The sequence below is a fragment of the Lepisosteus oculatus genome, chromosome 6 (genome assembly GCF_040954835.1).
Source record: "Lepisosteus oculatus isolate fLepOcu1 chromosome 6, fLepOcu1.hap2, whole genome shotgun sequence".
Taxonomy (NCBI): Eukaryota; Metazoa; Chordata; class Actinopteri; order Semionotiformes; family Lepisosteidae; genus Lepisosteus; species Lepisosteus oculatus.
The window spans coordinates 4,361,125-4,497,666 of NC_090701.1; the positions used below are offsets into that span (position 1 = coordinate 4,361,125).

Sequence of the window (136,542 nt, forward strand, 5' to 3'; positions counted from 1 at the left end):
GGACGCATCAGTCAAATTCCATAATTTATGTCATAATAATATTAATTTCATTAGAGACACAAGCTACAGTACTAGCTCATGGATTGTCTGTTTATCGTATTCTGTATACTGTATATAAAGAATTCAAAGAATTATCTTGTTTATGACTTCTGAACTGAAAAATGACCGCAGAAAAGGCAGAATATTTTTCCAAGAGCCAAAATACTGATGACATATTTGGGTTTGACATTTTAAATACCAGATTATTCTGGTGTGATATTTTTAGAAGCCTCTAACTGTGATCATGAATTTCACAGGTAACTTATAGAACAAAAAACAACAATTTTAATATATATTTACTGTATACTGTGTATATACTGTATCGGAATATTCATGAAAAACAGATTAAGGAGGAACTTAAATGTGAAACAAAAACAAGTATCAGAAAATGTTTTGGCATTGTATAATTGTATGCTCCAAAGCATCACCGTCATGCCACCCTTCCAATCTCGTGACCATGACCTGTCAGATCGTCAGAAGTCTTGTGAGACTGACAATGTCAATTCTTGTGTTTAGCACATGATCCTAATGACATGAAATTGATCTGTATTTGGAGCCTATTTTTGGTACACAGGTCCTTGAACTCCTGCATTGCAATAGACATATAGAATAAACAATTTCGGGGAGCAAGAGCCAAGCAAAAGAGAAATAATGGGGAAAAAACAACCAAACAAGTAGTTTAGATGGTAAAAGATTGCATGTTTACCGACTCATTTCAGTCTTTCAGAATTCAGACCCAAAAACTGTAATCTGAAATTGACTGGTTTTGGCTGATTTAAGCAGAAACGTCAAAATTAAATGTTGCCTTAGGAAAACATCAGGTGTATGTTTTTTTGTAAATATTTTAATTTTTGTTTTTATTCCATTTCATGCATTTCATTATTTGGGATTGTGAAGATTTGTATGAATTTGTTTTTGGCATGCAGCACCATTACCCAGTACAGGGGGTGTCCGTCTAGGTTTTTGTTATGTCACTCACAACTGCTGGATTGCTTTTAAACCACCTCTGTTTGCTCAGCAGTAACAAGGCTGTCAAGCGTGCTTGCCTGTCTGAGTGCTATTCCTGGTAGCTCCCTTTGGGGGATGGGAAAGAGGTGGGAAGATATGGATAAAAATCCCTCTTTCTGCCACCAAATTAAAGGTCACACCTGGCAGAGTCATCTTGCTTCCCTAAGGGTGACCAGTAAGGCTTTTTTCAACCTTTTTATTGGTTATTAGGAAGTGTGTTCTCGGAATTAAGAGTTGTTTTTTTCAGGTTCCCTGCGGTAAAGAAAATTTAATTGAGCTCTGAAGGACACTCTGTTTTACTCTGATTGGGAATGAACGCGGCATTTTACGTTCTAGAAAATGTGATATTTTTCACAGTGAGAAAACTCTGAAAATGACGCATCAATGTTCAAATACAACAAAACCCTTGGCTGAATATTGGGATCAATACAAGCAGTCATCATTTGAGTACTGTATTACCAGCATTTCGATTGATTTACTTATTTTTCTCAGAGAAATCTGTCATCTGGTTTCAATGCTTTCAAATGTGTTGAAATGAGTTTGTAACGATTCCAAATGCCATAATGAACCAACAGAATAGTCCATCATTAATTCTGTGTATAACTAACTATAAAACTATTAAATAAAAATGAACAAGTGATGGAATTTTAATAAGTAGGTCAAAATCATAAAGTAACCCTCAATGATTATTTCACTTGGAATCCTAAATCTAAGATTTTAGCAAACCAAATATTCTCATTAACTAAGTATTGGTTAAGTTAAAAAGATTTGGTGATTTAAAAGGCAGGATAAAAATGAATGCATTTTTTACAATCTAATTATTTTTTAAAAAACAGAACAAAATAAATACATACAGCTGAAGTGCAATGGCACCATGCAGATTAAACCAAATGGGAGAATATTTCACTATAACAACAATTATATGGAGAAAACAAGGCACATACTTCCATTTTTACGACTTAAGTATATCATTAAAATGAGGTGTCTGGCTTAATTCTAAACAACATTAGGCCTTGGACCCCCAGAGTTTTATTTTTCACCTTTGGGAGTTTTTCTCTTCCTCTCCTCTGTCTAACAGTTGTTCTGACTGCTCTGATGAGCTTGTACTGATTAACGATTTGTGAAAGCACTGCTGTGGCTTGAGCAAAGGACACTATACAAAATAAAAAGTGCATTGAATAATGTGTCTTCCCACCCCATGTTGCATCAATATGCTTCTGCGAAATATTCATGAATCTGTAAAGTCTTTCACATTTCCAGCTTTACAAGGTCCTCTTTTCAATGTAAGAAAGATTAAACTGTGTCAAAAAACTACAAAACCTGATCATACTGCAACACAGAAATATAATCAATATGAGAGCATATTTTCTATCCACGTAAAAAATAAAACCTTGATATCAATATGTCTCAAATGCCAGTTGTCATATTTAAACCTTCTGCAAAGATTTGATCTTTGGGTCCCTAAATTCAGGAACATGCATGTTGAAGAGGCTTCGAGCTTTGGATTAAAAATCAAAATTAATCACACCACTTAACATGGCCATATTCTTTAAAATTCAGAGATTAATCTTTGCATAGCCCAGGAACTGTGGATGCTTAATATTGTTGAGCTTTGCCATCAAAGACTGATCAATACATTATTATAATAATTGACGGAACAGAAATAATTGTGTCCAAGCAGGTCATGGAGGAGGATAAGAACTGCCTTCATGTTTTTTAGATCTCTTTAAAACAACAACACCAGAAGATCTTCGAAAACCTGTTAAATGAGCCAAATCAAGTGAGTGTACAGTGTTCATCTTAAATCTAAAACGTCTCTTGACAGACATGTCAATTGACATTCAATGGAGGAACTGTACTTAACTGATGTTTAAGAGTGATAATGACAAATGAGTCAGTTTTACCGTTGTTTTAAATCATTTTAGCAATAGATGGCTCACACAAACATTTCTTTTTCAGATATCATCCCTTGCATCCCTCCTCCACCCCATCGCCTCCTCCTCCTGGTCGTTATGGTCAGGGGGACCACTGCTTGCGTTGAGAACTATGAGAAGATTATGGTTCCGTATGGAGCCAACATACAGTACAGCGTGTTCAGTGATCCACAGAAAGATCCAGCCAACATGTTTAAAATGTTGCATGGATTCAACTGAAGCCTTGAACGGGATGCAAAATGGAAGCAACAACTGCAAAATAAATGTGGATATATGGTTTTGGCTGACAGATAAATTAATAAATTGGTTCCACAGAAGGCCATTGAGCTAGATATGATAAACCACACATCACTGATAGCTGATATGTGGTGAGTGTACTGGCGCACTATGGCTGCTGTCGCATCATCCAGGTGGGGCTGCACACTGGTGGTGGTGGATGGGATCCCCATTACCTGTAAAGCGCTTTGAGTGGAGTGTCCAGAAAAGTGCTATATAAGTATTATTATTATAATAAACCCTGTACAGTGACAGGCCAGTCCAGATAGGGTAGCTCTTGTCGGGTTTAACAGAGCACTGATAGCAGTCCAAAAAAAAATCCCAGATCATTTTTTTTGCCCCAAGAGAGAAAGAGTAAACCTACAATGTTTCTTGTCACCGATTATGACCAGAGGCGCGACACACTGACCAGTCAGAAATCTCTGGACCAGAAATGCAAACATTAACCATCTAAAAAAAAATCCAAAAACAAAGTACAGCACTGATTGCATCACAGTATATGTCATACTTTCCACAACCCCCCGAAAGGTGCGGTCCAGTCATGTTGTTGAAGCTGAGGCTGTACCTTCATTCAAGAAATTTAAAGATTCAAGATAGATGTTGACACTTTGTCTACCTTGTAATACAGTATCTGCTATACGGGTTTAATCACATATCTTAATGAAAAGCTTGTTTTCAAAACACACATTTTTACATAATCATTACATCAGCTATACCATAAGTTAATATAAATGAAATATATCATTTCTACTGCACATTTTGTAGCAATTTCAAGACGTCTAATGTATACATTTTGTATACGGTAGTTGGTATAATAGAGGAGAAACGTTAGATAGCACTTTCAGATGAAACACAGCGACTTTGATGTCAAGTTCCCAAAAGGTTTCAAACAATAATCAGACGAGATTGCCCCTCGACAAAGCGAGATTGTTTTTGCCTCATAATATGTCATTTCATATCAGTGTTGAATTCAACAGACAATTCTTTGAGCAAACGTCAGTGACAAACATGTGAAGAAACAAGCAATGGCCTTGTGCTTGTTCACTTTTCCACGGGACTGCTACAGTAGTATCACTCTTCTGAGGATCACTTCACAGTGAGATGTAGTTGTGAGCAAACAACAGAAATGATCAATTCTTTTTCTAAGCATCTTTTGGTCCGCGTGAGTACAGAATTCTACCAAAGTGAAAATCCATACCAATACAGAAAGGTGTTTTGGCATTCTTCAGAGATAACACCAATTTTCTTCCATTGAATTTTTATAGGAGACTTGAAAGTCTCTGATGTTTGCCTGCAGGGGAGGGGTCAAAAGATTTGTGACCTGTTAGATTGTGTGGTGTCTGTTGAAGCCAAGCTTAATCATTTTCAAAAGGCACTTGAAAGGGGACACTTAGTGAAATCCTTTTGCTTCCTTAAATTCCTTTAAAACAAAAACATTAATATCCTTGTAAAATAATGACGGGTCCATTATGAAGGCAGAGATTAATTTTGTGGTCTGTTTTGAGGAAGTTATTTCTGAACAGCTCATTCATTGTTTGAGACCGCTAAAAGGTATGTATGGAAACACTTCTAACATAAAACGTAGTTTGAATTCGCAATGGTCAAAAAAAAATAATTAAACTACATTTTAAATGTTATTAAAAAAACTAACATTAATTAATTAAAATTAAGATTCTCATACATATATTCTTATACATAGGCACACATCATCTGTAATATTGTGATTATTTTCCTTATAAAAATTATTTCGTCAAAATAAAAGTGCTGATTTAAACACAACTGCACACTCATTTTTCAATGCTGCATATATCATGATGTATAGATTTATATCCAGTATATTATAAGTTATATACTGTATATTATAACTACATAATTACATATAATTCATAATCAAATCAAAAAATCGATCAAAAAATCGTGATACGATTTTTCTGTGTACTGTTCTGTTCTAGTTTGTTCTTTGTGTGTCCGGACTGTGAGTAACTCTTGTATTGTATTGTATGTATTGTACTATTATTATTATATTATTATATAATTCGTTACACTGTGGCTGTGTTGTGTGTGTTAAGCTGCTGTTGCACTGCAATTTCCCTCACTGGATCAATAAAGTATCTATCTATCATGTATGCTATAAACATAAGTAGGGTGGCACAGCTGTGTGGTGGTTTCCATTGCAACCTTTGTGTGGAGTTTGCATGTTCTCTCCATGCGGGTGTCCTCTGGGAGCTCTGCCTTCCTCCAAAGATATACTGGTCGGTTCGTTGGCTTCTGGAGAATGGGGCCCTGGTGTGAGTGTGTGTGCGTTCTTGTGCCTGTGTGTCCCCGGTGAGGGACTGGTGTAATTATTGAAAAATGTAGTATAACTCTAGATAGCGGTACAGTTTTCTAAGACTAGTACTGTATTTAAGCCATATGTTAACAAGAGGTTTATGTAACCTGGATCAAAAAGTTTGACCAAGTGAATAACGCTGGGAGTCTGAAAAGGGGAATTAGGCAGCTCTACTAAGCCAAAGCAATTGCCTGTTTATTTATAGTTACAATTGAGCCATATACTAAGTAGCATTAAGCAGACTTATGCAAATGCTTTGCAGGGATATTCCAGCCTGGGGTGTAAAACCACAGGCTAGAAGCCTAGAATACACTACAGATCCGCCCACTACAGACTGGTTTTGCAGAAAACGAACGCGTAACTCTTATCGTTTCGGCCGAATGGAAGCTTTATCGGCTTCTGTCGCGTAGTGTAACCGTAATATCTCTGTGGCGATCGTTTCTCTGAAAATCGCATTGTTATCCAAGTTACTGCACATTATATTTAAACTCCGGATTGTTCAGAACTGACAGAACTGGATTTCTTATTAATAATATATACAGTAGGTACATTACTATTAAACAAACTAATATTATAATTTCCGAATTATCCAGCGTTTGTCTGGTATATAGAAGTCTGGTATTGTCAGTTAAATTAAATCTATCCAGCATCACGTGATATTCAGGCGTCTTTCCTAATCAGATGGAACACTTCTGTAGGAGTTTACTTTTCCACATCCTGTGATTGTTTGCAATAAACAAGTTCGGAGAAAGTTATTAATTACTGTCAGTCTTCATCTACAAGAAACAGCTGCTGTAGCAGTAGTTTCCGGCGCTAAGCAGGACTTTTACAGTCACTCTTGCGTGGTTAATACATACCCACGCAATACCTTGTTTGAACGCATGTATCTCACACTGATCGTAGGGCATAAAATGTTCTGAATCTAATACTGCAAATCTACATAAAACCGAACCTGACATCGTTCATACACGAAAACATATCGAGTGCCATCGAGTCTCTATTGTAAAGGTCATACAAATCTTTATGCTAATAGTTAATGTGCGAAGGAAATGTAAATTCAGAATTAATCCAGATGACTATAATTTTATTTTATTTTTAGGTTCTTGCAAGTGCTAATGGTTCTTGTAGTCCTCAGTTTAAACAAGAAAGCAAACGTTTCTTATTAATAACAACGTAAACCACCAGAAAATAAAATATGAAGAGGAATGTGATGATGATGATGATAATTCCAGTTATTAAAAAAAAAGAAATAATAACCGCACTGTAAGATGTATCCTATGCGTTATATATGGTTAATACTGTTGTTTGAGACGCTCATACGGATTTGCTCAAAAATAAACACTGGAACGAATGTAAATATACTGAATCCCTATGTGTGGTTCTTTGTCAAATCTTTGTGTTGTCTTGTCAATCTGCCACAGTTGCTGAGACGTGCCTTGTTTCTCAATCTTATATTGCGCAGGCGTGATCCAATCTGAGCCCAGTGAAATGCTCGTGGATACAGAATGGGATCACCCTCTGCTCTGCTATCTTTTAACCTATTTCTAGAGCTGAGTAAACCGAGGAACTGTATGCGCCTGACTTTTTGGAGCATTCTCTAAAGGGAACAGTAGCTTCCACATCTCGTGTGTTACTCTTTCCCTCCTTACCAGAACAGATATCAACCTGTGGATGTTGAGCGCATCAAGAGATTAGATTTGAGGGTCTGGAATAACGCTGTCATTGCTCCAGCCATTAATATCCAGGACGCTTCTGGTCTCGCCGGGTGCGCTTTCAGCGGTTTGCATGAAAGGGGTAAGACGGCGGGGGAGGTAGCGAATTGATTTCGGTTTATGAATGGCACTGACATGGAGGAAATTCCGTTTCAGAAAGTCAAGACCCGGAGGAAGAAAACCCACTGTCCCCCTGGATCCCCTCTGAACGCGATCGCCTGCGAGGACGAGTTCGACTGCAAGGAGCTGGAGTCTCTGTTCCAAAATTACAACCTGAAACTGGAGCAGACCTCTACCCTGAAAGCCCTTGCGATTTTGATCATTATGACTTCCACTTTGGCTCTGGTGGAACTGCTGTCTGGACCCAGTCTGACCATCTCCAAGGGATCCCATCCAGTGCACTGCATTATTTTCGTCTCCCTGTTCATTGTAACTAATGTCAAGTACCTGCAGGTGACTCAGCTCCAGCAGATCGTGAAGCTGACTTTGCTCTTCGGCTTTACTTTTTCTTTCCTCTGTTGTCCTTTTTCTCTGGGAGCTTACGGCGTGGAGCCACCGACATCTCCAGAGCAGGGAATGTGGCAGCTCATGCTGGTGACATTTGTCGCTTATTCCCTTCTACCCGTGCGGACGCTCCTAGCCATAGTATTTGGACTTATGGTGGCCGTATCGCATATCATCGTCTCGGCGACATCAGTGACAGCCAAAAGACAGCGGCTGTGGAAAACGGTAAGTTCCCGTCTCGACTTTCAGTACTTCATGCCATTGCCTCCTTTGGATTAACCAGTCCTCCTAGTCAAGTTCGGATATTATATAAAGAAAACACCGAGATTTCCTTCCTCGGGCGTCTGTAAATATAACCCGCTTCTCAAAAGGATTTAAATAACCTGACTCAGGCACAGGTCACTTCAGCACCTAGGGAAGATGGACAGCTCAGCGCGCAAAGATTAGGTGACCCGGAGCGCGGTTTAGGGCTTGTGTTTGCGCAGAGATAAATACACATCGGTCATGTGAAAGTTAACAACAACAACAACGCGGTCTTCGTTGCGTTGTGTTATGGTGTTAATGGCAAATTCCACGATGAACCCAGTGGTACTGACCATATGTGCTATATATTTTTTTGTTTGTTGAAGACTTAAAAATGGTCATCATTATGCTTTTTAACATACTATGTAAAATTCAAGAGAAGATTGACCAGTTGTCATTAAATAAGAGTTTTTTGCAGCCCGGGTTAATAAAATTCAAACAATGCAGTTTGGGAGGTTACGGTATTAGTTCGAATAAGCGCATTATTAATACTACAACATTGTGTTTTACATACTGTGGCATTCTGTAAAGAAAACACGATTATCGAGAAAGGTTTCCCCAGACCCTTTATCACCATCCTGTCTTCATAAATTTACAGAGCCGGATCCTTTTCTAAGTGCCATATAATTAACGTTGATGTGCAAATGATCTTTTAAAGATTTAAGTGGACGCACTGCAAACGATTTTATTACGTTGAAGTGCAAGATTCTTTCTTCCGTGTATCACACTCAATAATCTGAAGTACATGGTTAATAATTAAAGATACATGCTGCTTCAAGACGGGGTTCGTGCACGGCACTGCTGTAAAGGTATTTTTCGATGTCCACTGCTAAGGTAACAACAACGCTTTTTAAGTTGAAGCGGTCGGTACTGGTGATTCGGCGCTCCTTCATGACCTTCACCTCAAGAGGTCTGGGTTTCAGACCAGTCTCACGTCAAAGTGGTCTCAGTTTAGCTGCTGTCGACGAAGGGTCCAGGATCAACGCAGTCTTGCCTGTCAGGCTTCCAGCGTGCATATGCAAGGAGTGTTAAGGTCGGGGCCGAGGTATCCTTGGACAGCTCAAAGGGGATTCCCTCGCCTTGCAGTTCTTAGCCTGATATACTCATTTTCTGCCGTAGTCACAAAAACCTACGTCTTTCTAAAGACACGACACCACATGGAATTGTACACGGCAAACCCAAAAGTAGAAAATGCACACTATTTTAATACCTACTGTATCTTAAAAATGACATAAAGTATGAAGAGATTTCAAATATTACTGGTTAGGCTTTACAATACGTACAGTACTGTATCTGCAATGCTAAAGTGAAATAATATAGCATTTCCAGTGGAGATAACATAAAATGCATTTTGAGACACGATATACTGTATGTATACACCTAATCACATTACTCTTCCTGTTGCTTAATAATTAGACATGAACAGCCGCTTATTGTACAGTGTTGACAAATTGCTTTCTTCTAGTTAATTAAAACCGAATTGAAAAGATTAAAGATGTTGATATACTTTATATATTTGAATAGTTGCTCTTAATATAGCCTTACGTTCTATTCTCCTGCACATTAAAGGGTAATAAAAAAAATTGAATTTCATTAGAGACTTGTTTTATTCTTACCAGGTATACAGTCTGAGTGCAGAAGAGAATTATGACAAAATAAAATTATGATTGTACATTAATGATAGACTCAGGATTTTATTTTTGGAGACAATGTAAAGGATTTACACCAACACACTGGTTTATGTCTTTTAAAGGGAAAAAGAATGATTGCATATCTTAAAATGAATTACAAACAGATAACGTAAGGAAGTCAAATCAAAACATATACTATACAGAATCATCTAGAGACTATTCATTATTGTGACTAATTATAAGATCTTTGTCTTTGACCTTGATTTGCTACGAGTGTCATGACTAATGATACCACTACTGATCGAACTGTATTGCACGCATTGGAAATAGGTTATACATCTTCTTAGCATAATTTGTGTCTCTCAATTAAAAAAGGCATTCTGTTGGAAAAGTATTTATCGTTATGAAACAGTTTTAAGAAATCAACTCTGGTGCCAAACATTAGTGTCATGTCTACCTTACTGTGAAGGGCAGGTACAGTATGTTTAAGTCAAGTTCTGCTGAACTACTATTTGTTTGTCACCTACTGTAGGGAGTTACAGTATTTATCCCTTTTGAGTCAAAGCCAAACTTGTCTGGCACAGGTTGGCAGGCAGGACTACACCCTTGAAAGTGCACCTGTTCATCTCATTCACTCACACCTGTAGGAGGAGAGCAATTTAGGGACACTGGTTAAAACCTGGACAGCATGTCTTTGGAATGGAGGAGGAAGTCAGAGCACCAGAGAGAAAATCCACGCAGATGAGGAGAGAACATTCAGACTCCTCACAGAGCCATATGCAACCCCAGATCCCTGAAACTGAGATGTGGATCATTTAATTAATGGGTGAACCTGTGAAAAAAAAATGTGTGAAAAAGAAACAGACACAGAATTAGAAAATTGCCTGTAAAAACAGTACTTGCAACATGTACTTTAAATTTTCAAAACTGATGAGTTTGGAATTTTGATTTTCAGAATTGTCCATTATTATAATTTTTAAAGGAAGTACCTTTTAAATAGGCCGTTCAGAATGTCTCACTGAATAACCACATTCTAACACTGTAGCAGATATGTTTTAGAATGAAAGCATGATACCACACTGTAATCTGTAATTTAAATTCCTCTTTGAAAAAATTAATTGTCATGACCATTCTTTTCACTCTCCCTGTGACAATTTGACGTCGTAGAAGAGATCATTGCTTTTATCAATTTAAGAACAGACAGTGCTCTACAGGAATTATAATCCAGAGGTTTTATGGGAATCATAATCCAGCAGTTCTACAGGAATTATAAAACAGCACTTTTGCGTAAGCAATATTCAAAACCATGGGCATCATTCTTTCTGAGCCAGTCATACTGTAAATGCAAGAATTTAGTGGATTGCAATGCCTGCTAGCTGCAGCCTTTGCAATCTGTAAATCTGAAGGTTGCACAAACAACCAGTGTTTGCTCTATTGTGCACCAATGTATTTTGTCCTAACATGCCACTACAAGTACAATATGCGAAATAAGTTTTGGTGGCATTTTGTAGTGTTTGTAATGGACAAAGTGTGATGTGGTTGATAAGAAAGCAAGTGATGCATGTAATTTGTGTTTCTGGCAAAGTCACATGAAAATTGATCACTCAGAGCACAGAATGAGTCCAACATCCTATACAGTATGTTGCTTAAAACTGTGACTGGGCCTCCTCAGTTGACCCAGGCTGTGAGCTACAGATCTAATGCCTCACGTGGCATTGTGAAATCTATTGGGTTATCTCTTCTCTAGGGAAAGTGTAAATGTGTTATCAGTACATGTAAATGTATTAACTTTCTCAAAGAGACCAGAAAGTGGAAAGGGTTCTGCTGACTTTTTGATTCCAATATGTGCCATCCTGCAGTATATCCTGTGTTGACAGGACCAGCAGCTATCTATCAACCAGATTTCAATTGACTTTTGCCCTTTCTACCCTAATTATCAAAAAGATTCTCGAAGAGTCAGCACAGGTTTGTGGAGTTGACTTCCTCTCATCTTATGCCCTTTTCCATAGATAGTTCTTGTATGTGGCGAAATTTGCTTTGACGCTGAAATTAACAGTACCTAAAGTACGGTCTAAAATATTAGCCCTAAATTTCAATTTACAGTTCGAATAAGAATAAGATTTTTTTCATCTTTCTGCAGATCCACCCTGCAGAAATAGTCCGACTTAAAGCTGCAACACAGGCCTTTAGGTAGTGTATACTGCTAACAATAATAATAAAAGATTTTGATTTAACACATTTAATAAAAAAGCCTACTAACATAAAATGGCATTTTGAAAGGAAAATCTCGGGAGGAAGATTTCAGCCACTGCCTCTTCCTTCTGTGCTCAGCAGCACCACTTTCCCAGATCCCCTGAAGTATTATCCCCTCTCAAGTATTTTGCATGACTGTATATACTCACTCTTCCTCCATAATGATTTTCAATACTATACTATACATTGTTTTTCTAAATACATAACAAATGAAGAATTTGAGAAAATTCTAGCCCCTCAGTAAGCATGTAAGTGATCCATGGATCTCATCAATGTCATTTATTTTAATGAAGCTGGCATATCCGTTTTAACCATGTTTCCAACTTATCTCCCAGAACCCGTCACTGGTTTTAAACACAGTTTCATGCGTGATTTGTTTCAAGAACCCACACCTAAATGCTCACACAATATGGAAGCTTTAAGGGAAACATGTCCTCGTTTCTGCTGGTAAAGAGATACTGTAAGAAACTTTGTTTTCTATGGTTTAGGTTCCCATGAATTACTGCACTGTGTATTTGCTGCTGATTCAATGGAACTCATGGAAACTTATTCCTGTTGCAGAACACAAACAACTTCTCTGCAAAATACAATATGTAGACCCATTCCAGTTGCAATCTCCTGGTTTCCTATTTTCCTCTGGCTGCTTTTACTGGGATAAATTCTTTTTTTTTTCCTGCATCAGCCGTCTGCTTGCCAATATTGAATTACAAACTGAAGCAGTGGGAAAGTGTTCACACTTACATGGTTAAGTTCCTGGGTTAGAATTACAAAAGACAAAATATGTGAGCTAGATTTTCAACTAAGCGAACCTCACCTGTGTGGAAAAGCTGCTCAGGAGAATCTGCAAGGTTAGATATTTAAAATGTTTTTCGATACAAAAATGCCTGAGAGTATCTTCAGAGCACTGGGGGGGAATAGAAAAAAATGGAAACACCCTGTCAGATCACACGGTCTAAAGACATATTTGAAGCATTTAAAAAAACGCTTTGGTAGTGTAAGAACACAGGGCTGCAAAAAGAGAGGCCATGTGGCACTTTCCTGTATGGTACAGTAGTTCATTAGCTAAGTTCAGTAGCCACTTCATTTATCTGTTTCTTAAAAGAGCCAGTTTTTCCACTGGGCTGGGAAGCCCCTTCCATCCTTTTTTTTGTGTAAAGGATTGTTTTCTGTTCTCTGTCCTAAATGAATTTTCTTGTAGTTTCCAATTGTAATCATATGTCTTTGTTTCAATATTGAGTGTGAAATAACCAGAAATCATCCTTATCTTCTTTCTTTTGACATTTGTTAACATTATAATAGCCTGTTTGACAATAGCTATCAACAATGAACACAATATTCTGAATGGAGTTTTAGTAGTATGTTGTATGTTGGAAAGTTTAAGTATACAGTCACTTCCCTGGATTCAAATTCTATACTCTTTGCCACTGTTTCTGCTCGTCTCTCTCCTTCTTTTATCTCTTCTGCACATTTCACTAGTTTGCTAATTGTATAAGACACTAAATGATTGATTTATATCAGGGAGGGCATCAGGCCAAAAGTATATCCCTGCATTATACAATCACATGCATCTGTTCAATTTGTGATTATGCCCCTTTAGATAAGACATTGTTTTCTGCTTGTTAACCAGTTCATGATCAATTTATATTGCCTTTGATTCATTTTATTTTTTTAAAATGGAGAACCACTATGTACACTATGAGGGATCTTATAAAAACCTTTTTGAAAAGGTAAATGTCCATACCTTTACCAGTTATAGAAGAAAGATCAATTGGTCTGTAGTTTCCTGGTTCTGTTCTGTCTCCATTTTTATGAATTTTGTTACATTTGCATCACTCTAATGAGTGGGTACTGCTCTGATTTAAAATAAATTAAAATTCTACAGTTATGAGTTTATGAATAAAGATCTTTCATTCCCTTACGCAGAGGTTGGAAAATATCCATAGACCCAATAGGCCCCAGTGATACCAGTAACAAAAGTACTGTACCAGTACAATACTGTACCATGGGTAAAGAAGAGTAAATGCAAGCTACTTTTTGCTACAGAATTTGAGAACTCTTGAGGCTTTTGTTGATGAACAACTGAGCTGCTGAGACATTTCATCTTTATTTCACGGTCCTAAATGTCAGATTTGGTAGGGGGAAAGCTTAATGATCAGGGGTCTGTGTCATGTGTCATGAGAGGTCCAAATGAGTTGTAAAGCCTATATAATATGTTGGGAAATGCTTTGAAGCCTACCATTTAATTTTTCATAATTTCACACCTCCTGACTTCCTGTCCTATTAAGGAATTATTCTGTGCCTTCCATCGTGTGATAGCAAGAGAGGGTTTTTAGGGTAACCAAGCTGCCAATCTTAATTGGCCTATAGTAAAATTCAGGTGAAAATTTTTTCATTGTCTTTTTCAAAGGTTTGACTTTTTTATGTGGCGTTTCCAGAGTCAGTGTTAGAAAGGTACTTAGTCCCTGTAGGGGTCATGGATCCTGGAGTCATGGGGCACAAGGCAGGGCATGCAACACAGACAAGTGCAAATTTTGAGGCACGTGAAAACCAAAATACATAAAAAGGTGGCCTACCAAAGGATTCCATTCGGTCCATTTAGCTCATTTCATAGACAGGGTACCGATTTCAACAACACGGCAGTGCTTCTTGCTGCATACCCCCACAAGCCTTTGTGCAAAGAGGTGCAGTTTAAAGAGAACTGTCACATGATAAGGAATGATACTGAGGTTTTAGGAGGTCCTATCTGAGACTTCAAAATTCTCCTCTAGAAGCCTGGGTGTTCAATACACTGCAGGAAAGACAACACAGACTACAAATCTTAGTCTTCCTACAGTATGTAGGAAGAAACCAAAGCGCCTTGCAAAAAAACAAGCAAACAAACAGACCAACTCCGGGAGAACATTCAACCTCCACACAGACAGCTCCACAATTCAGAACTAAATACAGCATACATGAGCTGTGAAGCACCAGCACTGACTTCCATGTAACCTCAGAAACTGGAATAAATAGAGGCTATACTATATGGTAGACAACCAAGGCTGTAGTTAAGTATACCGAAGGGTAAAAATGCTGATGCACAACCTGCTTTGTACATCTCCAAGCCCCCTGGCTTGAGGGAAAGAATTCCATTCCTGGTCATATGCCACATGGTAGATGCTGCTGTTTAACTTATTAAAAAACTTAATTTCAACATAATTTAGTCCAACTGTGGATAAATGTTGCACATAAAACAATTCTACCTACTGACAGTCATATTGATGATTCCAACATGGGGTGGATTGTCTTTTGCTCTTCAGGGACTGACAAACTTGGATCCTTGCAGGAAACATGAAAGTTGCACCCAGCGAGCAGATGAGAGCCCAGAATATACCATGAGATTCTGAAAATTTGAGTACCTTCACAACCAATCAACTTGGTTGGGTGAAGTCAACTCTTAAGCACAAAGTGCTGGAACTAATTGCTTCTGCCTTTTGTGGGTCACCTACAGTGTTGTTAGGTCTCTTAATTAGATAGTATACTTTTGAAAAGTTGCAGACCGCTTCTGTTAAAGTGGATGTCTACTGGTTTCCCAGGAGCAGTGAAGCACGCATGCTCCCTCGATTCTAAATCACAGTCTGATGGTTGTTGTTTCTGGGAGGGCAAAGAAGGATTTAGTGCATGACTCTAAAAACCTAAAGCGCTTTTCACCATGTCCTTTTATGTATTTAAGAAAAATGAGGTCATCTTTGTTTTATGGCTGATGACTTTTTATGTCTTATTTTCCAATTATTTTCTTGGAGCTAGTATCATTTTCCAACCGCCGATGAAGGAATAGAGTAAAAACAGCTGCCTCAAAGAACTAATCCTCTAATCCCTTCAGCATGCTTGCACTCCGACTTGGCTTCTGTAGGCTCTGGAGTGGAACCAGCAGAATTGTTTTTTTTTATTTTTACAGTAAAAAGCATATTTTTACTGCTTTGTGAACAGCTGATCACAGTCATCTTACATATTTCAGTAGTTTTTGTTCCTTTCCATTTAAGATGTGAGTGATAGTGTTGTGGAAATGAATCAGGCAAAACAACTCTCTGTAGCTGACATGTTCTTAGATTTTGTGTCCATTGACGTAGATTTGAAGAAGGGAAATCATAATGTGTGCTGATTCATGTATTTTAATACTTCCCAGTTGTAACGTACTAAGTGGTGAAATACAATAGCTCATTTATTTATTGTTCGGGTTCTGTTCTTTACTGTTGAATGCATGTCATTGAAATGCTAAGAGCCTGACAAAGATACGAGATGAAAGGAAAGAAATTTAAAGATACAGTACATTCACATCCTCACCCTTGTTGGTACTGTAAGTTTGTGGTTTTGTTGCTTAATATCATGTCAACATTCCGGTCAATTGAACAGAACAAGTACAGCTCAGCACCTTGTAGAGCACTAATTATCCTAAAGCTGGAAACATGGGCGACTGTGTTTAAGTGGGTAAACACAAAAAAGGCATTTGCAGAATTTTATTAACTCAGCAGTTAGCCTGTGCATCCTTCATAGTTTTGACTCATTTTTGTTCCTTACAGATATCTACCCCCGGCAATGAACATTTCCCTTCTTCCTTTTTTCTTTCACAGCTGGTGGCCAATGCAATCCTATTCACAAGCGTGAACCTGTCTGGAGTATTTGTGAGGATCCTCACGGAAAGAGCCCAGAGAAAGGCCTTTCTTCAGGCAAGGAACTGCATAGAGGAAAGACTCAGGCTGGAGGATGAGAATGAGAAACAGGTGAGTCCAATAAACAAATGACGCTGACTGCCTACTGTACTGCTGTTGTAGTTGAATGTTTAGAACTGAGGCACAAAACACATCTGACATTTTACAAGAGAGCTGTATCTTTTCGCTCCTACAAAAGATCCGAATGGCGGCACTGCGGTGTCATAGCGGATGTGAAAATAAAGAGAGAACGACTAGGGAAAAGACCGGAAGAATCAGAGGAGAAAACCGCGGCACCTCAACCTTAGTGTGAGCCCACCGCAAGGTGTGATGTCCTGCAAATCATTTTGTTAAGGGAGGCTACCTCTGTCATAAAGATATTTCCACAAGTGCCTCCTTTCAAACAGATTTCAGGCTATTTACTGTTGGTAACTTAACAGGAGAAATGCCTGTCAACAGATTTAAGTGCCAATTGAGAATTAGTGCATTAAATACCTTTATTTTCATGGTCCTAACTAACACCGGTTTGTGTATTAAAATCACACTATTCCATCCTTACACAGTTTCCAGTGCTCTTTCTTGCTCTAATTTCTTTCTGTCCTATCATATGCACTGTATATTAAACATAGACACTGATATTTTATTAGTATAATATATTATAATGTATATTATATCGGTTTCAAAATTGCCTCACACTCTGCGTATGTTTTACAGTATATACAAAAAAAAATGTCAAAGTGAAGGATTTCAAAGTCGTTCAAAGCTCCTCTTATATTATATTTTTTACAGCCATCGTGATTAAAAGAGTTCATACTGAAAGACAAACACCTGAGACAAGTGACTGTTTTGCCATTAGGGTATGAAAGTCAGTGACTCACTTGGTAAAAACATCTGTATGCAGTGTGAGATGAAGCCTTCATTTGGAGGAGCAGTCTCAAATACAGGCTTGGCAACTACCCACTTGACATGGCTGGAAGCCAAAGACGGTTGCTGTCTATGACTCTGTACAGCTGTTGCTGGGGTTCGATGGGCTGAAGTCAACTGGACTCCTGTCTGGACACAAACCGTGATTGGCCATGTCTACAAGCCAGGAAGGGTAGCTGCAAGACCTGAGTCCACAGGCACCTTAACACCATAGTCCATGTTTTCTGAGTAAAAAGAAACAAATAACTAGACTATGCACATTTCAGAGGGAGTTTTGTAGGTGTTCTTTGTCTCACCCTCTCCTGTCATTATGGCTGTGGGGGTTGTTTCATATTTTAAGTCTAAAATAAAAAAAGTCACAGTTTTTTAAAGACCTAAACATTTCTCACAGTAGTTAATATGACACATCTTCTGGCTGTCGCTCAGTTAAGATTTTGTTAGCAGTTAGTTGAGTTTATGATTTCCATATGAATACAGTAAATAGAAACAAACTTTGTTTTAAAATGACCCTTAACTGTTGATCTTAGGAGAACCTTTATCACAAATGGTATTTGACAACATTATTTCTGTTTTGCTTTCACAGCCACAAAAAAGCAATTTTAAATTTCATTATTATAGCCTTAAAATGAAATCATATACATCATCACACTTAATCATATTCTACTGTACAGTATACTGTATATGTAAGAAGAAATTTAACTTCAGTGCACAAATCAACCACTTAATGTTGTACACAATATTCTAAATTTATTGAGGAACATATGTGATTTTAATTTAAAATCCATACTGTATTATTTCTGGAAAAGATTCGTCATAATTGTCTGCATTTGAGAAATTAAAGTGCATGTGCACTGGAAAATGGAAACTGATATCAATGAAAAAGCACTTACTTGTGTTCCTTAAATATAAATATACTTGTACATTTTAAATCTATCTTGGAATTTAATATTTAATACTGCTATTTGATGTGTTTAGTACAGTTCATCTTATATTAATTAATTCAGTTGTGCTGTAAGTGGTTTTATTTAATTATTAACAAATGAAGAGTCACCTATTTGACCAAAGTTAATATTTCGATTAAATAGTCCATTTAGAATTAACATATACTGTAATTTAAATTATGTGTGATACATACTTTTAGAATAACACAAAATATTAAATACCTGTAGAAAGGAGTTTAATTCAATCCATGTATGCTGAGGGGATTTTAGTAACCTAATGTTAGCTCGTTAACTCCTTTGATGAGAAAAGCATTGCACTTTGGTTGAAATGAGTTCTGTGTATTCAGATTTTAGCTCAATTAGGCAACATTATTCACAGCTATTGTTGAAAATTGCCTAATGTGTTCTAAAAAATTGTTCTTCTTCTTAACCTTAATTCAGGTTTGGCATTATTGTGGATTGGCAATATGATGAGAAAGACCTGATTAACACCATTTAGGAATGCAAATACATTTTCTGTATTTCATTTTTGTTTTGAATCTTTTCAGAATTATTTTAGAATTACAGAGTATTTAATGTATTAGGATAATCACCATCCAATAGGCAACTTCTCTTTGAGTATATGACTGCTTTTGAATAAATGTTACATTCCAACTTCTTCCAACTGCTAGGAAAAATCATTATTTTGTATCCCAAGTGGATCATGGATTTTCTGGCAAAAATGTGATTTGGTGAATCACAGCTGTATTTGACAATATTAGCATGAGATATGAAAACAAATCAAATGACAGACGGTTAATGGCACATGAAAAATCTCAGCATCACAAGTGTAGTGTATTTATGGGTGTCATTAATATCAATATGAATTTCAAAATATTCTTCAGCCAAATCTGACCCCACATCAATTTAAATTGATGATACAAAGATACCTTTCCTAAAAAAAAAAACTTTACATTTATTATTTATAAAATTTAACTGGAAAAATATATAAAAACAGCAGGTATCTTAGCATGCAATGAAAAAAACTCTGCAGGCTGTTTTTCTTACATAAGATCTACATTATATGCGGCCGCTACTGATATCCTTGGAAAACCATACAACTGCGAAAGCTGTGTTCACAGGAACACAGGAGGTCTGAGTAGAAAAAAGTTGTTAGAATTGCAAATGATTTTGTGATGTTGTTCTCTAGGAGCGCCTTTTAATGAGCCTTCTGCCCAGAAATGTGGCAATGGAGATGAAGGAAGACTTTTTAAAACCCCCTGAAAGGATCTTTCACAAGATCTACATTCAGAGACATGACAACGTGAGGTAAGACTGTTTTATGCATTCAGATCACTCTGTTGCTGTTGTGGTCCTTTGTTTATTGGACTATAGTTTATTACTGGGAACAGTCAAGTCAGTCCCCTCTAGTTTGATATTTTCAACATTAAGTGCTACAGAACTTTCTCTGAGACACCTTGACATGTCTTCCTGTTTTTCTGTGTGTGTTTTCAACATACAGTATTGGAGCACATGCACAAAAGTACTACAAGCTAAATCTGCAACCTGAAACAAGGTTTTTATTAAAGGCAAAAACAACCGAATGAATAATACAAGGAACATGGGATGGCACACATTCCACACTTACTGTAGACCAGGCCAAAAAGCTGGATAACAAAAGAGTATTTGTAGAATTACTGAGTGGCAACTGCCTGGCCTGATGAAGAAAGAAGATAAAGCAACACTCTGATACATCTAAAGGATACTGGAGCTGCTTTGGCAGCAGTACAGGAGATGGTATTGGAATGGATGCTGGGAAATAATGGTCTCGAGGTCAGTATTTACAGTTTAACCTAGAGAGGTCGTGATTAGTTGGAATCCAGGGATGTGTTTCTCCCAAGCTTGTTTTATGAACTCTAATCTGCATTAGAGGTGTGAAGTACTTGCATTTTCATTATGAGTTGAACTCCCCCGGCTTCCCTCAAGAAACAGTGCGGATGAGATCCTGGAGATTAAGTGGTTAAGTGGGACGAATGGTCTTCTCTCCTTTGAAACCCTTCTTTGGGTCTGTATCACCTGTAGAGTCGTTACACTACAGTATATCACTTTGGTATCTGAACCAGATAGCCACTCACAGAAAAACACATCAGACAATGCAATTGACAATCATGAAAAAGAAAGCACAATGCTGTTCTCCCAAGAAAGCAATGGTAGTACAGTAACAGCTATATAAATGGTAAGAGAGAATCAAGTCTGTTTGCTCAAAGTCAATAAGCCTTAATTTATAGATTGTGGAAGTCCTAGTCACTGATAATTCAACAACTGTTAGCCAGAATGCATTCGTATCTGTTCAACAGCGTCTTTCGTGTCCTCGTTGCCTTTATCCACGTACAGTAAAGAAGGCTTGGAATGAAAGACAGATGATCAGCTCCAGTCAATGGGGTTCACATCTGGAAACCATTGAGACAATGTCAGGGCTTTGATGCCCAGACTCTTTTGTTACACTGGAGCGGTGAGCTTTTGTACATTACACAGATCTTCTGTAGAAATGCTATCTCCTTTGAACAAACGGGCAGAGGCATAAACAGGCAAAAGTAGGAGTATAAATACTGTATGGTCAAATTAATAATCATGCTGTGGTTGTAAAGGAAGAACTGAGACAGTTCTATGATATTCAAACGTGTATTTTCCAAATTTTGAATTTCATATCTTGAATATCGATTTTAACCTGTGTACATACAACAGACAGCATTGGGCTAGTAATGAGGTGAAACAATGTGTTAACTTTGAGAATGACGCAAGAACTGTTTGTTTAAATATAACAAAGGAAACATTACCACAGCCCTATTGAAGGTATTTTAAAAGTATAAAGTAAAATAAGAAGACATCATTCAGCGATTCAGAAATATTTTGTATATTATAAAGATATGTTTGAATTTTGTAAATTAATTAGTAAACCATTTGTGTATTGACCAAGCTGTTTGAAAATTAATTTTAAGATGGCAAATTTTCAGTTATATTCATCTTCATAATACTATACTGTATTAGAAATATGGTTTTTGTTTGAAATAAGTTTTAATTTATTTTGTCCTCAAAAAAATATCTTCTTCAAACTCCTTTTTACAACAGTTTCCTATTTATTGATTATATAAGAGTTTAAGCAATTGCAGAAAAATGGTGATTATATACCTTATCTTTTAATACTTTCTGAAGACAACTTGAAAGCACAATCCCAAAATACTTGTTGTTCTAATTGTTATTATCCAATTAAAACTGACAAATAATAAATACATATCAATATAATTCAAAATAAAAACAATTTAAAATACTTTTCACAAAGAAGACAAGAAATTGCCTTACTTTCTCTTATTCTTTTTCAAAATGTACTAACAAAACTCTGTGCCAAAAATGCATTTACAGTATATTGGGTACCGATATAAAGATAATCAAAGATAATAAAAGATCATATAGTTACCTATTTTTACATAAACTGTTGCTCAAACAGAAGAGTTGTGCCGTCTCATGAAATTGTACTGACTTGAGAATTATAATTAAAGTCTTAGAGATCAAGCTGAAAAGATAAAAAGGCACACCAAACTTTTAGCTCTTAAAAGGCTGGTATGTTCTGTGACAACAATTTAACCTGAGGTCACTCAGTTACTCTAAAAAGCAATTAATATATTAATGCAATTCTGGGCAACCAGAAAAGAAATCACACTCCAAAATTAAGCAAGTATTGAAGCTGACTTCATAACATATAAGGTGTGAAGTACAAGTATGATTTTTTCTTGTCGTTAAATTTTTATTTCTATTTGGAGATCTATAACAACAGTACTGTACTTCAGATTGATTAAGTTCTTTTTAAAAAGTCACCCTTTGGCAAAGTGAATAGATTAACTACTTTTAAAGTACAATATTTCTCTTGGTTGTTTTAGACATCATTCATTCTCTTCCTGAGAATAAAGCCTGCTAGGATTTTAATTCCTGTGTAGCTTTCAATCAAGCAATTGCAACTATCCCAATGTAGTGTACTGTATATACCGTACTGGTCTTCATATCAGCTCTAGACAAGAGGCTAATAATGAAAGTACATCTATAACATTTATTCTTTCATAGTAAAGTGTTACCACCTTGTAGCCTGATGTCGTTGGATCTCAGAAGCTAAGCAGAACTACACTTGTCCTATAATGGGATGCAAGACAGATTTTTCATTTTTTGAAAGAGACCATAGTTATGACAATGTAATTTCACAGCTATTCATGTAATTTTTGTATTCTGAAGTGCCTTCTAAATTACGGCCCAGAATTTTGTATGGGTTCTGTCATTTGAGCATGTTTACTTTATTGGCCCGATGTTTATCTTTTTTGTACAAATGTCCTGCATTACAGCAATCAATCTGGTGTCATTGTCTCTGTAAATGATCCACAATTTGTGGCTCAATTCGTTTTTTAAAGCATTGTTTCAATTTAGCCATTTAGCATGTTTATTTAAAGGTTTTGCACATGATGGATTTCTTACTGCTTCAAGCAGTGTTCCTGGATCAGTAAGTGGTGCTCATTCCACTGTACCACAGTCTCTATGCCAATGCCCCACTGTGTTAACTGGGGACCACATGTTGTGTAGGAGGCACTGTCATTCTGATCAGATGTTAAAGTATGGTGTGGCTACTAGGCCATTAAAGATCCTACAACACTTTTCAAAGGAGTCGGGGTGTGAACACCAGTGCCCTAACCAAATCGCACTCTGAGCTTGTACAGTCAGGCCTCCCAAAGGTTCCCTCTTAATTCAACTGATGATGCTATTTAAAATTATATAATGTTGGTGCTCTTTATAGAATATGCTTTATTTTAGTATTTTTATTGCTGGTTGAGTACTCTGAAAAGTTTTTTGCATGGTTTAGTACTCTGAAAATCACATGAGCTGATTTTCCTGAAATTCCCATTTCAGCTTAAATGTCTTAATTTATTGGCTTCTGCGCTCCATGATATACTATAAAATGGTTATTCAAGTTGAATTCTTTTGAAAACATTTCAGAACATGAGTGAATGTCCATTAATTTATGTTAACAGTGGTACACCATTTAACACTGATATTTTTACATTATAATATTATGATTTAAATACATGTTTTTCTAACATTATGTCTACAGATTTAAAACAGTATATCTAAGATAAAAATGAGAAAATTATATGCAGTTCAAAATACAGTGATTTACAATATATAGGTAAATTACACCATTTTCAGGATCTTTTTTTTTTATTTTGAAGAAGGTGGTGACCGTGTTTAACCCAAATGAAATACTGTTAATGCTGGTAAATTAAGTTCCTTGTCTTTTATGTCTCCAGCATCCTGTTTGCTGACATAGTGGGATTCACAAGTCTGGCCTCCCAATGCACAGCCCAGGAACTTGTCAAGCTGTTGAATGAATTGTTTGGAAAGTTTGATGAACTGGCTACAGTAAGTAAATAACTTTACCATTTTTTAATGAACAATACTGTAGAACTCCAAAACGTTTTCATTTTATTAATATTGACCTTGTGCATATTCTCTACATCTGTTGTTTAATATAATTAAATTTTGCAATGGACACCTTTTGGCATAAGAAATGTGTGCAAATGCATACATCTTTTGCAGCAAATTGTCATGTACACGTTTTTTGATAAAAAAAACAGGACTGGCAAAAGCTTGCGCTTCATTTGTTCCTTTGTTTGCTTCCGGATTTGTGAAAACAAAAAGTAATGAAAAGTGTTTTTCTAAACTGTTGTGCAACTTATCAATGTGACATGCTGGCATTTTTGCGGTGTGCACTTACTGTAGGTCAAGTAGAGTCATTAACGTCCGCTTGAGTTTACCTGCATGAGGTATAGACCACAATATCTGGTTATTGACCATGTGCCCCAGTAGCCTTTTTTTTTGTAAAAATAATTGCTTTAATTTACCTCATTCTGTGCATTGTGTTATTTTGGCTTTGACACACAGAACTTAATTGTCGAATGTAGACAGCTGGAATAATCAGCACAGTTTTCCAGCACAGAGGTTTTGTATGAACAGCAGGCTTGTACGAAATTGAATAAGGTTTCATTCTGCCTCAGAAAGAAAGAAACAACAGCAAACCCTGAGATGAATTGTCTGCAGTAGCATGTTTTTAACCATAGATATTGCTGTATTAATATTACTTATATCCAGCACTCTGAGAACCGATTTTTCCAACTCAGGTTTGAATAAGATGACGGACATTATTAATAGTTTGGTTAAGCTCTTCACATGCAGGTCAGCAAGGTCAGCTTGTATAAATCTAATGAATATAAAATTTGAAGAAGGCCTGTCCTATTCCAATTTTTTACAGTATAATTTACTGTAGTCACAGTTTCTGTGTGATATACTGTATAGAGAGAATGTTGAAGTATCTTTACTGTGAAGCTTTTAAATCCAGGTGCTACACTACTGCTAGCAGAATTTTGTATGTTTCATTAAGTGGTAAGTCTGCACTTATTTTTGTATAATAAAATTGTTAGAAGGCATATGTATTTATAGTCTTGTATACTTAACAAAAACCCTTCGGGCTATGGTGTAGTGAGGAGGGATCCAGATAATTAATAATATGTTATCTGTGAAGAGAGGTGAGTGGGGACTTATTTGGGTTAACAAGCAGAATACTTTTCCCTAGGCCCAAGATTAAAGCAGGATTGAAAATTCTCCATTTTATTAATCTTTGATGACTGCCTACCATTTGAGTGTCCAAAATATAATCCTTAAGGACTGCCATACTTTTTTTCCCCCCACACACAAAGTTCTTAATTTCTGGATTTGTCTAATCCCTTACTTTTCTGGCCTCAATTTGACTTTATCCAGGTCTAATAAGTAGGTCTGTAGGATCTAGATTGATTTAAAATACCTATAAAATCTGCAGAATTATACTGATGATATACTGATTGTGATATAAAGTGATATAAAGCAAAAAAAAAACACACACACATTACAAATAGGGTTAAAGGAGCACATCTTCCTCTTCTGTAAGTTAAAAAGAAATTGTCATGAAACAGTTCTTTTCGGACCCTGTGCGGACGACACAATCCGGAATAGTGAAAAAACACGGGGGAAAAGTCATGCAGGAGACGGGGATAAAGAGGGGGGGGCGTGTGCACAGAGTGCTGGCGGTCGGGAGAGGTGTGGCCGAGGCAAACAATCCTAGAAAAAGTCCAAAGGAGAATCCAAAACTGAGCAAAAGTCCATGGCCGGGTGATCCATCCAAAACAAGAGATGAAAAACAGGTGCCGGGTTGGGACCGGCGGGGGGAACAGGATCGGGAGCAGGAGCAGAGAGTTAAAAGCATAACGGAGCCAGACGAACCCAGGTCCCGGACTCACACGATGCGGGAATCAGACGCAGAGCCTCATCTAGCGACTGCGTCTGGCTTCTAAAGGGGGTCAGGAAGGAGGCTGGACCGAGGGACAGGTGTGGGGAATAAGGCAAACGAGGAAGAGCTGGAGCGCCCTTATGAGGAGGGGTCGCGATCGTGACAGAAATGTGAAATAATATGAAATAGCTTTTAGAAAAGTTCTGTCAGTGTCAAGATACCAAAGTGAAGTGTTACAGTGGATCAAACTGGAACAACATCCATTTCTGTATAAAAGAAGCCATCGTTCACTGTGTTCTCCGAGTTCTTATTCAAAGTATTTGGGTCACTAACTCTTTCAATTGAAATAACATGTTCTCTTTCCAAATAGAATAAGCACATTACATTGTGCCCCAGTTTCCAAGAGGAAAACTACCAGAAAGGAAATGGAATTAGCCAGAGTCTTATGCTCACAGATTCGAGATTTTATTTTGTAATCTGCCCCACCAGAATCAAGCCTAGCACAAGGACATCTAATTGTAGCTTTAACATCTGTGGTTTCTGAGCTAATGCATCTCTTTGTTGGAATGAACCTTCTTGACCTGGAACAGTAAAACTCACTTATCCCTTTGGTTTGTAGGCAGAGAATGCATCTGCTGCTCATGTAATCAGCTCGGTCAGAGCATAGGAAAAGGCCGGTCCTTCTCCCTGAGCTGCAGCTGGGGTGCTTATGGTGCAGTACTTGAGTTATAAGCTAGCAGAAGAGAAACAGTGCTGGGCACTGAGAGAGGGTTACTTTCCCTTGCAGTTCTCACATTTTGTTGTTTTAAAGCTTGCAGTCATGACAGCTTGCAATGATTCTTTATTAATTAGTATAAATAAGTATTTATAAACACAAATTCAAAGAAAAAACAAAAACAAAGAAGAAATTAGATAACCAACATGAAAGAAAAATGGAAATGCCATGGAGTATTCAAACACTTTGCGGCGAAAGAGCTCAATTAAACGCTGTTGTGCAAACTTACGAACTTAAGGTGCCACACGATTAGATGAGTAGGTTCTGCCTGCCATTATCTGAGCAATAATAGTGGTTCATGTGATTTCAGATTAAATATACCTACTGTATCTCTGTAAGGTCCCACAGTCAGGGAGTCGAATTCAAAGCAAAGATGTAATCATGAACACCAAGGAGCTCTCAAAACATCTTAGGGATAAAGTTGTATAAAGGCACAGATCAGGAAAATGATATAAAAACATTTCAAGTATTGAGCTTGGTGTATGTCGAGCACTCACAAGCGACACCCAGGCGGTCAGATCCCTCATGGGGTTTCCCACAAAGAACCTAACTGACCCTGCATGCAAACATGGGCCAAAAGGATTTGTGGTGAGACCAGATCGGAGCTTTCTGGTCTCAAGGCAAAGTTTTACATCAGTCGCAAACCCAGTAGAGCACATCACTCAGTCCACTCCATTCCTGCTGTCAGGTGTCATTGTGTTGGCAGCTTTGTGTTATGGTTTGTAATAATCATCATCATCATCATCATCATAAGAAGAAGTATTTTGTAAGGTATTACTCGCGGGATAATGTATGAAGAGAAGGAATTGAAAAATGGCATTGAAGAATGTCATGAATGGGTTATTTCCGGTTACACAGCTCACATGTTGCTGGTACTGTTTACAGTAGGTCCCAGAAACACACTCCATTTTCGACCTTACCGAGCTGCGTAAGGACTTTGTCACAGTTACAGAAACTCATTTCTAAGTCGCATTTGGACTTCCTAGCTCACTACCCTTTCACACAGCTCCGATGCTGCACACAAATGCTTGGGTTTGTTGTACAGACAGTGGCAGTTTCATTTTCCCCAATTGTCTTTCCTCCTTTTTCTCAATATTCTACCAACTTCTTTTTTTCCCATTTAATTCTGTTTCTGTGGCACATGGTGCTGTTTCTCCTTTTCTTTCTTCTTCCCGTTTCTTTTGTTTGAGTCTTCCCTGTCCGTTGTTCAGTGTCATTCGGAAAGAACACTCTTCATCATTTACAAGATACTGTATATAACTCCTGTTTCCTGGTTCATACTTTTTTCTTTGTATGTAGTAACTTGTATTATAGATGAATAAATATAAAATATTAAAATGTGCAATATATTATTGATAATTGAAAATACTAATTGTTTTTATATGTGGCTTTTAGAATAAGTTCAACTAATGTGAGAAAAAGCTAATTAAGTTTATATATTGTAAAAATTGTATTTGTAATTTTTTAACTGAAAGGCCATATTCAAACGTTTAGAAAGAGATCTAACCACAGTATAGTACATTTGTTGTTCATAGTAGTAACAGCAGAAACAACAATATAATAATAACAATAATAATAACAACAATAATAATAAAAATAGTAATAATAATAATAATAATAATAATTATTATTATTATTATTATTATTATTATTATTATTATTATTATTATTATTATTATCATCATCATCTTGCAAGGATACTAGACCTATAACTGGAAGGCTGTGAGTTAAAACCCAAGGTGAAGCATTGCTTTTGTCGCCTTTAGCAGGCTAATTCACCTGACTTGTTCCAGTAAATTCATAAAGACAATTGGTGTCTGCTCCTGGTTTTTGAGTAGTGTTTGTGGATCACTAAGCATACTGTCCAGCACATACAACACTCACACAGGTATAAAACAATATACAGAAATGTCCAGCACGAGGTAAAAAGAAATTATATTTTGGCTTTCTCTTTTTTTTGGTCTCAATGCTGAAACTGATAAACTGATGATGTTTGGTGACGGTTAGGTGAGCTGACAAGGAGGTTCACTACATATGCCTCTCTACTATGCTACATCCTTGCTTGTGAAAACCTCGGAAAATCACCGCTGATCAGTTCTTAGCAAGAAGGCAGCAGCAAAAAGATCAAATACCCCCATACCAAAGAAAAACACAGCCACATCAATTAACTCTTTGTATCTGCAGCTTGGTTATGCCTTTGCTAATGTATTGATGTATTTTTGTGATTGCATGCCCAAAGGGATCAGCAGTTCACCATTCCGGTGTGGCTTGGGAATTTTATCTGGAATGCCTTGTCAAAAGTGGCTGCTGTTATTACTCTCCTGATTGTTTTACCTTAAACAGCAGCTTGTGTTATCGATACGATACTGTATGTCCACATCAATTGTGAGAGTCGGCGTATTTTGTTTACGTGCTGCCTGTTCTCCGGTTTCTTACAAGGGCTGCTAATTCAGGTTCAGGACACGTTGCTACAAGCAGAACACGACCAACTGTGAAAGCCGCACAGATTCTATAACAAGAAGTGAGAGCTCGCAGGGCAGCTTTTTTTGTTCTCCCACCGTGCAGCTGGTTTCCCTGACACGGCCCATTTAATATCCCGAGGAAGTTAAGGTGAAAGATTCATGGCAGGCTATAGGCTTATGACTGTGCAGTGCACGGCTGTTGTGTCAGTGGAGACCTCCATGACAGTGAGGTTAAAACTCAAGAAGACTTCCCATTAAATCCTCTCTCTCTCTCTCTCTCTCTCTCTCTCTCTCTCTCTCTCTCTCTCTCTCTCTGAGCTCGTTGTCACCCAAGAGTGCTCTTCGGACTTAGGTAAACGTTGCTCTCCACACTCCACCCAAGATGCTCCTTCCTTCAATACTCCAGGGCAAACCCTGGGAAGGGGGGCGGTATTCTGGCATGATCCTCTACTGGATGGAGCCAAGAAGCAGGCGGACGCTGTGGCATCGAAGCTGATTTTGAATGCACAGCAGGGTTGACTATTTCACCAGCTTTACAAAAAAAAAACAACTCCTTACTGTTGTTTCTTACAAGCAATTCTTGTCTTGACTTCAGCACAGGCACCTGTTTATCATGCTGCTGTGTCCCAAATAAACCTGAAAAAATACCTGAAATGAAGGAAATCAAATACAATCTCTACATTTTTGTAACTCATTCTCCTATTTTGGTCTGTTTTGATTGGTTTGCAGTTTGCCAAATTCACTTGGTAATTAAAACTTACACCAGATGAAGAGGAGGTGGATGCATTTAGTGTTGCTTTCTTTCTGACACTTCTCAAACTTTTAAAGTTTCAGTTGAAGTAAAATGCAATAGCACCTTGTGTTTTAACAACATGTTTCTTCTTTGTGAAAAAGGCTTAAAATGAAATGTTTCATTATTGCATGATAGCCCCATCCAGTAAAACCTGCAGAGCAAAGTTTGATGGTCACTTTGTGCCAGTGTTTTTTTCAGTATTTTTTATGTTCAAGCACATATTAACTTGGGTATCCTGTTGGTTCTACAAAAAAGAAAAATATTTGTAGGCCGCCTGGTCTTGTTAAACATCAACTTATCAGAAAATACATGAAGGAATGGTTATTTTCTGTTGAGGATTTATTTTATGAAATTGCTTGTGATACTGTATTTTTCCAGGTTTTTCCCTTTTAGATTTTACTCACGGTCTGTGTATGGTTACAGATGTAAAAAAGTACCGTTTGTGAAATTACTGAATAGTGTATTCTAAACCTGAATAAGAAAACTGCGAAAGAGAAGAAAAGGAATAAGTTGATTATACAAGTATTCAGACGTGTGAAGTTCGTATTTGATGGAAGTAGCTCTGGCAGCAATTACAGACACAGGTCCTTTGGGGGCAGTCTCTACCAACTTCACATACTGGCTTGCTGCAATTGTTTCCCATTCTTCTTGGCAGATGTGCTGAAGCTGTCTCAAGTTGCTTTGGGTAACTTTCTGGACGGTGGCTCTCGGGTCTTTCCACGGTCATCAACAGGATTCAAGTCAGGACTTTGACTGGGCCACTCAAGGACGTTCGCATTTTTATTCTTAAGTCACTGTAGCTGTGGCCTCATGCTTTTTTGTCCCAGTTTAAAGTCAGCAGCAACTTTTCCTCGAAGATTTGCCAGCACTTTGCTCCATCTGTGTTTCCATCAGTCTTGACAAGCTTCCCAGTCCCTGCTGATGAGAGTCAAAAGTGTAACATAATGCCGCCACCACCATGCTTGACAGTAGGGATGGTGATGACTGAGTAGGCATGGTGTTGATTGAGTGATGCAACATGTTCCAATTTTGTCTTGTCCGACCATAAAACCTTTTGCTTCATGTTTGCAGTTTCACTAAAATACTCTGTTGCAAACTACATGTGGGATTTGAGATGGATTCTCCTCTCTGCCAATCCAGCAGGCTCTGTAAAGTGAGCATAATACTGTTGATTCTGTTGAACTCTGTTTCTTTCACTGAATTAACTGTCTTTTAAAGGCACTGTTGGCCTATCCCTAGCCAGTTTCCTCCTTGCCCAGATGCTCAGTTTGAGGAGATCTAAGCAATGTGTGGGTGCCATCAATTTAATGATCGTCATCACCAACCTCAGTAAGAGATTGTTTTAAGGATCTTTGAAAGACTGCTGACCTTCTGCTAATATGTGCCTTTACAGTATACAACTTGTAAAGTTCTTTGGTTGAATGTTTGCTCGAAATTCTCTATGTGACTGAGGGACTTGCAGAGAGAGGAGCATTTATTCTGAAATCATGTTAATCACTTTTATTGCACAAAGACAGAAGCCACTGAGCTAACTGTGTGACTCATTAAGGTAATTTTGTGCACCTACAGTACATTGATTTAGGTTTTCCACAGTAAATAGTTTTAATAACAGCTTATGCAAAAAATACCTTTTTTTAATTCTCTTTACTTTATTGCTTTTTTTTTATTTGAATGTGTAGACTGGGTTGTGTCTATAACAACTTCAAACCTCTGAAAATTCTGTAGGATATTGTTATGCAACAGTGCATCAGAGCCTTAACTCCATAGAACACAATACATACTAAAAAAAAAAATGTAACATGCCAGAATGAGTGATTATTTTATTCATTTCACTGCAATAACTGATCTGGTTTCATCAACTCACTTAGAATTTCCTAAATTATTTTAAAATAAAATAATAATTTTAGCTAAATATGACTATTCAAAATATTCATAGATCTTTATTCTTTACAATACCTACTGTATACAGTTATGTGTAGAGGCTACTTTAGGTGAGGGGAGGACTACCGCTCTCTGTGTCTAAATCCAATTGTAAACTTATGAAGGAATTTAGGCTTCTACATGCACAAATAGGGAACAAAGGGCTCAAAATATTTAAAGCTTTTATTCACTTTTAAAACTCAATGCTTTTTCAAACCTAAATAATCTTAAACAATAAAAACAGTAATCCGTTATATTGATAGAACTGTGCAGTATATAAAGAAATAAGTATGCTGGTTTCAGTTCTGGATAAAGAATGGATCCATCTCTGAAGCTTTGCAGTGGATATGCGGCCGTCTTCGAACAGTGAGAGCGGCTCAGTTCAAGTCCCCCTGACCTTGATGAATTTTGTAGGGCAGCCATGTCTGACTACGATGCCATGTGCTACAAGGTTCAAAATTGTCAAAAGCCATTGTTAGCTCAACGAATGCCTTGTGTGACTCCTGATGTTGTTCCGGAAGTTTGTCTGGCCAGATTCCACAATCCTATGATGCTTCGTTGCATCATGAACAACATTTGCATTAAGTGGCTGTACACATACTCCTAACACTATCCTGTACCTTTGGAAGCATTTTTAATGAGAGTGACCCAGTTCAGAGAGTCTTGTTTCCTTCAGCATTACTACTTTGATATAGTGTTACATCTACCCCCTCCTCTCTTTTCCTCTTTGCTTTTTTTCTCATAAGCATGATAGTAGTGTAAAGTAATGTAAATAAAATAAAAGAAATAAAATAGCGTCTGGAAATGGTGATTCGGTCATTTTAATACAGATTCTGTAATATAGAGTACTACAGAGCAATATGCATAAGTGTAACATTCTATTTTGTGTAATTCTGAGGTACTCTGATGATGAATATTGATCTGTGTTTTGAAACACCACTCCTGAGACTTCATCCAGCAGGATTCCCCAGTGCTTCATTACCCTAACTAAATGAAGCATGAGAGCCTAAATGCTTTTCGTTTTACTGCTGTATTGTCAAGATAATTAAATACGCTAACAGATTGTGTGTCACGGCACCTGCATGTGACTGGGATAATCCTGTTAGATTGTGAAAGCCATTTCTAAGATATCTGCAGAATCGTCGCCTGTTAGGGCAGGAATGGGAGTTGAAATACTGTTTTTGCAGGCTTGTTTAATTGTGGTTCATTTTTAAACTTAACATCATTAACTGCCTTTTCAAAAAACTTTTATTGTTCTCGAATTGATTTTATTACATGATCAAAATTAAAGTGGCAAGTGTTACATTTCACCCTCAGTGACACCATTACAGGGTGGAGATGAAAAAGGAAAGGACATGGAATGTGGTTCTAGACAAACACTCTTCCTGTCCTCATTTTCATTAAACGTTTCGAAAGCATGATGTAGGCATTCCACTGGGTTTCTCACTAAAGTGCTATTGGGCTAACATGATTCACATATCAAAATGTCAAATACAAGAACAAAACGTAACGACATTCTGTGTTAATTGCTAGCTACTCTTATGAATTAATACCAAGATAGGCACAGTGCAAAAAAAAAGCTTGCAAAATCAAAATTATCATGCAGATTATTGACCAAACACCACTTAGTAGCTAAAAATACAGTGTGATAACGATTTCACCATGAGCATATTTCTGTTTAGCAGCTGCTTTTACAGAAAAAGGGTGAGTCTGAAGAACACACAAAAAAAGGAGGCATTGAGGCACAGACACAAAAATGTAAAGCTTGTTTACTGGGAGTCAGCAGAGGAAACTCAGCGTGAAAGAGAGCTCTTCGGAGATGCCCCGCCAACATCTGTTTAGCTACCAAAGAAGCCATATGTTCCCCTGTAGTGGAGAGGGTCGATGCTGCCGATGACACAGGTAGTGGAAATCTGGCAGAATCGCTGCTGTTGGCAAATCAAAGCACAGCTGACAAAGCAGCACAGACATGCATCAGCTAGAGGAAGACTGCTGTCAGCAGCACCACAGGTTGGAGTGTCAAGTGGAGAGTATGGTCCATCCACAGAAGTTTGCCAAGACAGGGTATATAAGGTGTTATACTGTAGATATTGGAGCAAGGGCATAGACAGGGATATTTGCACCCCTGGAAGTCTCTTTGTGTACTGGGAAAAAATCAAAGAATTATTTCCTGTAACCCTCAGATTTATTGATAACAAGTATATGCCATCGTAAGTTAAGAATATATAGCACAGAAAATTACTGTACTGTATGTCTGCTTTTCTGAAAGGAATAACAGTTCACTGAAAATACTGTACAGTATGTGCTTTCACACAGGTCTTGATTACTGGGTTGTGCAATAGTTAGCACATTGCAAATTAAGTAGCTCACATTTCAGATGCAATGGCTCATTAGCCCAGAGTTTATTCTAGTTTCCTTGGCAGTAAGCACATGATTACCCCTCTGGATGGGATGCCAGACCACCATTAGCCTTCCACTAGCAATGCAGCATGGTCTTGAGCCCACAACCTAGTCGATGAGTCCAGACATATACGCACTACGCTACCTCAAAGTGCTGTGACTGACATGACTGTTTCAAAGCAACAAAACGTGAAAACTGTGCAAGAGTCTAATTCATTTGCAGGTTTTCACATGCAGAGCAAGAATCCCAGACAAAAACAAGGACAGAAATTATTATTGTATCGTGTATTATAGTATCGTGAACGTGCAGTCAGTTTCCTGCACCACTAACATTATCTTATTTGTGTTGTCCGTCTATAAAGATAGTTTTATTTACATTATTTATTAACTGTCGGTTTTGCCCAAATTATTACCTTTAACAGATCATGATTAGTTCATTTTAACACTACAGCTGGACCTCAGCCTGGTGTGCAAACTATTGGCAGCTTCCTACAAGTTCAACAGTATGACTTTCAAATACTGAGGCCATGAGGGAGAAACCATTGCTGTCTTGGCAGCTATGTAGTGTAGGAGCACAGCCTTACGTTGGATAGGGCTTAGCTTTGGAGATTAACCCAGTTTAGCTAAGAAAGACAGAGGAGTGTGGAGGCGTACATGTGTGCATGCAAGTGTTCAAGTAGCTGCTGTCCTCAAACAATAAATGCACTTTTAAATTCACTTTTTAATAACACACTGTACACGTGCTTTCAAAATGGTACTGTATAAGACAAATTCACGTATTTCACATTGCCAGCTGATCGGAAAAAAAAAAACTCCATTATCTGCTGGTGAAGCATGGAATTCAGTCAATTTAACTGTAGAAATCCCAACATTATAAACAAATGCCGAACAGAAACGTCTATAAGACTACATTATGTTTTTTTTTCTTCTTTTCTTTGGAAAATGGTGGAGATAAGGTGAATGCTTTTCTCCAAGATGGTGCTAAATTGACATTATCTTACATGTTGTTGTTTTTTTAAAATTTTGCATTACTGAGGCCTTTTTTTTAGAGTAAGAATAAAATATCAATATCTTTTTTTTTATTTTGTGTGGTGGATACATAGCTCGTAGCTCCTTTTGCCTTCAGTTCATTTAAAGCTGGTTTTTCTTCTCTGTCTAAATCATATAATTTCTAAAGGATTTAGTCCTCTTAAGGCTTTAACTTCAATATGTAACAATTGCAAGCTCTTGATTATCCTTCAGTTTGAAGAGCTTCACTTACTCTTTCAAGTGCATGTTTCTCCTGCTTCATCTCTTTGGGATTTTCCATGGCCTTTCCAAAGGGATTCTTGCGTTTTTCATGCCATTTCAAAGACTTAGCTCAAGTTGCCTTTTAAAAAATGCTGAAAACTTACGTTCCGTGCCATCAGCTGCAAACATGACATGCCAGCTCGCTCCTCCTCACAGCTGTGCAAGGTGCTCAGTCTTTCAGATGCTTCCCTTTCTCTGTGGAATTCATTGTAAAGAGTCTGTCATCCTGAAATTCTTTTTATAAACCAAACTCCTGAAGCCTTGCTATTCTCTCCGGAGATCTTCTGCAGCGCCTACTGTAAATTGTACTCTGCTTCCATCGCCATGTTTCTAAAACATGTATTGTTGTTCTCTTCATTCCTGAACATTTTTAGCTTAAATATTTGCATATCACAAGCCTAAATGGGCTTACAATAGTTAATGAATGCATAGTGACAAAAAATCTGAAGATGTAAAATGCTGATAAACATAGAAGCAGTGTAACAGCAATAATTAAAATCAACATGGAATGGGGCTGTAGGCAGAGAGTTACCAATATTTAAAAATAATTGCTCGGGAAAATTTAATAATACTGTAGATTATGATGAATTGTGTCAGGTTATCCCGTGTCTTGTCTTTTTATATTTTTCTCGTATCAACAAATACAATATGCTACAGTATATTATTGTACAAAAAGTAGCTTTTACAACGTAGCATTAAACAAAATTGAATATACAGTAGTATTCACTTCCAGTACTGGTGTAAGACTTTGATTTAAGTGGATTCTGATCAAAGCAGTCCCTTGGTTTCTGATAAATGTAATCAATTAATTCACTTTAGAAAATGGATTTGAAGTAACGATTAAACACATGATCAAAGCTAATGTTGGATGTGCACACCAATTTGAAACACCAAAGGGAATTTCAGGGTGAAATAATGCAGTGGCAAAAGCAATTAGATTTCTTTCTTAAACTAGTCATTATATCACTGGAAAATGTGGAAACAGTGTTTTTACTCTGCAAGGAATAAATTACACATTAGCAGTGTTATTTTCAAGAAGAAAAACATAAAAAATAGGTCACAGAGTTATTTTTAAAACCTGATTTAGGTCAGTGTAGATATGGCTTTTAAAGGTTTTTATAAAATATGTCTTGATTCCATTTACAAAGCATTAGCAAAATAAAAGTGATTTAGTTGTCTTAATCAGGCTATAAAATACTTCAGCCAACTTGCTGTTTTGCTCATTTAAAATATCTTGCTTTATTTATTTTTTTATGCCAGCATCCATGTCAACCTGCAACTCACAACTGGCAGTCCACTAGAGCTCAGCAAGTGTGAGCCTGGTCAGTACCTGGATAGGAGACCTCCTGGGAAAGCTAAGGCTGTTTCTGGAAGAGGTGTTAGTGGGGCCAGGAGGGGGCGATCACCCTGCAGTCTGTGCGGGTCCCAATGCCCAAGTATAGTGATGGGAACACTATACAGTAAAAAAAAAGGTGTCGTCCTTCAGATTAGACGTAAAACCAAGGTCCTGACACTCTGTGGTCATCAAAAATCCCAGGGTGTTTCTCCAAAACAGTAGGGATATAACCCCAGCATCCTGGTCAAATTTCCCATTGGCCTTAACCAAACTTGGCCTCCTAATAACCCCCATCTCTGAACTGGTTTCATCACTCTGTTCTCCTCCCCACTGAGATTTGATGTGTGGGGAGTGTTCTGGTGCACTCTGGCCACCGTCACGTCATCCAGGTGGAGCAGCACACTGGTGGCGGCGATGGGATTTCCCATTACCCATAAAGCGCCTTGAGTGGAGTGTCCAGAAAGGCGCTATGTAAGTGTTACCAATTATTATTACTAATGCAGGTTACATACATCAAGTAGAAAAGTTTTGTACTTGGTACATTAAAAACATTTGGCTCCTAGAAGAAGTCTGGAAAGCCGTGTCATTTCTACTTGTCACAGAACATGTGCTCCTTTACATTATTCTTTTTCCCCCAAAAAGAGGAGTATGATGATATTCTAGTGTCGTTAAAGTCAACGCTACTTTACATGAGACAATATTACTGCATATACAGTACAATGCAGTATACATTATTTATATACAGTAGTAGGCAATGTTGTTCACAAATGAACTAATTTTCTTGTACAAACAAGATACTTTTCTCATATAAACACAATACCATCTCGTATAAACGAGATAATTTTTTTTCTACGTGGTGCTAAAAAAGCATCTGTAATACGGAACAAGTACTGTTTTTGCAACACCCTTGTGTGTGACAGGGTCTTAGTACTGTAAGTATCAGAAAAGAGCATCGCTCAGCATCACTATTGTAGCACCCCCCTTGGGATCTGAACCCTTGACACTTGACCCACTGAACCTGTGCTCCAAGTTTAACACTGGTGCCCCAGTTAAAAAACAGACAATACAATGTTCTTATTATGTCATGAAATTACTTGTCTTCGTCAAAAATAACAGAATGACATTAAATTAAAAGAACAGTGATAGCAAATACATTAAAAAATGTTCATTCATTTTCAGGTTCCAGTTCTCCAATCTGCAGGTACGACTTCCATTCATAAAGCTATCCTAAGCATATCCGAAGATTGATCTTATGAACAGTGTCTCATTTCCTTAAGCACACTTGAGAAATACCATTAGGCCCTGGTGATTTACTGAGTTGAACACGTTCTAGGTCTATATAATATCCCCTGAGTCAGCTACTGTACAGTATGTCGATATTACTCAGTACTGATGGCCCTCCTTCTATGACCTGGGGCATGTTATTGACTTATTTTATGTGAAAATATGGTGTGAAATATTCATTCCGCACCTTTTATATTTTGCTTCAAGTATTAATTCCGTCTTCTGCTTTCTTCTTCTTCTTTTTATGGTTATAGTATTGAAAAAAATGTAGAATGATTAACCTTCACTGCAATATTCTTTTCTGTGTCTAATTTCTCCTAATACCTGAAGTAGTTTACAGAATATGCCCAATTGTGACTCTTGCAAAACCTTTGTACAAATGTCAGGCTGCTCTGTCACTCAGATATTTTGTTTTATTTCATTATTGCATCAGTTAGGCAATACAGTATTTTGTTTCAGTGATTAATTCATTTTGACCTTTTAACAATGTTTCTGAAACATAAACATTCTTCTTCTAGAATAGAACGCCCTTAATTTCATTCTTGCTTTAAACGTCAGCTCATATAGATTATAAATTGTAGCTTTCTTGCTTCAGTTACTTAGTTGTATGTTACAGTAGGTCAATTTTCAAATATACTCCTACTCTGGCACTCTGTCTACAGTACTGTACAGTATATCCTCTATGTACTCATTAATTTTCTGTTTGTTCAAGTCATTCTCACCTCATCATATCTATATCTAGTGTGTGTTAAAGGGCCAAGCATGTGGTGAAGTCTCTACCTTCTATAACAACTGCCAGACTCAGTTCCTGGAGGTCCTAATATCTTCTGACTCCTGCTCCACCCGTGTTGCATAGATGGTCTAAATCATTTAATTAACAGCAAACCTGTAATAAATCTAACCAGCCTCCAAGGTGATTTATAAGCACTTGTACCCTTAATGAAGTGAATGTCTTGAGTAATTAACTGTAAGGACCTTAGGACAACTGCTGTAGATGTCTAATTTAGAAAATAAGATTAATTGTTAATTGACTACACAGGTTGGAACAAAAGCCAGAAGAAATGAAGGCCCACCAGGAACAGAGTTCGAGACCCCTGCTCTTTAACCTTGTGACTAAGATGATGTAGTTCTTGTGGTACATTGGAAATAGCATGGACTACATTTCCCAGCTGGCCCTGACAATGGCCAACTGCATAGTTCCCTGAGGTCATTAGCCACAGCTGTCTGTGAGAAGTGTTCCACTTCAGATTAGGTACTGTACGTGTGGCAAACACGTGCATTAAGTCTTCTTCTTCTTGACACTGCTCAGTGTGCCGAATCCATTTAAATCTCCTCTTCTTTTGTGAAGAAAAATGAATGTCTTTGAAAGGGACCTGAATGTTTGTCCAAGAAAATGTAGGATATGGATTAGCTATCCAAACCCTTTAGACAGACATGTCTTTGTTATAGAATAGCTACGCCTCCAAAGACAGAAGAAATATTTTAAATTTTATTTTTCAATTATATGCTTTTTTGCTCTTTGTAAACAAAAGCACCTGAATGACCAGATTGATGTATATTCCTGGGTTTAGTGCCTCAGTTCCTGCAGTAGTAGAGAAAGCTAAACGCTCCCAGCTGGGGGAGCTGGGGACACCGCTCTGTCACAAAGGATATAATACATTTGTTACGAGCCACAGTATACAACAGACTATTAATGGCATCAGCTAACACTGGCACTCTTACATATCGGTTCTTTTCAAAATAACTAATAGCTGCATGTCTCAAAAGTCTGCATTCACACATTTTTACCATTTCTCTGAGTGTGATGTAATTTATCATTATGAACATTAAAAAATGATTTACTTTGAAAAACACAATATATCTTGTATAGCTGGATTACCCGATGCTTGCTTTTTGAATGATAAAAACCTTATAATCATATGTCTGCAGAGATAAATGTTTTCAGTAGCTTTGCATTTGTGCACTGTGTCATTACGGTATATTTATCCGATCTGGCTGCCTGGGGATGAGCCTTTTATGGGTTTTTATTGTATATGCATGTGTTTTTAACGTACAGTATGTTTGAGATGGGACTGTTTAATGTGAATATGTTTGACAAGCTTTATATTTTAAATTGAAACAATTCCCCATGAAGGGATATGGCTTTCCGAGTTATATGATGCTTTGCAAATGCAACAGTTTAAAATAAATACCTTTTTTACATTTTGCTGTAAACCCCGGACATCTTGGCTGATTCATTTGCTTCTGTACGTTCCAGATATCTTCATGTAAATGAAAAATCAGTTAATAATCCTACCCCCCACACCCCTGGAAAAAAAACAAATCTTTGAGGAATGTGTGCACCTTGTAGATGCCATTTAAGCATAAATGATTAAATTTACATTGACTTAAATGTTGCTACCATCCACTCATTTTCAGACGGCTTTATTATTGCATCACATCCAGTACAGGGTGTGTGGGCCAGGGTGTGTTTCCAGGTCTAGCATCCACCTCAATATCCGTCAACCTCTCAAAGAACTCGAGTGTCAAAGGTTTTGTCTGACACTGAAGCCACTGAGCCATTCCAACCCAAGAAACAGAGACCCAAGAGGGAACTGACAGCAATGCTGGATAGACTCAATAGTTTCTGGGAGCACATTTGTTTTACAACGAAGAACCCTTGTGTCAAAGCCTTTGTCTGACACTGGTTTTATGGTATTGTCCTGTTGTTGTATTGCACTTTTGTCATGTTTATGAGCTCCTGGTGTACAGTACATGACAAATTCCCTTACAGCCAATAAGACTAGAGCGATTGATTCCATTCAATAAATGTTGAGTTGGGGTCATGGATAAGAACATCTGAAAATACAGAAATAATGTGACAGCTTAACTTCATACCATAGGAATCAAAGTTCTCAACATGCATGTCAGATGAAAAGAAAAATCTTCCCTATATTTTTGTATAATTTCCTGGCCCCCCTCACTAACTTCTATGGGTCGTTCTGGCAGCCGGTGAACCTTCTTAAACTTTGTACCCATACTCATCAGCTGAAGTTTCTTAATTCGTCCTTTTCACCTTCTTTCCAGTTACAATTCAATCCAGCTTAGCCTGATTATGAAGGGCCTCACTTCCACGTAAGCTGTAATAATTAAAAGTCACCAGCCGTCGGCTGCTTTTTCTCATTCAGCAGTGCTGTCCTTTGCCTTCTGCAGGCAAGACAGCCACAGAGGCTGTATTTGAAAGAGTATCAGCGCATTCCCAAGCAGAGAGTTGTGGGGCATGCTGATGAGGTGCAAATCCTATTTTTCTTCAGAAAATCATGTAACAGTCAGGCCCCAGAAGATGGGGTTTTCACAGCAAAGCAAAGGATTTTCTTCCCACTGGAAATACTATATGATTACTGTCAAACAGTGACCAGAATAACAAAGCTCAGTAAGCAACAGTTTCATCATACATTGGATAACGATATTGTATGTATTACAATATGAACAGACCTGTTGATCTGATTTCATTCCTGAGCACAAACTGCAAGAACTCAATTGCCCTAGACACACATCTGTCAACATTGCTCTCTGAGTTTACTGAACGACACTTCTTCACCCGAGCAAGCGGTACTTCAGAGGTTGCAGTGAATCAACTTGACTTCTTCAACCCAAACTGCTTGAATATTATTGGCTGTTATATTAAAATAAGTGGTTTCATGGAAAAACAGACAATCAGCCCCGCTGAGACAATAGCGCTGTAAGTAAAATGATATTAGCAATATACAGTTTGTATTAAGCAATCAGCTTCTACAGCAGTTCTTCCCTCTGAAGGACTCGGGAGTGATGAGAACAAAGGGAAAAGCTTCCATCCTGTCTGTTGTCTGTATTAACACAAGCTCTCGACTTGATTCCGGGGGTTAAAAGCTTCGAGGCATCTGGCAGAACAGTTGCTGACAATGCCAGTTTGGCCCAGAGCAGCTGCAGATACTGCAGTTTGTCACTCCGGAGAGTTTGTTTTCCAAACACATCGTGTGTGCTTTCCTTGAGCCTAGTGTCCTTCCTAGATGCGTGGATCAACAAAAGGCCTCGGTCTGAAGTATTTTCTGGTCGTGGCAAGATGTGGAACTACTGCTGTGCTGCTGTGTCTGCATAAGTTTGTCACAGGCAGCCGAACACCATTAAACAATTGTAGTAATACAACACAAAAGTTACAGCTTTCAAATCATGAATGTTATCAGCGGTAGCAATATTTTTGAGAACATGGAAGTTAAATCTGAGAACAGGAGGCACTTTACACAAAGGGTTGTGTGGGACACGCTGCCCGGCAACGTTATTGAAACCGAGAGACGGGTCAAACAGCTTCCTCCTGATTGTGAACTTTTGTAATGTTCTTATGTTCCTCACCGTTTCAAACCTACTGTATATTTCAGTAGTTCGGTTAGACCTTAACGAAAGCAAAAGAAGTTGAATATGTGGAGAGTATCTGGTGAGACTCTTCTAGCTGCGGACTGATGGTCCGAGCCCCCCTCACCATTGAGGGGAGTAAGCTACGGAGTTTGCTTTCGCTGCGAGGGTGTAGATGAGGAGGCCGAGAGAGGAAGGACAAAGGAAGTGCGAGATATATACACGTTGGCAAGAAGCAGTATGCAAAATCTGGATCTAACCTTCCTTGTGAATACAATAATAATAATAGTAGCAGTTGTAGTAATAATAACATTATTTTATATAGCACCTTTCAAGCTGGCTTCTCAAAGCACTTTACAGAACGACGACAACAACAACAAAAAAACACACAATGTAAACACAATGAAAAAACTCAATGGGAGGAGACAGGGGATGCGGGTAAGGAACATGGTAGGAGCACAGGGGCACGGTGTAAAACAGAAGCAGTTAAGTTAAGGCCCCTCTGGAGAAGAAGGTTCTCATTCGAGTTTTGAAAGAGCTCAGGGAAGGTGACTCTCCGTTATCCTTGGGGAGAGGGTTCCAGAGCCTTGGGCCGCAGCAGAGTGTAGGTGGGATGGGGGGACCGATAGGAGACCAGAATGAGAAGAGCGAAGGTTGTGAGGTGGAAAGTAGGATGTGAGGAGCTCAGACAGGTACTATTATAACTTAGGTTAGAATTCCATTTCGCACACAGACAGTACTGTACTCTACTCTATCTGAAACACTGCTGAGGTTCAAGGCCTACTGCCACATAAAATATTGCAGTTCCGTTCTTAATTTATTCTCTTGACAGCCTGAGGACAACAAATGTGTTCTCTGACCCTCCCACATGAATGACCCCTGCTCTCCCAAGCAGAACAGCTTGGTTGTCTATGTCTCTTTTGATCTGAACTTCCTGTTTCATGGCTGCTTAGCATGCTGAGGTTTCTGCCATCCAGTATGTTACCAATATTAACACACAGTCGAGTGAATACTGTACACACATCTGCTTTAGGGGTAACTTAACGTATTCCAGAGGCATCCTGTTCAGTTTTTGCTGTTCTGTATTAATTTAAAACTCCATGTCAGTACATTATGTATCTATAAAAAATATTCTTACAGATTTATATCATGTGTATCTTAATTTATTAATGTTATTTCTGTTTTATTTTAATTCTGAACTTTCCTTTTTATTTTTGATCTATGTGGTTTCAGGAAGAGGTTATTTAGACATGTCTGTTTCTAATGAATGACAGAGCAATTTCTTTATCTTTTAACTGGAAAGATCTAATTCCTTATTCTGTTTGCTTAAGCATGACTCTTTGTAAATTGCATACATGAAATAACGCATTTGTTTACGAAGGGAGCACAATATTAGAGAGTTTTTTTTACTTGCACATCTTTCTTTTCATAGGAAAATCACTGCAGGAGAATCAAAATCCTTGGGGACTGTTATTACTGCGTTTCAGGACTGACCCAGCCCAAGACAGACCATGCTCACTGCTGTGTAGAAATGGGACTGGACATGATCGATACCATCACGTGAGTTTTGAGCTTCTACACTCTTTTGACCTGTAGATGCTATTATTACTGCAAATGTCAGGATGAAACTGGCCATTGTTACCGAATTTATACCATTCAAAAGTACTGAAATAGTGAAAATCAACTATAATTTAATTAATTTATGTAATGTGCTTCATATATTGAAATGCGATAGATAGATAAGACTTTATTGATCCTGAAGGAAAATTGATGAATATTGTATCTGATTATTGTTTTAAAATGTTCCATGTAAACAACATTAATTATTAATAGATAAAAATGTATTTTATGAGTTTTAATTAATGGCTTAAGTTACTTTAAATAGTCCTTTTGAAAGTAACATTTCCTGTACAAAAGAGGGGCTTTTTGTTTAATATAATTCATAGAACGAATGCTATAATGTTATGTTTGATATTTTCTGAAATTATTCATTTGGGAAAGCAAAAGTGGTTTAGAATATGATATGCTTCTCCTCAATTTGTTGTCTTTCTTTCTACTGTCCATGAATCATATTCCCCCAGTCTCCCACCAGCTTACCAGAGGAAGTGTATCTTCTTTAGCTATACTGGCATGTTTCTGTAAATAGAAGTGTTGGTCAGGATGGTGTTACATTTTCACACTTTAATTATTTTTATTTGAATGATGTAATATAGTATTAAGATGCAGGTAGAGATCATTATCTCTCTGCAGGTGGTTTGACAGCATGGTAACTGCGCTAAAAACCACATTTTATGTACTCAGACATGATTTATACATACTGTGTACATACTGGCATGCTGTGTTTCTTTAAGAAAGTACAGTACAGTACATGTGCATTATCACTTTACACACAAGAGAAGCAGAAGAAATTGCAGGAATCACTGACTCAGTCCCAGGTCTTTTTTTCACATAACCCAAAAAAGCAACAACTGCCCCTTTGTCTTCCAAATTGGCTGGAGGTGTTGAGCTGAATACTCTTCAGCATGTTAAATGAAAGATTAGGAAGTACACAAGGTGAAACAATTCGGCTCTTTTGATCTGCAGGTCTTGATGGAAACATTAAAAGAACAAAGGCCAGTACAAGGACGCCTGCCTAATTTGAAGAACTGAGATGTATTTGCAATAGATGCTTTTTTTATTCTGCAGTATCAACAAGCCATATAATTAGAACAGAAACATTTCTCAGCTGGCTTATTTCAAAATACTTTGAGGTTAATTTTAAACACTGGTGGCTACTGAGTAATAAACATTCATAAACAGTCCAATTCGTCGTGCCTTCCCCCCAGCCCTGCAAGTCTGGTAGTAGTGATTTAAATAAAACAAAAGGGAAAAGTGTTGATGCTCTAGAATCAGACCTGAATACTGGGTGATTCTGAAGCACAGCTCCTGGTAAGAAAAGGGAGCAAAGGCTCAAACAGACAACGTAATTGAGCAGTTTTATATGGTCACATTCTGTCCTCTTAATGTGATATCTTTCACGGTTTTTGCAACTCATCTGCTGAAGTACAGCTGAGGTGGAGGGTGTTTGGTGAAAGAGTGCTGTATACCATTTACATTGTACTGTATCTGACATTCTTGTTACGGTGGCACAGACACATCAATTACTGACATCGACTTCCGAGTTCAATTTCTTTAACACTATCCCAGATGCATGGTTGCGCACACATTTTTCCCCTGGATTCGTTTTCCTGAATAATGAATGAATAGTTAAAAAGAGCAAATGAGACTTGAGAAATATTTTGGGTGCAGGATTTTGTGCAGGATTTGTCTGCGATTTGGTGCACGTCTGTGTGTTATTGAGAATGATGACCTGTCCACGTTCTTCCTATTGTCCCTGAATCTTGGAGATGTTCTTTCTATATCCAATCTCCCACCAGCTTACTGGCGGAAGAGTATCTTCTTGAGCTATACTGGCTGGTTTTAGAAAAGACTACACCTGCTCCCATGAATCTGTGCTACTTCTCGTAGCGCTGGTATTGGTCAGGATGGTGGTACATTTTCACACTTAAATTATTTTTATTTGCATTATACTGTAGACTGTATTAAGCATTACTTAGATGTATGTACAGATCATAATTTCAGTAGTTGACTAAACATGGGGACTTCTAAAATTTACATTGTAACAGTTGCATATGAATCATACATTGTATCTCAAAGCAGTCTAGGGAAGGGGATTTGTTTTGTGCTGTGGATTTTATGTGCAACTAAAAAAAAACACACTAGAATCAAGAATGAAAGTCCTATAAAAGAGATCATTATTATGTATTTGTTTGCTTGATGTACAGATAAAAGTGAATCCAATTAATTTTATTTATTTTTATTTCAAATTGTACAAAGCCCTGGATTTGTAGTAGGTTGTGAAAACGGCACTGTGTGAACTGCAAGAATATAATCAGCAGCTTGAGATTGCCTTCCTGCTGACTTCTGTGTCAAAGATACCTGCGTTATCTATTCATTTACTATTTTATATCACGAGTAATGCAGATTAGGTTATTGTTTCCAGTGTAATATTAAATGTTCCGTAGTAACAATAGGGTTCCATACTTAGGTAGATGTAACTTTTTATGTCTTTCTAATCAAACATGGTATTTGGCAAGTATTTAAAGTTCATTTCTGGTTCCCGAAATCCTTCCTTGAAGGATGGTGTTCAGATTTCCCAGTTTGTTTAAGCTTGCTTCTTATGCACACAGCATTGCACACAGGCTGTAGAGGACGGATGAAGAAAAGTCTTTAAAATACAAAGTAGTCATCCTACTGTACCTTATCTCCTTAAAGCACACATACAAGCCAAGAAGAAGGGTGGCTTTTTTCACATAACGTGTTATTTAAGAGGAATAGCTGGAGGAGGCTATTTGTAACTTAAAAAACAGGTCCCTAAAACTGTTTTACAGGAGGAGATCATTTTTCTACCTAGCTGAAAAAAAAAACATTTTTTTTAAACTTATTGGCTTTGCAGATTATGTTTTTAAAGGCAATGAACCCATGATTTTTTAGCATATGTTTATTTTGTGGGAGAGTAACTACACTGCAAAATAACCATCAATAAACCAACAACAGATGAGAAATCCCATGTTCTACCACTTCATTTTTTTTTCAAATGCACCACTGAAATCCGAAATGTACAGTATTTGCTTCGCTATGCAGTATATATTTCCAGATTTGTATTTAAAATGATACATACTGTACTCCTCGCTTGTTCATTCGATACTTCACTCTGTCTCTCACAAGTTAGTAATGTATTCCACACATTATTATAGTTCAAATTTTACATCTGGACTATTCCACCTCCTGCATCAACTCATTTGAGGGTGGATACTGTACTGTAGATGGTAAAGGTGCATTACAAGAACTACTATACTATATACATCAATTAGTATTCACATGGGTCCTTCGGAACCATTTCTGAAACATTACAATGAATGAAAATTCCTGTATGAAATTTTTGTTGGTGGCAACAATTTCCAAATGGCTATTTGGATGCTCGTTTTTTAGACATAATACGGTAAGAATAATAATTGCGTTTACATAATACTAATAATAGTAACAATTGTAAGTGTAGTCGCGCACTGCGGCATAGTGCCTCAGTCCCATTCACCTCTCGGAAGTAAAATGGGACTGCTGTGTTGAGTCGAAAAGATAAATCGGTTGAAATGAGTCTTCATGGAAATCATTCGTTTACATACTGTAAGATCAAACTCTGTGTCACTAGTATCAGTGCTTGTGGTGAGACCTTGTCCGTGGTCATTGGTTTCTTGCTGGTAAGTAGTATGACTTTTACTCCAAGTCAGTAGTTCTTTTATTGCAATCTTGCGCATCTTTGACATGGATTTCAGACGTGGGGCTTTGAGTTAGACCTTTCAGCCTTAGTCAATTTTCACCTATAAATATATCATGCTCTTTACTTATCAAACCAGACTTGCCCATGTACACTTCACAGCATGAAGGTCATGGTGAGAGAGTTTTGAGTTTCTAAACATAAGTTGCTCTTGCTTGCTTAGAAATGTATTGAATGCCTTTGCACCTCCGTACAGAAAATATTTATGAATATAATGCACAGTTTATAGAATACAATTCAAGGTACACTGCACAGCATAAGGCTTTAAGAAGAAAATATGGCTTCTGGGGGAAATAACTGTGTCTAGTGTTGCTTAAAATTGCATTCGATTGCTTTCAGCTCAGCTATCAAAAAGATAATGGCCAAAAGAATAAAGTACACCCACACATTGCTTTTGTTAGCTGTCTCTCAAAAAAGCAACTTTCAAAAACAGCATATCAGCTCCTTAAAAAAAGAAAAACTCTGATTCTAAATATAAATGCTAGCTGAAATGTAGAACACAACTGTTTTGTGATACGCAACCCAGTCTCATTTCATAATTTTCTGTTCTGCAATGCAATGCATGGAAAATAAGAAGGAAAAATAAATTATGAATCTTGTCACCACGATAGTTCTTAAGCTATTCCAAGTAGAGGTAGATGACCATGTCTATGTAAAAATGTGTCCACTGGTAATCTGCTGTATACTTTTTTGTATATTTTAGACCTAAAACATAATTAGATGTTCATGAAAGTCTTAAAAAAGATGAGGTTATCTTCATCATTTATATATAGTTTTTATTAATATCTAATTATGTTTTAGGTCTACAATATATGAGTACAGACAAATCACTGGGGGTTCACAAGCCTTCTCTTGGCCCTCTGTATGAAGTATCTTTCTTGTGTACAGAGGAGGCTTGACAATGAAATAATGTCTGCAGTCTTGTTTAATTGGAAGTCCTGCTTGCTAGACATGATCTTTGACAACCATATTTACCTAATGCATATCTGTGTGGTAATCATGTCTTCAGAACTGTTCCGCCCTTCTTTTTCCTCAAAATGACGCATGGTGTGTCTGTTTCCAGGCTTCTAGGCTGACATTCTACTGTGAGCTAAAATTAAATTGGACAGGCTGACTTAGATCCTCTTTAAATTTGACAGCTATGAAAATATTTCATTTTAAAATCATCTCATTTATAAATTCTCTCTCGGTGTTTCTTTCCCTGTCTCTTCATTTCATGCACACTGACACACAGCTGTACAGTATATAGCATTTGAGGTTCTGCGTGTTTATAAATATCTCTCTGGATGAAGACACAGTATTTTTCTATTTATTTTTTAATAAACATTCCAGCGCAATCACTCCTGGGTCTCAACTGCTTTGCTATGGGAGAACCAGTGCATTCCTGGTATAAATTAATGATGAACGTGTAAGCAGGCTCAGTTTATGTTTAACTTCAATGCAATCAATACTAATTCTAAAACAGTAAAACTAAAAATGAGTTTAATAATGTGATGTAACTAGAGAGTAAAAGAGTATTGAGTATTTGGTGCTCACGACTTCCTTGTAAAAAAGATGTGTACAGGGACAGGTCGCAATGGTTTAATGAGTCATAGCTTATAGCCATGCACTAGGGGGTAAAATAATCTTTAAAAAATGAAGCAATTAGATGAATTTTAAGCAATACGTGAAAAGGCACACCAAAATTTCACAGAATAGCATTAGACACAAAACCTATAAAAATAACTCACAAGATGTATTTATTGTATGTATGTTTCTTTGTGGGCAGAGGATTAAAAAAATGGAAGTGTGCGCCTCTGAGGGTCTGAACCAGCAAAGGAACTCTTTCTGAGCACAGATTTGGCCTTGTGACTGAGAGGTCATGAGCTCAACCTGAGATATCTTGTTGCTAGTTGACTGGATTGGTATTTCTAAAACAGTGGTGTATAATTAGAGTGAAGCCTTGGCTTATTTTATTATTTTAAAAACTTTATTTCAAGTTTCTCATGCTCACAGATAATTCACCGAATAATCAAGCTGCGGGTTATTTTAAAAACCTTTTCCATGACCACTGTCCAACTCCCTATACTGTACAGTAGCTGTTAACTCTTAACCCGAGGTCTGTGGATTCTGGGCTTCTAACTTGCTGCAGAGCAGGATACACACTGAAACGTGGATTGAGCACTCTTGTGTGTGGTACCATGCCTATGTCCTGCCAAGTCAGGCTCCACCTCACCACGACCCTCTAAAGACGAAGCGGTTAATGCAAATGAATGAGTGGATGTTGCCTTCCTTTTGTGTTCAGATCAACACAAGACATCCTGGACTTGTTTTATGTCTAATACTATTCTGTGAAATTTTGGTGTGGCTTTTCACGTATTGCTTAAAATTCCTCTAATTGCTTCGCTTTTTAAAGAGTATTTTACCCCACAGTGCATGGCTATATGCGATGACTCATTATAAATAAATAAATAAATAAATAAATAAATAAATAAATAGTATTTTTCTGTCCAGGACTTGGCTGCCATGTGAAACTAAGACTATGCAGGTCACTGTCCTGAAAGCTAAACAAAAGAGATTAAAGGTTTAAAAGCCTGCTTGTCACAAACTAATGAGCTCCATCTTACATGTGTTATCTGTGCTGTCAGCGTTCAGTGTCAGTCAGAAATAAAAAAAAACAATAAGAGTGGAATGTAAAGGTAAATTTGGTACTGTTATTTCAACATATTTTTGCCAATCTTAAGGTATTCTCGCAAACAGAATGAAACAATTAATGCACTATTTCCATTGGATTACTTACATTTTCCTTCTCATGTTAAGCAGTATGAATTGCTATAATACTGTCTGTGTGTTTTTTAACATATGTTGTGAAAGGATGAATTGCAGCAGCTCGCACAACATTTCAAAGTAAACCTGGGCCATGATCCTGAATTCTCTGCCACATGTCGTTGCCGGTATCATCCAGGTCTGTTGCCGAGGCCACAGAAGTGGATCTGAACATGAGGGTTGGGCTTCACACAGGCAGAGTTCTCTGTGGTGTCCTGGGGCTCCGCAAGTGGCAGTACGATGTCTGGTCCAATGACGTCACACTGGCCAATGTAATGGAAGCTGGTGGACTGCCTGGGTAAGTCTCTGCATTCGGAGTACTCCACACGTTTAACAGAGAAGCGAAAGTCCACACTCTTCTTGAGCACATCTGCGATTTGAAAGGATCTGTACCCAGTATTCAATATTAAAAGAACAACCTGTATCCCCCCCCAACCCCCGTAAAACTGTTCCTGAGGGCTGAAAGCTCATCAATGATTCAACATTATATTGAAAAATATGTAGACCTTTAATTACAATACTGTCCATTAATAAGGTATGTACTCCTAACATAACCTTCTAGGTTTCACTGTACAAGATGATTTGTATATATATACTGTTCACATTACTTTTTCTATAAAGTTAGTTGTTCCAACAGAGAGGTGCTGTCTCGGATACACGATATTCAGTAAAAGAAACATACCAAAAGTCCATCAGCAGAATCAATGGAAAAAGAAACATTAATCAGAAATAGCGTGATGTTAACAAGCTAAAACACACTTAAATTTAGCAACATGACTCTGATAGAAATGAACCAGTATTATTAGTGTCATGATTGTAGTCCCTCCCCCTTAAGGGCGCCAGTTCTTCCTTGTTTGCCTCATTCCCCGCACCTGTTCCTTGTTCTCGCCTCCTTCCAGTCCCCCTTAAAAGCCAGGCGCTGACGTTAATCCGGGCTCTGCATCTGATTCCCATATTGTGCGAGCCCGGGACCTGGTTGCGCCTGGCTCCATTATGTTTTTAAGTTTCTATGCCTGTTCCTGTTCCCCTCGCCGGTTCCGACCCGGTTCCTGTTTTTAATCCTTCGTTTTGGATGGATCACCTGGCCATGGACTTTCGTTTTTGGATTCGCCTATGGACTTATTCTTTGGATTGTTTGCCTCGGCCACACCTTCTCCGTACACCAGCGCACCAAGGACACGCCCCGTCTTCATTCCCGTCTCCTGCAAGACTTTCCCCCCGGGTTTTCTCACTCTAACCCGGATTGTGTCGCCCAGATAGGGTCTGGAAAGAACTGTTCCGTTACAATTAGTATGTTTGTGTAATTGCTATTGTTCTTGATACTGTGCCGTACAGTGGACTGCTGAAAATAAATAGGTGAAACTGGTGACTGGTAACTGGTGACAATGAATAGTATTCATTATTATTAGGGTATTGATGACCTCCAGTCAAAGATTATTTTATCTTATCAGTTAGGTAGTGCTACATAGAGAGTTGTGCTCAAATGTTATGTTGTCTTAAAATAATACCATACTGAGAGATTTTCTCCTCTCCACCTCCTCATAGGAAGGTTCATATCACAAAAACCACTCTGGAGTGCCTCAATGGCGACTATGAAGTAGAGCCAGGATATGGCCATGAAAGAAACAGCTTTCTTCAGAAACACGACATTGAAACCTTTTTTATTGTGCCATCTCATCGACGAAAGGTAAGGAAACCAGGGTTTTTAATATTTAAGGGCCACCATAAATCCCCTTCCCAACTCTCCATTCAGCTGGATAATCCAATGAGACCAACTCAAATGGAAGCAACATACTGTACAGTACAGTGATTCGTCTTTTTTTTTAAAAGAAAAAAGCCAATAGTCCTTGCATAAAGACAGAAAATTACAAATCAAAGAAGACAAACATTTCTCTAAAATCTACTGTAAGCTTATCAACAAATAACGGCTCCAATAGGGCCTGTCTAGAAAGAGAACAGCCTAGGACCAGACGACGGCCTGCGGAAGTGGCTGAGGCAGTGGTCCCAAGCCCTGGTCTGCTGGTTTTTGCGCCAGCTGTGTCTTCACACTGCTCACACTGAAGTCAGTTTTCAGTTTGAGGAATATCGACACACTCGCTCTCAGCTCTTGAAAGATAAAGCTGGAAAGGGGTTGATGATTATGCAGCAAGTTGCACAAGCAGAGTCCTTCAAGTCTCTCAAGAGACAATTTCCAGATTCACCCTTTGCTGTAGCATTCTGCAGTCGCTGATGGCTCACTCCAGCCATTATCAATGAGCTTCCAACAGATGTGAATCATGCAGCAAATTATTAGCTACTGAAAACAAAAATAAAACATTTCCTCCAAAGCTAATAATGATGATGAAACATGGAGCATGAATGTGTTAGGTGATGGTTTAATAGTTTTGTTAACATCATCTCTGTGTAAGTGGACTGGGTCCTACTTCTCAACTTCCTATTCTCATGAGAGTCAATTCCAGTGACATCCAAAAGAGAAACAAAAAGCGTCGCAACGTGTTAAGTGTTTTACATAAGTGATCATTATGGTTCTCATATGAATGTGATAACACACTTTAGTCACAATTAGCTGGCCACTTTCACTACTATAGTAGTTACCAGAATTAACAGGGAAAAAATAATTACTGTCACACTTAATCGCTTTGTAAATGGGAAAGTGTCACCTCCCAAACCAAGAAATGAAAGCCACAACTTATCCATACATAGTCTAAACTGATCACTATAACACTGAAGGAAAAAAAAACAGGAATATCAAAAATTAAAAATTAAACTCAAATGTAAAAACTATCTACTAATTTTAAAATGAGAAACAAATGTGTTCTGCTGTTATTAGAACTTAAGAAAGCAACATCATGTTTAGGGGTCTTTCAAAGATGATCAACAAACAGCATCTCGTAGTATCTTTCTTACCTAACTTTCTCCCTCAATTCAATATGTGAAGTAATTTCACTCATCTCTAACTGAACTGCGGTGTATTGGAGTTATTGACGCATAATGGCTGCCGAGCATCATCCAGGTGGGTGGGACACCTCAGTGCTAGAAGAAATGGGTCGCACACAATATGTAATTTGGGTTAAGATCCTTTGGGTTGAAATATATATGGATTATGTAACTGCAAAGAATTCTTCTTGATGAACTGTATTCTCAGGAAAGTCAGTTAACGATGAACAGCTCTCCCAGCGTCTGCTATGTTTCTCTACTTCAGTGACAAGGACATGAAATCTATTTATGTGGTTAGTGGCCCGCAGCAGCCTAGAACATTGCTTTCCTTTGAGTTAAATACATTTATTTGTACTCAAATCTATAATCACTTTATAAGACTTTCTGCTACTAAAACCAGCACCCTTGCTTCTCTTTTGTCTCTGAACGCATGTTAGGTGGAGAAGCAATTAATCACATAGTTGCCTGTGTATTTCAAGAAGCCTGGTTCCTTTAAGATAGAAATATCTTAAAAGATATCCTGTTAAGATAGAAAACACCTGAGCTAGCTGCTCAGGGAATTCTGGGGTGTTTTATGCACCAATGATGCAATTTTGCAGACAGGAGACAACCTGTAGAAAGGCTGTGGTGAGCTCTGTGCAGATTGTAGCATTTTTCAGTTCAATCAGAGGGGCAGCAGACATACTGTACTGTATATTGATACGGGGATGGTATCTGTTTAACACAAGGATGCCTTAGGGGCAGATTTAAGACAACCTTACTGCACGATCAGAGGGTCAATAATCAAGTGCTTGAGTCGAAAGTCAGCTCTTTGAATTTCTCCTGTTACTGAAAGATGACTCCAGAAGTGTCGGATTTCTGGTAGGACGCCATTAAGTGCTAAGATTGCAGTGGCATGGCTTCAGGAAAACAATCCAGAGAACTTGCCAGAGTCAACTTTTTCCAGCTGACCATGGAGCTAACCCACCAATGCTATCAACAGTAAATGCCTGGGTAAACCTGCAACTGGCTGGCCTCTGCTGCAGCCACACAGGGGGAGTGACAGAACATCCCACTGCAGTCAGTCCAGCGTTTGCACCGATCTGTGCAGCAGTGCTGACAGGACTGTGTTCACATTCAAAGATGTCATACTCGATACCGACTTTGCAATACTTCCATTTCGGTAGCGTTTTTCAGGGATTTTTCTGATTTCAGTTATTGATGTGTTTGATGAAATATGTTCAACCTGTTGCGTTTCTTTGTGCATCAATATATTTACTCCTCTTGCATCACAGTATCTTAGATTATTTTGCATGAGTACTTTAAGGCGTTTTGTTTTTCTTTACCTATGGTGTATGCTCTTGGCAATGGAGTGGCAGAAAGACATCTGCTAATTGGTCGTGATCAAAGGTGGTGTTGAGAGGTTTTAGAAGTGTAGAAACTATATGAACATTTTCCAGGATTCAGTGGATTCAAATCCTATGTGTTATTATAATGTCCTAATTTGAAAAAAAAAAAGTTTTCATAGAAGTCATAGGAGTCTTATCATGTACCCTTTGGTGCTGATATTGTGTTGATGTATTGTAAGCATAGCAGTGCAATAAAATCACAGTTGTGCTTCTTGTGATAACAGTTAAAAAACATTGTCTGAGATGACCTTAATTTGGCATTAAAGGAGGGTTACTGTGTTTGTTTTTCTTGCACATTCCAAGAATAAAACTGCTGTATAACAAACTGTTTTTCAATAGATACCGTACCACTGTGCCCAAGAATAAACTTGGGTAAAAAACATTTTAAAAGTTAAATGAGTAAACAGAACTTTAGTCTGGCGATTCCTAGAAATCACATTACACGACACACTGATTACAGCTTTTATTCTGTTTTGACAGATATTCCCTGGATTAATCCTCTCCGATATAAAGCCTGCTAAAAGGATGAAGTTCAAAACAGTCTGCTACTTGCTGGTTCAGCTCATGCACTGCAGAAAGATGTTCAAAGCTGAGATTCCCTTTTCTAACGTCATGACCTGCGAGGATGATGACAAGGTAAAATCAATGTGAACAATCAATAGCGACCTTACATTATATTCCACATGTGTATTTGTGTGCATCATTCCTCCTTTTGTCCAGAAAGCCATCTATGTGATAATGTTGTTAAACGGTTAAGTATTTATTTTATGTTCCAAAGCTGATGGAGTTAAATCCCTGTTGTGGCTTACTTTCTAATCTGGCTCACAGCTTTAAGTCCAACTACCCACCTTTTAAGGACTGACAGGATTTCTGTGCTTCTTGGATAAAATGAATGCAAAAAGAAAAAATCATTCCTAAATTTACAAAATGTTCCAAGCAGTCTAGAGGTAGGTGATAAGACTTGTAAACTGCAAACTATGAATATACCGTATGTTTCCAACTGAAAAGGCTACAAAAATCAGAGGTTTAGATTTAGTAGTGAATTTTAAAACCAAATTCAATGGTTCAACTTGCAGTAAGCTTGTTATTGAGTGTCAAGGCAATGGTGATCAACACGTAATAGGCATATTTAACTTGCTCGCTTTCATTTAAATAAAGCTTTGGGTTTCATTTTGTAAATGTTTCCTTATTCTGAGGTTGGGGCCAGCTAGGAACACTTGGAAGAATGGAATCCCTTCTTACCAAAAACCAAAAGGAAGTAATTATTAAAGTGAAAGTTATGCACAGTAGCAAGGCCCTAAAACAGTTACTGGAAGAATTTTGAATCTAATCCCAGAATTCCCACACCTGCCAGAATCAGAACAGCTTCCAGTCAGCAGAGGCCACAACCCAGTATGTGACCTCCTGTCACGGCATATGACACCAGAACTGAGCATCTCAAATGTCTGTAAATACCTTTAAAATTTATATTGTTTTGGCAACAATGTTATGCAATTCATAGGTCTTGCCAAAAAAATTATTGAGATTGAAAGAAAGAAGCAACAAACTTTAAAAATGATGCTGGAGGCAGTTTACTCTCATGGCGGTGCTGAAAAAATGTACCAAGAAGCCAGTCCCTCCTTTCTCTCATTTACTGCTTCTGTCATGTACAGTAGCTGTTCAAGTGCAATATAGACAAGCTATAGTTAAAGATGCCCAACACACCCAGCTGTTAGATTTGGCGTTGAAGATAAATAGCAGGTACTGTATGCATGGGTTCCATTCAGAGTGTTTAACAATAACAGCAGTTATGATTTTATTAGGTTACCACTTAATTGATTTTAGGCTTGATTTACACTCAAGCTACTGACAAGTCTAGTTCTTTGATACCATTAATTGTGTAATTCACATACCGTTTAAAACTGTACATAATTTAAGTGCCCTCTTAAGATCCCTTGTGGGACATACTTTTCTGAAATGTGGTAATGAGTTTTCTTGATGCTATATAGGGAGGAACATTCAACGTGCGTAGCATGGAATAACAAATTGAGATTTTATATGCAAAATATACAGTATTCTCCCACCTTTTTTTCTACAGAGAAGGGCACTCAGAACTGCTTCTGAAAAGCTAAGGAATCGTACATCCTTTTCAACTAATGTAATACACAACACCCCTGGCACCAGAGTAAACAGGTATATCAGTCGCCTAATAGAAGCTCGACAGACTGAGTCAGAAATGGCAGATTTACATTTCATCACATTAATGTACAAACGTGCTGAGCGGGAACAGAAAGTAAGTGAATTTTGTGTTAAATTGTTCATTCTTTCTCTGTCTGGCTGTGTACGAGTATTGTTTTGTGTTAATCTTCATTGAAAACATCAGATTTTCTTAGACGCACTCAAATGTTATGCAGGAAATAATCTGTAGTTTAGATCAAATGAATTATGAGCACTGTTTGTAAATCTAATATTAAAATTGTTTTAATGCCAGGCTTACCTTTTTCATTGTTTATGTTTTAGACGTGCAGAAATAATTACCACTATGACACACAAGCTTTTAAGTCGGATGGATTTCCCTTTAACAGTTTGTTTGGTATTCTTTATAATCTGCAATACATTTACAGAGCTTTAAAAGGGGCTTAATGACCTGATACAACAGATAGTTCTCTGGTTTGCTCATTTCGTGACTCACTGCCTTCCCAAGCCAGTGGAAATTAGGAAATCTGCATTTGTTTCTGATTCAGTTTTCCCTTGGATAAAAAAACAATGTCAAGCAGTCGTAAATCAGCTACACTATGGTTGTTCATTCGAATGGTGACAAGATGTGTAACATTACTTTTCAAAGATTACAAAGATGAAATTACTCAAAAATTGGGTTGACAAAACAGAAGACAAAATCACATATTTTCAATGAGCAGTCAATGTATAATCAGACCAGTTCAGTAACAATGGTTCTGAAAAAGATTTAAAAGCAGAACTATATGTTTGCTAAAGTGAACCTTGAAATCAGGTGCCATCCCTTCTCTCAGATGATCGCCATCGTCGGCTAAACGACAAGAAGGCACCGCTGTGTTTTGCTGAGCGAATGCTACCAAAGAAAAAGATCATGATGAATAGATCTGTATCTTTCCTGATGTTTTAAAGTGTGACACTTTCAGGGTGCCTTAACAGGATGTTTTTATACTAGGCAGATCTTGGTAAAACACGCTCACAGCCATTAGGTAAAATTCGTAGCAGGTTTTATGTTTATAGCGTAACAAAATAGGAAAAAAAAAAACAACCACATAAACAAAATCTTGGTCTATCCGTGATCCAGCTGTTCATCTTGTACACTTGCCCCACCTTAAAGATATGGGCAGCTAAACTGTTTACTGGCTTCACAATAAAGTCTTTTCCTGAGACTCTTTCACAGAAGAAAATCTCTCTCAAATAAAATACTCACAAGACATCGACAGTATCATGCCTACTTTGGTCACGCTAAGGTTGCCAACAACATCCTGTTAGCCTGGACGTCCTGTATTTCAGATGAAAAACTTTTTTCCTTTCATTTAATTTGTCCTTAAAATAATGAACATCAATGACCTGTTTAATAAACAGAATTACATCATGCCCCATTCAGCTAACCTAAAAGCAAATCGTTCAGTATGTTACCAGTTTACCTGACAAGCTAAATCAGGAGCAAGGTAAGGGGGGTGGCCAATGGAGACAGACTCATTTCCTGTGTGAAGGCCATTGAATGTTGCAGACTTACTTCAGTCACTTCCTTGTTCCTCTCCCCCAAAGGGACTCTGCTCACTTCCTGGCAAGCAGAGGCTGACGGCTCAGCTTCAGTTTTTTTAAATGTCACTTGATCAACTGTGTTCTCATTGTTAACCTGATGAAGGATAACATGTAATTCCCCATTGCTCTCTGGGGAATGTACTGTAGTTTAAACAAGAATCTCATGAACATGCCACCCTCTTACAAAAGATGCAAGAATTACAATACGAGTTGCATGAAATTCAGGGATGCATAAATTTATGGATGACACCTTTTTTAAGGAATATATACTATAATGATTGTTTTGTACTGCAAACAATTTAATTATAATACAGTGTCTTTACTATTCACCAATATATCACAAAGAATCATTTGCCATCTTCATGGCCAATCTGGTCCATCCCAACACAGTGCTTTCCCGTGTGCGCACACAGTGTCAATAATTTTCTTTTTTTTTAAAGTATATAAAGATGGGTTTCTAATTAACTGCGATTTACTTTATTATTTACTTTCACAGTTACTGTACCATACCATGCAATGGAACAGATTAAACAGATATCCGTGAGTGGCAATGGGAAGGCAGTAAGGACAATTTTCATAAATTCAAACACTATTTGAGCAAACCTGAAATGCATTAATCCTGAATGTAACAAGCAAATATCACTAGCTATGATTGATTGGATTTGTTAAATAACAAATCAGATTTTTCTCATGTACAAATGCTTAATTAATGGACACTTGAGTGATAATAGCTATTTTGTATTGATAGTGTCATTTGCAAGCCCTTCACAACGATACTCTTTTTAACTAAACTGTTACAGTTATTATAATATAAATTGATAATGATTTTTTTTCTTTCAAAAGGAACAGAAATTATACATACAGTACTGTAGATGCTTTTTCTTCTTAATTTAGCAAAACAAATGTGAGTTCCAGTATACTGCAATTTGCAATGCAAAAATTAAATAGCTAAATACGATAACTGAACATTAGCTTTTTGAGCATAAAATAGAAAAGTTCCTGAACTACCAACAGGCCAGTTTTGCAAGTAACAAAAAAAGTATGATTTCTGCACTTCTAAAGCAATTCAAGTTAAATACTGCAGGAGCAAGCTTGTTAATAACATATCAATGCATGGGAAGACGTTCTGCGACTTTGCATAAAAAATTGTATTTTGTTTTCAGGCCTTTTCTCGAATATTTGATACACAGCTTCCCCGCTTCCATTTTAGGATACTGTTCGAGAATTTAATTTTATTTTAATGTGTCTGATCTGATCTCTCTTTAATACATTAGAAAGCAGAAAAGCAGTTGTGACACAGAAAAAAAAGCGTGTGTCAGATCAGAGACATCCACCCACGCCAGCCTAATAATCTAAAGACTTGTCTTCTGCCTCCACATTTCATCAAAATAGGAACGGATGAGAATATTTGGGTCATTTCATGTGTATGTTGACAAGAGAGACTTTCTGGCTTGCCTAGAGGAGGGGGTTTATACAGAGTTTATTTATTAAGACGGTTTATTTAATATTTTTAGGAGATATATTGATATGCCTCCTAAATATAACCAGACTTTGCAATGAGAGTTGAGTGAATGAATCATCTAGTACCAGCAAGTGCAATATTTATTGTTTAAAATGTTTTTAAATTTCCATGTTAAAGGCACAATATGTGATGCGTTTTTATTTTGTTTTTCTTTCCCCATACAGTACCATCAGCTTCATGATGAATATTTTACCAGTGCAGTAGTTCTCTCTCTGATCCTTGCTGCCTTATTTGGCCTCATTTACCTTCTAATAATCCCACAGTATGTATTCGCAGATGTTAAAATTTTATTTCTCAGTTCATTCATAACAATTTTGCCTTCTTAAAAATTACCATGTACTAACGTGTCACCCTCTGTGCTTTTCTCTAGGAGCACAATTGTTCTTGTCCTCTTGGTATTCTGCATATGCTTCCTTGTTTCTTGTATTATGTATCTGCATGTCACTAGAGTACAGGTAATACTTGCTTTATGTTTTCTTCAATTGTTTCTTCCCCCATGAGTACTAATTTCCTGACTAATCAATCACTTTGTGTTTCAATTGCAACAGGCATTTTTTAATGTAATTTTATCACCTGTTTTGAAAATGATCTGTTTTATCTTTATTGGCATGGAATCATATGTCATATCATCGTTTAAATATTCATTTTTTGCTCTCACTTTGGTTGTCTTTTCATTGTCAGCCTATCACAATAGTCTGCAGACTTGATTTTGTGTTAGACATTTACGGTATATAGACTACGTTCCATTGACTAGATTGCAATTATTTTTTTCTGTGATCCATTCATAATTTATTCTTCCGTAGAAGCTCTGATTATTTATATAAAATCTGGCTCATAAGTCATAAGGCTTATGCGTTGTATAAAGTTCATTATTTTGAGCTTTTCTTTTCCTTTAGAAATTTCATAAAATACTGCCTGTCACCTTGCCTAATATATCGCAAATACCAAGAAAATCAGGGGTATGTAATTAGGCTTGTGTGTTATTTTAGGGCCTACAAAGTAATTCAGTGTTTTTCAGGCAACTTCAGATTTTACCGTTTATCTTCTAGATCCTGAAGTAAGAGACCCTAACATGTTTTATCACCATTATTACAAGGACAGCACCATACCACTAAATTATACCTTGATAGTCCTCTATCTTCTATTCATGTAGTTGTTTTGTACTTCTAGGTAGTGTGACACAATCTAGCTGTGATATGACACCAAGTGTATAATGGACAGAATATCCATAGCTGTTAGTTTAGCCTTGTATGACACAGTAGGTCGATGCAGTGTAACAGGAGACCGATAATTTGAGCACTGTAACACAGTTTAGATTGTTGTTGTATTCAACACGGAGATACAAGAGTTTACTTAAGCTGCAAATGTTCTTGGAGATGACAGAAATGAGATTTTCCGATAAAGTAGATGTAAATTGAATTTAAAGCCATTACATTAATTAACTGCTCTCTACTTACTGAGAGCAAGTGTTTCCAAACTAAAGAGTAATTGAGATGTGTATCCCAAATGTAGGTTTGGAACCTCTGACAAAAAGCTATGTTATCTGGAATTCATTAGAAGAAGGTATCATGTTAATATCATGGGTATTCATGCATAAATGCCTTGCAAACTCACTGGGACTATAGAGGAATTGAATAAGGACTTAGTCACAGGACTAAGAAGGGAACTTTAAGAGTTAGAACTGGAAATAGGAGACATTGTGAATGTCACACAAGTAGAAGTTTGCCTACATTTCTGCCATGACACTTACACAAGTGTTAGGATCATGTAGGATGTTGACATGTTTACAGCACAACTGCAGTCCCAAATTCTCTGATCGGTTATTAAATCCCAGTAACAAAATAAACATTGACTTTATAGAAAACTTTTACTAATTTTGAATTAGACAGAAAGTCACAAATGTTGTGAAAGTACTGTAAGTCGCCATGTTGTCGGACACGCTGGTCTCACTACGGCCAAGAGCGAGAGTTTGCAAGAATTGCAACTTGAAGTGCCATTCCCGCTCACTAGTCACTGTAACGAGTAATGCAATGCAATGTACCAGCGAATAAGTAAGCACCACAGAAATCTTCTCACATGATCTGCATGCAAAGTTAACAAGCCGTATCTGTTGGTAAAACTGCCTCAAAATCTAAATCAATATTTCCATTGGATTAAAAGAGATGTATTTACAAGCCTGCTTGTTTGAAAGTTAATAAAGCTATGTCACTGGAGGTTTTGTTGCGTTGTTCTAAATTGAAGATGGTGCTGCACCTACCTGGAAATTTAATCTATTTTGTGATGTAAACTGGAGGTTTTACAAGTTACTGTATACATTTTACTTTTGTTGTGGTTTGAAATGCACTTGTCGACGCTGATTCTTTATAACCCCGAAATATAAAAACAGCGCTGCATTTCCCCTGTAAAACCACTGTAGCAGTGAGTGAAGCAGTAACATGCTCCATAGTGCGCCACGGAACCGCCGGCGGGTCCGAGCTAAGTCAACGTTGACTTAAGATACATGTCTCATTTCATCTAGTCTCACCAACAAGACCAAAAAACCTTTACAGAAAACGTTTTATCAATCAGAAATAGACAACTGGAGCTTCATAAAACCCTTTTCAGCACCAAAACACACCAAGACAATCAATCACAAGAACACTTTTTATCTGATGATGCACTTCTATGCGTTGGAGGAAACTGAAAAGTATTGGCTATTAAAATTGAATTTTGAAACTGACCGCCTCAAAAAACCTGGTGTGATTGGTGGAAAACACTCTCATTCATTGTATTTTCAGCCTCTCAGAGCCCTTAGGGGACAGGACTTCCTCTGGGAGCCTCTGGCTGTCATCTACCTACATTCCAACTGTGGATCATTGACACAGAAAGGGTAGTCAATCAGATTCTTATCAGTGGTCATTGTTTTACAGGCCACTCTAAAGTTTTTTTCAATGCCTAACAGCAGAAACAGCTCTCTAGCAGTGCCTAAAGGCTTTTTATGGCAACTGCAATGGCTTTTGCATATTTATATTGGCTTTCAATAACTTTTAAACATGTTTTTGGGATGCGAGAAATTTCATTCCAGATCCAGTCTTCACAAAAAAATATGTAGAATGTTTTCAAATTGACTGATTGAAGGTAGTAGACACCTAGGGCAAGGCCTACAAGCACTTTGACACATAAAGAGAGAAGATTTGTGCACAATAAGAGATAAAAGAATTTTTCCTGTTCACACTCAAAGCCAAGGGGGTTAGATTCAATTTCAGACCTGAACCAGGTTTCTGCTATGTTCTGCTGCAGAGATATAAAAAAAATATTTAAGGGGAGAAAATTCCAGGTGGAAACTGGCTATAGGGGTCTATGGCTTTAAGTGTCCATGGGCACTGCAAGTATCTGTCCTTGTTGTGGGTATATTCGACGCTCAGGAGGTTACAGGCTGAGAGGGCTCAAATGTTTAAAATTGTCGGAGTGACATTCTGCATTTTTTTTGGAGCATACAATTTTTATAAAATGACATAATACATTCTGCATCTTGGTATAGTTTGTGCTCAGGGGTAAAGATACCCTGAAGCATTTCAAGATATCATTTAGAGACACGTCTCTAAATGACAGTTTGGCTACAGTTAATGGCATCATTAATGTTAGGTGGCTTTAATCAGCGGCAATCAAAACATAGAATCAAGATGTGTTCACTGCAAGGGCAGAGGACTCCTTCTGCGTGTGCCTGTGCTGCACAAGCTCTTGGAAACGAAAGAAGAGAACAGTTTAGTTTCACTTTCACATCTCTCACATTTCCTGGAACCTGGCAAAATGCTGTAAATACGTGATAATTGCATCTATCTGCAGTGTTTGAGCATATGCCCTGAACAGCTGCAATGTGTTATTTCATGACAAACAACAAGCTATATGTACAGTATACTACATTATCGAAAGCTAAATCTTAACCAACAACGGTTGTGATTGTAACTGTAAATGCTGAAATGTTTCTTAGTTCCATGCAAGTGTTGAGGATTCAGAACTCATTTCATTTCTAGTTTTACCTGAAGCAAATGTTAAAATATGAGAATTAGATGTAGTAATACAAAAAATACTGAACTAAAGTAATCATACTTTATCTTCCTTACCACAATTACAATATAAAGTATGTATGTGTAATATCCACAGAGCTTTCTGAAGCTGCACATTGTTTGGAAGTGGCAGAAAGAACATTTTCTAAATTGAATTTAACAAATCAAATGTACAGACACAATATTACACAACAAATCCACTATGCAAAGTAGTACAATTTTCTGCTCTTTAAATAAATTGCAAAAATATATTATTATTATTTATTAATATACATTTTTTACATATGCTTTAACAAGAAAAGGTAATAATCTGCATTTTGAAAGTCCATTAGTAACATTTATTTTTTAATTACGTCATTGTAGGCAATTACATAATTGCTCAGGAACACTAAAGACCACGTGTATATTTTGTACAGTATTACATCAGGATCAGGTAATTGAACTGAAGTATTAAAAAACACATTGATGATTTAAATATACTTAAAGACTACTTCAGGACTACAGTCCTGAATTGCCAGTCTCCAGGACTCCTATTTTGTACAGCAGTGTCTGTTTACTTTTATCTTTTCAGTACATTTTCTATTCATTCTTGAACTACTGTGTGCAGCAGGTCCATTTTAGAGTGTCTGCTTAATTTTGCAGAGTGGCTTTTTATTTTTGTGTTGTGAGGTACTGATTATAGATATCAGGGCGTTGCCAAGGATTTTGCTTTCCTGTTTTTTCCAGTCATTACATCTTCTTTCATATCAGAACATCTACATCTAAAGGAGTATTAATGAAAAGCATACAGTAAAGAAACCTGTGTGTGTTCATGCTATTCTCCAGTGTTTGTTCAGTTTTGTTACAGTTTCATACCATTCTACATTATGTGTTTTATCAAATTAAGGATTAAAAGGATTTTCTTTTCATAAAATATTGCTTGAATAACATACTTTGGTGCATGCTGTAAAGCAACCCTACATTTCAATTTTCAGCTACAGTACCAATTTACTTTTTCTCCATTATATAAAAAGTAAAACTTCTGTTAAACTATGCTACAAACTGGGCTGTCTGTAGCTAAAATAAGTACTGATCAAGACTAAGGCAAATCTCTTTAACATTTAACATTTAATCCCTCTTGGTGCCAAATAAAGAAACGGTGTTTTAATCAGTACACTTCTGTGTAGTGGTGATTTTCAATGCTGCAGAGCCTCTCAAGGATTGGACTCAGGCTAAGAATGTTAAGAATAGATACAGTAGCAAGCAAACAATGGGCATTATGATGCAATGTATAAAGAATTGTTTTCAGAATACAGTACAAGATAAACTTAATGCACATTCAAAACATTAGGTCTGCCTTTTTGTAGTGGTCCTTGAAGCTTGGATATTCTCCAAAAATATATTTCTAGTATAGATCTATTTTCTTAATTAGGTTAAGAGCAACAGGACATCCTCTTTAAAAGGAAAACTGTGTTTGAATCAAGTATGTTTTCCATTTTGGACAACATCCGTTGTATTAAATGTCAACAACATTTAGTTCAACTGTGTATATCAAGACATTTGCTGATTGGATGTGTAAAATGCAACAATGATTCAAGACTCAGAAACACTTTGAAATATGTGGCACCATATGTAACACTAGTTTGAGATACAAATCATCCAAACCAGTGACATACCACCAGCAGCAAGAAAGCACAGACTACTGTAAAATACATTGCATGCTGTATAAAGTGGTAATAGTGTTTATTTCTTCCTGTTTTCACATTTTTGCATTCCAATAATCAGTTAGAATGTAAAACAAATTTATCGGCTGTCGATTTGGAGCAAGCGTTTGTTCTACGCTTTAATATCTCTGGAGCTCGTGTATTAACACTCCTCCCACACGCAGAAAAAAAATAAGAAATAAGGGTGGCAGACAATGTGTAGTACTGTACAGTATGTATCACAGTGTTACACAAGTTTAAGATTCTTGTCTGTACTGAGTTTAAATTAAGTTAAACCATTTCAAGACCATTCTAGATATATTATGCTGTTAACCAAGAGTAAAGTACTTGGTATGAGTAGTGTATATTTATCTTTAATTTAAAAATTAATCACATTTACATAGTAGATGCAAATCATTGGCAAATATGTCAAATGCCAATGGAGATACCAGTCATATGTGTGGCAGCAGTAATGCCAGTCAGCCACACTGATTAAACCACAAGAATCGTTGTGAAGTAGCAGGACCGGAGGCAAGCAGGGCTTTAATTACCTAGAGACCACCACGCTTTCCTGCAGCAGATTAGAAAATACACCCATCTTAGGTGGCAGGGAAAGGGGAGGTAAAGTAGATTCTATGGATAGGCACTGAATCAACTACTGGGTTTATACTAGTGATCACTAGTGGTTTATAATGATCTCAGCAGAAGAACTTAGACAGAGGACACCATTCCAAAAATGGTATAATAAAAGCACAGTGGATGCCCGTAAGGAAAAAGGAAAGTGCATTGAAAGAAGTAGCCATTGATGGGGTATATATAATTGCCAAGCATCTATCTTCAACTAATAACTGTGCAATAAGTCATTAATTTATTATTAATGGTCTCATACCAGGACACAGTTCCCTTCGTGTACTCTGGCCTGTGAGTGCTTTGTACTGTACGTTAGTCTGCAGCCCCTGTTCTGAAGTTCTCTGTCTCTGGCTGTTCCGTCAGTAACTTGCAAAGCCAGGCTGCCGAAACAACAACAGGACTTGCTATGATGTATACAATAAAAAGATGCTGCCTGAGAAACATTCTTGAAAGTTACTTTGAGTGGCTGCTTTTGTGTTTAGAGAAACATTGTGTGTGTTTGTTGAACAAAGTAGATGTCTACATAATTTTTAATGTCCCTCTCTCCTATCATGCCAAAAGGACAGCCAACTTTCATGAGCAAAAAAAATCACATATCTTGGTCGCTCTTGATGCCTGCCCCAATTTTGTGTTTTCGCAGTTTGGGTTGGAAATCCTACACAGTCTGCTGTTTTAGCCTTTAGGTTTTCTTATGGAAATGGATAGCTGTGAAAATGATTTATGGTTCTGAGTGGGGGGCTTGAGTAATTATAAAACTAATGGGTAAAATAAAAGCCTTTGATTGGTTACACAACAATCAAAGATCAGTATATTTACAGCAGATGCACAGTACGATATGGTCTGCCCTGTGCTTGAAATGGTTCACACTGTGCAAAGAGTTACAATACATCTTGTAAAATTCTAGCTCCACAGTTTTATCATTATCATCCTCATAGCAGTAGGTTCATACCTACCCCTTCCACTGGACACTCCCTTTCCAGTGGGTTTATAGGGTGTCATTAAATCCACAATCTGAAAAGACCTGGGATAACCGAATTGTTATCAGTTAAACAACTGACTTGTTCAATTCAGTTATCTAGAAAGCTTTTGAAAGAAAAAGCTGAATGCTGTTCAGTTCCTAAAGTACAGGAGTTCCCTTTGGGGGAACAAATTATGAGCTTAACAGATCACTTCCACATGTGGATAATCATTACAGGTGAATTCCAATGAATTCAACTGGACTGGAGCTCTCCAGGACCAAGGTTGGAGACCCCTGGGTTATACAGCAGTTATGCATGCATTACAAAAGAGAAAAGATATATTTGTATACAGTTATAGGGTCTGAAATCGCATCAGATAACAGATTTACATTTTGTACAAAAAATACACCGTCTTCAAGCTACTGTAGATGAGAAGACATGAGTTAATGCTGAAAGAAGGTGGTCTGACATTTAAAAGCAACGCTTTCAACAAAAGAACATTTCTATTTAAATCAAGGGACAAAAGGCCCACAGATTATTTGTGAGCATTCTAAGACATACATGTGATAACCAATTAAAATGCGAGCTCTTGATTCATTTGAGTTTAGTAACACAACCGACAGTACTTCTGAGTCATACACCTACCTCTAACCCTTATCCTGGTGATATGTAATATTTATATAATATTTACAACATCATAACATGTTGAATTAACATATCATTAATATACAGACAGTTACAGTATTTAACATGTGAAACAGTAAAAATTGTTCCGGGATTTGACATTGCAGTTTATATTAAATGTGTCAATGTGTCAAAAGAAGGCAATTCTTTTGAGGACTGAAAATTGTGAAATTTGGATTCTAAAGATCCATTTTGAAACCACTTCCAGAGCATTGTGTTTTGTTCTCTGGGTTAAGAATGCTTTTGATTAATAGCCATACTTCAAATTCATTAGCACCCATATAGAAAGATTAGCCTCTGTACTTTTGTACTGTAAGAGCCTTCACTTCAACAGCCTACATAGAAAAACATAGACAAGACATTATGCATAAAACATTAAAAATAATTATTTTAGAAAGCCTTAAAAATGGGCTGACGATTTCCATTTTTACTTTTTATTATTTAACTATTTTAAAATAGTCATGCTACAGCTTTTCAAACACAATTTAATTTACAGAAACAGTATGTGGTATGTATTTCTTTAAGAAGACAGGTAAAACTAATTGACAATGAGTCTGAAAAAACAGGATTGTGGCTAAAACCTTTTGATATGCATGAGTTATTTTAGAAGGTGGAGCTGTAGCGCCCTATTGTATCTTAGCTGTAGCACTGTATATTAGATTGATATTAAAATATCAAAATCAGGAAAGCATTTTAAGGCTCTTTTAATACAGAATATGATGTATTTTGTTTTCTTAAAATACTGAAACTAAGTAGTCGTGTGGACTGTATTACACCCCTACTGTGTGTTAGGAAAACTTTGTCTAATTACAGCAAAACAAACAACACATGTTATTTGTGCCCCTTTTCCATAGCTTGCATATATATGCAGTACACAGGATGTGCATATCTGAATCTGAAAGAAAAGAAAAACTCAATTAGGGCCCTTGCAGAGAAATCGGTCTTTCCAAAATCAACCATTGAATATACAGAAAGAAGGAACCACAGGTACCATCATCAGCAGTTTATCATGGAAAGAAATCAAAATCCAGTTTGCAAAAAAAACTAAAAAAAGTTTCTATGCAAGATATACTGTAAGTCCCTTTTTAAACAATGTTTTATTGTCAGACGAGGCCAAGATAAACCTTTACCAAAGTGAGGGAAAGGCTACAGTATGGAGAAATAAAGGACATGTAGATGCACTGGGCTCCTCCTCATTTGGAAAGCCTAGTGTCGTTCTCTGGAGCTGGCTCACTCATCTGTACTCGTGATGTAACTGATGATTTCTCAAGTTTACGGAAACATTTTGCCTTTTGTAATGGAGGAAAATGTTTAGTGAACTCAAGAGGTTGCAGTCTTCATGTTGTTTCTGCCTCAAAGTCTTACACATGTATACTTTTACTCTCTAAAATGTACGTGAGAGTGAATGTGTCCCCATACTTATGGTCACTTGAAATCATGGATTGAACATAAATTATGTTTTTTTTTTCCTAATATGATCAAATATATACTATGCATACAACTACGCAAAAATGTATAATAGAATGTAATTATTCATATGAATCTTTTGTTAAAATACAAATTGTTTGACTGTAAGGCAAAAATAAGGTTTGACATTGCTGTCCCAATACTTTTTGAAGGCACAGTACTATGAAAACATTTTAATATGCACTGGTTGAGCTATTACCACATACAGCAAATGAAAGCATTCTATAAAGCTTCTGATAAATACATAGTATAACAGTCCTGAAATGTTATCATTTACCACAATTACATGTTGTTGTACTTGAGGTATTTAGTTTAGCCTCTGTAGTGTACAGTGGATAAGCATGCAATACTCATTAAAAAGGTTCAATCGTGACATTTTTTCATGCTTTTTTAGTTTTTACAATTAATTATTATTTTCTACTGCAGGTGCAGTCTCTTGGTGTAGGTATTGTACAATCTGGTAGCCTTGCGTTTTTTTATTGTTGAAACACCAATCCATAGGTCTCTAACCCTGGTCCTGGAGAGCCTGTATACTGTAGCTAGCTTTTAAATAAAAAAAATTTAAAAGCCAACAACTTAACTATGACTTTTTAAAGAGGTGGTGTGTTCAATTAAGTAATTTAGAGATTGTTTGGAACAAAAACACAGTATTTTTCAGCCCTGCAAAATCAGTGATCCCTTCCTTGAAGCATTACTTGCTTAATTGATCAATTGCTCAAACAAGGGTTCCTAATCTTTAAAATCCAAGTGATTCAGGGTGACCTTTAAGAATAACTGGATTGGAAACCCCTGCTCTTAAGTGTTTCATCATTGATTAAGGCTCATTCCACTTTGCAATTTAAAGGTCTAGAACCTTTTTGTTGTATGAAATGAGGATTTTCCTCATTTAGAATCTGTACAGTATGTTCCTCATTATTTGAAAGTCATTTTATAGTGCCTGCTCTTTATTTGGAATACATACAGTTTTCAATTTTATTTCTACATGAGTTAAGATTGCTTTTGGGTCACATACATATGTGCATTTAGAAATTGTGCGTATTTAAGAAATTAAACATCTTTCATCTGACCATAGATGTGGTATGTGATTTGTATACTTGAGAGAGAATAGCATACTAGTGCAAGTAATAGTCATTATTCATATTTTTTTCTTTAAATAATACATTTTTCTGTATTTACTCTATTGTAAAGTCTTTTTTTTCTCAATTCAGTGTTTTCCAGGGTGCCTCACAATACAAATTCGCACCGTTTTGTGTGTGTTCATAGTGATTTTAATATACGCTGTGGCCCAAGGATATGTGGTAAGCACACTTGAATCCTGAGATTAACCTTCTGTACATACAGTATTGCCAGTGATGAGCATCACATTAACGTGAAGAGTTTTTATGTCATTCCCTAGGAAACAAACACACACACATTACATACTTGTAACCTGCTGTTGTTTAATTTTATCTTTGTTCATTACAAACGTTCTTTTTAATTTTGAAATTGGGAAAATCTCAATTTGGAAAAAGCTCGCTCACGTTTCACAAATATATGTTTAACATACAGTAGAAAACAAGAAAGGAGTTCCATATAAGTGCCTGTTCCATATGCAATTGACAATGTTAAAAATTATATTTAGCTCTCCCAAGCCAGGTCAGAAGCAATGACCCCAGGCCAGAGCCAAATTTCTTTATGTCATTATTCATGATGCTGCTTCATGTAATAATGCCATCATTCCCTTTACACGTCCTTTGTTTTTCCTGCCTTCCCAGGTTGGTTGCATGCCGTGGATTTGGAATAACAACTCCAGCAGTTCCATAGTAATCATTGACTCCAATGGAGTGAACAAAACCATGACCGAGCTGCCATGTGACTCGGCTCACTATGCCTTCCTCTCCTGTGTGGCGGGGACTCTGACTCTTGCAATATTCCTGCGCGTTTCCTCGTTGCCAAAAATGATCCTGCTCTTCCTTGTCAGTGTCTTGTACATAGTGATCCTGGAGATCAGCGGGTTTAGGAAGTCCGTGAGGTATGAGACAACTTTTCTTTAAGAAAAATAAGCTTTGCTTTTTGGCTATAGATTGGATTGGGTTGCAGATTTTCTCGAAAGCTTTTGAATCAAGACACCTTCCAGTGGAAAGTTTTTCTATTTTGTTCTTCAAAGGCATATGGAGGAGTTTAGCTACCGTGTGAAACAAAAATAAAAAATCAGTCTTTCTTGTGTGTGATTAATTGCTCGATTGTCACATTTGCTTGATACAGTTTTGGTTAGTGTCATACTGAAGGACTGAAGTTGTTGAACAAAATAGTTCAAAAATGTGTAGCAAAGTTATCACTATTACTTTATGGTCATCTAGTGGTGGCATGGGTTCAAACCCCCATCTTAACACCGTCAAATAAGCCCCTCCTTTCGTAGCTGTTCTTATTTTCTTATGAGTTTGTACATAAGATAAGAACTACATTAAAATCCAAATGACGTCCAATATCTGAAGTATTGATAACGGTTTTGATGAGGTTTATACAAGGTTTAGAACGGTAGGATATAGAGGTTTAATAACCAAGCTCTTCTGTAGATCAGTTGCATAGAATCAAAACCCTTGTCCTGAGCATTGGCTAAACTATACTCCTAAAACTAAATCTAACCCTATCCCTAAGGGTAGTGCACAAGGTACATTTGTTCCATCTGTAATACTTCCTAGGTCTGAAGGGCAACTGGATTAATATTCAGTTATGCAGTGTAATTGTATAGCCTCTTAGCTAGTAGGGCCAGATTATTCATGTTAGTCACGAGCTGTTTTGTGTGGGCAATCACTCCCTCATCCCCAGTGCAGTAACATGAGTTTTGTCTTTGTTTTGTTTTAAGTGGAGGATCATTTTACATCCGTGGATACGAACCTATCCTGGCCATTCTGCTGTTTGTCTGTGCTCTGGTTCTTCATTCCAGACAACTGGACCTTAAATTGCGTCTAGACTACCTCTGGGCTATACAGGTAAGAACATTTTAGTCATGCCAAAACCTCCAAAGTTTACAACAACCGCATGTCATATGACAACAGTTGTATGAAGATCAAAAAACAGATAAATCACCTCATAGGAATGGCACGTGCTTCCCATTTTATAAGGTGAGTTCCACTACTTCTTCTTCCTGTGTCTAAATTCCTACCCAACTTGTCATTCATTGAGCTCTTTCACACTTAAAGAACACTTAAGGACCCAAAAGAAGGAAGTAAAAGAAAGAAGTCAAAACTAGACGGAAGCTCATATAAGTGTATTAAAAAAATATTCAATATTCTTAATTTGCTCATGTTTTCCATCTGCACTTTTCTTGTGCTGTCAGTGTCTTCAGAGATCCATGTCTGTAAATCTCAATATTGACAACTGCAGCACAGTGTAGGTTCGTATGTTCAAGTTAAAAATAGGGCGCTTTGTGCCACTCAAACCTGCACTTCAGTTAGATCTGTGATTTTGTAAGCTAGGAAATTACTTCCTGGTATCAGACAGGGTGTCATCACAGAGTTTGCTGATAATACCGAAGCAGGAAGATTAGCAAACAGAGTAGAAGCCACAGAGAAAAAGAGATTAAAATAGAATTTAAGACTGGGGAAATAAAACTTGGCAGATGAAATTTCAAATAGGCAAATGTAGTCTTACATGCAGGTAGCAAAACCATAGACTACAGATATTAAATTGGAATCACGGAGCTTGAAAAAGCAACCACTGAAAAAAGACATTGGTGTTTATGCAATAAAACATATTATGTAATTCAATATGTTGATGATAATAATGGCATACAAGATAATGTCCGACATTTGATCAGAAGACCTGGATAACTATAATTCCCAATCACAGCACTTTACCTTGCTAGTTTCTTTTGGAGGCATATTACAATGGACTGTATATACTTTCATATACAGTATGTACAGTAAAAACTATACTCAAGTTATTACTGCATATTGAAAAAATTGTAATATAAAGATATAACAGCCCCCTGCCTACATTGTAAGGTGACAAAACATGTTTTTTGTTAAATGAAGCTACATAACATGAAAGTTGTGTCAAGATGAAAACGTCTGTCAGGAGAGCAGGAGAGACAATTCTTAGTGGAAGGTTTTCACATTTCGTTTCAAAGCCTTTTCTTTGAGACATTATTTGCATGATGAAATGAGAATCGAAGTTGCCAGGCCAGTCAGCTCACTAAGAATGTTAGCTCTTTCATGTGGAGCACATGCTCCTTTGGGAAGCTGAGTACTGGATCTCTAATCAAAGAGCTGTAAAGAAATCTCACAAAATGCCACCTTATTTTCTAAACGAGAAGGGTTTTATCCAAATCTATGGAACAACCAAAACTGTGCCAGTGAGCTCGCTACAGTATGTACAGTATGTACACAACAAAACTAATCATCAAGGTGAAGCAAATTAGAAGACCGTTTTACTGCTACTAGAAAGCGTGGTCTAAGTCTAAGACGGTGTTATGAATCATAATTACACATTCTTCTTGAGGACCACAGCCATGTTAAAACTGAAAAGAAAGGTTTAAAATGTGATTTGAAATAAAACATTTAAATATCCTTTACATCGTTAGCCAATGGAAGCTAAACAGTAAGTAATTAAATCTACCATTTCTCTGAACACATGGGTTAGGGTTTTACTTTGCTTTTCAACCAGAATAGCATTGAACTCTCCGTTCGATCCAATTGGAATTGTGTTAAAAAGCACTCTTCAGATTGAATGCCAGTTCATTTCCTTTTTTCAGGCAGAAGAAGAGAGAGATGACATGGAAAGAGTAAAGCTTGACAACAAGAGAATTTTATTTAACCTCCTACCTGCACATGTTGCACAGCACTTTCTGATGTCCAATCCGAGAAACATGGTGAGCAGCTTACTAGAAAGGCACTGCGGTGCTGCAGGATATGCAAATCTACACGGTTCTTTATTTTCTCTTAACATTTCAGCAAGCAAAGAACACTTAAAGTAGAACATGTTGAGGTTCGAAGTTCTGCATCAGCTTTTCCATTCTGAATTTTCTTTGCAAATGATCTTGTTTTGAAGTCCCATAAAAGATTTAACGTGACTATGGGGAAAAATAAACTGAAAAGGACTATGGCTTGGTTTGAGATTTCGTTCTCCTACTAATGTATTCTCCCCATTAAAATAGCCCCTAACCTCATTAAAGCGCTGGTCTGTGATGGAAGCTCCACTATTTCTCAGAAAAACTAAATGTTTAATAGGTGAATTGCTGCTACACATTGGCAACACCTATAAAATATTGATGAATCAAGCAAGTAATCTGTTGAATTAAGACAGCTCTAGTCCTTTAAAGATGTAAATTGAAAGATTTTCAAATGATTTCCCAGTTATTTCATTTAATAAATCCCCTGCTTAATTTTTCATAACGATATGGTTCCAAGACTTCGTAAATTGGTGATTCAGATATGACCTACACTGGCTGGATTGAGGCCCAACAGGGTAAAACTGGAGTCACTAGAACAACAGATCTTTAATAAATCTAGCAAATAAAATAACATTAAACCAATACATGATTATTATGCATAGACATAATTGTCACCAATTGGCAAGCAGCACAGTGGGGACATCCAGCTCATGTTTCAGAAGCAGGCAGTACAACTACAATTTTCCAACTCTTGATATTATAAATACAGCAAGTGTGTGGATTCTTCAATAGTACTACAATGGGAAATGCTACAGTACATACTTATTATTGTTTTCTTTTCTTCCCTTTGCTTGTAGGACCTTTACTATCAATCATACTCCCAAGTGGGTGTAATGTTTGCTTCCATCCCCAATTTCAATGATTTCTACATTGAACTGGATGGCAATAATATGGGCGTGGAATGCTTACGGTTATTAAACGAAATTATTGCTGATTTTGATGAGGTATTTTTTTTTTACTTGGTGTGTTATACAGCTGCCTGTGTTTTTCTATCAAAACTAAATACAAATGCTAAATACTCATAATCTAAATGAATATAGTATATTGTCATGCCACAGGGATATAGTTCTTTTAAATAAGCATGGCAGTCTATGAGTCATTTTAATAAGCAGGACAATACTGTATAAACCTATGTACACTGTAGGATTTTTAATCCCTGTTAAAGGCTGTGTGACATTCCTGCAAGTTTCTTTCATCAGATTTACTGTTGAACTTGCTCTTCCTTAGCTGATGGATAAAGAATGTTACAAGGACATAGAAAAGATCAAGACAATTGGCAGCACTTACATGGCAGCTGTGGGTCTAGTGCCCACGACTGGAACCAAGGTAAGATGATCATACAAGTGATGGGTTCAAAAAAAACCTTTACAGCTTCGAGCTACTGTATGTTCGATCTTTCTGTTGACAAATCACTCTAAATTATCTTTGCTGATTAAAGAAGCAGTTACAGCTTTTCCCTCCAAGGTTTTTGTTTCTTTTCAAATTAGTTTTACCGTATACAGTACAGTATAGCATAAGTGTATATTTTTGAGAGAAATGGTAGTTATCTAGTTTAAAGATATAAAAATGTCCTTTCTCAGGACCTATTTAACTCTCTGCAGCTTCACAAACTCCACAATCAGACAGTTTCATTAATACCTTCTTCCAAAGCAAGATGCTAATGTGCCTTTTCCATTTTATTTTATAATCCAGGCCAAAAAGTCTATTTACTCTCACTTAAGCACAGTGGCAGATTTTGCAATAGAAATGTTTGATGTACTTGATGAAATCAACTATCAGTCATACAACGACTTTGTCTTAAGAGTTGGTAAGTTTTTTTTTTCACTTATTAGATTTTTATTACCTGCATCTAATAAACATGATGGTGAGATGAACTGTAACTTACTGTTTATACATCATATTAAGAGAAGGGCATGTGTCTACACACCACCTGTATGTCTCTTCGATAAGACAAGAAGTCCAGAATATACTTATGGGCAGATTCTGCATTTTGTTTCATTGTTGCCCATAACAAATTTAATCAGATATATTTTAAGATATAAATGAACATGGAAAAATCATATTATTGTGTACAAATACAGGTTTATTAAAATTAAAATTGTCTTTGCTTGGAGGGAGTGGTTAACCATTTTATAGATATTTTTTGTTCGACATGAACAAAACAAATCAAAGCCAACAAAATTTCTTTTTTTTGATGCTTTACCATGTGAAAACTGACATGACCCGCATAAGGTAAAGAAACCAAAGAACTTAACTTCCTGTCTAATGTTTTATTTAAAGGTATTAATGTTGGGCCTGTGGTGGCAGGTGTCATCGGAGCAAGAAGGCCCCAGTATGATATCTGGGGCAACACAGTTAATGTAGCTAGCAGAATGGACAGCACTGGAGTCCAAGGGAAAATACAAGTAAGTCAAATTTATCTTGTGAGCAGAAGTAAAACTGCGGGAGCATTTTTTTGTATTTTATTGTTTGCTTTCCCCCCAAAAAATCCAACAGGAAATGTTCGTTTCCACCTAAGGACCCATAAAATACAGTCAAATCTCCAGGGTAACAAGGCTTTGACTGCATCAGCAGCACCTCAAGACTCTGCTGTCCCCCCACTGGCATCATGGGAGAGAATCGATACAGTATATACAAATAACATCCAGACAGGCACAAGCCCAGGGATGCCAGAACAGGGAACATAGAGGCTCCCGGCACAGTGCCAGCAATCAGACCAGCCAGGTCCATTTCTGCCTCTGCCAAAGGCCCGGACTACAGTAAACACACAGTGTGGACGGGGAACATCCCTATCTAGAATAATGAACAAACGGGCAGAGGTGTGCTTTGAAAAATTAACCACTTCTGGGCACTCCCCAGTCGTGGGTAAAAAGTAATCACAGCCTTGGACAGGATGTGTACAGGAGACCAGGAAGTTTCAGATCATATTGCCAAGCAGGGCTCACACACTCGAGGAAAGAGATGTCCAGTACAGTAAGTTGTGACAGGGTGTAATATACAAGAGTGTATAAAGACAGAATACACATGTGGATATTAAAGTGGAACTGCAGCACTTTTTTCATATTTCGGGGCTAGGGTTAGAAAAAATCAGCACTGATGAGTGCAATTTATACCGCAATATAAGTAAAGTGTACATAGTAACTTGTAAAACCTCCAATTTACATCACATAATTGACAGAATTTCCAGGTGTGAGCAGCACCATGTTCTACAAATCAGAATGAGGCAACAGAACATCCTGTGACGTGTTGTGGCCTTATAAAATTGTAAAGAAGCAGGCTTGGAAATACATCTCTTTTAATCCAGTAGAACTATTGCATTGATTTCAGGATGGTTTTTCCAGCAGCCATATCACCCTGCAACTCACAACTGGCAGCCCACTGAAGCTCAGGTGTGAACCTGGTCAGTACCTGGATGGGAGACCTCCTGGGAAAAACTAAGGTTGCTGCTGGAAGAGGTGTTAGTGGGGCCAGCAGGCGGTTCTCACCCTGCGGTCCATGTGGGTCCTAATGCCCCAGTATGGTGACGGGGACACTATACTGTAAAAAGGTGCCGTCCTTCGGATGAGACATAAAACAGAGGTCCTGACTCTCTTTGGTCATTAAAAATCCCAGGGCATTTCTCGAAAAAAGTAGGGGTGTAATTTCCCATTGGCCCTACCAATCATGGCCTCCTAATAATCCCCATCTTTGAATTGGCTTCATTACTCTTTTCTCCTCCCCACTGAGAGCTGGTGTGTGGTGAGTGCTCTGGCGCACTATGGCTGCCGTCGTATCATCCAGGGGGGGCTGCACACTGGTGGTGGTGGAGGAGAGTCCCCATTACATGGAAAGCGCTTTGAGTGGAATGTCCAGAAAAGTGCTATATAAGTGTAACCAATTATTATTATAATTATTATTACTTACTTGTTAACGCTGCAAGCAGATCATGTTGGAATATTTCAGCGTAGAAATGTCTGCTGCACAACCTGCACATACAGTACTGTATTCACTTGTACATCACAGTACATTAGTCATTACAGGGACTAGTGAGCAGGAAGGTTCACATCACGTTGTGGGAATTTAATGCAGGTTTGCGACAACATGATGACTTACGGTACTTTCACAAAGTTAATGATGTTGTGCTTAATTTGAAATTTGGAAGTTTTTTCTATAATGTCAATTAATTTATTTTGTTACCAATAACCAGTCTGGTAAATTGGGGCTGCAGTTCCCCTTTAAGGCATTGAAGTCTGCAGTGCATAGCCAGTGTCCCTATTTAAGGTGCTGGGAGTCAGCAGTCCTGGTTGTGTACTGTATAAGCACAGTATACTGTACAAAAACATGAGAGATCAGACCCGCAGCAGTGTGTGGCAGTAAAAGCTAGTGCTGTGTGTAACTGTGTGGAAGCTGGGCCAATTTGTAAATGTAAGTCCACTTCAGTAAGTAAGTAAGTTGTGTGGTGTTTGGTTATGTGAAGTGGCTTAAATCCCCCAAATAAACTCCTTTCCATCACATTAATAAATAAATCAGGGATGCAGAAGATTGAGAGAGATATACAGTACAATATGTAAGTGACAAATGTAGAACAAAATGTTAAAGAGCACTCAGGATTGCTTCAGCAATTTACAGAACACGGCTGTGATTTTCCTTTTTCATTATTCACCTGCTGATGAATCCCTTTCAAGATATCTTCACAGAGTCAGTGCACCAGATTAAAATCCTCACTCTGCCTTTCTCTGTGTTTAAGAACAGTGAGAAGAACTGACAGCAGCATATTTTAACAAGAAACACCTTTCAGGTTCGCGGTGTGTGTTTTATGCAAGAGTACAGAGCTGTGGTTTGTGGGAATGATATACAGCACAGCACTTGACTTTTGATGAATGCTTCTGTAACTTGATTTCTTTTAATATTACATGGCACCTTCTGGACAATGAAGACATACTGTAGTTTAAACGTTAAGTACTGAGTGTATCATGCCAGTCTGCTAAGCTCTTTTGTCCTCAGCGTACAGATTTCTTTTTCAGTCCTAAAATATACAGTATCACAATTTGTTTCTTCCCTCACCTTATTGATTTTGATGTATCGCACCAAGCATTAAACGAAAATCCCCCTTAAAACAACAGAGCAGTAGCATTCCTCACAGAAATCCAGGACATGTCTCTTTGCTTTGATTCCAGGTTACAGAAGAGGTGTATCGCATGCTGACGAAGTGTAACTATGAGCTGGTGTGTCGAGGGAAGGTCAGTGTCAAAGGAAAAGGCGAAATGCTCACATATTTCCTGGAGGGGAAGTGCAATGGGAATAGCTCACAGACGAGGTCTACCAGCCTGGAGCACAAGAACTACTCTTTCGGACGAGCAAACATCCAAACTAAGCTGGGAACAAGCTGCCCTTCGGTATCGTCTGTTGCCAGTTTCACAGTGAAGGCAGGACTCGGGGCACTGCAGGCCTCTACAACGCACACAAACCAGACTGTGCATTACCTTCCTTCAGTGCCAGCTGTGAAGGAATTGTGAACCGGAGAGGGATCACTTAGGTGACTGAACTGGATGTCAGCAGAAAGGCGTTCTTGATACAAATTGTAAATTCCAGACATGCCTGAATACTCACCAGAAGGTCTTAGGCAAATGCACAACCAAGGATCCCTGCAATCCAACCAAAGAGAATGTTGGATTCTTCTACAGAAACAAGCTGGGAAGGTAACAAGGGCTAACAACTTTGTTAGGACTGGTCCTAATTTAAGGTCGGAAAGTGTTTTTATATAAACTTCTCTTACCGAAAAATAAAGACACTTCATCCTTTGTTATTCAAATGATAGGAACCCAAGTTTCCGACTTCAAATAATTTCTTCCAGCCCAGCAAAGCATAAGAGGGTCTCCCCGATGGATAAAAGTTTCACACTTACAGGAAAAGGTATGAAGGAAAAAAATACCGTTTTGTGAAATTAAGAGTTACGTTCCTGCAGAGGGAATCAAGTCTTCCTCTAGCTCTGTTTTGTTTGGCAAAAGCCCTCATGCTTTTTGGTGGGTATACCAAAACCTGAATCTTCTGCAAAAGGGAAGCAGTTGTCAGTGGTGATATATGTTGGAATTAAAAGCCTTGTGACTGAGATATGTGGAGTATGCTTTTGATATTACAGTAATAACTGTATTTATTACAAGGATTTACCAGGCATATTTTTAAACCATTCTTATTGATATTTACATAGGAGTCCTGGCTCAAAATATACAATATTATTGTTCCATAATCATGCTAGGTATTATTGTTTTCTATTTCAAATAATGACAATTTTTAAGTTTGCTTTCCAGTTTTTTTTTTTAATTGGGTTGTGCTGTGCTTGGAATCTGATGCTTCACAGTGCAGTCTGGTTAATCGAACATTAGTATCCAATATCAATTGTCACTTAACAGCACAAACATACTTTTTTATTTTCAAGAATTAAGAAATTGTATATGCTTATGGTCAAAATGCAGATCAATGCAAATTAAGGCCATAACAGTGTCTAATGGTGATCAGTACGGGTTTAGGGAGTTCTGATTTACTGCTGTTGAAACAATTTACTCATCTGAAATTGAAGAATGAAAGGTCTTGATCCTTCACCCTCAGAGTCAGTTCTTCTGAGACCAGGTAGAGATTATGAAGTCCTATTTGCAGGGAAATTAACATATTTCTTTGAAAATATTATGATGCTCAAATGTTCATGTTCAAATGTTCAGATGTTCAACTTACAGTATTTTTAAAACCTTAAGATATCATTACAGGCATTTTCACGCTTAAGGTGTTGATAAAAAGCTTAGAAACTACAGAACTTAAGAGATGGTGATATTGTTTGTTCTTCTTCTCTCTAAGTCCCTTAATCACAGCATCTCTGAACAGACAGTACTCTCTTCTTTGAAAATGTTCTTAAGTCATTGATGTGAAACTCAGTGTGATGGTTGCTTGAAATTAAATCTTTGCGAGGAGAACTGTGCATCTAAGGAAGGTACTGTATGTACCACCTGATAATCCCGCCAACCTGTACCGACTTACAAATCAAATCTGTTGGTAACTTTGAATAGACAATTCTTTTCTCTTTCAAAATGTTACACATAAGTTATAATAATAATAATAATAATAATTGCTTACACTTATATAGCACTTTTCTGGACACTCCACTCAAAGCACTTTACAGGTAATGGGGATCCCTTCCACCACCACCAGTGTGCAGCCCCACCTGGATGATGCGACAGCAGCCATAGTGCGCCAGAACGCTCCCCACACACCAGCTCTCAGTGGGGAGGAGAGCAGAGTGATGAAGCCAATTCATCTAGCATGTGCTGAATCTAAACACAAAACCAATAGATATGAAAGATCATCAGTGCAGAATTTTAGCAAGGCTTTTGGATTATTTTTCCTGTAACACAGAGTGCCATGAAAAATACAATACTGCAGAATCTGTGGGAGCATATATTCTGCAGGGAGCAAGATGAGATGGAAACCAAACTTTTTCATCATTTTCATGTTGATGAAAAATGGATGCACAGCTTGCCTAGAAAAATGACTGCACATTGGGTTGTCAGTATGCTTTTGAGAGTGTATTGATGAGGTCATGTTCTGTTAATAAGAGATGGTTATGTGTTGAAGAATGCTGAAATATCCATAGGCAAGTTAAAACAATGAGAGTTTGCTTTTACTCAGTTATCCCTTACATCTTACAGCTGTTTCTCATTTTGTAGTTTGTTGCCTATTTTTCTGCTTATTGTAATGTCGTCATAATCTACTGTATTTCATAACCTATCACCTTCAACAAGTAAAATGTCCCAAATGTCACTTTATAAAATTATAATAAATACTATATATTATATACATGCTTATAACCAATTTATAAAATTATATAATTCAGAATTGCGTTATGAAACATAATATGCTGACATTGTTTCCAATTTACCTGCAGGAAGTACTGATACTTTTATTTTTTTTTAATGTTTAAGTCCAAATATCTGTGGTAACTATTCTACATTCTGCATTTCAGCCCATAAGTTGCTTTTTGTGCAATGCCTGCCATTACATGTAAGCTATTACTTAATTTTAAATTAATAATCAATATAAAAAAGAATGCACAAATTAGCAAAAGAATGAATTAGCTAAATCACTTATTTTTTTTAGATAACAAATGTTATACAATACTTTAAAAAATTCAGAAAGCAAACAGATAACGTCAGCTTTCCTGTTTTCTTATGGACAACATATTGTCCAAAAGGTATTTTATTATATAGATACAGTTTGAAAATCTTGAGAACAGGTGTATGCTTCACTCTTACAGTGTGCACTCAGGAACAAATAAATTGTAACCTTCCAGAATAAATGTCTTAATAGAGCAGTTTGATGTCATTTGGGGCTGGATTTGAAACCGTTTGCCCCTGGGTTGTTTTGTATTAATATAATCTCTGACAGAGTCTGATGTTAAGTGTCTCTCATTATGTTTTCTTAATGGGAAGTTGCTTAGCAAAGAATAGTACTGGCTTTTTCAAAGCCTTGACATTATTGTTAATCAAATTATTGTTTTTTGCATTAGTATACATTTTCTTTTTTAAAGTAAGGATTTTGTATTGCAGTGATAAATTCTTGGTTTTCTATTCACGATAAATACACTGGATTGCTATTAAAAAATGCAGTTTCTGGCCAACGCTTTTGAAAGGAATGTCAAATGCAGTTTGTGTGATTGATCTGAGAAGGCGTAATAAGGAACTGTCAACGTGAATGTTTGCTGACCTGAATTACAGTGCTCTGAAGGTGTTAGATTTCTCTCTGGCAGCCCTAGTCTACGGTAAACCTACAACTGTTTCAAAATTTAAAAATAACATTGCAATACCTCCGGATACAGGTACACCTCTTTGAACCAGACGGGGAAGTGATTTACAGAAGTAGTTTCCACGGGGTTCAAAATAGCTTTGAAATGTAAAACAGGTTAACCATTCAAATCATACCTAAGAAATGATTTAAGAAATAATTAGCTTCTGCTCCAAAAATTGTATTTTATTTGCTTTTGAATAGATTTGTGTCATATTGGAGCATGGTATTCTTATACTAATCCACAGTACCTTGTTTTCGATCCGTATTGTGCACAGCGTGTTTGGTGTCAAAGCGAACCTGTGAACACTTTCATACAAAAAAGAAGAGACAGAAGCACTTCAAAGAAGTATAAGGTCCTGACTCCTTGAAACAACACACTCATAACGTGAGGTTGTTTTACAATCCATTAAATAATACAGCAGTGGGCTTTCTAAAAAATAGACAGCCGAATTACTGATTTAAACGTGTGACGTGTCATCCTTTTGACTCTGTTTCAAAGTTGACAGACCTAAGAGACAAACTGTCACCGTTCCTCTGCATGAGCCTTTGCATGTTTGCTGTACCCCGTGACTGCCATCTAGTGGACACAGGAAAAAATGCACATTTGTCTTTGAAGTCAGATGTTTGACATTCCATTCAATATATATAATGGTTTATTGCCTTATTTATTTTTAACTTTGTACAGTGTTTAAAATGTTTGCCTTTTAAATATTCTTAAATGTAATATAGTGAGTTTGTAAATAAGTTGAACCACACATTTTAAATTATACAAATTGTAAAGACCTTTACTCAGTTATATCAGTTTTTCTAATTAACACAAACTTATATAAGTTTATGTGCTTTATAAAGCCCATATGTTTCATTTCTCTTAGAAGTCCAAAGGCCTTCACTTATTGTTAGTTAAATAAAGATTATGAGGATGTGCAAAATAATAATAACTGTTATTAAAACAACAATAATAATGACTATCATCCTCATAATCAATAAATGTATAAAATATTCTAAAATATAATAAGTCAAATGTAATCAATTTAAAGGAAGCTTAGTTACATTTTTAAATATTATAATTTATAATTTTGCTTGTTTGCCTTTGTCCGGCTCAGTAAAGAATTTAGCTCTGTTTTCAGCTGGAACACTAATTCTAGTGAAAGTGAACAATGCACTTGCTGCCAACATGACATTGTTGTACTAGAGAATCGAGGTTAAAATTAATTTTGTTTCAGAATAATTTCTGTTTTTATACAGTAGCAATAAAATGTAAACTGCATATGTGGTAATAGCATTATGTTGGGCTCCCTGAACAAACACTAAATACATACTTTCTCTCAAGAAACTCTGTCTGGGCATGCAACAGTCTTCTCTCACACGTGTGTTTTTGTCCTGGGAAAGCGTGTTAATGATAGCTGTGTTAGTCCATTGCTGTCATTTTTGTATTCTAATTCCTATGTCCTTCCTTAATTCAGTATAATTTCATTGTGGTTGCTGTTTTCTATTTCGAACTCCTGTTTATTGATGGTAAGCAAGTGTTTTTTTATACAGTTTCTATCGGCTCTTCCCTCAAACCTTAATCTAGCGATGGAAAACAAAGTGCCCGCCCTCTCGCTTCCCCTCAAACTGTCTATAGCTTTAGAGCATAAGCTGTTCCTGCTTTGTCTCCAAAGGTGTTTCTGTTTTGGGGTTCTGCATGTCACTGAGTTCCAGCCTTACTCTTTTAATGGATCCTGCAGCTGCAGTGTGAAGCTCTACTGTAGCCACAATTCTGAAAACCTGACTCTTTTGTGTCTATGTGCATGGACTGGTAAATAAACTTTGCTTTAGTTGTAATGCATGATGGCGTCAAATGCCTACTTGAATGTAAACTTGAACTTCACTGGTTTTGTAGGGGTTTTTTATGTTTTCCAGCTCCCTTTTGGCTGGCGCATTGCCAGAGCCTCAGCATGGAGCCGTGTAGTATGAGGCTCACAGGGAGTGAGCAAATGTTCGATTTGAGCTAACCATGAACTTCAATGACGCAATGTGATTAGAAGGACCTCAGTGCTTGCTTTTCTCTGTATTTTTAATTCAGGGCATTACTAAACGCAAGTTTTGTTATTTTAACTTTTAATGTGCCAAGACTGTTTTTTACCAAAATTGCCAAGATGTTCTAAGATAGAAACCTGCTTGTCTGGCTGAATAGTGGTGTTTTTTTCCCAAGTGGTATCTAGTTACTACTACCACACCACTTTTTTTCAATTTAATTTTTTAAATCGGAATTTAAGTGAAGTTTTGTATCACATTCCAGTTTTCATTTTTTGCCTTGCCTAAAGCAGGTGCGCTCTATCATCACAGGCATGGTATTCAAATGGAAAAGGCTGCATTCGTTTTGCTCAGAGAGCACCCTTAAATTAGCACTGGCTGGAAGCTTCAGGGAGGCCCATTGCCCCTGCTTGTTCAAGCTCACAGTCGAAGATGACACAGATGCAGTCCACTTGGTTTTCCCGTGAGGAGTGGCACATTAATAGTTAATCTTGAAAGGCTGCAAAAGGGGAGCTTTGAGTTACATCCTCGATCATATTTCTGTCATTCAAGGCGGGCTATCAATTCAAAGTCATGCTGCACAGTGGTTGCTGAGGTTCCAACTGTTTCTGCTTTTACTAGACAGCTCTCTGTGCACGAACAAAGTATTGGCTGCGCTGTAGTTTCTGTGGGCTGTTTGTTTTCAGGGGCCAAATGAGACACATACAGTATTCTAGCTTTAGCAGCAAAAAACGTAGGCTGAAAGTGTTATATTTTATAAATATTGTGGCCTACTACTTAATTTTTGTAATCATAACTGTACATTTATCTCAGTATACAACCACTGGTAAACATGTAGGCTTTTAATGTGAATTAGATATTTTCATAAATAATACGGGTCGATTTTGTATATATGATATTGTAGAGTATCTTCCAGTCTTTTACAAAAATTGGTAAACTAATATTAACAACTAAATATTTGTCCTATTTTTATGTTAAAAGTGGATTGATTAAAATGTGAAATGTGAATGTACATTTCTTATTGCAACTTTTATACTGAGTGTTTGCACTATTATAATTAATGGAGTATTATGGGAAAATAAAAATTCTGGCTTGAATTTAACTGCTGCTGTGATCACTGAGTTAACGATACAGATAACTGTAATTGAGGACAGTGTTCCCAGCTGCAACAGTTCCAACCTGCTTTTGTTCCTTATGGTAAGTATTGTACCATGCACTGGAGAACTGCTATTGCATGATCCATCTATAGACAAGATGAATCATGTAACTATATTTTAGACCAATAAGTCTGACTTCAGTTGCATGTAACGTTATGGAAACAATATTTTCCATCTACAAATAAAAATATACAGGATCATCCACATGGGCAGTCAACATGGATTCTTAACTTAAAGGCATTGTTTCAATAACTAGCAGACAATATGGTGTATTTAGATTTTCAAAAAGCTTCTGATGAATTTATTCATGAAAGATTAATTTTCAAATGACAGGAAGTAGGCATTCAGAGATATTCTCGTGCTTGGACTGGGAATGTGTTTCTGGATAGAAAACAACAGGGATATGAGCATAATGCTCAGAATGGGGTGGTGTAATGAGTGTGGTACCACAGGGATCTGTACTAGGTCCCACTGCATTTTCTAATTTATATCAATACTCTAGTCTGTAAAATAGTGAAACTCCTAAAATGTCATCCAGATGATGCCCAACTAAGAAATTTAGAACCACTAATGAATGAATAGATTGAATTTAGAACAAGATTCAGATAAAACCTTAGACTAGGCAAAAACTGTACACCTGGCAGATGTTCTTTAAGGGAAAGTGCAGGATGTTGCATGCAGTTAGCAAAAAACAAACTGTAATACAAAATAGGAAACATTGAGCTTGAGGATGCTTCTTATGAAAAGACTTATGTGTTTATTTTAACAGAATTTACCTCTAATAGACAAGGTGGGGAAGAAATAAGAAGAGTCTAGTGACTACAGTGACCTTTGGTAACCATGGGGACAAAACACACACAGTAGCCATCCACCTTCTAAAAGAGGTAAAACCATCTTTTAAACAAACGGCAGAACAAGCCCCTTCCTGTATTGCAAAATTAACAAACACCAGTCATAAAAGTAAAAAAAGACGTAAGGAAACATTCACTGATATGCTTGTCTAGTGGGATGATTGAACTTTAGCAGGATGGGTGTTGGGGAATTAGTCTCCTAAAGGCTCGTATTTATACCCTCAAGTGAATTTTCATGATTGTGCCCGACTGCTGCTCTTTTCCTCTGGGATTCCTATACCAGAGAGTCAGGAGACTCAGTACCCAACTAAAGTAATCATATTCCATTCAAGTAATCATCTACATTAAAAGGTGCTCAAGTGTCTTTACCTGCATCTGGTCTTGTAATGCTCTTTATTATTACAAGAGTAATACTTAATCTTTAAAACAGCAGAAACAGGGGGCATGCATGGAGCAAAGTGTTTGTGAGTTTACAGATATTTGTCCGTGAACTCTGTGTTGGTAAAATCCTTTCTGTATACAGTAAATGTGTGCCCATTTTATTTAAAAATGAAGGGCTGCAGGCTTCCACATTGCTAGTTGGTTAAGTGCTGTGTTCTGATTTATCCAGGCAGACGTACAGAAAAACATTAATTTTTCAAGGTGGAAAAGTGTATAATCCAGAGTGGGATTGACTTTTTTTTTTTGTATTTTCCTAACACTTCCAGAGTGCATCAGTGGTAAATGTCTGCATTCTTGTACGGTTCCTGAGCATGTGAATTTGAAGATAGCCCAAAAGAACAACAACGTTCAAAAGGTTACATATAGCACAAGGAAATGAGACCAAAAAACATTTACCATATAAGGTGTCCTGCACAACTGAAGGTTTGCGGAATTTGCAAACCTTGCCAAAAAATGTAACAACCAGGATGTGTTAGTTTCAAAACACAAATGGCAGATCTTGTAAATACTATACCTACAAACTTTGCCTGTTTTTCACATACTTGTTTTCTCATGTTGTTGCATACTATAATACAGGAACCACCTTATCAGACGGTGCAACACAAAAAGCTCTTATCAGCAAGTCTGTATACAATATCTAAACATTCAAAATGTTTCAAGTTGTTCCGCAGGAAGCCAGTGTTTTCAAGTGTCCATTCATGGTATGTGGGTCAAACTGAGTTCCAGTAAGACATTCAAACAGAAGACTTGCTCAACATATCTGTACTGTATTTGTTGACACAACTGAAAAATAAAGCTCTGCAGATTTAGGTAATCTGTCATGTTAATGTTTAACAGCAAGAACAACACAACCAGTACTGACTGCCTTAGGTGCAGTTGCTATAAAGATAGCAGAAGTAAAGCATGGTATCTGGAATATTGGTTATTTGTTTGCACAGAAATACTAGAGTTTGTTCCAAAACACTTTCTAAATGCCTCATTTCTAGGTGTCCTAAAGTTAGACACAGGTCCCTGATTAAGGTATGCAAACGTTTTTACGTTTAAGTAATGGTTCATCCATTAGTGTTTTTTATTTTCCTTATTTTCCCTACAACATGCTGTACATGCCAAGAGTACACCATCTTGCCCTAGAGGAACAGTTTTAGCATCAGCATCAATTTCATCAGTGCAGTCACAAGAGAGACTTTTTTGTGTTGAACTTTTAAGAAAGTTCCCTGCTTGGATTCATGTTTCTGTTTACAGTAAATTATACCATACTGAACTGAAATATACTTATTAGTGCTCCCACTGTGAGACACACAGCATGGAGTTTCGCATTTTTCCTGGTTTGGACACCAGAATTAATCAAACTTCCAAAACCATACCCTTCAAGGTTATTTACAGTATCTTAAGCTTAAGGGTCGTATAACTCAACCTTAGAAGATCTAGAAACAAACATTTTATTTTTTTGAAATAGCTACAGTAGGTGCTCTAAGGCTTATGTACAAACTGTACTAGAGCCATTGAGTCACAGTGTGTCAGTACAAATGAACTACAGTACAGTAGGTGCAGTACGTCTGCTCAGTAGGTGCGCATTATGGTTAAGACCACTTAATCAGGCATTGATTGTGCATAGATGGAGTCTGCCAATAAATGCCAACCCTACTGAAAATTGAAGAACTCCTTGAAATCCAATTAAGCACGTGTAAGAACAGAAGATTACAAAAGAGAGGAACCATTCATCCTGTCTTGCTCATTTGGTGACTAGCAGCCTATTGATCAGAAGATCTTCTCCAGCATTTTTCTTGAAGGACGATGAGGTATCAGGTTCAATAGCATCACTAGAGAATTTGCTCCAGACCTCCACAAAACTTTGTTTAGAGAGGGACGTCCTGATTTTAGTTCTAAATGTGCACCTTTTGTTTTCCACATGTGTCTTCATGCGCCCCTTACATTCCTCATTATTGTCCTAAAACAGACCACTGCTTTGACTGTCAACGTGCTTCAGGATTTTAAACAATTATATAAAATCATAGAATCCTCTGTTTAAGGCTAAAGCAAAGACGTTCCTGTCAAGCTGTCTTAAGGAACGTGTAAGACATCCGTGTGAAGTTAGATGATCCTGTCAGGAAGCTACTGTAGTTTTACAAAAACACTTTAAAAGAACTGCTTGGCATATTTACCTATTTACTCATTACAGTCATCTTCCTTTCCTGCTAATCCCTCTCTATTCCACGAGACTTTCATTTTACCATCTGATTATGTCCCTATTTAAATATTCACACAGGATGTTTTTTTTCCCAGGCCATATGAAATGTTTTTTGCTTCAGAAGCACAACCTAACCTGTTTAACAGCTTCCTGTATCAAATACACCAGTAATCCTAACTCTGACCCTCTGGAACCACTATTTACTAAGCACTAAATCATCAGTGCTAATTGATGTTGTTAATTGGTCTGTTTGCGTGTTTTGAATCTGGTTTAATTGTTTCAACTCTCAGTCCCTAACTTCCACACTGTTTCCAACAACTTCCATACATAGAACTAAGCGGTTTCTCCTCAACTCCTCAGCCCTGTTTTGTGTCTAAACAGCTCTTAATAGGTGTGAGATAAATTCACATCAAGTTTTTTGATGAACATACACAGGTGCAAAGGACAATGTATCATGGTTTTACTTCTTTCAGCTGGGGTAAAGATGGTTACATTTCAGGTTACACACCTGATTGAGGGCAGTTTTAAACCGCAGATACTTGCAGCATTGATAACAATTAATAATCCTATTTAACATTTTAACAGCTGAAGGCAATTCATTTTAAAAACAGATGCTCCACAAAGACAATCAAAGTCAGCCTGCAAAAATGAAGTTAGCTTAAGGAAAAAAAAAGAGAAACAACTAAATAGACAAGTAGCCACCCAGAGCTAGAAAAGGAATAACTGTAGTAGGAATAATTGTAAGTAAGATGGTAAGTAGATGGTCAGGATGTAAGTAAAAATAGAGAGGACCTCTGCAATTTCACACATAACTGCAATCTGCACACTTTTGCAATTTAAACACAAGTTTTTAATGCTAGATATATCCTCATATAATTATGCAGCTCTCACAGTAAAATATTGTTTGCCTCAGTTTAGAAAACTACGGTTCTATATGGAATGAAAATAAAGCCAATATAAATAAAGTTAAAAACTGTGGGACATTTAAAAATTGCTTCCCATTTCCTTGTGTCCTGCAATTTATCACCCAAGCTAATAAAGATTTCATCTATCAAATTGTAATGGGGTGAAAGGGCTAATTACTTCAATGACTGCAGGTGGAAATGTTTATTAACCTTAATGATGCTCCAGGCATTTGCACTGTTTTCCTCTGAAAAAATATAAGCTATAGTGCAAGACAAAAGTCAGCAAAACCACGAAGAAAATCCTTCTGATTTATTTCAGAGGTAAATACTCAAGTTGGTTACATTCCTAAACATGCTGTTTTTTTGGAGAATAAATAGAACACAACCAGAAGATGAGTATTCCTTTAAAGGAGTGAGATGATAATGTTTTGTTTTTCAAAATGGCCTTGGGATATTTTTGAATGCAGTATGTAAAACAATCTAACACTGCTTCTGAACAAAACAGTGATACTTTGTGAATGTTCTTTGAAAGGTAACAAAGTAGTTTAATGCTGAGTTAATGGGTAAAACTTTAGTTAAAAACTAAAAAGGAAAAAACACATTTAAATCCAAAGATTTTCAAACCCTGCCTTATTACAGGGTCATAATGGGCAATAGCTGTCTGCCCTGTTTTTACCCAAACAGTCTAAAGCAGTTAATCAATAATCAATAATATCCAAGCAAAGTTGGTGAATGAAGTGCATTGGGACACTTTGTGACCTGCTTTGTAAAGATCATTTAGGTATAAAACTGTCAGTTGAGCAGTAATATTAAATTATTATTTTCTTAGATTCTCTTGAAGAAATGATACTTTCTTAGCATTAAACCTTCTAGTATGAAACCTAGAAGTTACTATTATTATTCACAGAATATAATTCTTCAGAATTCTCCAAGACAATCTTTCCAAAGCCTGTGTTCTAGGGTGCAGATCTTTGACTAAGTGATGCTGGGGTTTATGCACGTTTTATAAATGCTCCTTCTGCCCCCCAAAAATTGTACTGAAGGTAAGAATTCATTGTGTTGAATTATTCATATTTTTCAAACAAACTGCTCTTGCTTGCTTCCGACGCTGCAAGTCATATTGAGTGACTGTTTGTCTTTCATTAAAACTTAAAATTTCACACTTCCTTTTTATTTGTGCTGTGTTGACTGAAACTACCAAGAGCTCCTTCCTTAACAGAAGTGTTGGGGGGGAGGGGGGAGGCTGAAAAATTCACCAAAATTACTCTAGGCACGATGAATACTGGAACAAAAGTTGTGTTTCTTTAGCTCATGGGGGTAAAAGTTTCTAATGAGCTGCACTACAGAGGCAGATGAATCTTATGAAACTATTTCCTCATTAAACATTTGTACTTTGATGTTCAGTGGGAGGTCATACCCACTGTTCATAAAAATTATAGCTCTGAACTGAAAGTCCTTTTAATAATTTCTGGACCTTGTAAAGGTGCCATGTTTATTGTGACTAATAATAACTAGATTACCACAGGTTAATGCTATCAGTGATATGAATACCTTTAGAGATTGAAGACTCTCTTTATCCATTATTGAAGTGCAACATCCTCTGGGGTAATTCTTGGCATTCATTTAAATAAAGCAGGCCAGAAAATGGCAAATATCAAAAAAAGGGGCTGAATGATTCGCTTATTAAAATAGAGGGGAATATTTAGGGAAATCAGACTGAGAAAATCTGAAAAAGACTAATGTGGGTATCTTGATTACTGTCTCTTAGTAAGGTGGATCCTGACACTACAAGCTGCCTGATCTATATTTTCAGGGTCAGATAAAAGACTCAACCTACTGTTCCAACAACACTGCTTCCAGCAGAACAGTATTATTTTATTGGTGTTTCCCATCTAAGAAGGGAGGATTCAGGTGGGAAACTAACTTTTTTTTTTAGCTTTTCACATTTGGCTAGTTCAAAATGTGAAATGGGAGCATCAGGGTAAATGCTATAAATCAACTCAGCCTCTCTATGTTTTTTTTTTTCCTGAAGATTGCACGAATTATCTCTTGCAATGGCTGAGCTTGTTTTTACCTTGATTTTAAGTTGCTCACTCCTTGCATTGACAATGGAATACCTGGAGACCATAGTGGAATGTGAGGAACCGCTGGACGAGTCCTTCTTCCTGGTGGTGAAAAGACCTGGGCGGAAATCCTGTTCTGTGGTAAAGCACAGCACTCCTGGAAGGTCTCAGCTGACGGAGTTTACGATAAGCGCACTCGGTGAAAAAGGAGAAAACAGTGAATTCTTAGCAGCGTCGAAATCCAGACCGGATTTCTCGACCTTGGACCCCGCTGTGAATTCGAGGGGGGACACTCTTTCCACCATCCAGACCATTAAGGAGGAGGATGTTTCCATCGACAGCAGAGAGCCCGGGGAGAGCCAGGAGGAGCCCCAATGCACAGCTGCACCAACATGGGCGGAGGGCGGCTTAGGAAGGCCGCGTGACAGCGACCAAGCGTCGTCAACAGCAGCAGAACCCCCTGGAAAACCGGACGAAGTCTACAACAGAAGTTCAAGCACAGGTTTACATTCAACCACGGTACGAGTAATGACTGTTCATTCTAGAATAATGCTATCCAACACACTTTTTTACAAACCATTATAGGAACATGTGTTGCATTTTTACTGAATATGCGGAGAGTTGTTTTAAATTAAACTTAAACTGTGGTCATACTGTTCAATCCATTGCATTTTTTCAACCACTATTTTAATGCCTTTCCCTGTCGCCAAACAACACAAAATCACAATCTTTTTTCACAGCCTTTCATCTTTATCCTTCAGAATATTTGATTTTTATTATATAATGTTACATGATATAATATTAAGGCAAATACAGTATAAGTATCCAACGGGGTCATCTGCCTTTTAACAAACCTTTGGTAAAAGTGACTTGCAAAAGTCACTAAAAAATAAAAAATAGAAACCACAAGTCATTTCAGCTTCCATAACTGAATTGTTTAGAAATCAGCAAAACATAGTCAGATTATAAAGGAACAAGTAATAGGTTTATTCCATGCTGAAAAAAAGAAGAAAGAGAACACAACGTTTCGGCCGTGGAGCCTTCTTCAGGTGTGAGAGAGACAGGGCAGTAGGCAAAGGTAAAGTAGCGGGAGAACAAAGGTTGGGAGAGAGGAGGAGTGAGAGGCGGGAGCAGGGGACAGAAAGAGAGGCCAATCAAGAGGTGTGAAGTCAGAATGGGTGCAGAGAGGTGTGAAATGAAACTTCCAATGAATGGAGAAAATTTAAAAGAACAGTAATCTGTCGTTAAGGAAAGGGAGAATGTGTGATCCTAACTGCAGAATAATTTTAGTTTCGGTGGTCTTTCTGATGTATGAGTTCGGAAAACCGTCTTTGAGAACACAGACGGAGAGATTAGTGTGGTCGTGGCCGTCAGAGGTGAAATGAGAAACAATGGGCTTGGAGAGATCTTTAATTTTCACAGCCCTGACGTGTTCTCTGAAGTGTCCTGTATATATAACTTGGGATAAAATAAAATATTGCAGATTCTGTACCTGGAATAATGCAAAGCTATGCATGTCATCCTATAAACTGAAATGCTAAAACTAGTTTTAAGCTCTAAACATTGTTTCGTAACTTAGAATGTTCTACTGAAACTAGTTTTATTACAATAGATGAGTGTACAGTAGTTACATTTACACCAAATGATCATCAAGTACCTCACATATGGATCCGACAGATTGTACATATATCCTTCAGATGTATTTATATATTGTTAAATCAAAAGGATTTAAGATTTCTATACCGTAAAATCAAAAGCCTGTGATTATGCCTTTTCTCGGTTTTCATATTCTAGAAGGCAAATGGGCTGAAATGGTCCCACACATCAAAGCCTAGTAATAATAAAGCATGCTTGAAAATGCCTTCATTTTTAAACACATTTTAAAGACTACAGTACTTGCAATTTATATTGTCTTTGCCCCTTGTCTATGTGCTGCTTCTTATTATGGGTGGTTTGTGTGCCGATTCACTCATTGAAAGCTCCACTTTACAGTTCTTTCCAGGTACTTCCTTTGACAGCCAAAGGTGGTTAAACCTTCAGAGGAGAAAAGCCAGAGCCAGAAAATCCCAAAATGAGGCATCGCTAACCCTCGGGGAACTAACCACCTCTTGGCACAGCGAGGTGTCAAGACTGGATACAATCCCATCAAAAGGAAAGAGTGATCAAACCAGCCAAAGAAGGAGAGACAGCAAAACAAAGAAACTGAAACTGAGAGAGGTATGTGCAATAAGCCGAAAGGTTTAGAGGGATGCCTTTGATCAGAATTATTAACACATAAGGAATGTTGATGTCAAGTAACCAACATACTGTATACTGTGCAACAATAAAAAAACGAAATTCAGTTTTTTTTTTAAATGGTAAAATGACTAACTCCATTTTGTATCGTGTGCAATACTGTACATCAACATATTGTAATTCTGTCAGTTCTCCCTAATCGCTCCGAGTAGAGTTCTGTACTGAATAGACTGCAGTGCTCAGTCTCTTCCATACGTTTGTGTCATACTTGCCAAAGTCCATTGGGATAGTCTGAGCAAAACCTTTATTCATTGCTAAAGAGAACCTGGCCTCTCCGCTGTTGAGTCCACCTGAGAAGACTAAATCCAGTCTACAACATGTTGACAGTACAGAAAAGTTAGCCACATCTTCAGCAGGGTGAATCTGTTTCTTTCCATGTTTTTCTTTCTCTGCGATTTGTCTCTGGGCTAGACATTCGACAGGTTAAATCACCTCGTTGCCTTTGCCCAATCAACTCTATCTCTAACGAGGTCATTTAGTGCTTATACAACACACTCAAGTGTCTCGCTCTCCGTTATGAATAATCATCACTACATCACTTTCAAAAACCACTTTCGTCCAGCTTGTAGTCACAGTGGCGTAAAGCCTATAATAGGAATGAATAAGAAAATATTTTTTAATTTAAAAGTGTTTATTACCTAGAAAAGACTAAACTAATATAAAACATTTTGCCAGGATCAATAAATATGATTAAAAGTGTGGTGTAATAGTTTTTATTTGTTTCTTAGTATAAGAATATATATGTATATTATCCTAATGTATTAACTAATAGTCTAAGTATAATTTCTGTCATTTTGTAATTGGTGTATTGTCTTAGCAGTGAGAAGGAATGAAGTCAAATTCTTGTTTGAGAACAATCCCCCACTTCTGCCTCCTGTGCAGCCACCACCCAGACCAATGACCAACGAGCTGTGGCCAATGAGACTGAACTACAACGAATGTGCTCAACACCAGCACAACCATATGTGTAAAGAAATCCACTCTGACAAGGTTTCTCAGTACTGTCGTTATTCTATTCTTATTTCCACAGCAACTGCGTGCTCAAGAATGGGTGATTCTCCAGATGATAGACATTGAGGAAGCAACTAAACACGAACTTACTATCGAGTAAACCGTCATTTTCGCATTCATTGGAATCCATGTGGCATTTAAAAGCGCTTGTACTAGGTGGCCTGTTTTATGGGTCAGTGTGTACTTTCCATGTGGTGTGACGAGTGCCAAAGGACATGCACTCTCCTGTGGATCCAGACATGTGGTCAATCTAATGACAAACAACACTTCCTTGCTGACTGCTATACCTCTCTCTGCCTCGGCAGGGCCCCTTGTTTTTCCAGGTTGGACCCTGACCTTGAGCTACTGTTTTGCTTTGATCTTACACAACTTAATGCTTCATGATGAGTTGGCAGTAATTAGAAAATGGAATGCAAAGAGTGAGCGGGTTTTACGCCCCTCTCTCTCTCTCTCTCTTGTTTTGTCTCTCCCTACGCAGGGAGTGACCATATTTTTAAAGAAACAGACTTGAAGCCCACAAAATAGAAACAAACAGAACTTGAATGAAGCAAATCTCTGCACCTCTCAGGGCCTGAGGCAGATGAGGATGTGGGAGACCAATGTAACCCCATAGCGCTATAGTAGAGCTCTAGTGGGTGTTTGTTTTATTACGTCCGTGTATATTAACCTGTTGTGCAAAGATGATCTTGAAAATAAAGGTGTACAAAATCTCGAGTAATACAGTACGTGCTACATTTTTACAGAGTGCTTTAATTTACTATTAAGGCATAAACAAAATAAAAAGCCCATGTTAGATGTCATGAATATTTTTTCAAAATGTGTATCGTGTATTTAAATACTTTCAGATATGCCTGCTGTTAATGTGTGGATTTTAGAGAATCGAATTAGGGAGTTAGATCTGGGAAAGGCAGTAAAAGTACTACAGTCACCTCAATAAGAAACTTTTAAATTATTATAAGTATTCTGACAGAATGATGTGGGAATGATTCTGTCAGCATTATTGTAAACTACTGACTCTGATTTTAGCATGCGATCGGTTTACGATACTTAACTGTCTTGTGTGATTGCGGTTCAGGGTCAGATTACCATCTCAGATGCCAAGCGGCGCACAAGAGCTTCTGGAAAGTAAGAGGCAATACATGTAAAACAGAGAACAGGAGGACTTGCTAAAATGTTAACACCAAGGGTCGTGAGAGTATGTAACAAGCTGCCCAGCCAATGTTTCAAAGTTGGTACCCTGCTTCCTTTCAACAGCTGGATGCAATTCTCAGATGCGCCCAGTCTGATCCAGAGAGAACAGCACCCCTTACTGGTCCATCAACACCACACACATCAGCAGCCTGGTTTTTCAGAGATGTCTCCCATGCCAGGTACAGATTGTGCCCCGTCTTCCTTAGCTGCTGAGCCCTGACCAGTCCAGACTAAGAGGCGATAATAACACAGTGGCCAAATCAATGTTGAAATACATTATGTATACAGCAGGATGTTTTTTTTTTTTCAGGTGGGTACCAGTATTATAACTACAACTAGTAGTTTAACAATTAAAGAAAAGCTGCTGCATTTGGAAGGTTAAGCAGTGAAATCATCCTGGATAACTTTCTACACTGGTGTTTGCTTAAGATAAAAGTATGACTAACAAATACTACACCAGGAAATCAGTAATTAGGAGTCATGCACATTTCCCTCATTCCCCTCCTCCCCCCGGCCCGGCTTGTCCTCCCTCTGGTGGTCAAGGTCAGAGCGTAAAGAACATGCTGTCTCTACCTCACTTCCTTGCGATTCAGCTGTAAAACATATTGCTGTCACTAATTATGTGTGTAATGGACCTTAAAAGTCATTTAAATTCAGAATCAGGGAGGAAATTAACTTCACTTGATGCTCTTCCCTTGATGCTCTTGGAAAAGAAGTGCAAAGTTTTGTTTAAAACGTACAATTTTGTCACTGAACATAAAGACAGAATGTAAAAAAAGCACTTGCTCAAGATGTTAATTCTTTCTATGTGACTATTATTTTAAAAAAAAACACTTCCGTAGGAAATTGTAATGCAACCTATTTGTGATTCTGTAGAATATAAATAATTTGATAAGATTTTATTGTCCCCTGAGGGACATTTTTTATGAACACCCAGCACTCCTGTACATTTAAATAGAATGAAAAAAAAGAATAAAAGAAAAACATTGCACATCACTCTATTGCACATAACAACATGTAACATTTATAACACATCACAAAACATATTGCACTCAAGTGGGTTGTAAGAGTCAAAATTGTGTTTATCCCTGACATTTGTGTTGACAGCTTTAATGGATAGTGGAACACAGGAATGTTTGTATCCGTTTGACTTACATTTGGGAACCCTAAAACATTTGCCTGAAGGAAGAAGTTGAGATTCAGAGTTGAGGATGTGGGAATTATCTGATATACTTTTTACTGCCTGTTTGATTATGGATTTCTCAAAGATTGTCTACAGGGAGGGGTGCTGTTTCATTCCCATGACCTTCAAAGCTGTCTGGATGAGGCAGGTAATTTGCGATTTTAGAATCTGATAAATTATCAAACTTTGTAAATTACAAAATTACTAAATTACCAAATTTGTGCGATTGAGCTTGCAGTTATTTTTAGTATTTTGACAATACGATGATTAATAATAGTGTTGCGGAATCGGATCTACAATATAAACATCCAGTGAAGTTTCAAATGTCATTGGATAATGTGTTCATTTCTTCAGTCAAGTTCTAATAATGATGAAACAAAGTGATAAATATAGCCTGCTTAGTACTTTGGCTTTAACTGACCTAGCTGAGGAAACGAGTGCTGGCTGGAGATCAGTGCTGTCATATCCCACCAAAAGAATCCCCGAACCGAGTTGGTTCGGTTTTGGTTTTTACTGTAACCAAGCGGAACATGCATGTAACAAATGAAGAGCATGTATGATGCAGGCTTGAGCTGGTTTGAACTAGTAGTTTCAGATATGTAGTGCCTGAGAAGGAGCGATGCTGCAGGTGACAAAACGCGAGTCAGCGAATAGGTGGGAGCCAGTTAACAGCTACTGTAGCAGCAGTAGCAGGACCAGCTAACATGGGATTGGAAATCTGTGGCAGAGAGCAGAATTAACTGCAGTGACAGGAAGAGCAGATCGATGAGGAAGCAGGAAGAGGGCTACCAGTCAGCATGCAGCAGCAGCACTGGCTAGTCTGAGATTCTCTGTGGTGGGGAGGGTATGATACCGCAGTGGTCCGGAAGATGAGCTTGATGCGGAGAACAAAAGAGAGGTGCCGCTCGCAGATGTTCAGGTATCAGAACTTTTCTGAGCTGAACCCCGAAAGAGCAGGAATAGCGGTTATCTACGCGGCAGGAAGCTTTTGGGAGGTGGAGGCGTCAAGGGCTGACACCAACCTGTTGGACACCAGGTGAAAAAGGGGAGTAAAGGGGGTCAAATGATGGGGGGGAACCAAGCACTTTAGTTTTCTAGGCCTGAGTTCTAGGGACAGCATGGGGGTGAACAGAACCACTTCCACCCGGAGGGGCGGAGTGTGAGTCAGTGACTCTGTAGTAGGGCTAAGAGCACTGAATTTACACAGTTACAGAAATTACATCACACCCTCGGGTTTTTCTGATACACGGGACGTGGATTTTGGCCACAGCAGAGCATGAAACTGGCTAGGGAGCAGTGTCCACTAGCGACAGTGACCACATACCAGCAAGGGCGGAGTGCAGCATTGCTCCTACCAGGCAATGACACACATGAGGCCTCCATTATTTTGTTGATTCCATTCACAGGTTTCTGTGCAGCACTTTTTAAGGGGTCCTTGTCCCGTCCTCCTTTTCTTGCCTTTCTTACATCATCTGGACTACAGAGAGCCAACAGGATAAAACTGTTGCTCTGCGGAAGCAGACACCATAATTAATGGGAATAAAAATAATTACATACTGTATATACACACCAAGCACAGCTTAAAAACTCCTACGGCCCAGCTACCACATTCTCCGGGTTCACTTACAAGAGGAAAACTCGCAGAACTCTAAAACAATGCACAATGAATGAAAACGCACACCCCATATGACCTACAGGAAGAGGAAGAACATCAAGAATATAATAAAACAGGCAGCTCTCCAACGTTAGAATTCATAAAGGAAAATCCCCTATAGAACAATTCATAATAAAATCCCTCTTTCCTGATTTTTTGTAGCACCTTACTAAATGAGGATTGGGGCATGTAAGTTTCTGAGCACCGAAAAGCAGCTTTGAAGGTGTCTGGATATCAGAGAAACACTCCTTTGGCACAGAGATTTTGATATTTTTCCATCTCATTGCACATGGTTCCTGCTCACAGGTCTTACAATATGATTGTATAAGAACATGAAAATGATAGACCTTTTGTAGCTGTCCTAGTTCTACTCCATTTTAATATTTAGTGAAACGTACAGTTTGTGTCAGGTACAGTGAAGATTCAGTGTGATGTTATAATGAGCAGTCTGAAGTAGTTCAAGTAGGTAGCTGCGTTGGCATGCGTAGGCTGCAAAGGAACAAAGGTTTATTCCCTGCTGAAAGGATACGAAAGAAACACAACGTTTCTGCTGTGGAGCTTTCTTCAGGTGTCCCGGGCAGTCTGTCAAAGATGTTTAAGAGCTCCAAGACCAAATAAAGCAGTTCAAACAGGTGCGAGTAAGCACTGACTAAACATGCATGTGTTCGTTTGGTCTTGAATATAATACTGTCTCTACTTATTTCTATTTCAAAATTGACTTCCACCTAGAAACGCACTCGATGGAATTTGACGTCGACACCGCTTATTTTTCCACAATGAAACATCTAAGAGCGAAGTCATTTCCTTCAGTTGTTTGTTGTTTCTCTGAGAAGAAAAGTACTGTCCGTTCCAAAGTAAATACTAACGCCCCTCATACGTTGCAATCAAACACCCTGTCGACCGGATCTGCGTAAACACATCAGAAGACGATGGAATAGTACGCCTTACCTTAAGAAATAATTAATACAAGCAATGCGTCAAACATTAACATTCCCCGGAGGACAAACTTCTGCATAAATAGCACTGTGCGCGGATGACACTACTTAGTTTCCAAAAGACTTCAGAAGACGCAAGTTGCTCGTTTTATTCGTGCATCGTTTATTGTGATGAGTGGATTATCTCCGAAGTGCTTCTGGGTGGCAGCAGTCGGACTTGGCTTCGTGACCCTGGCTGGGGGCTCGCCCCTGAGCCAGGCGCCTGAGCCCATTCGCTGCGCCCCCTGCACCCCCGAGCGGCAGCTCGCCTGCCCCGCGGTCGCGCCGGACTGCGAGGAGGTGCTCCGGGAGCCGGGCTGCGGGTGCTGCCCGGCCTGCGCCCTGAAGAAGGACGAGCCCTGCGGGGTGTACACGGCCCGCTGCGGCTCGGGCTTGCGGTGTCACCCCCGGGAAGGCGACGCGCGGCCCCTGCACTCTCTGATCACGGGGAGGGCTGTGTGCATGGAGCTCTCCGAAGCGGCACTGATCCAGGCGCCCGAGGCTACAGGTGCGACACTCCAGCAGAGCAGATCTGCCAACAGGCTTCGTCCCGTATTTGACCCTCAATTGGGCAATGCAGTTGTTTTAGGAAAGCAATAACGCTGGGTGCAACATAATGTTGTTATTGGTTGGGTTTTTTCGTTTGTTTGTTTCGCATTGAATCCTGTGCCAAAGTTGGTTTGGTGGTTTGGCGTCTGATATTCGTTTTAGATTGTAATGCGTCTGCCACACAAAAAAAAGCGTGACCTGCCTATTTTGAAGTACAGCAGTAAAGATGTATTATTATTATTGTTATTATTAATAATAATATTATTGTTATTATTATTCACAGAGCACAAGGAGTCAGAAAACGGAAAGACTAAGAACACCGCAGCGTCACCGGATCAGGACTCCCTTCCCTATCGCCTGGGCCTGGTCACAAACAGCAAGCCCTTCGACCCCAGGAGCGCCGCAGAAGCCCAGGAGAGCATGAAAGCCAAGGCCAATGTCATCCGGAAGAAAGTGGCAGATCAGGTGATTGATAAGCGCAGAAAGCAATAAAATAGAACCGCCTGTATCACTGACGAATATCCACCAGGTGGAGCCCACGATTCACAACTTGGTTTTTGTTCGGGGTCTTTGTCTCAATTATTCAACCATTCAATTATTTAAGTATCTGACACATCTCACCAGGTCTAGAATGGACTCTGCTAAATTACTGTACCTCGAACTTGGATAACAATATTAAATATTAACAGGTATTTCATTTAAGCCAGGAATTTTATATCAGCTCAGTGAGAGCACAACGTGGAAGAGGCCCAGGGCAGGCAAAGAGTTAGATTTCAATAACCCTGATATAAGGCGCTGAAGTTTCTTGGTTAAGAATTTGTAAGAATTTTGCCCACTCTGTCGAAATTGATTGCATAACAGAAGTGAAAATCTTTCATTTTAAATTAAATTTTGCAATTTCCCTCACAGGATCAATAAAGTATCCATCTACATTAAATTAATTCACTCAAACAGGTTTAAACTCCCTTGCTCTGGTAAATAAGTTTTCAATAAAATAAGATGAGGTTTAACTAATGTAACTTACTTTTTACTAACGTAACATTTGTATTACTTTTACAGTTGATAATGGTGTCTACACTCAAAGCAACATCTGTTTATTGTTTGAATAGAATTGAAAATTCTTATCTCTCATCTTCTGTGTTTTTTTAGGGCCCATGCCAAACTGAACTACAGAGAGCCCTTGAAAAAATTGCAAAAGCCCAGCAAAAGATGGGGGAAAAGTTTACCAAGTTCTACCTCCCTAACTGTGACAGACATGGATTCTATAACGTTAAACAGGTGAGCAGCATCTGTAATACTCAATGCGTAACAGTGAAGAGGCAATGAATTTCCCTCCTGACACTGAAGAAAGGCACTGAGCGGAGAAGTGATCACAATATCGAGAGTGTTGAAGTGAAAATTGCCAACAGTAGTGTTTTTTTTACCATCTCTTCATCCAAGAGAGTGCAGTTCTTGATTTAACTTAAATGGTTTAAGGCTTGGAATAGATTACTAAGATTAGTCATTTTATTTTAAAAAATACAGTGTCTATTCTTTGCCATCTGTTTATCTTCTGTATGAGAATTATTCAGGTAAGATTCTCAGGATACCAGCTGGCTAGTTTTGCCCAAAAGAGATAATGTCCTTATAGACAGCTCTGTCTTTGTGTTTTTTCAACATGACCAAGAAATGGACGAAGGCCAATAAGTCTCATCCAAATGGCTTACAAAAAACAGAACTTGAAAGAGAATCTTTTTTTTTCCATTTTGCAGAAAAACCTAGAGATATGAAGGGCCATTTTCAATTCGGCAAATAAATTCAGATTTTGCCAGTCTCCCGGAATGTGTGCTTTTGAACATGTAATTATTAGTAGTGAAACACATGAACAAGACTTCACTTGCTCTGATCTGGGCAGGCCTAGAGATTGCACTATGAGCTGAGTGGTCTGAATGCAGTGTTTACATTTCAGATGGGATTGCAGTGTTATCTTACACAGCTAGATGGCTCCTAAGCTTTCCGTTCATGTTCTGTATTTTTTTTTTTCATTACAGTGCGAGACATCCCTGGAAAGTCAGATGGGAAAGTGTTGGTGTGTCACCCCTTGGAATGGGAAAAAAATCCCAGGATCAACAGAACTCCCAGGCGATGCTGAATGTCAGCATTACTTGTCCTTGCGTGGACAGGAGCATGCTAGTTAAGGCACACTTGTTATCACTTTATTCTTAAAGTGGTTTATTTATTGTTCTTAATATTATATTTCAGCTCAGGTACACTGACAGTGATTGTAAAGCTGAGTTCCAGAAAATGCAATTCATGGTAACATTTCATAAAAACTGGAATAGAAGAGTTGTATAATGTATAGTACTATTTAAACATATAGCACTATTTATTGTTTTTTGTTGTGCTTGTTAGCATAAGTTTTTTTTTCTTGTTTTTAATGTGTATATAAGCTTAACATTATTTAATCAGTGTAAATAGAAATGCATTGTAAATAACTGGAATCCTCCATCATTACAATTACCTCAACCAAGCTTTTTCAGGGCTTTACATGTTATATTTTGTCTTTTTTAAAGATAATAACAATACCAGGAACTGTTAAAACACGTTAAACTGCCTAAAACTATTCATTCAGTTGTTAACTGTTTCTTTACTTTTGGCAATAAAATGTTTTTTTCTTCATTGTCTATCAAATGTTAGTTATGGTACTTTGGACATTTTAAGAATCTTCTGTAAACAGAAAGAAACACTGCAGAGATGCAATCATTTGTATGATGAATAATGCAGATTATGAAGAACCTAACTCCACAATTTTTTAAATCAAAATGAATAAACTGCCACTGGTGTAACAGTGTGTGTGTTCAATTTGTTAGTTTATCTAGTCTGAAAGAAGACTGGTGGTAAAATGGAATGATTTTCGTATCAGGTATATGAGGTCTAATCTTAGGAAAGCAGCCCTGACCAAATGTTAATGTGTGATGCCAAAGTCATTGAAAGGAAACCTTAGATAACCATGTTGTGGTATGATGCAATCAAACCTTGTGGATAATAATAATAGATATCACCATTCCCTTTTTTCCTCCATTTACAAATGTCTCTAATGTCGAATCTAACTTTTTTTGTTTTATATTTTTAATAGACAAGCACACAATGAAGTGCTGTTGCATAAGACATTCATGGTGATCGATTTCAAACCTAGGATAGATTGTAAAATATTTAAATACCGCTGCTTTGAACTGTTAATAACCCAAGTGAAGTGTATTAGTAAATTGACATATAAATGTAATAATACAGTAATACTTTAAATCTCAAAATCAGAAATGGCCTTCTGACATGAAACTGTTCAACATAATATCATTCACAACACGAATTCTTTTGGATATTTTTAGGCTGTCTGTGTTGCACCATATTAAAAAAAAACAGGAATTTCCTGCCAGGAATCAGGTGCAAAATGGAAACAATAGCAATAGAAATGCCAATCAAGTTTGGCTCGTTACGGATTAACTACATGTTTATCGATTTGCAGTTCCTGTTAATACAAATTCAGATGTGTACACCAGAAATTATTACAACGTTCCCCACACAGTTTTATAGGCCTGAATCTTAAAATCATGTAACAACTTGCAAGAAAAATGTAAAAGCTTTATTTCAATCTAAGAGAGAGCCCAGAGATAGGCTGTTCAAGTTAATTAGGGCCAGAGCTCTGAAAGTTTAAAGGTACTTTTCCAGTCTTTTCCAAACTAACTGATTCCGGCCTAAAAACTGGAGATTTGACTTTGTATTTACGTACGTTTAGTTAAGTAGTTCACTTAGTTATTTTAGGTCAGAGGTGAGATAAAAAGCTTATTTCCGTAGTTCGATAGTCTGATATTATATTTGTAATAATCTTCTTGAAAACATTTACATAGTCACGGATGTCAGAAAGGCACAGAAGAGCGAAAAAAAGACCCTATGCGTAGCGGCGAGACGGGGGTTAGCCAGGGCTCAGGAGTTCAGACGATGTCGGGTAGAAACCTATGCCCTCAGGCCACGGAGGAGACGACCTGGTGCTAAGCGGGTTTCAAGACATCCGAACCCTCAATGCTGAGCCAGAAGTAAAGGGTGAGCCGGAAATATACACAAGGACAAACCAGAAGGACAAGCAAAGCACAGGGAGACTAGGGACAGGACAGAGTAGGAGCACCCTCTAGCTGTAGAGGGCGTGATAGTACCACCTCCTTCACGGGAAGCTCCTGACACCCAAAAAACAAACGAGCTGCACAGCGCTGGGGGAGGAAAAACCTAATTTAACTGAAAGGAAACCTCCGGGGTAAAAACCTTTATTGAGTAGAGGAGGGGGGGCCCGGGTGACAAAAACCACGTACAAAGGCACACACAACAAAAATAAACCTGGGAGACGAGGGCAACAAACCACATGAGAAAGACTCACAGCATATAGGAACCAAGAGTCCAGGGAAACAGGGTTCAGGGAACATGGACACCAGGAAGTGAGAAAACCAAAGTAAGTAAGTAAAAAAGAGTAAAAAAAAAAAGTAAAAACAAAAAATCTGGGAACAAAAAATAGAAAAACATCACACACAGGGCAAAAAATAAGTTCAACATTCTGTCACGGATGCCGGGAGTGACTTCCTGTGGAAAGCCAGGTATTCGTAAGCAGATGTCGTGAAGGCATATCCCTGAATGACCCGCTCACAGGCACAGAAGTCGGAAGTGACATCCCGCGATTAGAATAGGAGAACTGAAAAACAAAAATGCTGCTCGCGGGGTCAAAGTACGGCTCAGCATTCTCTCACGGATATCAGAAAGGGCAGGCCGAGGAATGGCCAGGAGAGCAAAAAAAGACCCTATGCATAGTAGAAAAATGGGGGTTAGCGCAGGCTCAGGAGGTCAGATGATGTCAGGTAGAAACCTGTGCCCTCAGGCCGCGGAGGAGACGACCTGGTGCTAGACGGGTCTCAAGACATCTGAACCCTCAATGCTGAGCGAGGAGCAAAGGGTGACCCGGAAATATATAGCCCCAAACAAAGACACACCGGAAAGACAAGCAAAGCACAGGGAGACTAGGAACAGGACAGAGTAGGAGCGCCCTCTAGCTGTAGAGGGTGTGACACATACAGTATACTGTAAACATCCTTATATACGGTATATATTTCTCCATTGATTCTTAAACTGCCCATTCACTTCCCTTGCAAAATGCCTGCAAACACACAAAATGATGCCCTGAAGTGCCCTCTGTTGACATCAGTTCTTCAGTTTCATTCTTCCCCTGTAGCAGTCTTGTTTCTTCTTCCCAGCATGCTCCAGTGGACATGCATCAAGCTGCAGGTCAAACCAAAAGATGTGCAAAAAAATACAGCAGGAGAAAGGTACTGATTTTAAGAGGGAGATCTTCACCAATTGACAAGACAACAAGTCACAAACAATCTGCATTAATCTGCATTCATGGGATTTTGTGCCAATAACTATTGTTTCTCTAGCTGCTGGCACTCTTATGTTCATCCCCAACCGATAAATGTGAGGTAAGGGATATTTAAGCCATGCTGGTATCCACTCCTCAGCTACTGTACCTCTTTGAAAAGCTCAATGACTTTCACTACACATACAAAATGTTTTAGTTCGTTTTTTTTTCCCTTTTCTGGTTTTGCTAAAACTTAATTTCTTTAACCCACACACGTGTTCAGTTTGAGGCGTAGTGTCCCTGGGGGAAAAGTGTATGTAACTGAGACAAAAGTACTCACACCACACTTCTCTTCTTTAATTTCCGTGGAGTTTTTCTCCGTTTCTCCAGTCCGTTCGTCTTCCCAGCCAGTCCGCAATCCGTTCTTTTAATCCTTATTCAATCTGAGTTCCAAAATCCGTAAAGGACCACAAATTCGCGTCGTATCCAAATCACCAACCGTAAACCGTATTTCTTTATTTCTTCCGTTAATCCGTTATTCTTCAATCCGCACAGACACTAACCTGATTCCACTATCTCCTCCAAAATGCATTCACCTACTGGCTTCCACACTGGTTCACTGTTTCCATGACATATGTACAGTATTTTGTTTCCTGACGAGACACACCTGTTTTTCGGATTTAGCCCTTTCCATCTGCAGGTCGGCTGGTTTCTCTTGGCAGCCATCTTGCTCAGGTCTAAGTCGGGTATATTGAGCAGGTCGTTCCTGAAATACCTGTCCTGGATGACCCTTCCCCTGGTCATCTTACAGAGGAATTCAGGTTTTGATTAAAAGCATTAACTTTTAAAAAAAAAATAGCATAGCCATTATCATTAATTCAACAAAATGTAGTGTCATCACAAGAGGCTAAACACATACGCTCGGCATGGTATATTTCAATAGTGCAAATTGGGCTGCTTTCCCATTCCTGCATGCCCTAGCTGGAAACACCAACTTTTTATTAAATCAGTTCACTGCTGCAGCCATGTGTACCAATGTGTATTTGTCAATCCTATTCCCACTGCAAACTCACTAAAAGAACAAGAACCATTGACCAGAGTTGCATGTGTTCCTTGTGCTTGTGCAACTGTGATCAATGGCACTATAAACTCACACATGTCAGGCACAGCACAGTGCTACCTGAGAAGCTAAGAATACTCTGTCCACACTAAAACCACACAACCGTGGTGATGTATGACCAGTCATGTACAGTGTGACAGCTATGTATTCCTATCACAGACTGTTAAGGAGAAAGGCCCAGATTCTAACCAGTGCAGTCTAAAGCACTGAGCCCAGACTGCCCTCCACTAGTGACTTTCCTGCTACACCATTAGATCATCAACGCTAATGTTCGGACTGCAAACACTGAAAATAACATCAAGCCCATACAAATATAGAGGGTCATCTCGCATGTCACAACTAATGAAATTTTAAACCTTTTGCAGCTGTTACAATTAATATTTTGATTTTTCCGGTAAGTATTCAAACGATATTCCTGCTGGCTAATTTTTTTTCCCCTTTTTGAAGAGTCCCAGTCATACCTGATGAGCAGTTCACAGTCCATTGTAATTCACAAGGAATAACAACGTCCCAGGAGCTAGATGCTTTGGAGGACGTTTATTGAGTATTTAGGCATAGTGAAGTGTGGCACGACCCACTGGCCTGGGGGAACAGCCCCCTGGCTGTAGGACGAGGAGGCTGGGACCTGTTGCTGGGTCAGCAATGAACCAAGGAGCAGCCATACAGGTGGAGGTGGGCTGGAGAGGGGAAATGTGAGCCAAAATGCAAAAACAAAACCGATTTGCATATGATATTTATATATGAACAAGTCATAGGTTTATTCCATGCTGAAAAGAGAAGGAAGAAAACACAACACAAGGCTCCACGGCCGAAACATTGTTTTCTTTCTTCTCTTTTCAGCATAGAATAAACCTATTACTTGTTCCTTTGCAGCCTACGTCTGCTGACGCAGGTACCCACCTTATATATATATATGATGTCAAGAATTATAACAACTGGGGCCAAAGACTTGGTTGTCACCATTCCTCCTGCACTGAGAAAGAGTGTAATTCTCAAAGCAGACTGAGCTTTAAATCCTGAATGAAACATTTATTTTTGGACAGGCTGTAGTGGAGAAAAAAAACCCTCTTAATGTCTCAAATCTGCCAAAACAAAGAAGTAAAAAGAATGTACTTCAAAAGAAACATGAAGATATTTTCCAGACATTTTTCAAACAGATTTCTGTGTGGATGATTTATTCCAGTCTGCCCAACACTGATGGAATAAAATAGCACAGCTTACACTTGTAAATTAAAATAGTGTTTATTAAAAAAAGACATTAAATACAGATAATATTTTAACAGAATCGTTTCCTTTCTTAAAGAAAAGATTAGCTGTGATTTCTAGTTTAGTTATATGGAAGGTTTAAAAGAACCGATATTCTTTAAAATTAGATCTTTTTAAAAAAAATACCCGTGAAAGGAGAGATCCGTAACAGACCTGCAGAAAAGTGACATTAATAATGCTGTTCAAATGTATCCTTATATGTATATATGACCTACACATTGCACAATAGCAACATTGAGGAATTAAATTCTTCCCATCTAAATTAATTTAGTGCCAGCTCCTGTCTTAGGGGTGCCGCTGACACAACGTTAGGACTAACAGGAATACAGTATCTGTGAAGGAACGGTTGCTCTATCACACGGATGGATGAGAAATCAAGAAAAAATGGGACTAAGCAGGTCAAGAAAATTAGCAAATGGTACGCACACGATACTTTACTGGTGGAGATGGTTCTTGCATCCTTCTTAATGATGGCCGAAACTCGTGCCACACAATCAGTAGTGATTACATTCCCAAAATACAGTGTTCTTGTGCAATTAAGGTCAGGTCACTCAATTATGATCTGGGTCAGCTTACATGAGTTGTATTGATGATTTAATTTAAGTAATGCACATATCACTAAAAGCCCCCACACAGCTGGGCAGCTGAAGCTTCAGATACTCATCAGAAAGTTGAAGAGTGGCAATCTTCCCCTGGGCCAAAGCCAACGAAACCTGACGCAAATGTTGATTGCATCCTGCAATTTTACCTGGAGGGGCATTCAGATATTTAAATGCAGCCAAGCTGTGAGGAAACCAGACTCTACACTGGAGTAAATATAGGAGTCCTTCATGTCTCAAATCATTTCCAAATGTTCTGGAATTGAAGCCTAAAGCAGAGATGTGCTTCTGCTTATTTGGTGCTTGCAACCTGCTTTTTACACAAATACTGTATTAAACACCCTAGAATCTTACTTTTTTGGACCTACTACCTACAAAGCATCCAATGCACTGTACTATGACATTAAAGTGTCTGGCTTGAAAAGTCAAGACCATTGTTACAGTCTGGTTTCACACTATGACGTGAGAGAGTGCCAGCCCAGACGCACAAGTGATATCGCTGTGGTGTGAATAACTAGGTGATGACGATTATTATTAATTCATCCAGCTGAAGCTGTTCTTCAAGACAGTTGACATTTCTACCTAGTTATATTGCCAGGCATTTAACAGAGTGAAGAACCTTGCTTAAAGGTAGCTGCAGTGCCCAAGCCATGATACCAGCCCACAGGTTTCTGATTTGGAGAGCACAAAGTCCTAAGCAGTGATTTCACTGGCACTATGAAGCAGTGACAAACAAGCTAAACAGACAGCCTCAAAAAAGGGGTTGAGATATTGCTAGAATACTGCAAGGGAGGTGTGACATAAAACCATATAAAGATACAAAAACAAAGTCGCCAAAAATGTCCTGCTGTGTGATTTCCTGCTTCATCACCTTTATCACGCAGTTTGCATTCTGTGGTGAGAAATTTCAACAAACTAAAAAGTGCTCTATGTGCTGGAGGTGGCCTGACATGGCTTGGAAAAAGTGCTGCTGGCACGGACTAATTCTAACCCTGTGAATGCCTGCAAAGCTCAGTGTCTAGCACAGTGATACTCCGACTGCAGATCGAAAGCCACAAGTGGCTCTTTAACCTCTTCAGCAGTACTCTCCACTCCAATTTTGGATTACAGGTGGTAATCCTGTGCAAAGCCCAGTAACCCTGAGCACAGCTGGGTTTGAGGGTATTCATTCTCATCGTCGCTGAGCCTCACTCACACAGCGTACAGCACAAATTAGAACGGCACGAAAAATGAGATAAGAAATAATTATTTATGCAATACTTCTAAAGGGGTTCCTTCCCCATGAAGCGCACAATATCGAAGTACCATGTGTCCTTTGATAATGCCGATCATGAAGTATCGGAAGATTTCCAGCCTCAGAATCCTCAGGGTCAGTGCATGCTCCTGTCAGGACACCTCTGCCCAGATGGAGTGCTCCCCTGCTGGCACGACCTCCCGCAGGACAGCACTGCAGTGTGCAGCAAGAACAGCCTGCGATCAGTGGCCTCAAACTACTGTCTCGAGCGCACAGCCCGATTTCACAGGCTGGGGGCGTGAGAGAAGGAGTGCCACATAGTTCACTGACAACTACTGGCTTCGGGGAAGACACCAAGCCAGAAACAAAACAAATACTTTCCCTTGTCATTCTGCACGGATATATTTAGCTCCGGAGCAAACAAATACTTATTTCTCTGTTTCGTTTATGAGAAAAGGGTCACCTGACCCAAGAACTGCCGAGGTCTGAGTAACTCTGGTCTAGAATGATCTCTATGTGTGTCAAAGTGCAATCCAATGGCAATGGAACTATCAAGGCGGGCTTACAGGAAGAATCTTCAGCATGATGGCCTTGGCCATGCAGCAGTAAAGCAGTGGGGTCAGTTATGTCTGGGTATCTCTTACAGTAGTCAGCACAGAGTCCAGCTCACAACAACAGTTGTGAGAGGAGCTGAAGTGCTATCCTCTACCCCATGACTTCTTACAACACAACCTGGAAAAAACATGGAGAATCAATTCAAAGGATTCTATTTAAGGAGTAGGGCAGCTTTCTTGACCCTGCACAGAAAGGTCCAGCAATAAAGTCCCAATTATGCATACAGTATACATAACAAAATGATGCATAGCTGAGTAAAGGACCTTGTGTTTTTTTTTTCACAAGGTACATTATACATTTATTGATACACGTTCAAACACACATGCTCAGATATAATTGTACTGTATGCATGTCAGATTTTTACATTTAGTCTGTCAGGATCAAGTTGGTCACAGGCAGTTCTTTTTTAAGTGAGTGGAAATTCCCTCATTCTTTTCAGAAGTGAAGTGCCTTCTCTCGCTAAACAATAGTGCAGATCATTTTCTAGTATTTGGGAAATTCAAAGCTCCCTATACACAATATAGAAAGCTGTAAGAAATAAATTGCAAGGCCTAGTTGTGATTTCCAGTCTTCACAAGCTTTCTGTATTCCCCTTAAATCGCATGGCAGAATTCCCAGCCCCTTCCTGCCAAGACAGGCCTTACAGTTCATGCCAGCACCTTCAAAGGTCTCTGTTTATTCAGTCTTGTGCGTGCAGTCTTCAGACACTGCATATACTCTTTCACTTATTCTCTAAATTATAACAGTGAGCTTCTCCTCTTTCTTTCCCATCGTAGCCCGGCAAAGGCTGGCCGTATTTGTCCACACACCAGCAGTAGCCTCTTTTTCTGCCCTTGGATGGACGACACTGCAGGAAAATCAATCCAGAAAAATGCATTACTGAATCATAAAAGACGAACATTTCTTAACATTGTTTTGGGGGGGGGTCGATTTCCAAAACATGACAGAGGCACACAAAAAAAGAGTGGGAACAGGTATTTAAATAAAAAAAGAAATCTGACAAAAACATCATAGATATTCTATATGTTTATGGCTGATGTATTCACAGCTAATAATAAAAAAGTCACCTGTTAAATACTATATTAAATCTTAACTATGATATGTAATATTGTGTTATTAATACAATGATTAAAATAATTAAAGATGTAAATGATTAATGCATAATGTAATGAAAAATATAATTGAATTGTGATGACTGATATATAATACCATCCATTGATATATGGATCTTATATCTAATAATTACAGATCTCGCAAAGCTCCCCAGCACAGACAGAAGAGGGTACATTACTGTGATTTTCTGTAGCTTTGTAGTAATACAGTGAATCTTTTGATCTGTGAGACTATGTTTGCAGAACAGAAGCCTTAATGAGAGAAGAGACAAATTTAAGTCTCAGATTCACCTCAGAGTTTTTTCTTTTGCGATACACACACTCAATAATTGCATAATCAATGTGCCAAGTGAAACAATGTGGCTTTGCTATCAATTTCCAATTTAAACAGTATTCTTCCCTATTATTCTTTTCATATCCCCAAATACATTCTGACATCCTTTAAAATGATTTTACAATAACAATGGGCTCTGGCAAATTAAGAACTGCGGCAATACTGACATTCTTGTTTCAGCAACGAAGAAGAGGTTGATGAGCGTCATTTCACTGCCCAATAACTAGCAAACGGGAATATTTTCACATTTTTCAAAATGACATCTTCACAGTATTTTGGGGTTTCACCCTTTGTTCTAGTTCTACGCACACAGCACGGCCTGTTCACCGTCACGTCCACTCTGTTATGGTTTCTCCATCTTGAAAGGATACTATGCATGATTTAAATCCAAAATCTGCCCTTGGGTCTCTTTTTTGAGTGACGGGGTCATGTTACGTGATGAACAACCCACTTTTTTTTAAAAAAGGCAGAAAGAGTGTAAGGTTAAACAAAATCCTGCTCCAATATTTACCCAGATCCTTTTGAGGAAAACTGAAACCCTTTCAGAAAGCTATTTTAAGCAGCTGGCAGGCTATCAAAAACCCACTTTACATGGCATGATCATCTGTTGCTGATTATATATAGTAAATGAAGTTGTAATTTAATGTCTTTATGTTATGGCATAGTTTCCGTACATAGTGCTGCTAATGTAGATGATGGTCACATTTTGAAGAAAATTCACATAATTTCCCACGTAACTGCTAAGTAGGATTAAGCGTATACTTTCTGTACATTCTAAAACTCACATCAAGATAACCTACACACATGAAAATAATTATCTCCGAAGGAGGCACTGTGGAGTGGAGTGCGGCACCAGCCAGATATCGCTCTTGACTGCAGTCTCAAGCCATCCTCCCGGAGCCCAGTAAAGTGAAGAGGCTTTGTATCGTTTAATAATGATTTTTGATCAAGTGCCTCTGATTTTAACTCATCCTGAGCCAGTTCGGTCTGAAACAAGGAGTTCCGAAACAAGGAGAGCCGCCTTCAGGATGATTTTGACCGCTGACTGCTGCACAGCATTTGCAATTTGAGTGAGCGATGGCCTGCAGCCACGGATGTATCTGGGCTACTGCTTAAAACCGTTTGCCGGCAATTCTGTGAAAGCCACATATTTTCACCTTTACGAATCGAGCAAGGGGCACAGCTAGTACAAGGCATCCCGGTTCTGGCCCAAGGCCATGTCATTAGCACAGTGCAACAGGGATACTCCAGTTGGCGCCAAATAATTGTTGAATTTTGCCGGGTCGAGATGGGATGAGCTGGCCAGAACTTCCTCTGTTTGCCACGCGACAGTCAGACCATCTGTCCTGATGGCCCAGCTCTCTCTTTGGCACTGTGGCTCTCGGTCAGAAGAAAAAAAGACGCTGAACGTGCACGATTCTGAGGAGGCCGTGTCGATTATGAGGTGATGGTTGCAAACAGGGGTGTATAAAAAAAAAGAAAGATAAAGCAGATAAGCAGTTTCTTTTTTTTTAACCTTCTATTGCAGTTTTTCAATTCAACTAATATGCAAATCGACAACTGTTTACGGCTCAGGGTGACAGCTCCTGTAGTGCCCCCGGCACACTGCCAACAGGGCGGCGCTGTGGCATGGGAGATAGCAGGAAGGCAGCAAAAAAAAAAAAAAAAAAGACAAATGATCTAGGAACTTGGGTTAGAAAGCACACAAGAAAAACACAGCCTTAATTCTGCCGGGGAACAGGACACATTAGTAGTGACAGGCTTGATCAAAATACACCTAGAAAACTTCAGGGACTGAAGTGAATACAAAACTGAAAGGTGCCCACACACACAAGATGCCTAGTCACAGTATATTAAAATCCATGGGACTATTCCCTCCCTACACATTTTACCCTTGAAATACAACATGACTTTTTCGGCAGGAAGATCTGTGTCAGGCCCTTCAGGCCCTGTAACAGATTCTGCAGTGTCTGCATGTGCTCCTTTTGTAGTTTGGACTTGTGTCACGAATATTATCTCTGTGCCAACGCTGCTCATAAATACAAAACATTCCTTTGAATTCCAGATTTTGTTCATATTCACAACGCTGGAAAACTGTCCAGCATCAGAAAGACCTTAAGTTGGTTCTAAATGTGCTTCCCGAGAATCTTTAATAACCAGTTAACCAGAAAAATAACAATTGCTGCTACTCCTACTGTATCTTTATATCCTTCATCGACTCTTGACCTCTGCACCAACAGACACCAATAAATACAAATACAAATTCACTTATTTATAAACAAATCTTTGCTTTACTCAATCACGTGACAAGTGTCTTATGCCAGTGAAATGTTTTATATTTTTTTTAAATTTGCACTCCTTGTGGCAAACTTTAAAGGAACGTATTTCATGTAGTTGTTTGAATAAGCGGAATGCACTACATTCTAGTCTCTGATTAATAGAATACTGCAAGACATAACATTTATTTTATAGATTGCAGTTGGAAGTCTTACAATATAAATACATTCATAGGAAATAATCAACTACTTTGGTCTGCAAAAAACATTTATTCCTGAATTCTCATAAAACATCGGTTTACATCAATAAAATTCCCTTTTATGAACATGCTGAGGTTTTTGCAGCTACCATACTACAATTTTGATCACGACAGAGCACATTTTATTTGGTGTATACAGACATAATGTGTGCATTTATAGCTAATAGGAAGAATGTTAAGCTGACTGGGCATTAAAAAGAAATCACAGAAACCACAAAGTAAATATGGGCTCATAAAATGACCTACAGAAGCCTTTTTTCCCTCTTACTGGAGGATATTGCTGTCCTAAATAGCTACTGAAAGAAAAAAAAAAGAGAAAATAAGGGTCTCTCACTGAAATGGCTTCAAAATTATCATAGGTCAACTAGAAAACTTACACAAAAAGACTAGCTTTAGTGTAATATAAATATTACTTTGGTAATTCCACAGCACATGAAAATAACTGTATCCATATGACTGCATTGCTAGGTAGTCATTTATTATAAAGCAGTTGTGGGCAACAGAAGATCTTAAAATGCCTTCAGATTTATTTTTGTATGGCTTTTCAAATGAGACAAGCAATTATGGAGAAAAAGCGCTTCGATAGGTGGTGGCCACCTTGCCGCACAAGCCCTTGGGGAACTGCACTAGGTGACCTCCCATTCTGCCTCGTTGCTCCTTATTTTGAAAGCCTAAGGGGTCAGGGCAACTCCTCCTTAGCTATGATCAGCAATCCTAGACTGGCGCAGTATTCTGTTTATTTTTTACATTCTTTTACGTTTCCTCTGAAGCTACGGCAACCTATCGCTTTGGCACATGATAGTATTATTCTCGAGATATCATCATTACAGCTGGTAGGCAGTGAAAACAGGTAGGTCTGAGCTGCGAAAAAAGGGTATTGTATTCCATTTTGTACATGCAGGCCTATAATTAGCTTCCACTGAAACCTCAACAGGTACAGAAGCTCTTCTAAATGACTAGACTCAGACTTCCTACATCCACTTCAAAGGACAGCACCCTTAGGCACACTGGCTTGGCTTTGTAGGAGTACATGTCTCGCTTAGCATGACAACAGGAAAGAAACCTGGATCACTGTTGTCTCTTCCATTGATTTTCTGTATCATTCCCTTCCAAAATCACTTAGATTGCCTGACGTCAAGCAATCAAGTGCCTGTAATCAATTCTCACTAAGGCCACGATAACATGCTCTTAAATTAGTAAAGCAAGGCAGCTGTAGTCACTCAAATCTGAATGCCAGCTGGTTGATGATTCTTACAAATGTGTACCATGGTTCTGCAGTCACTGTACAGTTGTAAAAACCTCAGTGAAAGACTCTAGGAACGCATGAAGGGTCACAACATCCACCAGCTCCACCCAGTCCCTGGGAGAGGAGCAGAAACCAGGGCACCCGAGAAAAAACCCTTGGGGACAGGGGGGAAACACGAAAAACACTCCAACTCCACCAGGGCAGAAATGTAACCACTCAAAACGTCAAACAAAACCAACTGAATTAAACAGAGTATTTTATCTTTTTTAAACCAAGGAGCCCAAGGCATACGATAGGTATGGAGGAAGCTTTTTACTTCCAACTCCGCCAATCTGTTCCTTAAACTCTTCACTTAATACTACTGTATGTATCTACTCAACACACTTAACAGGTGAAAAAATACTTTTATGATGAAGACACCTTATTACTTCTACAACTCTACATCATACTCTTCACAAATGTACGCGCCACAACTCTTAAATCTATTCTCATTTACACATGAGGTACAAACTGAAAGAATAATAGTAATTACACAGAGCAATAGTAATAATAATATTAAACTCTATAGCCCTAAAAATTATTTTGAAGACCTAGGTGTTTATTTTAAAATTTCTGGGCAGCTTCTCCAGCATCTGTTGGAGAGCGATGGCGTTTTGGAGGTCTGGTATTTAATGTGTAACTTCTTCAAATAACTTATTCTTAAAATACAGTCATGAAGAAGCCACAATTGCTTAAATACACATTAAAAGGATGTCTGTCAGCAGGTGTCAAATTGCATTTTTAACCAGAAAAAAACAATGTATACTGAAAATGGAGCAAATGGAGCATATTTTCTGTTTCTACTGATAACAAATGTATGCAAATGTACATTTTATTGTACACCTCAAAATATGGAGGGAAAATATTCACTTTTTTCCCTTTGTTGAAAACAGGGATATCAAAAACAGTGGAAAACAAACACTGAAGGATTAATTTAATATTAATGTGACTTACAAATAAGTGCTTCAGAATATGTTTAAACATTAACATTAATAGTGAACAGGACAGATTATCATTTTTTTTTTTAAAAGTTTGTTTTTGACAACAAACTTTTATATACTATATAAGTAACACAGAACCTTGAGTATTTTTGTAAGTCATCCTGCAGCATAGAGAAGAGACATGGCCAGTTACTTCATCATGTAGTAGGATCACAGTTGGTCAGATACATCTGTATCTAAATATATATTGTACATATAGCAGTTCAGAAACACAACCCCTGACACATTATTATTGATTACAGATTGATGCAGACAGTATTGCATGAGCCATGCCTCGTGGAATTTAGCACTGTAGTGTTAAAATATCACAATGCTATTGGTGTTACTGTAACAAGGGGCCTAACACAGGCCTCAGAATGTGGTCAGTAACACCGAGCAGTGAGATTACCACAGCCAACAAAAAGCCAACCCCTAAACTTATAACTAGCACTACCCTCCCCACCCCCTCAATCACACACATACCACCACAATGCAATTCCCTCACACACACAAACCTCATGGTTCCAATACTATACACCTGCCCTACCATCGCCCTGGAACACGCAACCAGGGTTATTGTTCACAATGAAAATGCAGACTGATTTCATCTGTGAATGCATTAGTTGCAGCATCCATGTACAATTGATAAGGAACAAGTAAAGTTTCGGCTGTGGATTCTCTCCAGGTGTCAAAATTCTTGTTAGACGCCCAACGATCACTGATCACACTGTGTGAAAACGATTGATTCAGTTGCCAAAATGATTATAAAAGACCTTTTGGCTTTGTAGAAGTCGATGAGCTGTGAGACGTTTAAATCTCACTGCAAATGAAATATGCTCTGATTGACTGATCAAGTTTCTGTTTTAACAGATTAAAAAAATGTAACCAATGAAGGGGACTCTAGTCCACTGTCGCTAAAAACACTCAGCATGGAAAAAACTAAGCCTTGCTCCATGTCTCTCAGCTATTTCAGCAGCATTGGTGCAGATTCTGCACATGCTAGAGCCAATCTGGAACGGTGCAGTGAGAGTGAAATTGGTTATTTAGCTGACCGTTACTATTTTTTAGACCACTGCAGAGTACGCTAGCCAATGGCAGAACTACAAGAAATGTTTTCAGATACAATTTCCATTCGCTTCTCTTCTGCACAGTACGGTATGGGGGAAAAAGTTATTTCTCTGGAAGCCGCAAGTGATACCAGACATCCAACAGCACGAGCAGCCATTCCTCTGCAACAAGAATGTTCACAGCGATAATGATACAGGAGAAAAAATCTCATCTATGTGACAATTGGCTCACGTGTTTTTGTTGTTTTCTCTTTCCCTCAAATTCAGCAGCTCCACATAACAGGGCCAAAAAAAAAAGCATATCCTCAGTTCTTACAAATTTTCAGCTGGCGAGAGTGCTGAATGGTATTTTAACTCTTCTAAACAGCGAATACTTTTAAATACAATAAGCAAGGTCTTCTGTCTTGACTTGGGAATGGGGCCTCATGGTTAGATCACCTTGAGACAAAGATCACATCGACATCCCTGTGCAGCCCATGATAGCAGAGCACCATCACCACACCACCCATTATACACACTATAGGCAGTGTGTACTGCCACAGGGTAAAAATGAGCAAGCTGAGCAGCGACGCGGCCGCCAATGTAACACCCAGCAAAGGGCTGAAACTTTTAACTTTAGGGTTCTCAAACACAAGAGGAAGTGACACTGCTGGCCCTAGTTTCAAACTAAGATGTTCATCATCTAATGATCTATTATCAGAACTATGAGAGTCGGTAACTATTTCGCCGAGATCTTCCACCGGTAGAAAATACCCCCATTTTGAATATCTAGTCAATAGAGCAGGAGTGACTGGAATTCTGCTTTGCCCACCCTCCTTTAAGAGAAAATTATCCGTTGTTAATCAGTGACTTCCACAAAAATACATAAATATGTGCATGGCTAAAGCTGGAAACACTACATAAACAGCAGATTAACAAATACATCAGACTGGGTTCGAAGACATCTGGTTGGGTCTGACTAAGGTACATAATCCCACTGTTTCTTAAACGTCTATTTAAACAATGAATTACTTACTGTATGCCAGATAACCAGCCACTTACAGTTATTTGCTTTCAAAATTCACAGGTGTGAATTTAATAAAAATGCGATTCATAAAATATTACCTAAATTCCGACACGAAGTATTCAAGGAAAGAGGACATTGCCAACCACCAGAACAAATGGTAACATATGCAGCTGAACTACAAATACATATTAATACCTTGTATTTAAACACTTTCAATAACACATGTTCCAAAAACCATCTTTTAGCTCACAACTGGAAAGGGAATGGAATGGCCAAGGCAGATATCTGACAGGACACGTTTTGAGGAATGAACAGTTGGTTTAATTAAAAAAATATATGAAATTGGTACTGCAGGTATGCAACCAAATATTTCTGTAAATAGCGTTCAGCACCTTGGATAGCTCATTAGACAGGTGGTATATACTTCATACCCAGAGGCGATCCTGTTTTTCACCCCCCTTACAAACCCTCACGAGGCAAAAATTCAATGCTCGAATGGCAACCTAACACATCGTGCCACTTCAGTGGGAGAATAAAAACTCACAAGGTGCGCCAGTCATCACACAGGAAGTTGTAGGACACTGCTGTGTATTATGTGCCAACTCTATGGTAGATTTATTGCAATGCAGTTTTTCTGTAAGAACCCATTACATTCACATTTTGTCAGCTCTTTTGTGATAAATGCGCTTCATTTCTGTTCACAACACCAACTTATTTCCTTTAACTATTTCCGGCTTAATGGCTCTGATTCCTATAGCAGCCTAAGGGATTAAATTAAACACAACTGGGGAATTTGATAATCTGGTCCCGGCATGTGCTCCTTTTGGTCTGGTGAGTGGGAAAATACAGGGACACGCATATCACCAGAGGAATATTTTTAGTAGTAAGTGAATACATATTTAATAGAACACATAGCTACTCTCTTTCTTGACTGTTAAAAACAGCACAGGATGAGGATGGAGGAGATAAGAAAGGGAAAAGCAAAATTAAAAAAAATAATTACCTGCTTTTTCTTGTAGAAGCCTTTTTTGTCACAATTTGGAATGCGAAATCCTCTGGGATTCAGAATATTTGTGATTTTAAGACTGTTTAGAATGCTTTCCATTTCTCTGCGGCACGGTCCCTTTAAAATATAAATAAGAAACATTAACTTGATGTCACACAGTAAAACCCAAGCTTTTTATTTGTCACCTAATACAAACGTATTATCAACCTGTATCTGTGTTACATTTAGAATTTAAAAGCATTTTATCTCACGAAATAGCAAACGGGGCTGGATTTTAAAAGACACAATCACAAAACCCCAAGACTTTCCAAACATTTACTTCAGTACAGAAGCCAAGACCATATCCAATACATCTTTACAGACATGAAATTATGAGCGATATCTATTACCATGACAAACTCAGGTTCATTAGGACCTGCAATTATCAAGTGCCTTAAAATTCACCGATTGTTTTTTTTTTCCAATGGTGACACAGCACCTTTACATATCATGGCCATCTGACATGATTATGACCTATGGGTAAAGTGAGTAAGACAGAAATAGAGACACTTTCAAGCTCTAATATGCATAGAATTTCTGGGTTCTAAATTCCACCTCCTCTTCCTCACTGGGGAAGCTGGGAAATGATTAACGTAGGATCGGCAAAGACAGGATAACTGAAGGGTGGGTCCTCCATTCCTGCAGCAACGTCGGGTTTCCATGAAGGCCTGTAAGGATTCCTGAATTGTCCAGGCTCATCCAACAGGGAACAGATCCTCAGTGCCACCATGACACAATGCCTCCACACCACCGCCTCACGGTTGCTTTGTGTCAAAGCTATGGTGTGGGACCCCAGAACACTCTCCTCCGGCAGCAAGCTAATGGTGAAGAGAGCTGAACAGCGATGTCAGGTCGTAATCCGGCACAGAGGCAAGAGGGCCATCAAGAGGCACTTGCGATGAAGCAAAAGTACTGAGCCGCCCTTTTTAGGAGCAGCAATGTTCACCCCTTTTGGGGAAGAGGGATACAAAGGGTGCCCTAAAAATAGCCTCCACTCCTGCCTGGATAGCCACATCCAGGAAGATCAGCTCTCTATGGTCGAAAAACACACAAGAGGGTATTCAAATTCGGGACGTGGAATATCAGGACCCAGAGGGACAACATCCTTCCAGTTCAGCATGTGTAGCCCAAAAATGCAGAACATACAACAATGACATCACTCCAGGGAGTGAAACCAAATGAGCCAGGGAAGGAATATGGGCTAAACTTATTTCTGGAAGGGAAATCAGAAAAAAAAGGTCAGATTCACGGGGTTGAAAATTTCAACTCCAACAGCCTTCTTCTTACCACATGCGTGCTTGTTCTCAACAAAAAAAACCATTTGGCCAGGAGAATGGATACAAAACATTCTGGCAACACACACAGTTCAAACACTGGCACTGATTAACTTTGCTATTTTCTGCGCCCAGAATTACAGAGCTATAAAAAAGTTTATGCCTGCCAGACCAATCACTATTTTCTCAGTTCAATTAGATTCATCTGGGTCCCAAACATCGCCTGTAGAAGAGGCAATGTCCATGGAAAATCAAAGTCGAAACACTGAAGGGTCCAAACAAATGAGAGCAGTTTCAAGAACGCTTTCGAGAAAAGCTCTTAAGCAAAAACAGAAGAAAAGGTTTCATAACACTAAGGAAGACCTCAAGACAAATATAGCCACTGCCTGCAAAGAGACACTTGGATTTTATACCATTAAACCTCGGGACTGTTTTGATGGGAATGACAAGGTGACCGATGGACATATTATCTCAAGCACAAGGCTTTCTGTGCAGAACTAATAAAGAGCTAAATAAAATAGGGTTAAATAAAGAGCTGATGGTGTGAAGCATACAGTAAGTGGTGGACAGACAAGGGAAACTTAAAAGACATAATCGATATCACAGGTGTGTGTTCTGCAAAAGGGCTGTTGGGGGTCTGAGCACCTAAGGAACACTCCCTCCAAGAACTCAGGAAGGGGGAGATTTGATCCATGAAAAGGGAGGCCATCAAAATCTGTTAGAAGGAGTATTTTGAACACCTATTCACCCAAGAATCCACTGTCAACAAAAGTGTATTCACTTCTATCCCACAACATCCGATTCAATCATCCGATTCGCGATGAGCTTGGAACTCTACCAAAGTTTAAGGAGGTTATGAATGTCATCACACAAATGAAGAGCAAACACATCATCGGGGTGTGATGAAATTACCACTAATTTTTTTTTCAGCACAGCAGACAGAAACTAACACTACAACTGCTATTTTAAAAATGTCAAGATTGCCATGATCGTGAGAATTCTCAAGAGACAGGAAAAATCCAGCTGTGAAAATTACAGCAGGATCTCTCTACTGTCCCACACAGTCACCATCATTAGAAGAATTCTCCTGAACTTTCTTCCAAAGAGTTTCATCCAAAACCCAAGTTTCAGTTTAACATGCCTCGTCAGTCATGCCTCTTGGATTCTGTAATGACCATAAAATTTTAAAGCCTGTTCGTTACAGAAGCAACACCCATCTCTCTATATTTACTTGGCATTCCTTGACTTGAAAAAGGTGTTTCTATTACAATACACCCTGGAAGATCCTCCTGTAGTGTGGATGTCAGGATTCTTCACATGCTTTTAAAGCAATGTATGTGCAGTAATCCTCACTAACGGATCTGTTACAGAACACCGAGGTCCAGACCATAGTCAAACAAGGCTGTGTCACTATGCCAACTCTATATACAATATTTATGACCGTCACGCTATATTTGATAACAGACAAGCCCCTTGCTGGAGAACAGCTAACGTACTGAGTGGAAGTTCAATTATTTAATCCACAGACTCCAGTCGAAAATGAAAACCGCCCAGTGGTCAGCACACAGTATGTGCCATGACAGAAAAGTATCTCCAGGTAATATGACTTTTCACATGCTGGTTAGGGAGTATTTCGCATTATTTATAGTTCATTCAAAACTAATTTTTCTCATGAATATTTCTGAGTGTGAAGGTGCTGTGGATCTGGTTAAAGGCTGAAAGACATGAAAACCTTGATTCCAGTTTGACTCCAATATATATTTATTATTTAACAATGTGTCAAATTTCTGGCAAGACAGGCAAGGCTATCTTGCCAATGTATGCATTTCATGATCTGTTAACATGACCAGATGCAAGCACAGTCGAATGAACTGCTACAGCACGTTGTCTGTTCCACAAGATCAGAAACATGTCCAAGGTGCTATCACCGATGACAATGATGGTGTCACCAAAGTGATTTTACAAACTCTCTTTGGCACCCAGGCTCTCCTCTGTGTGAGCCCTGCTTTGATTTGGTCCAATCTGCTGTAGCCTTTGTAACATCAATTTTTTCCAGCCAAAAAAAGAAAGACTGTAGATGACAATTTGTCCACATATCAGTATTTCTCTTCACAGAAGCTTCCAAACTAATAATATTGTAAACGGGCCGGGATGAAAATGTCCTCGCTGAAATTTGACTGGAATCTCCAATGGCCTCGTGCTTGGCTGCAGCCATGATCAATATCACTCACTTTTTCTCAGCTCCAAAATCTCAAACATTAGTTCAGGGGAAGGTTAAAAAAAAAACTAAAACAGTTGTGAAGCTACTTACATACTCTGTTTCCCGCTTGGAATCTAAGGAGAAGTTCTGCATATCTGTGCTTATTCCACCTGATACGGACTCCACTTTATAACTTTGTGACTTTTTGGATTGTTCTTTCTTTATAACCTCCACTTTGGTGTGATGTGGAGGCGATTTTGAATCCGGCACTCTGTGTGTGTTCTCGGTGCCTTGGTAACCCACACTGCTGGCATTTCTTTCTTCTTCAAATTCCCTGGCACTTTCTGTCAAAAAAAGAAGAGAGGAATGTTGTTATTGTAAATCAATAAAATTCCATGAACTTTTTACACTATTAGTTTAGATTTTGGCAGAAAGGAAGGTTAGGTCTTATGTTTCCTTGACAAAAAAAAAAAAGAAAAAAAACACTTGCAGTCACTCAGTTATATGTACAGGGTAGACTTATACTTATACTATATTAAAAAAAAGTTCTAACCACATTGGAGGTTTTTCAAACCAGAGAAGCAAAGTACTCTAAGTCACCCAGCCAACTAATAAACAGTAACATAACTATTTAACATCAACAAATCCTCCTTTCCAGAAGGCACCATTCCAAGCGTACAGAAAGAAATGAGGAAACTTATTTATAGACCACTGGCAAAGATTCTTGACAAATCGTTAAAGACAGGGAGCGAACCACCTGACCAGAGGACTGCAAATGCAGTACCCAAATATAGGAAAAGGCAGAACTGGGGAAATTATAGACCTATTAGCTATACATCTATAACCAAAAAGATCAAGGAACCAGAACTCATCTTCTGCACAGGGATCAAAAAAGATCTTTTAAGACTCAGCACGGATTCCAACAAATATGTTTTGCAAAAAGTGTCAATGTCTGGTTTATACATGAATATGAAAGTGCACGTACAGTATTTGTCTTCAAAATGAAGTATTTCTAGGTGAACTACATGGATCATTACACTATAGGTCTGCAGACGAACATTTTGCCACTGTGCTCAGAGGACATGTCAACACTAACCAGCATATAGATAAAGTATAGAGCTGAGTGTAGGAATGAAAAATGAATGTTGTAATAATAATAATAATAATAAAATAATAAGAATAATAATAATAATAACTGTCAACGAGCGATCAATTGGTAATGATGTCTATCCTCTTATAAAATTAAACTGTGACAATACTGTGACAGTTATTGTTTTGAACATTTTAAGACTTTTAAATTAACATCACACAAACAGATGATTAACAGGAGAGGGAAATTTAAAAGTGATCTTTAAAAATTGGGTATTGTGAAATCTAACATGCTGTATCCTGTTTGAGCCTCAAAGTGAAATGAGTTCAGAAAAGGCAATGTACAGTAGGATGTTTAACAGACTGATTTTATGAAGAACTGATTTCCAAACACCCAAGTCAGAAATAAATTCAGTTTTGAAACAAGATCAGCAAAGTCAGGAGTTATTGGGCCCTGAAGCACAGTAGAATAAGATCTATTTTCCACTCAGATTTCTAACACAAAAACAAAGTCTTATTTGAACAGAGATTCATAGACATGTGGCAAACGAGACAAGCTCCTCAGCTGGTGATTTTGAGTGGATCAATTAGTAAGTACTGCAACAGGACTGCAATCACAGGTCAAGTGGTCGCCTCTTTTTATACCACTTGTAACATTTTTTCCAAACCAAATATAAAACTGTTGGTTTTAATTTTTAAAAATATCTGACAAATAGATCTCGGCTAGTCAGAAAGATATATTTGGATATGTGTGTAACATCAATATTTAGTCACAGCGTGAATTTGTATATGTCTGCTTCAGTGTTTAAAGATTTTGAACATTTTACTTAATTTGTTTGCCTAATCTCTGTCATGTAAATAGATGTGGGCAACAACAATTTGAAATGCAGCACGCAAGCTCATTAAAAAGAGGAATGTGAGTGCATGTGCCTCCTTAAAATCGCGCTTGGTGGCCCAAAACGATACAGCTCTAGAGGCAATTATATATGTCCACCAGAAGGTGGGAATATGGCAAAGCTGGAGCAGCATGAAATCCTGGAACTTCTCACAAATCCATTAGCAGAGCAGGTTCATTGATTAAAGGCTTCCACTCATCAGCAAAAATCGATGTCGCCGGTATTTCAAAATGTTTTGATTTCCCTTATTTTAGGGTGTCTTCAATACAACCATTACAGATGTCCAGATAACAACTGATTACTTATTAAAAACTCCATTAGTTAATGTGTCCACCCATCCATTTTCTAACTGCTTTATCCAGTACAGGGTCACGGGGGAGTCTGTCCCGGCAAGGAACAGGCGTGAAGCACGATACCCCAATCCAGCGCAAGATACCGTATACATAGACACAAATGTACCCACTTTTATACCTTGGCCATTTTTTCCTAGAGGTCATTTTACATACCTGTATGCCTGTGGACTGCGGGAAAAACCAGTGCACCTGAGGGAAAACTACACAAAAATGGGGAGAACATACAAACTCCAAGCAGACAGCATCACAGGAATTGAACCCATGGCCCCAGTGCTGCGAGGCAGCATTTCTGACCACTGGACCACGTCACCTCCCCTTAACAAGATCAAGTTTAAGGGAACCGGTCATCTTTTAATCCACAGCTTTTCAGCAAATAGTCCTTGCTCTAGAAATCACTCATTTTAAAACATTCAATACAGTTACTTTGAAAAGAGTGTAAAGAATTCCCAAATCACCAATATGGCCGAATACTGACAGCAACTAAATTGTGAAGAATAACTGCAACACGGAATACCCAAGCGATAAATGTCTGAGCACCCTAGGGTAGGGTAGGGTGCAACTAGGCAGGCAACACTCTCAGAGATCCCCTATGACCAGCTCTGACATGCTAAAAGATCATTGGCTCTGAGGTGGGCAGGTCAGCAGAGTCTGCCTACACTTCCTCATTCTTCCCCGTGTGTGGTAGCATGGTTCATAGCTGCCAGCCAATCTAAGACAAACACACAACTGGCTACTGCAAATACACACTTTAATACAGGTGTGTATAAAAAATAAATGGCCATTCTAAATCTACCAAAAATTAAAGACATGTGAAAATGGGAGCAAAACTGACATAAAACAAGCAACCACACAAAACATAGCTGCTCCAGGACACAATCTTAGCCTTTAAAACGGTAATCACTTGTTCATAAGGTTTTTTTTTCAATGTATCACAGTCCATGACAGAAATATGCAGCTGTAAGTGACCTACACCAGGAGCTAATCAAAATGGGTTTTGTCATTTCGCGCGAAGAAACAGTTAAATGCAGGAGCCTTTTCTACCCCGCGCTCTTCCTTTCTTGCAGATTAAACAGGATAAAGGCTACAGGAAGGCCTTTAAAGCCTCGGGCCCTGCAGTCGTCAGGTACATTTCCACTGCCTCATGTCACACATCGCGCTAAGCATGTTCGCACATATTCACTCCCCTCCAGCCCTCAATTAATAGACAAGGCTTCCCCTGCAGTGAGGTGGAGATGTGCACTTAAGCAGATGGTGCCTCTTGCAGAGAGAAATTAATGGGCAGCATATCAGAGCACAAACAGGACCAGCACCAAGCCAGTGTGGCAGGGCTTATTTCATCTGTTTGTTTGCTCTCCTCCTGAAGCCCCCGAAATAAAACACTTGCTAAGCTGTGGATGATAAAATAGATAAAGAACGTCTAATCTTACTCTGCAGGTAAAACACTGAACCAAGCACAGACATTCCCATTCTTTATCTCCGGAAAGCTTCAGAACTGGAAGGGAAGGCAAGGGCAAGGAATATCTGCCATCCTTCTTTGTTCAAGCTAGCTCACTGACAATTGTTGCTCTGCATCAAAAAACAGGCTAGATGGACGAGGGGTTTAGTAGTCCTCGCCAAAAGCTTATTATATTCTTATTTCACCTTTCTTCTCTGACAGCATCACTTCATCAGCATTTCATCAACATATCACTAACAGTGGAACAAGGTTCATTGGGAATTTGGATAGCTCTTCTGCTTTTGCCTTTTGTATTGTGTTTGTAATGAGCCAATCGATGATAATAAGATACTGTCTTCGGGCCTCTGTCTGAACTTGATTGTTGAAGACTGGCCAGTTTCCTTCTTGATCACGGCAAAGCACAGTCAGCGAGAAAAAAAAAGAAAGCTCTAATTTACCTAACCCTGCAAATACTGCTTGTGGTGTATTACACACACTTAGCCTTCTGAAATTATCTAGCAGCATCATTGTTACAGTTCAAGAAAGATAAGTGCACTCTGATTGCAAGAAACCAAGGAATATTTCAATTTACACACGTGCCTTTCAGAATCCTCAAAGTAATAGCATTGGTGGGATGAAAGACCTCATTCGGGGAGATAATTTTTTCCTGATTCCGGTGTCACTATAATAATATTTATACGGTATAGAATAATCCTGATATGCACTATTGATATTGCTGAGTTTACCACAGTTTCATTATCTTTTTCCACAATACTGCTTGAGTGCTCCCTGGTAAGGCAGAACTATTTAAATATTCATCACACCATAAACCAATTACCGCAGCATTCCTCTGAACACATTTCAAATACCTCACTAATTATTAATATCATCAAAAACACTGGAGCTTCTCAAGTTCAACCAGTTAACAACCTGTTTAGAAAGTAAAAATGTAAACTTCCTTTCACACATCAAGCATATTTTCCCCTACCTCAGTGCAATATTTTGTCTCTTGATACAGTAAATGTGCTTTTTAACTGTAGACCGTTCAAAATAAATTAACCTTTTGTTCTTAATTCAAAATGAATGCTTAAAGGTAATCTCACATGTGAGTTTATAATGTAGAGCAAAACAAGCTCAAACGAAAGAATGTGCTTCAGTCCAGACGTACCGTCAGAAATATTCTTTTCGATGAGACCTGAATGTTGCCCAAGAAGGGGATGCCACATAACAGACTCTATTTCCACTTGTATTCGTTAAAAAAATCGAATAAACTCGTCTAAAACTACAACACAAAATACTATCTGCCCATAGTTACTAAAAGCAGGGGTAAAAGCGAGGGTAGAAACCGGTTAATGAAGCTATCGGTCATCCTACCATTCACCGAAGTGCTACGGCACAGCACACACGTTTGGATATTAAATTTATCTGACAACCGTGCACTAACGATATTATTTCCAGATGAGTAAAGCCCAGATAAGCAAGATCTTAACCCCTACAGTAGGTACCTCGGTCATACGCTCGCTCATGCAAAGGCTGTACCTGTAACTGTTCCTCTGAGCGGGTAACAAGCCTGCCCAGCAGATGTACTGTAAGCCCGTTCACCCAGCAGAGATACGGCACGGTATTGCCTTCTCCCATCATCTGCTGGGGTGCGAGCTAGCAGAGAACACCGCCAACGCGGAGCCCGTCGCCTTACCTGGGCTCTGGTGTGGCAGCAGCGTGCCGCCGAGCTTCCTGGACGCTGCGCTGGTGCAGACCCCCCTTCCCTCCAGCAGAGCCTGCAGGGGCTTCGTCTCGCCCGGCTGGGGCTGGCAGGTCAGCCCCGAGCCGCATCTCCCCGTGTACACCCCGCAGGGCTGCCCCTCGCCGAGCGCGCAGGTCAGGCAGCAGCCGCAGCCGGGCTCCCGGACCGTCTCGGGGCACCCCCTGGGCAGGGGCTTGCACTGCCCGATCGCCCCGGCATCACAGGGCTCACAGCGGACCACCGGACCTACCGCCTCCGCCAGCCGGCTGACCAGCGCCAGCGCCGCGGCCAGACAGAGAACACACAGTCTGGACAGCATGGTGACAAGCGGGGCACAAAGTGAGACTGGGCGAGCCGTCACGTACGCTCAAGCAAACTTTCCCTGCCGCAGAGCGAGGGCTAGCCTTCTCCATCTGTATTTTCGGTCGCTCAAACTTCTCAATATATACAGCTGGCGAGAAGAGAGGGGTCTGAAAGTCACACCCCCTCCGTATGAATAATGTGAACGTAAGACTCCGGGGATCTAGGGATCGCTTGCATCTTCCGATGTTTTGTAAAATGTGTGCAAAGTTCATTCGATTTTCAGACCTGGTTCCCACAGGTACGCGTTGTCCATAATACAGTTTCTGTCGTTTGCTTATATTCAAAGTGCCTTGAAAAACTAATACATCGCAAGAGGTGTTTTTTTTCTTTTGTCGTCCTGGGGTTTGTCGCTTCTGTATCTGTAGTACATAACACATGAAACGCGCAACCAGAAGTGTATCTTTATTACTGTACATAAGGCACTCGTCGATTTCAATATCACAGTGGGCACACTTCTTAGCGTTTTCAGGCTTTGTCGTTCAGGATGTTACAACTCCAGGTGCATTTAATACCAATCACACTCTTCATACGGTTTAAGGTTGTATCCGTCTTTACGGGAAAGGTAGAATTGCAAACTGGTCTGAAATGACACAGTTCAGCAATGCGAATTATGGTTTCATGTCTATAACCGCGGTGTTTCTACGTCGAACCAAGCAGTTAGAAATTAGAAACGATCCCTGCAGCATGTACCAGTTAAACCCACGTTTTAAGATACAAAAGAACTTCGTCTGCTATCTTTGTCATAGAAGTAATGTCACTTTTCCACTTGTGCCTTAATTTAATGAGGTCGAAAGGTTGTAGTGTTTTCCGCTCTCGATTTTGTTGTAACAGGCCTGCTTAACTATGTTAGTATAATTTATAAAACCCTTCTCCTCTTTGTAACTGAAAAAAAAACTTACTGATTTCTTAACCCTGTGAAGCTTTCCTTCAATCCACAACTTTTCTGTTGTGAGATACACTAATTATGTATTTCTTGAATTTCATATTTATTACTTTTTTCTTACTTTTCTGAAAGCAAGTTTGCGTTTTTCCATTTAACAGTACTTCAAATAACTGCTGTTTTTTTGCTGACTTTTTTTTTCTTAAGTTTACAAATTCCATAACACACAGGTAAAACAATCTCTCAATCTCTCCTGCGCACAGGAAAAATAAAAATCCTTTCTAGTCTTGGAGAAAACTAGTTCTGGAGGACATCATAATAATAATAATCCTGGAAGATTTAGGGGAAGAATCCTGACTGATTCTGAAAGTATCCCACATGACCACGACAGGAACAGAGTTTCTCCACTGGAATCCTGAGGGAGTTTTAAATGGTTTGTGCAAGAATTTATAAAGATGTTGTACCATAAATCTTTCAGCCACTGTGGACAGGAATCCTCTGGGATTTTTTTTGGACGGGAGTAGCAACTGACATTTTTCCCATTTCCAGAAAGCAAACACGAACATAACTGCTTTCTTGAAGACAACAAAAAAGGAAGTCTCTGCACTCTGATCACAAGTGTGACTGGTCTACAGCAATGTTGTTTCTGATGTGTTGGGCTGTGGATGTTTTCTAAACTACATGTATCTAATTTTAACAAAATTGAGGCTGTTGTGGAGAGTTTTGTGACTATTTATTTGTACCAATTATAATTATAATTGTGTCTGGACTGCTGTTTCTTTAGCACCGATAGACGCAATGTGTCGTTTCTGTCTTTGTGCTCGTAAATTCCATGCCTAGTTTAGCGTTTTGACTGCTGCAAACCCACATAAAGAACACTTTTCAGTTCCTACTTCAGGAATTGGATTAGAGTTGGTTGCTGAGCTATGGAAGCCAGGGGCAATTGAAATTAACCTTGGTTATATCTGTCCAAGTTTGCTGGGCACCTCATCAGTAGAAGCTGTGGTGTGTCAAATTAATCCCAGTTGTTTTTATTTGTTTTTTGTGTTTTCATGTCAGTGCCAAGATGCCGGTCTCCACCAGTCGCCAACTTAGATGGGCAAGTAAGCACAAGTATAACCTCTGCCAGCAATCGTCTGACACTGAAGTGCTCACCTTACACATAGCAAGGTCTCAGGATACAAGGTGTGCCCTGCTAGGCCCACCATACAGAGAATCAATGATAAGAAAGCACAAAACCCTGCAACCAGACCAACCTCTATCCCAAAACTTACCCTGCTGGGATAATAAACATGACCTGAATTGAAACTGAAAAAATAAAGCAGTCAATATCCACCATTGTGAGATTTCTACCAATATGGCAAAAAAGAGCTGAAACGTCCTAATGAAAAACAAGCAATGTGTAAGAAAATGCCTAGCAATAGCAAGGTAAATCCCAATTGAATTATTTTCCTATGACTTTGTATATTTTTAATCAAAATAAAACCATAATGTTTTGCCTTTATCAGAAAAACACATGTAAGTATATTCTGTTTTTTAAAAAAACTACTGCAGACTGCACATTTTCTTTCAGAATAAATATGCTTGGCTGTCTAAGAAAGCAGAATTCTTTTCAGTTCTTGGAAGAAAAAGACTCGTCATTTTTTTTTTGGTATTAAAAAATCCTAAATCAACATTCTTATTTTCTATAATGTAAAATGTGCTTTAAATTTTTTACATCATAATTGTTCTTTTAATAATGGTGTTATGAGAACAGTACTGATGTTCTGAAACTCTGAATACCATTTTAAATAAAAATACACTGTGATTCACTGAAGTTAATTTTTGTTCAGTATATTGATAGAAATTGTATATGTTTATGTATGGAGATGTACTGTATGCACATGGCAATACAGTATATACATACTGATATATGTATAGTGTATATCTGTGTTTCTAATTGCATATGAAATAGAAAGTAATTTGACATGTACGACAATTTTCCATATTTGTCCGAGTCTCATACTAACTTAGCTGTTATTAATAGAGAACTTATTTAGAGTATACTCAAATTTCTTTTCACTGGAATGTGGGACTAGTATAATCAGTGAGTGCTTGACCAAGCTGGTTTTCAACAAGATCTTTGAAAAGGAGAAACATTTAGAGCTCTGAAGTGTCTCAACCAGTAAAGATGCTCGCTCAGAGGCATTGACTCAGCCAGATGTCACTGCCTCGAAAGTACAAGACGTGGAACTAGAAGACTGTAGCTGCAATCGTTAGTTCCAGGGGTGAAAGAGAATTAGTTAGTCAGGCATCCGTGGTTTTCTGCAAGTGAACCCTGCTTTGACTTGTGCATTTGACGTTAACTTTCTGGTAGGGATCTGTGGAACGGTGGGGCAAAGCTATCAGCATGTCATACAAACAGCTACAAAAGTGAGTAAGTCATTCAAGATGTAGTCTACTTGGCATTTAGCAGTTAATTGATTCAAAGGTCTCAACCAGCAGGTTCTTGAAAGAAGCCAGGTCTGCGGCTTTAACCCTTTCCCGGACAGCTTGTCCAAATTGCCTGTCGCACCCTTTACGTGAAGACGTGTCTCCTGTTCTTTCGAATAGTCCTCTCACAATCGTCTCAGTTCACAACTGAAAAGGTGCAGTTCCTTCAGCCTGTTAGTGCAGAACATTCCATTAAGACCCAGACGTCAACTGATGAATGGAATTAGACATCTGGGTGACCAAGATAAATATTTGCTGGTCCTCATTCTCCCCATACAGTGAAAGAGACGTACTCATATTTTGCTCCTTAAACAATTCACAATTTCAGATGGGTTGGATGTACAGTATAATAAAAAGACAGTCATGTCAACCTTCAGGGCAGGACCAACCACAGATCATACCAGGAACGTAAAGCTAAATGAGATGTTTCACCTCACTATTCCAACCACCTTTGCCCGTTTCTCCTAACTGTGTCTCATGCTAAAGGGTATCCTGTTTTTGAGCAGTAACATTCTTTATAAAACTTCATTGACTAGGGGTTTGAATTATAAACAGTTATATATTTATAGGAAGCAAAATACTGAAGAATGAATGCTTCAAAAATCAAATATTGCCGCATCAGCCCACATAACATTTGCCTTGTAATCAGTAGTAAATGTTATGCATCTGGATGGCGTTGCTTATTAGTGGTTTTAAGGAACATATACAAACTTGTTCAGTGGTCGAACTTGTTCTTTGGGGTGGGAGTGTGTGTGTGTGGGGGGGTTTCACAAAAGATAGCACTTCACCCAGCAATGTGCTGGAACAGGTGCAGAAATCGGCAGTTAACCACTGCAGCGCTGTTATATCATCAGAAGGCTGAACCTGCAGCCTTCTAAAAGTGAAACTAGTCATTAAGTTTTTCTTCTCAGCTCTGGGGAATGATCTAATTGCTGCTTCTGCTCCAAGCTTTTATTTCAAAGAAAGGGCTTCACACGGGCACGGATAATTGGTCAGGTTAAATGTAGAGGGCAAATTCAAAGCTATCAATGAGTCTACGCAGGTACTGTCGTTTTTTTCTTCCATTATGAATTTCAAGTATACAGGCAAAGCTTCACAAAAAAGAGGTTTAAGCCAGAGTGAGTAAAACTTTATTTTAAGTACTAGAGATTTGGGTAAATAAGAAAATGTTATTATAATAACATTTAGCACTTGGCTGCCTACTGAAGAGGATATTACCCTTTTAATACTCAAGCACAAGAGGTGTTCGTCCTCCATGATGTGTTTCTGCTGGATTTTTCTGACCGGAATTTCAAGTTGTAAGAATTTAAAGGAACAGAAAAATGTATTTTCCATTATTGGTAATACTGATAATATAATGCTTTTGCCGTCAAAGATTACCTGCTTGATGTGCCACATGTATTCAAAAAATGTAGCCCTGGTGCCATGATGAGATACAATGCTAGGTTCCAAATTGGAAAACACGCCTTTAACAACAACTGAAATGAGACTATGCTGAAAACTTTGTGAAATAACCAAAAAACTCACTGCAAAATATGAAAACAACCCCCCCCCCCCCCCATACCAAGAAAAAAGGTTTCAAATGTAGCTGAAAATATACAGAATTAAAAAAGATAAATGGACAGAATTTGGACAGGCAGCTCCTACAGTATGTCCACCCACGCACATTTATCTGGTGAGTGGCACCAGCCAGTCGAATAGGGACAAAACATCTTTCTGCTCCACAACAGATTACAGCACCACTTAGAGGCCTCCCAGGCATTCCCAAGCCTGACACGTGACATAGTTCCTCCAGACTGTCCTGAGTCGACCTCATATTTGGAGGCATGTGATAGAGCACCACAGGACGCGTCCTTCCTTAGCAGGTAGTGGAATCACTTCAGTTTTTGGTTGGAGTTTCTAAAGAGGAGCAATTCTGACCAGTCAGTGCTTACCACTGGTCACTCTAGCTGGTCAAAGGTGGTACAGAGTGACAAAGGGTGACTCACGCTGTCAGATTCAGGTAAGTGTCATGAGTAAGTCAGAGCATTTTAATAAGGGGAAATACCAGTGTTTCTTTACCAGCTCCTGCATGAAGGGATTACACGCACACATGCAATTACTCATAAAACAAAACCTCTCCAGGAGCTGTGACATTTTTCTGGGCTCTGGCCAATTCAAATGTCTAGAGGATCAGTCTTTCTGCCATATACTGTAACAAGGACTCCAGATTCCAGATCGTGCAAAAGGAAGATTGTGTGATGTGAATATAAGGGCTGTTTAGTATTTCAAATTACTCTCCTGTA

General features: G+C 38.3%; 4 protein-coding genes across 7 annotated transcripts; 3 read left to right on the top strand and 1 right to left on the bottom strand.

Annotated features, from left to right (window-relative positions):
* Positions 1–7,052: 7,052 nt before the first annotated feature.
* On the top strand, positions 7,053–80,779 carry LOC102692556 (adenylate cyclase type 1). Its single transcript, XM_006634569.3, has 20 exons — positions 7,053–8,027; positions 16,597–16,746; positions 19,729–19,847; positions 23,864–23,975; positions 43,936–44,063; positions 50,822–50,980; positions 52,228–52,369; positions 55,488–55,643; positions 57,085–57,279; positions 60,453–60,550; positions 60,659–60,743; positions 70,965–71,054; positions 71,511–71,767; positions 72,602–72,728; positions 74,492–74,608; positions 75,487–75,633; positions 75,917–76,015; positions 76,382–76,496; positions 76,970–77,094; positions 79,846–80,779. The coding sequence occupies exons 1-20, from the start codon at positions 7,419–7,421 to the stop codon at positions 80,182–80,184; spliced, it is 3,369 nt and encodes a 1,122-aa protein (XP_006634632.1). The 5' UTR covers positions 7,053–7,418; the 3' UTR covers positions 80,185–80,779.
* A 10,043-nt stretch (positions 80,780–90,822) lies between these two features.
* LOC107078312 (uncharacterized) lies at positions 90,823–97,145 on the top strand. 4 transcript variants are annotated; one of them, XM_015354937.2, is made up of 4 exons: positions 90,823–90,905; positions 93,145–93,640; positions 95,114–95,338; positions 96,447–97,145. In XM_015354937.2, exons 2-4 carry the CDS (start codon positions 93,167–93,169, stop codon positions 96,525–96,527), a joined length of 780 nt encoding a protein of 259 aa, XP_015210423.2. In that variant the 5' UTR covers positions 90,823–90,905; positions 93,145–93,166; the 3' UTR covers positions 96,528–97,145. The 4 variants fall into 4 exon arrangements, with proteins under 4 accessions (XP_015210423.2, XP_015210420.2, XP_015210421.2 ...); XM_015354934.2 differs by lacking the exon at positions 90,823–90,905 and adding an exon at positions 91,330–91,379; XM_015354935.2 differs by lacking the exon at positions 90,823–90,905 and adding an exon at positions 91,979–92,101.
* Positions 97,146–101,458: 4,313 nt separating this feature from the next.
* igfbp1a (insulin-like growth factor binding protein 1a) lies at positions 101,459–104,803 on the top strand. Its single transcript, XM_006634568.3, has 4 exons — positions 101,459–101,937; positions 102,262–102,443; positions 103,128–103,256; positions 104,009–104,803. The coding sequence occupies exons 1-4, from the start codon at positions 101,562–101,564 to the stop codon at positions 104,153–104,155; spliced, it is 834 nt and encodes a 277-aa protein (XP_006634631.1). The 5' UTR covers positions 101,459–101,561; the 3' UTR covers positions 104,156–104,803.
* Positions 104,804–109,695: 4,892 nt separating this feature from the next.
* On the bottom strand, positions 109,696–131,020 carry igfbp3 (insulin-like growth factor binding protein 3). Its single transcript, XM_006634465.3, has 4 exons — positions 130,495–131,020; positions 125,137–125,369; positions 121,510–121,629; positions 109,696–113,033 (listed from the first exon to the last, which is right to left on the bottom strand). Exons 1-4 carry the CDS (start codon positions 130,859–130,861, stop codon positions 112,908–112,910), a joined length of 846 nt encoding a protein of 281 aa, XP_006634528.1. The 5' UTR covers positions 130,862–131,020; the 3' UTR covers positions 109,696–112,907.
* Positions 131,021–136,542: the final 5,522 nt, after the last annotated feature.

What these genes read in the sequence shown, in the direction of transcription:
- LOC102692556 (XM_006634569.3), top strand. Translation starts at nt 7,419, where the DNA reads ATGAATGGCACTGACATGGAGGAAATTCCGTTTCAGAAAGTCAAGACC. An exon ending in AGGATGAGAATGAGAAACAG is followed by an intron (nt 16,747 to 19,728) that starts GTGAGTCCAATA and finishes GTTGTTCTCTAG; the next exon opens with GAGCGCCTTTTAATGAGCCT. An exon ending in TACCTTCTAATAATCCCACA is followed by an intron (nt 60,551 to 60,658) that starts GTATGTATTCGC and finishes GCTTTTCTCTAG; the next exon opens with GAGCACAATTGTTCTTGTCC.
- LOC107078312 (XM_015354933.2), top strand. Translation starts at nt 93,113, where the DNA reads ATGGCTGAGCTTGTTTTTACCTTGATTTTAAGTTGCTCACTCCTTGCA. An exon ending in CAGGTTTACATTCAACCACG is followed by an intron (nt 93,641 to 95,113) that starts GTACGAGTAATG and finishes TCCACTTTACAG; the next exon opens with TTCTTTCCAGGTACTTCCTT. An exon ending in AGAAACTGAAACTGAGAGAG is followed by an intron (nt 95,339 to 96,446) that starts GTATGTGCAATA and finishes TTATTTCCACAG; the next exon opens with CAACTGCGTGCTCAAGAATG.
- igfbp1a (XM_006634568.3), top strand. Translation starts at nt 101,562, where the DNA reads ATGAGTGGATTATCTCCGAAGTGCTTCTGGGTGGCAGCAGTCGGACTT. An exon ending in GGAAGAAAGTGGCAGATCAG is followed by an intron (nt 102,444 to 103,127) that starts GTGATTGATAAG and finishes GTGTTTTTTTAG; the next exon opens with GGCCCATGCCAAACTGAACT. An exon ending in GATTCTATAACGTTAAACAG is followed by an intron (nt 103,257 to 104,008) that starts GTGAGCAGCATC and finishes TTTTCATTACAG; the next exon opens with TGCGAGACATCCCTGGAAAG.
- igfbp3 (XM_006634465.3), bottom strand. Translation starts at nt 130,861, where the DNA reads ATGCTGTCCAGACTGTGTGTTCTCTGTCTGGCCGCGGCGCTGGCGCTG. An exon ending in CCAAGCGGGAAACAGAGTAT is followed by an intron (nt 121,630 to 125,136) that starts GTAAGTAGCTTC and finishes TATATTTTAAAG; the next exon opens with GGACCGTGCCGCAGAGAAAT. An exon ending in GCTTCTACAAGAAAAAGCAG is followed by an intron (nt 113,034 to 121,509) that starts GTAATTATTTTT and finishes ATTTTCCTGCAG; the next exon opens with TGTCGTCCATCCAAGGGCAG.